The 144,179-nt window shown below is 39.0% G+C and overlaps 1 protein-coding gene, 1 long non-coding RNA gene and 1 pseudogene across 4 annotated transcripts; all 3 read left to right on the top strand.

Annotated features, from left to right (window-relative positions):
- The first annotated feature begins 37,499 nt into the window (after nucleotides 1-37,499).
- On the top strand, nucleotides 37,500-38,534 carry LOC112438095 (large ribosomal subunit protein eL37-like; annotated as a pseudogene).
- An 8,576-nt stretch (nucleotides 38,535-47,110) lies between these two features.
- On the top strand, nucleotides 47,111-97,147 carry LOC130541126 (uncharacterized). The gene is made up of 3 exons (XR_008955170.2): nucleotides 47,111-47,257; nucleotides 92,143-92,301; nucleotides 96,993-97,147. It is a non-coding gene; the product is annotated as an uncharacterized LOC130541126 (long non-coding RNA).
- A 16,281-nt stretch (nucleotides 97,148-113,428) lies between these two features.
- On the top strand, nucleotides 113,429-143,824 carry C22H21orf91 (chromosome 22 C21orf91 homolog). 3 transcript variants are annotated; one of them, XM_034948172.3, is made up of 5 exons: nucleotides 113,429-113,519; nucleotides 114,497-114,630; nucleotides 135,662-136,198; nucleotides 137,510-137,572; nucleotides 139,208-143,824. In XM_034948172.3, the coding sequence occupies exons 2-5, from the start codon at nucleotides 114,504-114,506 to the stop codon at nucleotides 139,372-139,374; spliced, it is 894 nt and encodes a 297-aa protein (XP_034804063.1). In that variant the 5' UTR covers nucleotides 113,429-113,519; nucleotides 114,497-114,503; the 3' UTR covers nucleotides 139,375-143,824. The 3 variants fall into 3 exon arrangements, with proteins under 3 accessions (XP_034804063.1, XP_034804064.1, XP_008970801.1); XM_008972553.5 differs by having other exon boundaries at nucleotides 113,493-114,090; XM_034948173.3 differs by lacking the exon at nucleotides 137,510-137,572 and having other exon boundaries at nucleotides 113,442-113,519.
- The last annotated feature ends 355 nt before the right edge of the window (nucleotides 143,825-144,179 follow it).

The following is a 144,179-nucleotide window of genomic DNA, read 5'->3' as shown; positions in this document are numbered from 1 at the left end:
CATGTTTTCTTCGAGGATTTTCATAGTTTCATGTCTTATATTTGAGTCTTTAACTCACATTGAGTTAATTTTTGTATATGGTGAGAGACAGAGGCCCAGTTTCATTCATGCCTGTATTTTGTAATTCCTTCAGTGAATTTTTCATTTCCGGAAGTTCTGCCTGTCTTTTTTTAAGATATCTATCTCTTCTTTCATATGCTACATTGTTTTCCTCATTTTGTTTAGTTGGTTTTCAACTTTCTCTTGGACCTCATTGAGCTTCCTTATAATGCATATTTTTAATTCTTTATCTGTCATTTCAGAATTTTCATTTTGGTTAGAATCCATTGCTAGCAAGCTAGTATGATTCTTTGGGGATGTCTCAACACTGCTTTTTTTCATGATGCCAGAGTTCTTATACTGGTTTCTTCTCATCTGGAGAAGCTGTCACTTCTTGTTTTTGATTTACTTTCATTTAGATGGGATTATTTTCCCCATGACAGTGTGACTATAGTGTAAGTTCAGTAGGGTCCTTTAGCTTTGATCCTTTAGCCTTGCGTACTTCTTGTTAGCGTGTTTTGTATTGGGTTTTGCAGTTCAACCTCCAGACCAGTAGGTGGTGCTTAGGGAAAAAGCTGTCTGTCACAGAAGCAGATGGGTATTGGCTTGATCTCGGTTTATTGGGAGAAGCAGAAACACCAAGCTCACCCATGAATCCTTCAATGAGGAGCACAAGCACCAGCTCTGACGGGAGTGACTGAGGGAGCTCCTGGTGAAATGTGCCAAGGTTGCTGCAGTTGGAGAGGGGGCTCCGCCAGCTCCACATCCTGGGCAGACAGGAACACAGTCTCTTTCTGTATCACACCCTTGTCCCAGGGCTGATGACTCTCAGTTCAGGCAGACACTGTCATCTAACGCCAGGCCACAATGTCACCGAAAGCCAGGGAAAACACCTGTCCCGTGATTCTTCACTGGAGTGGCTTCAGCGTGGGATCTCTTCCCTCACCTCAATACAGACAGCTTTGTGGCTCTCCTGTTCTCCAATGTAGGAATACTGCTGCTTCATAGAGAGAGGGGGAATGGTTCTGCCTTACAGTACATGCAGGTGGGAGTCCGCTGTGATGGTGTCAGCTGATTGGATCAGCTCAACCTCAGACCCCAGAGGGAATGATCAGGTGCCATCACTGGGCTAGGCAATCCCCTAATCCTCAGGTTCCTAAATGGCTCTCTGGACAATGTGCATGAGTCCTGGAGGGACTAAACCAGGACTGGACCAGCAAACATGTCTTCAAATTCCCAGAGTTCAGGTATTGGCTGTGATAGGAAGGGGTGGGCTGGCCCCCAGGCTGCTGGCAGAATGCTTCGGAAAGGGCAGGCAGACCGCTCAGGCAGCTGCGGAATATTCCATCAGCATGAGCAGCGGAGACAGGCAGCTATAAGGTGCATGACACACTCGTACCTCCCTCTGGCAGAAACAGTGGTGGATCTGGTCATTGTGGCACATGCAGGTGCTGGTCTCCCTGTTCCAGCCCTACAACTGCTGCTAATAAGATGAAAGCAGGAGCCCCAGGGCAGGATGCAGGCCTCTGAGGGCTAGGCTTTCAAAAGGGCGCTAGGCAACAGCAAAATGCTCAGGCAGGGGTAGCCCTGCTCAGTGAGAGCAGTGAAAGCTAACAGCTGTGGGGTCCATGGCCCACTCGCACCTTCCTCCCACAGAAGCAGTGGTGGTATCCACCACTGAGGTGTGCAAAGGTGTCCTGTCTTCCCACTCCCTCCTTGGCCTGGCAGTGGTGGTGGCAGTTGCAGCAACAGCAGCAGGATCCCCAGGGCAGACTGCAGGCCTCTGGGGGCTGGGCTATCAGAAGGGTGCCAGGCAACAGCCAAAATGCTCAGGCAGAAGCAAGGTGGCTGTACTGTGAGCCTAGGGAAGGCAGGTCCCCCTTAGCTGGAACAGTGAAAGAAAGGGTGCTCAATGTGCTTGCTCCTCTACCCTGCAGAAGCAGCAGCAGTGATATACATCTTTGGGGTGTGCAAAAGTACTTGGCCTCCCCACTCCCTCCTGGCACTGCAACAGCAGCTGGTACCAGGCTGCAGCGTTTCAGGAATCAAAAGCCTGTGGAATTCCATGTGGGCCGAAGCAGTGCCTCTGCACAATCTCCGAGCAAGTTCCCTGTGTTAGACTGGAGGCCCCGGGGGGTTCAGGGAGCTCTCCCATCGCTAGGATTGTGAAAATCCACAGTGGGAGTGGGGCCCCAGGGGTTGCTCACTCAGCCCTTCCCCATGTCAGGGAGCTACTCCCGGCTCCATACCAATCCCAGCTCAGCAGGCTGCCTGGCTTCACCTTTCTTTGCTTTCCATAATTCCCATCACTTCTCTGATGAATTCCGTTGTGCTCTCTCTTTTAGATGATCTATTCAAAGTGTGAATATTTACTATTTTGATTCATCTCCATGGAAGAGGAACCCACTAGCTGCTTCTAGTCAGCCATCTTGAACCAGAAGCCCTTATTTTACTTTTATTTGTAATTTTTCTTTCAGAAAACTTTTTAAATATGTCATTAAAATGGTAAATTTGCAACTTTAAGTGAAATCTAGTTTAGAATTGATGAATTATTAGTGATGATATTCACATCATGAAAGTACTCAATAGCAACTAGCCAAAGACATTACTTTGATGCATGAAAATATCCTGTGTCTGTTTCTGCAATATATGTTTATTTCAGGATAAAAAAAGAAATTGTTTCTATAATGGATTTTCACATGGAACAAGTAAAATGTTCTTGACTGAATATGTTGGCTGTCTTTTCTTCCAACAAACCATTAGTTTACCAGTGTTGACGTTAGAAACAGCTCCTTACTAAAAATAAAAATGTACCACCAATGGATCTCAGCTCTTAAGTGGATTTCTAGTGACTATGATACTTGCATGAAGTTCAGGGATTGGAATCTATCACTAATACTATCCTAGAATAAAAATTGAAATACAGATTTATTATTTCTAAGCCTAAATTATTAAAATGTTATTGTATACGTTTGAAAATATAATTCAGCTCAATAAGTACAATATTCACAGTTAAGAAGTAAACTGGTCCCACCATCCTCTAATCACCCCAAACATTTCTCCCCTTCCAATTATTCCACAGACTTGGTTTCCACAGCAGAGGAAGTAAGGAGGTTAATTATATGGAAACATGGCTATCCTTTCATTGTTCTCCTACTCAATAATGTTGCAGAATTCATCCTTTTTTTTAGATTCAATTCTAAAAACCTAATCACTTCCAACTTTGGCCCCCACTGTTACCCAATTTGCAGTTATTTTCTAATCTGTTTTCTAAAATGTACCATGCTCAGCACTTCTTACATCTTTATAAAGCTGTTATTCCTAGGACTCCCCGCTTTGTCTCTGTATCCAAACTCTACCTGTACTTTAGGAGTCACCTCAAGGTCCTTTTTCTTTGGGTAGCCTTCCCCCAGCATCTCTACCTCTTATTGACTTTCCCTTTTCAGAACCCTTTTAATCCCAGGACATGGCACTTACTCATTTGCATTAATGATCTATACTGTACCTTCTTTAGTGATGTTTTCATGTGTGCTAGTCTTGGAACTCCAGGGAGACTATAAATTCATCGAAGACGAGAGTATAGTTTATTCTTTTTATACTGTGCAGTAAATTTCAAAACAAAACTAGCATAGGGATTTGCAAAGAGTAAGTGCTTGATAAATATTAATTCTTACAAGATCTTTAAATATTTGAAAGATGAGAACAACCCTTAAATTCGAACTTTAAATTTGTTTATGATGGCCACCATGCCACTGAACCTGTTTTGAACCCTAGTGAACCTATTCAATATAATGGAACAAAGAATCATCAAATGCTTCCAGCTGAATATACCTGTACCCTTTCCAGTAACAATATAAATTTTTCTCCATCAAAGTTAGTTAACCTCACAAAAAGGAAGAGGATTGTTATTCTGTGTGTTGCGTAGGTGGAAGAGCAGCTACATCTTTCATTTATCATTTGAGGTCTTTATTCATTTAACAACTATTTATTGGAAGCCTACTATATATAAAAGATAAACCTACTATGGACCAAATGTTCCAACTCTATGGTCCATCAGAATATTCCATCAGCATGAGCAGTGGAGGCAGGCAGCTATAAGGTGAATGGCCCACTCGTACCTCCCTCTGGCAGAAACAGTGGTGGATTTGGTCATTGTGGCACATGTAGGTGCTGGTCTCCCTGTTCCCACCCTACAACTGCTGCTATTAAAATGAAAGCAGGAGCCCCAGGGCAGGATGCAGGCCTCTGAGGATCCATTATGGTCCATTCCTTTATGCCTTGAAAATCTTCCAGTCTTCTCCTGTCTTCTATTAAATGCAAATATACCACAGAAAAGAAATGTTTTGAACCACTATTAGGCAACAACTGTCAGGACCATATGACCACCTTCTGAATATAAGAACAGCACCTAGCAAGCCAGGAACAGAGAGGATATCAAAGACAATGTGATAAGCGCTAAAGACAAACCTCATCTATAATCTGCCTAGGAAATGCCCAAATTCCATTCTATACGTGTGAGCAGGGGTATATTCAACTCCCTCTCATTTCCCTATATTTCTGGAGCCAATATTCAAGTTTTCTTCAACTCTGGGATATATATATACACACACACACACACACATACATATACATATACATATATATACATATATATACATACACACAGATATACATACATACACACAGATATACATACATATACACATATATGCATACATATATGCATACACATATGGTGTATGTCTCTCTCTGTGTGTGTGTGTGTGTGTGTGTGTGTCTGTGTGTCTGTGTGTGTCTGTGTATTTAAAAGGTCTTTCTACCTAGGATAGATTATAGAAAAGCAATTTCCAAAATGGCTCAGATTGCCCACTAATGCACTCTTTATCCTAAACTTCCCAGTGACTTATGTTCCAGAGTATTCTTTTTAAAATATTTGCCTTTAGAAAGTCTTAATCCTGATTCCCAACTGTATTCAAGTACGATCACTTTAGTAACTTGGTGATACGGTTTGGCTGTGTCCCCACCCAAAATCTCATCTTGAATTGTAATCCCTATAATCCACGTGTCAAGGGCGGGACCAGGTGGAGGTAACTGAATCGTGGGGGTGGTTTTCAACATGTTGTTCTCGTGACAGTGAGTGAGTATCACAAGATCTGATAGTTTTATCACCATCTGGCATTTCCCCTGCTTGCATCTCTCCATCCTGAGGCCCTGTGAAGAAGGTGCCTGCTTCTCCTTTGCCTTCTGCCATGATTATAAGTTTCCTGCGGCCTCCCCAGCAATGAGGAACTGTGAGTCAATTAAACTTCTTTCCTTTATAAATTATCCAATCTCAGGTATTTCTTCATAGAAGTATGAGAATGGACTGATACACTTCAGGAAAAAAAAAAAAAAAAAAAAAAAACCTTATTTATTTGTTACCCTCAGTAGCTTACTTAATCATTTGTCCTTGTGTAAACAATGCGTGTTGAGACCTTAGGCAAGTATAATTCTGTTGTCTAACCTAAGACAAAGAAGTAGATTTTTTTTCATTTCATAAAGGAAAAGCTAAACTTTTGTAAAATGGCAATACAAATATCAACACATGTTATGTTTAATTAGTTGGACTAATATGAATGATCAGATCATGGGAATGTCTGTGTATCAGCTTTTTAAGATTTTCATCCTGATCTTTGAGAACTGAGCAGTGCAGTTTTGCTGCCCTCTTGAGGAAAGACAAGAATCATTACACCTACTAATTTAGAGTTTTTTATGTTCTCATTATGCTTATTGGAACTAATTAAATTACTATTAATTAAACCACAAATTAAAATAAGTTTTGCAATACTAATTGTCTATTAAACATCTCAAATTATATCCTCATGAGTAAACAAAGAAAAAGAATAAACATCTCAAAGAAACTTATAATCACTACATTACTAAACTTTGAAAATAACCAATAAAAGGTATTGGGTCCACTATTTGACCTTTCTGGACAACCAACATAGAATAGTCATTTACTCAAAGGAACTCAGAAAGTGTGTGGCTCACTTATAGTCCTGGATTGCCTGTACAAAATGTAATGAATAAAATAACAAAAATAGGAATCATCCAAATCTATTATAAATAAATTTATTCTTTTACTCGCAGGTGAATTTAAAATTTGTGGATGTTAACATACTAAGTTCCTATAATTTAAATCTTTCTCCCAATTCATGACAATAAAAAAGCAAACTCCATAAGGAGTAGCTCCTTGTTTATTTATTCAACAAGCATTTATTCAAAGCCTTCTATGTACTCTTTATGAATAATGCCAAAGGTCAGTTGAGAAATCAATGAGTTATTTAATTCTTTCCTATTTGCCCTCTGACACTTCAAATGTGTGGCCAAATTTACACTCAGCATGAAAGTCAGCTATCAGGAAACTGGCCCAGGTGCATACATCTTCACCCATTCTCCACCTGAGCAATCAAACCATTAATATGTATTAAGAGCTCTCTGCCTACACAGTTCTAAAATTTTAAACCTGTGAAAACTGAGAGTCAACTTTCATGTTATGGACTGGTCACAACTTTGGATATGCACACTGTAGTATGATACTAGAGTGACCACTAGAGGTCGCATCAGGTGGAATTTACAGAGGCTGCTCATACGCAGATTGGATTGTCCTCAGGGGTGTGTCCTTTCCTTTCTTCCACCCCACATGGCCACTAGTGCCCCCTCCCTTGAGCTTGGCTGCCCAGATTGCTCACTAATGCACTCTTTATCCCAAACTTCCAGTGACTTATGTTCCAGACTATTCTTTTTATAATATTTGCCTTTAGAATGTCTTAATCCTGATTCCCAACTGTATTAACTAATTCAGACCACAGGCTTAATGAGTGATCATTGATTGGTGTCTTTGTCTTCTCATGTAGCATTTTTTTAACAGAGCCAGATAAGGACAAGCTTTGTGGTAATATAACAGAATGATTAGCAGTGCACCTATTTGGTTTTACAAGGTGGATATGATGATAATGTACAAAAAAGAAAAACTTATTTCTGTAGACTTATTAATTTCTACCCTGAATGAAATATCAAGCATGTATTATTGATTTTTCTGTTATGTTCAGCTAAAAAGTCCTTCAGTCTAGAGATTTCAGATAATAAAAAGTCCAGGTCAGAACAGTCCCGACTAATTGTATAATGACAATCTTCATTTCAAGTTAAAACTTCTCTTCTCTCCCAGCTTCAGGCTTGGAAGCCTGCAATGGGCAAATAGGATGAAGCTGGCTTCCTTTCTCTTCCTTGTTCACCTCCTCTCCTGCTAGGTCAGGCCCAGGGAAGAGGAGTTGGCAGGAAAGTGCACAGCTGCTCCATGGTGACACAGTTGTGATCTCACATCATTTCTCTCCGGTCTCCAAGGCTGATTCTCCAATAAAGGGTTTTTGGAGACAGCCCTCGGACACCTTTGCACTAGAGTGCACCAACTGCCTCTCCTCCCACAGGCTACTTACTGCTCCCTCCTGCTGGCCCCTGGGCTTCTGGCTGCCCATTTCTCTCCTCAAGTCCCTTCACCATCAGCTATACTCCAGCAGAGGATGCTGACCAGCTCTTTTTTCTGCATTCACACAGCTTTCACAGGAAATGCTATTTATTCTCCCCCTTGCGTACATGCCTTTGCTCCCTGTTTAGCACTTTGTATGGTGCTACCGGGCAGAGGCACCTCCAGCCACAGCCTCTCACCTTTAGCTTCCTCAGGCATGAGCCAAATATCAGACCCTCTATCCCTCAAACTCCAAGAGACCCTCGCGTTCCTCAACATCCTTCTCTTCCAAAGAAAGGGAGAGGGGAAGAACAGCATGTCAACAACACTCTCCAAAGAATTCCTGACTCTCAGCTTCTTCGACTTCAACCTGTTTCAAAACTCAAGTAAGTGATTGTTTAAAGCTATCTTTGTGTTGCCATCTTTCTAGTTCCACATGAGTAGTTTGGCACCTTTTCTAAATTATAGGGCTACTTAAGAACGAGTATTTTGTTCCTGGCCTTTGGGACTTGTATAAAACTGAAGAACTGGCCAGGCACGGTGGCTCAGGCCTGTAATCCCAGTACTTTGGGAGGCTGAGGTGGGCGAATCACGAGGTCAGGAGTTTGAGACCAGCCTGACCAACATGGTGAAACCCCGTCTCTACTAAAAATACAAAAAATTAGCTGGACATAGTGGCGGGCACCTGTAGTCCCAGCTACTCCAGAGGCTGAGGCAGGAGAATTGCTTGAACCCAGGAGGGTTGCAGTGAGCTGAGATTGTGACCCCACACTCCAGCCTGGGCAACAATGCGAGACTTCATCTCAAAAAAAAAAAAAAAAACTGAAGAATTAGGGAAAATGTTATATAAAATGTCCTCTGAGATCTTGTGGGAAAGTTGTTACATCTTTTTACTTTTTTTAATTTATTTTACAAATCTGTAAAATTGAGCCCATGCTTACACCTACCTCATAGGGCAGTTGTCAGAATTTATGGTGATAATGCAGACTTCGGCAGGAAAAAAAAAGAGGCAGAAAAAGACAAAGTCTGCTGTAAGTAATGGAAAAGCTTGTGAAAGGAAAATAAATCTTGAGGCCCCCAAATCACTAAGCTAAAGGGAAAAGTCAAGTTGGGATTACTTAGGGCAAACCTGCCTCCCATTCTATTCAAAGCCACCCCCCACCCCACCCCCACCCCTGCTCACTGAGATAAATGCATATCTCATTGCCTTCTTTGGAGGGGCTAATCAGAAACTCAAAAGAATGTAACCATTTGTTTCTTATCTACCTATGAGCTGGAAGCCCCCTCCCTGCTTGAAGTTGTCCCACCTTTGCTTCCAATTGTCCCACTTTTCCAGAAGGAACCAATGTTCATCTTTCATATGTTGACTGATGTCTCCCATCTCCCTAAAATGAATAAAAGCAAGCTGTGCTCTGACCACCCTGGGCACGTGTCTTCAGGACTCCTGAGGCTGTCACGGCTGCATGTCCTCAACCTTGGCAAAATAAACTCTCTAAATTTGAGACCTGTCTCAGATATTCAGAGTTCACAACCTTTAGGAGCTACATCTCAGTGCATTCAGTAAAAGAATAAACTTAAAGCTAAGACCTCATAATGAATGTCACCCCACATTCCTGAAATCTAATGTAAAACGTTGCTGTTGTTATTGTGTTTAATTTCCACATAAATAGCAGTAATACTATCACACTACATGGGCAATTAAATAACCCTTTATTTAATTTAAGTACTTCATAGATAAGTGTGCTAACAACCTTATCAGAGCTACCACTGATGAGTTCCAAACCAGATTTATCAACCCATCTTGAGTGTCTCCTCTGATTCTTTAGCCTCATCTATTTTGTGGGCCATTGGCTGCTTTCTCTGTAGTAATTGCATCCACAGCAAGTCATACTAGGCTGTCCAGACATCCAGAATCTCTGGGCCTCGCTCCACCTCTAAAGCAGTGGAACAATGTTGTAAATTTTCTCTGGAATGACCTTTAGCCAACAGGACAGAGGAGACACGAGTGAGCTCACAGATAAATTTCCCCCACAATTTTCCATCTGTTGGGTTGTTCTGAGGTACAGGTTTTTTTTTTTTTAGAGCCATATAGCAGTGGCCCACTTGGTATATCACCTTGAATTTGCTTCTTAGACTTCTCTGTCTCACTTCCTCTTTTCTTCACGCTAACTGCACTGCCATGTACCTCCTAATTAAGCATTATCACTTCAACTTTGCCTAAGATTCTTTTGGTTAAGTTGAACATGAACTTAACTGTAAATAAGAAACCAGAAATAGCATCATATTTCATAACTTTTCCTTTATTGTGGAATAAATCTGGACAATCTGTCAATTTATTCTTTTTCTTGGAAAAAATAGAAATTTGGAGTGTTCACTGAGATAATTTGGTAAAGCACTAAATGCTTATTACTACTCACAGTATGATTAATTTAAACATCTGCTGTCCACATGCTGCATCAACCTAGTCCAGCTCAGCATTATCTCTTGCCTGGACTTGTACCAAAAATTCCTAGCTGGCCTTCCTGACTGTAGCCTTAACCTGTGTCAACACATTGCCCTCCCTGCTGCCAGAATGATTCATCAGTCAGGATATACTAAATGCTGTAATAAACAACCCCTAAGTCCCAAAGCTTAACACAACATCTGCCTATTTCTCACATGTCTCAATTCAATGAGAGACAAAGGTGGATAAATGTCTATTCCACCTAATCTTTTAAGGACTTGCTTCCTTCTTCCTAGTGGCTCCTTCATCCCCCTAGAGTTTACATCCTATTCTAGATACTGTACCTCCCACCTGCCAAGTAGCAAAGGAAGAAAGCATGGAAGATTGTACACAAGAGGGTTAGACCCCCTGCCTATAAGGGGCACACATCACTTCTGCCCAACACACCCTTGGTGGTTAATTTTATGTGTTAACTTAGATGATGTTTTTGAATGGCATTAACATTTAAAACAGTGAACTTTGCATAAAGAAGATTGCCCTCCATAATATAGATGAGGCTCATCCGATCAGTTGAAGGCCTGAATAGAACAAAAAGACCAGCCTCCTCAAGCAAGAGGGAATTCTTCAGCAAACTACCTTCACATTTCATTGGCATCATAGACTCTCCTGAGCCTCTGCCTGCCAGTTCACACTGCAGATTTTGGACTTCCCAGCCTCTATAATCACAGGAAACAATTTCTTTTTTTTTTTTTTTTTTTTTTGAGACGGAGTCTCGCTCTGTCGCCCAGGCTGGAGTGCAGTGGCGCGATCTCGGCTCACTGCAAGTTCCGCCTCCCGGGTTCACGCCATTCTCCTGCCTCAGCCTCCCGAGTAGCTGGGACTACAGGCGCCCGCTACCACGCCCGGCTAATTTTTTGTATTTTTAGTAGAGATGGGGTTTCACCGTGTTAGCCAGGATGGTCTCGATCTCCTGACCTCGTGATCCGCCCGCCTCGGCCTCCCAAAGTGCTGGGATTACAGGCATGAGCCACCGTGCCCGGCCGAAACAATTTCTTATAATAAATCTGTTTCTGTCTATCTATCTATCCATCCATCCTATTGGTCCTGTTTCTCTTGTGAGTCCTGACTAATACAAACCCTTGGCCAAAAGTTAGGTATATGGCCCCTAACTGCAAGGGAGCTTGGAAATGTACCTTGTAGAAGAAGAGGCAAGACATGAACAGTGGCAGCAAAACTTTCTAAAATAGGCAAGTGATCATATAACTTCCCTGTGTTAAATCCATCTTTTTATTGTCCTTGGAACAATATGAAAACTTATTCTCAAGCTGTCAGTTCTTCAGATCCTTATCTTTGTCTTCAGTGGGGCCTCTGACTACCTCACTAGCAGTATACAGTCAGATGTATTTACTCCGATAGATCTCACTCTCTACTGACTGCAGCTCATCCTCATACAATGTTAATAATAATAGCTACCATTTATTGAGCATGTGCTATCTGCCAAGCACCGTCTCAAAAATGTAAATGTATTTTCTTGTTTAATCCTTACAACAACTTGTGAGTTTAGTATATGATATGGTTTTTCTGTGTCCCCACCCAAATCCCATCTTGAATTGTAACTCCCATAATTCTCATATGTCATGGGAGGAACCCAGTGGGAAGTGATTAAATTATGGGGGCGGATCTTTTCTGGGCTGTTCTTGTGATAGTGAATGAGTCTCACAAGATTTGATGGTTTTAAAAATGAGAGTTTCCCTGCACAAGCTCTCTCTTTGCCTGCTGCCATCCATGTAAGACATGACTTGCTCCTCCTTGCCTTCTGCCATAATTGTGAGGCCTCCCCAGCCATGTGAAACTGTAAGTCCATTAAACTTCTTTCTTTTGTAAATTGCCCGGTCTTGGGTATGTCTTTATCAGAAGCATGAAAACTGACTAATACAGTAAATTGGTACCAGTAAAGTGGGGTGCTGCTGAAAAGATACCCGAAAATGTGGAAGCAACTTTGGAACTGGGTAACAGACAGAGGTTGGAACAGTCTGGAGGGTTCAGAAGAAAACAGAAAAATGTGGGAAAGTTTGGAACTCCCTAGAGACTTGTTGAATGGCTTTGAATAAAATGCTGATAATGATATGGACAATGAAATCCAGGCTAAGGTGATCTCAGATGGAGATGAGGAACTTGTTGGAAACTGGAGCAAAGGTGACTCTTGTTATGTTTTAGCAAAGAGGCTGGCAGCATTTTGTCCCTGCCCTAGAGATTTGCAGGACTCTGAACTTGAGAAAGATGATTTAGGGTATCTGACAAAAGAAATTTATAAGCAGCAAAGCATTCAAGAGGTGACTTGGGTGCTGTTAAAATCATTCAGTTTTATAAGGGAAACAGCATAAAAGTTTGAAAAATTTGCAGCCTAACAATGCTATAGAAAAGAAAATCCCATTTTCTGAGGAGAAATTCAAGCTGGCTGCATAAATTTGCATAAGTAACAAGGAGCCAAATGTTAATCCCCGAGACAGTGGGAAAAATGTCTCCAGGGCATGTCAGAGACCTTTGTGGTTTGTGGCAGCCCCTCTTATCATAGGCTTGGAGATTTAGGAGGAAAAAATGGTTTCGTGGGCCAGACCTAGGGTCCCTCTGCTGTGTACAGTTTAGGGACTTGGTGCCCTGTGTCCCAGCTGCTCCAGCCATGACTAAAAGTAACAGCTTGGGCTGTTGCTTCAGAGGGTGGAATCCCAAACCTTGGTAGCTTCCACGTGGTATTGAGTCTGCAGGTGCACAGAAGTCAAGAATTGAAGTTTGAGAACCTCTGCCTAGATGTCAGAGGATGTATGGAAATGCCTGGATGCCCGGGCAGAAGTTTGCTGCAGGGGCAGAGTGCTCATGGAGAACCTCTGCTAGGGCAGTACAGAAGGGAAATGTGGGGTCAGAGCTCCAACACAGAGTCCCTATGGGGGCACCACCTAGTGCAGCTGTGAGAAGAGGGCCATCATCCTCCAGACCCCAGAATGGTAGATCCACTGAGAGCTTGCACTGCACACCTGTAAAAGCCGCAGACACTCAACACCTGCCCATGAAGGCAGCCAGGAGCGGGACTTTACCCTGCAAAGCCACAGGGGCAGAGCTGCCCAAGCGGATGGGAGCCCACCTCTCCCATCAGCATGACCTGGGTGTGAGGCATGGAGTTAAAGGAGATCATTTTGGGGCCTTAAGATTTGACTGCCCTGCTGGATTTCTGATTTTCACGGGGCCTGTAGCCCCTTCGTTTTCGTCAATTTCACTCATTTGGAATGGCTGCATTTACCCAATTCCTGTACCGCCATTGTATCTAGGAAGTAACTAACCTGCTTTTGATTTTACAGGCTCGTAGGCAGAAGTGACTTGCCTTACCGCAGATAAGACTTTGGACTGTAGACTTCTGAGTTAATGCTGAAATGAGTTAAGCCTTTGGGGGACTGTTGGGAAGGCATGATTGGTTTTAAAATGTGAGGACATGAGATTTGGGAGGGGCTGGGGTGGAATGATATGCTTTGTCTGTGTCCCCACCCATATCTCATCTTAAATTGCAACTCCCACAATTCCCATGTGTCCTAGGAGGAACCCGGGGGGAAGTGATTAAATTATGGGGGCAGTTCTGAATCTCAAGACATTTGATGTTTTTAAAAATGGGAGTTTCCCTACACAAGCTCTTTCTTTGCCTGCTGCCATCCATGTAAGACGTGACTTGCTCCTTCTTGCCTTCCGCCATGATTGTGAGCCCCTTACCCCCCCGCCATGTGAAACTGTAAGTCCATTAAATCTCTTTCTTTTGTAAATTGGCCAGTCTCACATATGTCTTTATCAGCAGTGTGAAAACAGACTAATACAGTATAATAACTACTTTACAGATGGAAAAATTGTGGCACAGAAAAGTTAGGTAATTCACCCAAGGTCAGATAGCAAGTAAACAGTAAAAAATAAAATAAATGAAATAAAATATTTCAACCCCTCATCAAACTTGAAAACCCCCCTCACCCCCAGTTTCTCTTTGCCATACCCCACCAGCATCAGCCTCTTCATCTGCCTAACACCTTCCTTATCCTCAGGATATCTATTTAAACCTGTCTTGTTTCAGGAGCCATTTATGACTCCACAGACTTCACAAGGTTTACCTACTAAAACTTTCATGAGATCTTTTATTTCCCATATAGTAGCACATTTATTATAACTACTTGTCTAATTGTTCATCATCTCCTTTAGAGTTTAGCTTCAAGAATGGCAGAACTACACACACACACACACACACACACACACGCATATCAGAGAGAGACAACAGAAGACTTCATTTTTACACTGTTAACAAAAAGATAAAATATGCAGTGTGCTAAATATCATTCATTTACCCCCTGTAGATCTACTCTTTACTCTTCTGTGTGTCCCAGCAGATAGACATTTGTGAACCACATCAATGGTCACCTTTCTTCTCTGGCTTCTGTTGGGTTTGGCCAATAGAAGGCACTGCCAGGTAATCAGATGGCAAGAGAAGAGCGAGGTCAGGGTGTGTCCTTCCCTGGGTTGTCTGCATCCCTCTACAGATGGCCCCACCTTGGGTAGGGCATGAATCTCTTCCAAGTATCCCCTCCAGAGTTTGGTACACTCCTTCCACCTTCTTGTTACTCTCTGTGGTCGCTAGCCCCAGGATATTTTACTGCTGTGTTCTTCAGGGTTTTTCAGAGAAACAGAACAAATAGTATAAGGATATAGATATAAATACGTGAGAGGGGACTTACCAGGGAATTGGCTCACTCAATTATGGAGGCTGAGAAGTCCCACGATCTGCCATCTTCAAGCTGGAGAACCAGGAAAGCCAGTGAAGTAGCTCAGTCTGAGTCCAAAGGCCTGAGAGCCTGGGCAGGATTCCTGGTGCAAGTCTCAGAGTCCCAAGACCAGAGAACCTGGGGTCCTGATGTCCTATGGCAGGAAAAGAAAGTTGTTTCAGCTCCAGAAGAGAGAGAGTGAATCTGATTTTCTTCTGCCTTTTTGTTCTATCTGGGCCCTCAGCTGATTGGATGGTGCTCACTCACATTCAGTGAGAGTGGATCTTCCTTACGTAGTCTGCTGGCTCAAATGTCAATCTTTTCCAAAATCGCCCTCATAGACCCAGAAATAATGCTTTAGCAGCTCTCTGGATATTACTTAATGCAGTCAAGTGTACACCTAAAATTAGCCTTTACACTGTCCCTTGTTGAGTCTCCTTAACCCTTTCCTCACCTTTGAAAATAATCCCTTCATCAAACTCCCCTCCATTAGCCCATTGGAATATTTGCTATACCTTTCTTGCTGGGACTCTGACTTATACACAGGAAACCTAATAAGAAATGTGCAAAATGTATGTGAAGAAACTATGTAACACTAGTAATGGACAACAACAACAAAAATAGGTATGAACGAATAAAAAAAGCATACCATGTTTCTGAATAGGAAAAATCAACATGATAAAGCTGGAAACCTCCATTAATTCATAACTTTAAATTGAGTCTAGTAAAAATACTAGCAATAATTTGAACTACTGAAGCTAATCTTAAAGTTTCTATAAAAATATGAGCAAAAATAATTTTAAAAAATCTAAAAAAGAAGAGTAACAAGGAGGAAGTAGCTCTACAAGTCATAAAATATATTATAAAGCTACAACATTAAGAAAATACAGTGCCTGTTCAAAAATAGATAAATAGTTCACTGGGATAGAAAAGAAAGCCCAAATATAGACCTAAATATATAAAATAATTTTTAGTATATCATGTGATGTTGTTTTCAATCAGTTGAAAAAAAGATGAATTTGTAATAAATGACTTGGAGACAATCTGGATATAAACTGGAAAAAAATAAGGTTCTTTTTCTTAATCTCGGTTAATCTGGGCTCCCTTGCCACTTTCCTCTGAGGTTGTGTTTAAGTTCTGGGGCTATTTGCGGTATCCAAGCATCAGAAGGAGACCATCTGGCTCTGTGTGTAATCTGAGCCTGGGGACACACACTGGTATACCCATTGCCTCCTCTGAAGGAGACATGCCTCATCCCTGTCTGCATGGCTCCTTCAGGTCCAACACAATCTCTGCTGCTTCTGGGAGACTAATGGCGATTAAGACTCACTCTACATTCATACCATGCTGGGGGTACAGAACATCTGTATGATTGTCTAAGGTGTACCAGGTACCTAGACATGCCATGCGGTCATTTATTGCCAAATATGACACTTAAGGAGAATGGTTAAGTGTTCGTAATAGTCCTATATACCGGAATGTATATCTCTAATGACTAAAGCATTGTTAGGTTACAGGCTTATAAGCTCAAAGACAGGCAGCACAGCGGGTAAGTCAAGATTCATCCAGGCGACAGAGGCAGATGGGATCTTCTCATCTCTCCAGTGTTATTCGTAGGGAGCAAGGCAGAGATCACTTTACTCACAAATTTCACAAATTCATCTGAATTTTTCTCTCTGCCTGGAAAAGCTTTAACCTCCTCAAAACCTCAGCTCTGGCTTTTTATTCTCTTTGAGGCTTAGTGTTCTGGAAAAGAAAAGCCTGAGAAAGAATGGAAACAAATATGTTTTCACCAAACCTTCATGCTCCACATTCCTCTATAGGAAATGACCACAAACAGCACAGCTTCTTGAAGAGAGGAAAGGGAAAAAGGATGAAGGCAAATATCAGGACAGAAAAAGTTGAGATTTCAAAAATCTATAAAGTACCATATTTACCATGTAAAAAGATCACTTAAACAGACATTTTATGTCACAACAAAACCAACTAGAGAATCAACTGGTCCACCTGATAATAATACATAAGCATATCCATGAGTGAAAGAGGAAAAACAGAGATTAAATTCTTAAACTACCTTAGGCTTTGCTGAGGAATTCATTTCAAAGACTTCCACTAATAATGTATATTTCCAATTAGACATACTGAAGTACTTCATTAAATGGGAGAAATCTTCCTCAATTTTTTTTCCTGTTTCCTCTCCACTGCACCATTCTCGAATAGCAGCCTTCCTTTTATTCACCTTCTCTTTATTTGCCCCTTAGGAAGAACTCTCCTCTCCTCCTCATATATGTGCCTCACCTGAAGATGCCACCACTAGGCCATTCAGTCAATGACCCACCCACCATCTCTACCAGTTCCTTCCCCTCCTCACGCCAAAATGTGCAGGCCACTTGTCTTACACCTACTTTCAACCCCTCCCACACGTGTATTCTCGATTTATCTTCCTGCCTTTACCAAAACCTCATTCTTTTTTTTTAACTGTAAAATTTGATAGACATCTTTTGCTTTGGAATTGAAGCTCTCCAAAATATGGCACTTGAAGAGAATGGTTGTGCTAAGTGTTCTTGTGGTCCCATATATGTATTACTAAAGTAGTATTAGATTACAGGCCTATGAAGATCAAAGACGAGCAGCACAGTGTGTAAGTCAGGCTCCAACCTGGAATCAGAAACCACTCTGCACATCTGTAATATTGTGATACGTCTATTTGCCCTATGCATAGGGTGAGGTATAGAGGGCTGAGGAGCACAGAGTTTCCATGCTTCCTCCAGGCCAGTCTCCATCCCAGCACCTCAATGTGTACACCAGCCAGAAAGTTCTTCTAATACCATTGTTTAGGGTCTGTTATGAAGGTTTCACTATGTAGGCATGATTGATTAAATCACTGACCATTGGTGACTGAACTCAAGTTCAGCCCCTCTTCCTATAGGTTGAGTGTTAGGGTGAAAGTTCCAGACCTCTAATCATGCCTTGGTGTTTCTGGTGACTCAAGCATTTGAGAAGCGATTAGACCATGGAAGTGAAGCCCCCATGTTTGGGATTAGTGCCCTTATAAAAGAGGCCCTAGAGAGACCCATTACTCTTCTGCCATGTGAGAGGAGGGTGAAGAGATACCATCAGTAAAGAAGCGGGCCCTCACCAAACACAGCTGGCACCTTGATCTTGAACTCTCCAGTCTCCAGAACCATGAGAAATAAATGCAAGCTTTTGTAAACCCCCTGGTTTCTGGTGTTTTGTTACAGCAGCCTGAATGGACTGACCTCCATTACTGTACCACTGTCTTGTTTTCTTTCTGCAGTCTCACTCCTGCCCTAAAACCCTAACCTTTACCCTATTCCCTGTTCTGGTCTTGGCTCAGGTGGCCTTCACATCCCCACATCATGAGTGCTTCCTTCCATTCCAAATCCAGATCCCAGTCCACCCTCACAAAGCCACCAGCCCAGCTCCCACGATCTTGCTTGAGAAGGTTTTCTGTCATTTGTAAATAAAACAATACTGATCCAATTCACAAATATCAACATGGTCTGTCATTTGTTTTATAAATTTTCCATCTTGTGCTAAATTTTCTATTCAATTCCATCACCAGTACTATCTGTTGACATTATTTTCACAGTTATTTTTCATAAGGAAACATAGTCTTAATACTTCATCAATCATTATGTTCTAGGAATAAACAGAGATAATACAGCCCCTGTAAATTGGAGATGCTACACGATATTCTAGCTCTAAGAAAAAGGAAAACACCGTTGCCACTTGGGGTAAGGGGATCAGTGGACCTCATCTTGAGGTATAAGAACATTGGATTTGGTGGTTTGGCACAGTGAGTATATGAACAAGCTTTGGAACCAGGCAGACAAGGGTTTGAGTTTGCCATTTGCCAGTCCCGTGACTATCTTAAGGTATAGTTTCTTCATCTGTAAATAGACATTTTAATCGTCCATCTCTTATAGAGCTGTCATAGTAAATAAGATAATGCATGTAATGCAATTTCCAAAGTTTCTGGTGCATAGTCAGACTGATAAAATGTCAGCTATTTTTGTTTTATTTTTATTGGAAATGGCAGAGACTAGGAGATGAGATGAAAGCTGACATTAACCAAGATATTAGAAAATAAGTCAAGGGTGAATTTATGAAATTGTTGGTCAAAATATTTTTCTGTCATTTTTGATAAATCACTGGAAGGATCTTGAGAACTATATACCAATGACTCTAATATTAGCACTAGAAAAGATGGCATAGTGTAATGAAGTTCAGAATATATATAGACAGAGATATATACATACATACAGATATCCCTACAGATTTGAAACCATCTAAGAAAATGGCAACATGATTTCTATAAGTCATACCTGACTACAGCTGTTACCAACAAGTAGAAATATTTAATCCCACATGAAGATAAAAAACAATGTTTATAAATTATTTCATTATAGATACAAGAATAACTTGCAGCCAAACTCATGTGCAGGAAGTTCAAATCTGAGCCTACAAGTCACATGTGCAAGAATTACAGCTTTATTTTTCTGAAATTCAATACATTGTCTGTCCATTTCAAACTCCCATTCAGGAACTAAGTTGCAAGCTATTCAAGGCACCCTGCCTCCCACCCCTGATCCAGCCGACTCCCTCCCCTAGACCAGGATGAGAGGAGTGAAGCAGGATCAACAAGAAGTGAAGCAGGATCAGTAACAGTACCCCTTGTAGTCCATCACAGCCTGAGGCAGAAGAAAAACTCACTGATACCGATACTGGCTTTACTTAATATATTAATATTTTATTCATAATGTACTTTTGCTTAATTTTGATATTTCAAATATGGCATTAAAATATTGAGTTTTCAGGAATGGAGAACCAAATACGGTATATTCTCACTTATAAGTGAAAGCTAAGATATGATAACACAAAGGCATAAGAATGATATAACAGGCAGGGCACGGTGGCTCACGCCTGTAATCCCAGCACTTTGGGAGGCCGAGGTGGGCGGATCACGAGGTCTGGAGATCAAGACCATCCTGGCTAAAACGGTGAAACCCCGTCTCTACTAAAAATACAAAAAATTAGCTGGGCGTGGTGGCGGATGCCTGTAGTCCCAGCTACTCGGGAGGCTGAGGCAGGAGAATGGTGTGAAGCCAGGAGGCGGAGCTTGCAGTGAGATGAGATGGCGCCACTGCACTCCAACGTGGACGTCAGAGTGAGACTCTGTCTCAAAAAAAAAAAAAAAAAAAAAAGAATGATATAACAGACCCTGGAGACTGGGGTGGGGGCTGGTTGGGAGGGGGATAAGGGATAAAGCACTGCATAGTGGGTCCAGTGTAGGCTGCTTGGGTGACAGATGCACTAAAGTCTCAGAAATCACCACTAAAGAACTTATCCATGTAACCAAAACCACATGTATTCCAAAAACTATGGAAATAAAAATAAAAATTTTTAAAACTAACTAAATAAATAAAATACTGAGTTTTTTGGCACACCATTAAATGTTGCACCCAGGGTTCGTGACTCACTTGCTTTATCCAAATCCTAACCCTAAACCACACAGGTTGCTGACACATCATTTGGCCTCAACCTCAGGAATCTTCAAACTTGGTCATACTGAATCACTGCTATGCCCATTTCAAGGAGCTCGCAAAAACTGATCTGCTCTCCCATACCACTCTGAGGCTTCAGGTCAATTATCAATATTGTCTGAGATACTTTCCCACTCTGTGCTGCTCTTAGATACATGAGAAATTGTTCTACTCCTCCTCAGAGTACAAAGAGACAGGCAGGAACCCTAAAAGGATGACAGAAGCCCATCTTCCTGGATGCATCACACTGCAAATTTTACACTTGATGTGGTATATAAGAAGTCGCTGGGTCCTCAGCAGTCTGTCTATTTCTCCAGGCTCCACCTGGGAAGGGAGGCACATATCCAGTGGGGTGCTGGTAAGTGTTTAACAATAGCTCTCCAGGATGTGGTGGGGGGACGGGCTTGTAGCATCTGCCCATTTCTTTTCCTTTTTTTTTTTTTTTTTTTTTGAGACGGAGTCTCGCTCTGTCACCCAGGCTGGAGTGCAGTGGCGCAATCTCGGCTCACTGCAAGCTCCGCCTCTCGGGCTCACGCCATTCTCCTGCCTCAGCCTCCCGAGTAGCTGGGACTACAGGCGCCCACCACCATGCCCGGCTAATTTTTTGTATTTTTAGTAGAGACGGGGTTTCACCGTGTTAGCCAGGATGGTCTCGATCTCCTGACCTTGTGATCTGCCCGCCTCGGCCTCCCAAAGTGCTGAGCATCTGCCCATTTCTGTAGATTAAAACTCTCACCATGGGTGATTTCAAGTTACCAGTGTGATACTAGCAAGTTCACGAAACTCCTAAAAATTTAACAATTGGCTCTAGCAATGGGACAAATCAAGTTCAGCAAACAGCAGCATAGTTCCCTTCAATTAATTATCTGAGACTCCAACGTATCTGAGGTTGCTGTCTTCCTTTAAGATGGCAGTGGCAGTCAACAAAGGAGAGAAATCAAGTGTCAGCCTCCAATTTTTAGTAACACCATAACTAGCCTCTTGTTCACCTTCTCACTTTCTTTCTTCCTAGGTTCAGTAAATCAGAAGCAGGAAAAACAACTCTTTATCTCATCTTCAAAATCTATCATTTACTGCTAAATTCTAGAAGTGGAAATAGATTAACCAAGAATTTAACTTTTGTGATCAGATTTGTCTGTATTGTCCCTTCCTTAAGGCAATGAAGGCAGAACACCTAACTGACCTTATGGAGGAAATAGTTTATTATTCTATTTTAAATAATGCTTTTAATTATTTTTTAACATATTATATTAATTGTCGATTTAATATAATGCTTATCATATTGTTTTATTTTAAAATAAGTGGTTTCCGAATCCAGCAGCACATTGAAAAGCTTATCCACCATGATCAAGTGGGCTTCATCCCTGGGATGCAAGGCTGGTTCAATACATGCAAATCAATAAATGTAATCCAGCATATAAACAGAACCAAAGACAAAAACCACATGATTATCTCAAGAGATGCACAAAAGGCCTTTGACAAAATTCAACAACCCTTCATGCTAAAAACTCTCAATAAATTAGGTATTGATGGGACATATCTCAAAATAATAAGAGCTATCTATGACAAACCCACAGCCAATATCATACTGAATGGGCAAAAACTGGAAGCATTACCTTTGAAAACTGGCACAAGACAGGGATGCCCTCTCTCACCACTCCTATTCAACACAGTGTTGGAAGTTCTGGCCAGGGAAATTAGGCAGGAGAAGGAAATAAAGGGTATTCAATTAGGAAAAGAGGAAGTCAGATTGTCCCTGTTTGCAGGTGACATGATTGTATATCTAGAAAACCCCCTTGTCTCAGCCCAAAATCTCCTTAAGCTGATAAGCAACTTCAGCAAAGTCTCAGGATACAAAATCAATGTACAAAAATCACAAGCATTCTTATACACCAATAACAGACAAACAGAGAGCCAAATCATGAGTGAACTCCCATTCACAATTGCTTCAAAGAGAATAAAATACTTAGGAATCCAACTTACAAGGGACGTGAAGGACCTCTTCAAGGAGAACTACAAACCACTGCTCAATGAAATAAAAGAGGATACAAACAAATGGAAGAACATTCCATGCTCATGGGTAGGAAGAATCAATATTGTGAAAATGGCCATACTGCCCAAGGTAATTTATAGATTCAATGCCATCCCCATCAAGCTACCAATGACTTTCTTCACAGAATGGGAAAAAACTATTTTAAAGTTCATATGGAACCAAAAAAGAGCCCGCATCGCCAAGTCAATCCTAAGTCAAAAGAACAAAGCTGGAGGCATCATGCTACCTGACTTCAAACTATACTACAAGGCTACAGTAACCAAAACAGCATGGTACTGGTACCAAAACAGACATATAGATCAATGGAACAGAACACAGCCCTCAGAAATAATGCCGCATATCTAAAACTCTCTGATCTTTGACAAACCTGACAAAAACAAGCAATGGGGAAAGGATTCCCTATTTAATAAATGGTGCTGGGAAAACTGGCTAGCCATATGTAGAAGGCTGAAACTGGATCCCTTCCTTACACCTTATACAAAAATTAATTCAAGATGGATTAAAGACTTAAATGTTAGACCTAAAACCATAAAACCCCTAGAAGAAAACCTAGGCATTACCATTCAGGACATAGGCATGGGCAAGGACTTCATGTCTAAAACACCAAAAGCAATGGCAACAAAAGCCAAAATTGACAAACGGGATCTAATTAAACTAAAGAGCTTCTGCACAGCAAAAGAAACTACCATCAGAGTGAACAGGCAACCTACAAAATGGGAGAAAATTTTCACAACCTACTCATCTGACAAAGGGCTAGTATCCAGAATCTACAATGAACTCAAACAAATTTACAAGAAAAAAACAAACAACCCCATCAAAAAGTGGGCAAAGGATATGAACAGACACTTCTCAAAAGAAGACATTTATGCAGCCAAAAAACACATGAAAAAATGCTCATCATCACTGGCCATCAGAGAAATGCAAATCAAAACCACAATGAGATACCATCTCACACCAGTTAGAATGGCGATCATTAAAAAATCAGGAAACAACAGGTGCTGGAGAGGATGTGGAGAAATAGGAACACTTTTACACTGTTGGTGGGACTGTAAACTAGTTCAACCATTGTGGAAGTAGGTGTGGCGATTCCTCAGGGATCTAGAACTAGAAATACCATTTGACCCAGCCATCCCATTACCGGGTATATACCCAAAGGATTATAAATCATGCTGCTATAAAGACACATGCACACGTATGTTTATTGCGGCAGTATTCACAATAGCAAAGACTTGGAACCAACCCAAATGTCCAACAATGATAGACTGGATTAAGAAAATGTGGCACATATACACCGTGGAATCCTATGCAGCCATAAAAAATGATGAGTTCATGTCCTTTGTAGGGACATGGATGAAATTGGAAATCATCATTCTCAGTAAACTATCGCAAGGACAAAAAACCAAACACCGCATGTTCTCACTCATAGGTGGTAACTGAACAATGAGAACACGTGGACACAGGAAGGGGAACATCACACTCTGGGGACTGTTGTGGGGTGGGGGGAGGGGGGAGGGATAGCATTAGGAGATATACCTAATGCTAAATGACGAGTTAATGGGTGCAGCACACCAGCGTGGCACATGTATACATATGTAACTAACCTGCACATTGTGCACATGTACCCTAAAACTTAAAGTATAATAATAATAAAATAAAAATAAAAAATAGAGCAAAAAATAAATAAATAAATAAATAAAATAAGTGTTTTCACCATTTGACTATGTCAAGAAATTTTTTTTCATCGCTCATATTCTCAGCCCTACACATATCTTATTCTAGGTTCCTCAGCAAGTTGAGATGGTTTTTAATATTCCTGAGGGTTATTGGTTTCTTTGTTTGTTTTCAGACGGAGTCTTGCTCTGTTGCCCAGGCTGGAGGGCAGTGGCGAGATCTCAGCTCACTGCAAGCTCCGCCTCCCGGGTTCACGCCATTCTCCTGCCTTAGCCTGCTGAGTAGCTGGGACTACAGGCACCCGCCACCATGCCCGGCTAATTTTTTGTACTTTTAGTAGAGACAGGATTTCACGGTGTTAGCCAGGATGGTCTCGATCTCCTGACCTCGTGATCCGCCCACCTCGACCTCCCAAAGTGCTGGGATCAGAGGCATGAGCCACTGTGGCCAGCCGGGTTATTATTTTTAAGACAATATCTTCGAATTTTTTTAAGAAGTAGATACATTTAGGTCTGATTTCCTTGAATATGAATGGATGTGTTTTATTCTTCTCTCCAATAGGATGTTAAATTAAATGATGCTGGGATCAGTATTTCTGATGGCCCGATCTCAAAAAAAAGAGCATTCTCTTTGGATACATTTTCCAAAACTTTAAGATATGCAAAACCACCAGCAAATTTTATTCAGACAAGAAACGACCCTGCTTTACACACAGGGCAGGAACTGGTGCTGGGACTTCCATTCTGGCTATGAATAGAAGAAGCCTGGGCCAGCAAAAAAACTGACACTGAGAACGGAGGCGTGCAGCAAGGATAGTCTCATAAACAAAAAGGGAAGCAACAGAAGGGAAATCTGTAAAAACTCCCTGAGGCCTTTGATTACAGAACACCGTGTAGATGCTCCAGGGGCTCATTTAAGACATTGGCTAGTTACTATGTGACTTGAAGCAGCTCATGCCACCACTCTGAGCCTGCTTTTTCATGTGCAAAAAAAAACCAGTATATCAACAACTAGTTTTGGGCATTCTTATAGGACTACATTAAGCGCTTGGTAAAATGTAAGGGTATGTGTTTACAGCTATATATTCATTTTAACAAAATTTCACAGTAAAATAATTTGGATGTTTTCTAGATTGGTTTTTTTGGCATTTTACAGTGAAAACCGATAAACCCAGCAGCCAGCACTTTATTATCCAAGGACAAAACTTTGTGCATACCTTTAGGTTATCTAATACCTGGTACTAAAAGAAAAAAGCAAACAAAACCAACTTACAGATTGCATCTAGAACAGACGTTATACAATATCCATTTATGTCAATAAAGATATTGAAGTATAAAAAAAAAATTTTTTTTTTTTTTACAGAGTCTCGCTGTGTCACCCAGGCTGGAGTGCAGTGGCACAATCTCAGCTCACTGCAACCTCTCCCTCCCAGGTTCAAGCAATTCTCCTGCCTCAGCCTCCGGAGTAGCGGGGATTACAGGCACCTGCCACCACGCCCAAGTAATATATATACATATATGTATTTTTTTTCTTATTTTTTTGTATTTTACTACAGATAAGGTTTCACCGTGTTGGCCAGGCTGGTCTCGAACTCCTGACTCAAGTGATCTGCCCACCTTGGCCTCCCAGAGTGCTGGGATTACGGGCATGAGCCACCGTACCTGACCTAAAAAATATTATTTTTAAATTGACTAGACTGTAACTTCTAGGAAGTGTAAAAAATATTACTTTTAAATTGCCTTGAGTGTAACTTCTAACCCATATTTCTAAAAACTCACAGAAGTATTCAAACGCCACATAGGTGGAAGATGTAAGAAGGGGACTTTTATAGTTTGCTGTTCTGCCTTTGCTTTCCCATCTCAGATCTTCAGTAAGGTAGTTACAGCAACCTCTTATAAGAAAGTGCCATATCTAATAAAGATAGCAGAGAGGTCATAGAGCAATCAAGAGTCAGGAACTGAGTCTCAAAACCCTTTTTCTCTGTCCTTTAGGTAGCTTCACTTCACTCTAACTCTCAATTGTTTGTTGGAATCATACTCCGTGGATTTTGCTACCTAACGTTGACAGAAAACATTAAAACTCCAGGCAATCCATCCCCAGTTCATCAGCTCTCACCTTAGGAGCACTGCTCAGGGAGGGTACAAAGACAGTCATTTCATTCCTCTCACTACAGCCACGTTTTCTGTCCTCCTCGCTGCCTTCCACCGTCTGTACTAATACTACTCTTATTCAGCCCCCAAGTGTTATTTCCAGGGATTTCCTCAAATCACAAGTCTTTATACAATATTTGGAATTTCATGTGATTCCAATGCAGGAAAAGTGCAATCTCCTGCCATTTCTATCACACTGTCTGGAGACCTCCCCTCCCACATATTTACCTTAATGAAAAGAGGAAAATGGAAGAAAACATATCTTTTCCCATAAAAAAAAAAATCCCCTTTATTAATCAACCAAAAAATGCTACTTCATGACTCCTTTTTTTTTTTTGTAGAGAGAGGGTCTCACTATGTTACCCAGGCTGGTCTGTAACACCTGGGCTCAAGCCATCCTCCTGCCTTTGGCCTCCCAAAGTGCTGGGATTACAGGCGAGAGCCTTTGCACCTGGCTGGCCTCCTTTATAGTATTTTTACATACTCCCTCTCTTCACTCTTCAGCCGTAACTTCTTTCTCCTGGCTTAACCACCTACCAGAGAGACCTTCCCCAACAACTCATGCAGATTTCCCTCTAGACAGCTCCATTACTCTATCGCACCACTGTTCTACTCTTTAATTCTTATCCTAATATAAATTTTAAATATTCATCATTTATTTTTAATGCTTTTTGTTTATAATCCTACAAGACACATTGAGCTCCACAAGGATCTTTTTGCCGTACTCACCCCTGCATTTCAGTTCGTTGCTCACTGCCTGACACATAATACTGTAAAGAACTGGGAAGGGACTGAATTTTGCCCTACTCACAAGCCAATAAGTTTGCCTGCTACAGTTTCATTGATGCCAGTAGAAGACAGGAGTCTCAGGGTCAGAGAAGAAGAACAGCTTATTAATCACAACAATAGCAATAGCCAGGATTTTGGCATTTTGGGGACAGTATCTCGAGCCCCAAGTCTACAGGGTGACACAAAAGAACCGAAAGATACCTGAATACATAGTGGGTTGTGATACAGGAGAGGAATGCTGAGTTTAGGGGATGCAAAAATTTTATAATGGGCAGCAAGCATGTCTGCCCTTTGCTCCAAAGGGAGACCCAATCCCTGGCTTCCAAGGCCATTCACTGTATGAACATCACTGAAAAGATTTTCTGGGACAAAGGGTAATCTGTATCTTTCTTATAAGGTATGCAGAAACATAAGAAACCCATGGAAAATTATCTCCTAACAAGTAGAGAATCAAAAAATAATATTTTTTATTTAATGAATAAATGAACTAGAACACCAATCTAGCACAGGTAGTGAAACTATTTTTTAAAAAAGAAAGAAAACCTTCTTTTGTTACTGAAGAGATGTCCTTACCCAGTGGAATGCTGGCAACTGTTTAACATTCAGCTCTTGGGGATAGAGGAGAGCTGATTTGATTTGTAGCATTTTTCAGTTTTCTTGGCAAAAGTATTCACACTGTAACCAACAAGAAGTTACTGAGATCTCGGAATGCAGAGCTGGGGAGAGATGCTGGACAACACATCATTGTGGAATAGTCCCACCATATGAATGCAAAACGTAAATCATCTCAATAGGTGACTTTACTAAATAGTAAAATACTTAGGAAGTGGTGAGTCTTGAGTACATATTAGTTTAGTTTTAAAGACAATTTACTTCATTGTAAGTTTATACGACTAATTTTTTTGAGACAGGGCCTTGCTCTTTTGCCCAGGCTGGAGTGTAGTGGTGCAATCACAGCTCACTGCAGCCTGAATTCCTGGGCTCACGTGATCCTCCCACCTCAGCTTCCCAAGCAGCTGAGACTGCAGGCGTGCACTACCATGCCCAGCTAATTTATTTTTATTTTTATTTTTTGTAGAGACAGGGGCCTCACTATGTTGTCCAGGCTGGTCTCAAACTCCTGACCTCAGGCAATCATCCCACTTTGGCCTTCCAAAGCTCTGGGATTATAGGTGTGAGGCACTTTGGCCGGCCTTGACTTAGTTTTTAATAATGTCTGTGTTTAACAAGTGGCTCACAAAATTCTTGAAAATTTAACAATTGGCTCTTGTGAGCGGGCGCAGGACACTCTTCACCACTGTTCTTCACTCCTCTCTGCCTGTCTTTAGTGTCACCTTTGTCCCTTCAGTCCTATATGTATTTTATTTCCAGATCTTTCATTTCTTTCGAACTCAGCTACTTCTGTTCCTCCGGGCTATGCTCTGCCTCATTCCCTTTCACTACACCCCCAAGCCTCACCCCATTCCTGCAAAGCTTTCCATTCTGTCTTTCACCATCCTCCCACCCCCACCTCCCAATACACACACCCCATGGCAGGCCACAGAAGCACCCCCAGGGATGGGATCCAGGAAATTCCACTTCACCTTTCTCAGTAATCAAGGCCACAGCAGGGAAGATGGCTAACTGGGTTCCCAAGTGATCACTTTCAATGCATTTCCTCATGAAATCATTGCAACTACCTACTTGTTAGGCTCTACACTATTTTTTGTGCCCTATTTTAAGTACCGTTTATTATAATGGGGATTTATAAGCAGATATGAGATACTAACCTCTCTTCTGATGTGAAAAATGCATTCCAATTTCCAAACTGAGAAAGCAACTTTGGGAACATACACAAATGAGAAACTGCTTAATATATGGAATTTGATATATAATCGTATAATGTTTATTTATTGAACTATATCCACCAGAGGGCAGCAAAAAATTTTATATGGGACATGTATTTACTCAATACAGAATTAAGAGCAAACCTCTATCATTACTTGATGATAAACAGGAAACCATTCGAGTCCCAGATAGCAACATTACTTCAAGTTTACGTGGAGAAAAAAAAAAAAAAAAAACTTGCACAATGTATTTCTTAAAACTAAAAAACCATGACTGTTCTATTTATTTTTAAAGGATTTCAATATTATGGAGAAATATGATCACAAGGCTAAAATTTATTTTTTACTTTAAAGCCTCAATACTAACTTTCATATTAGGTTAATCTCCAGTTAGTTACTCATTGATCCGTTTAATATATATTATTTAAACACTTCTCATATTCAAAGCGTTGTGCTAGTAATGACCACAGTAAGGCATGATTCGAGGAATACAAAAACAACTGCCTGCCTGTGCAGTTGTTTATATATCAGTCAGGATTCTCCAGAGACATAGAAGCATTTGGATGTGTGTGTGTGAGTGTGTACATTAAAAGATTTATTCTAAGGAATTGGCTCACGAAATTATGCGGGCTGGCAAGTCTGAAACTTGTAGAGACAGACAAGCAGGCTGGAAATGCAGGCAGGAGAGGATGCTATGGTCTTCAGGCAGATTTTCTTTTCAGTGAAACCTGTTTTTTGCTCTGAAGGACTTCTTCTGATGGGATGAGGCCCACCCACATTATGAAAGTTAGTATCTTTTACTTAAAATCAACCGACCGTAGATGTTAATTGCAGCTACGAAATACCTTCACAGTGACACCTGGATTGGTGTTTGGTTACGTAACTGAGTACTACAGCCCAGACAAGTTGACACATAAAATTAAACACTCCAGGCTGGGCGCGGTGGCTCACGCCTTTAATCCCAGCACTTTGGGAGGCCGATATGGGCGGATCACGAGGTCAGGAGATTGAGACCATCCCGGCTGACACGGTGAAACCCCGTCTCTACTAAAAATACAAAAAATTAGCCGGGCGTGGTAGCGGGCGCCTGTAGTCCCAGCTACTCGGGAGGCTGAGGCAGGAGAATGGCGTGAACCCGGGAGGCGGAGCTTGCAGTGAGCCGAGATCGCGCCACTGCGCTCCAGCCTGGGAGACAGAGCGAGACTCCGCCTCAAAAAAACAAACAAACAAAAAAACAAAAAATTTAACTACTCCACTGCCCAGAAACATTTTCCCTGTCCAGATGCTGTATCCTAGAAATGCCGCACTTGGAAAAACATGCTCTGAGTCATGAATTGATCTTTCCAGATAACGTCTCTAAAATGCATACATCCTTGGTAGGTTAATATACCTACCTAGACACCAAGGCGTGAGTGCCAGGTTATCACATACATTTCTCCAGACAAAAGAGAATCTGTGGCATCCTGAAAGCAATGAGTAGCAAGAGATTCTAAATGCTGAAAGCTGCGAGTCACCACCAAGAGGCAAGCAGGCTGGAAACCACCCATTTCCTCATTTTACATAAAATTCCGCTGCCCAAAAGTACAATCATTTATGCTTGTTGTAAAAAACTACAATGTCGTTACTGCTGTTCGAAATTGCATCTACTGAGAAAATGAGGAGCTCATGGCAGACGGGAGGCAGGACTAGGCTGTAGCTTTGACTCCGACAGAGCAGCATGCTGAGGCTGGCACTGTGAATTTTAGCCCCAGATCGACTACGAGAACAAACCAGAAATACCGAGAGGACCCACAGACCCTCTGAAGGAAGCCGACTGCTCCTGCAGGACCTGGGAGATGCCTCAAATACTGTGAGTGCCCCAACTGCAAAAGTGGGAAAGGGAGACCCTCCTCTCCCAAACACACACCCCCACTGGAGAAACTGAAGGTCTGTTTGTGGGAGAAGTTTCCAACCTTACCTGAAGCTGAGTCAATTTAGAGAGCCAAGCAAAATACAGGGATAAAGGAAGCAGCAGGAAAGGCCTTGGGAGCTCGCTGGGTCCCCAAGCAGGCCATTCCTGCCTGGGACCACAGGGATCCATCAGGAAGGCAGCCAGAGGAGCGGGGGAAAAACACCACAGGGAGGAAATCTCCAGCTGAATTTTTTAACAATTGGAACCATGTGAGAAGCCTCCTGGCCAGAACTGGGGGGAGGGCATGAATCCCGTGCGCACACTCCCACAGGTGGGGGAAGAACCAAGCCCTTTTCGTTCCCAGCTGGGAGGTGGGTAGCCTGGGGCAAGTTCTCAAGCTCAGCTTACCCACCACCTGCAAACAGACTCAAGGCTGTTTGGGGGGCAATGGTGGGAGTGAGACTGACCCTTCCGTTTGCATGGGAGGTGGGTGAGGCCTGTGACTGCCAGCTTTCCCCGACTTCCCTGACAACCTGCATGACTCGGCAGAGGCAGCCATAATCCTCCTAGGTACACAACCCCATTGACTTGGGAATGTCATGCCCATCCCCCACAGCAGCTGCAGCAAGACCCACACAAAGAGAGTCTGAACTCAGACACCCCCTAGCCCCACCCCAACCTGATGGCCCTTCCCTACCCACCCTGCTAGCAGAAGACAAAGGAGATATAATCTTGGGAGTTCTAGGGCCGCACCCACTGCCGGTTCCTCTCCACACTACCACAGCTGATGTTCTCTGGAAAGCGCCACCTCCTGGCAGGAGGCCAACCAGCACAAAAATAGACCATTAAACCACCAAGGCTAAGAACCCTCACAGAGTCCATTTCACACCCCTGCCACCTCCACCGCAACAGGTGCAGGGATCCACGGCTGAGAGACCCATAAACAGTTCACATCGCAGGACTCTGTGCAGACAACCCCCAGTACCAGCCTGGAGCCCTGTAGACTCACTGGCTGGCTAGACACAAAAGAAAGACAGCAATCATTGCAGATTGGCTCACAGGAAGCCACATGCATAGGAAAAGGCGGAGAGTACTACATCGAGGGAACACCTTGTGGGACAAAAGAACCTGAACAACAGCCTTCAGCCCTAGACCTTCCCTCTGACAGAGGCTACCCAAAAGAGAAGGAACCAGAAAATCAACTCTGGTAATATGACAAAACGAGGCTCTTTAACACCCCTAAAAAATCACATTAGTTTACCAGCAATGGTTCCAAACCAAGAAGAAATCCCTGATTTACATGAAAAAGAATTCAGGAGATTAGTTATTAAGCTAATCAGGGAGGCACCAGAGAAAGGGAAAGACCAATGCAAGGAAATCCAAAAACTGATAAAAGAAGTTGTCAGGCCTCTGAGCCCAAGCTAAGCCATCATATCCCCTTTGACCTGCATGTAAACATCCAGATGGCCGGTTCCTGCCTTAACTGATGACATTCCACCACAAAAGAAGTGAAAATGGCCTGTTCCTGCCTGAACTGATGACATTATCTTGTGAAATTCTTTCTCCTGGCTCATCTGACTCAAAAGCTCCCCCACTGAGCACCTTGTGACCCCCACTCCTGCCCACCAGAGAACAACCCCCCTTTGACTGTAATTTTCCTTTACCTACCCAAATCTTATAAAATGGCCCTACCCCTATCTCCCTTCGCTGACTCTTTTTTCAGACTCAGCCTGCCTGCACCCAGGTGAAATAAACAGCCTTGTTGCTCACACAAAGCCTGTTTGGTGGTCTCTTCACAAGGGACGAGTGAAAGAAGTGAAGGGAGACATATCCAAGGAACTAGATAGCATAAAGAAAAAACAATAAAAAATTCAGAAAACATTGGATACACTTATAGAAATGCAAAATGCTCTGAACTTCAGAGCTCGAAAATAAGGTCTTTGAATTAACCAAATCCAACGAACAAAGAATAAGAAAATATGAACAAAGCCTCCAAGAAGTTTGGGATTATGTTAAACAACTAAACCTAAGAATAGTTGCTGTTCCTAAGGAAGACAAGAAATCTAAAAGTTTAGAAAACATATTTTGCAGAATAATCACGGAAAACTTCCCCAGCCTTGCTAGAGATCTAGACATCGAAATACAAGAAGCACAAAGAACACTTGGGAACTTCATCACAAAAAGATCACCACCTAGGCCCATTGTCATCAGGTTATCTAAAGTTAAGACAAAGGAAAGAATCTTAAGAACTGTGAGACAGAAGCACCAGGTAATCTATAAAGGAAAACCTATCAGATTAACAGCAGATTTCTCAGCAGAAACCCTAAAAGCTAGAAGGGATGGGGGCCCTATCTTCAGCCTCCTCAAACAAAACAATTATCAGCCAAGAATCTTGTATCCAGCAAAACTAAGCATCATATATGAAGGAAAGATACAGTCTTTTTCAAACAAACAAATGCTGAGAGAATTTGCCACTTCCAAGCCACCACTACAAGAACTGCTAAAAGGAGCTCTAAATCTTGAAATGAATCCTGGAAACACATCAAAACAGAACCTCTTTAAAGCATAAATCACACAGGACCTATAAAACAAAAATACAAGTTGAAAAGCAAAAACAAAAAACAAGGTACAAAGGCAACAAATAGCAAGATGAAAGCAATGGTACCTCACATCTCAATACTAACATTGAGTGTAAATGGCCTAAATGCTCCACTTAAAAGATACAGAACTGCAGAATGGATAAGAACTCACCAGCCATCTGCTGCCTTCAAGAGACTCACCTGACACATAAGGACTCACATAAACTTAAAGTAAAGAGGTGAAAAAGGCATTTCATGCAAATGAACAACAAAAGCAAGTAGGGGTAGCTATTCTTATATCAGACAAAACAAACTTTAAAGCAACAGCAGTTAAAAGTGACAAAGAGGGACATTATATAATGGTGAAAGGCCTTGTCCAACAGGAAAATATCACAAGTCTAAACATACATGCACCTAACACTGGAGCTCCCAAATTTATAAAACAATTACTAATAGACCTAGGAAATGAGATATAAAGCAACACAATAATAGTGGTGACGTCAATACTCCAGTGACAGCACTAGACAGGGCATCAAGCCAGGAAGTCAACAAAGAAACAATGGATTTAAACTATATCTTGGAACAAATGGACTTAACAGATATATACAGAACATTTCATCCAACAACTGCAGAATACACATTCTATTCAATAGCTCATGGAACTTTCTCCAAAATAGACTGTATGATAGGCCAAAAAAGGAGCCCCAGTAAAATTAAGAAACTTGAAATTATATCAATCACTCTCTCAGACCGCAGTATAATAAAACTGGAAATCAACTCCAAAAGGAACTTTTGAAACCATGCAAATACATGGAAATTAAATAACCTGCTCCTGAATGAACTTTGGGTCAAAAACAAAATCCAAATGGAAATTTAAAAATTCTTCAAACTGAACAACAATAATGACAAAACCTATCAAAACCTCTGGGATATGGCAAAGGCAGTGCTAAGAGGAAAGTTCATAGCCCTATATGCCTACATCAAAAAGACTGAAAGAGTACAAACTGACACTCTAAGGCCATACCTCAAGGAACAAGAGAAACAAGAACAAACCAAACCCAAACCCAGCAGAAAAGGAAACAACCAAGATCAGAGCAGAGCTAAATGAAATTGAAATAAACAGAAAGAATATCAAAAGATAAATGAAACAAAAAGCTGCTTCCTTGAAATGATAAATAAAATTGATAGACCATTAACAAGATTAACCCAAGAAAAGAAGAAAGAAAATCCAAATAACCTCATTAAGAAACAAAACAGGAGATATTACAACAGACACCACAGAAATACAAAAGATTATTCAAGGCTACTATGAACACCTTTATACACATAAACTAGTAAACCTAGAAGAGATGGATAATCCTGAAAAAAATACAACCCCCTAGCTTAAATCAGGAAGAATTAGATACCCTGAACAGACCAATAACAAGCAGTGAGACTGAAATGGTAAGTAAAAAATTACCAACACAGAAAAGTCCAGGACCAGACGGATTCACAGCAGAATTCTACCAAAGAAGAGTTGGTTCCAGTCCTATTGACACTATTCCATAAGATAAAGAAAGAAGGAACCCACCCGAATTCATTCTATGAAGCCAGCATAACCCTAACACCAAAACCAGGAAAGGACATAACCAAAAAGAAAACTACAGACCAATATCCTTGATGAACTTAGATGTTAAAATCCTTAACTAAATACTAGCTAACTGAACCCAACAACATATCAGAAAGATAATCCACCATGATCAAGTGGGTTTCATACCAGAGAAACAGCAATGGTTTAACATACACAAATCAATAAATGTGATATGCCACACAAACAAAATTAAAAACAAAAATCACATACTCATCTCAATAGGTGCAGAAAAAGCATTGTACAAAATCCAGCATCCCTTTATGATTAAAACTCTCAGCAAAATCAGCATACAAGGGACATACCTAAATGTAATAAAAGCCATCTATGACAAACCCACAGCCAACATAATACTGAATGGGGAAAAGTCGAAAGGATTCCCTCTGAGAACTGGAACAAGACAAGGATGTCCACTCTCACTCACCACTCCTCTTCAACACAGTACTGGAAATCCTAGCCAGAGCAATCAGACAAGAGAAAGAAATAAAGGGCATCCAAATCAGTAAAGAGGAAGTCAAACTGTCACTGTTTGCTGACAGTATGATCATTTACCTAGAAAACATTAAGACTCCCCCAGAAAGTTCCTAGAACTGATAAAATAATTCAGCAAAGTTTCTGAATACAAAATTAACATACACAAATCAGTAGCTCTTCTATACACCAACACAAACCAAGTGGAGAATCAAATGAAGAATTCAACCCCTTTTACAATAGCTGAAAAAAAAAAAAACACTTGGGAATCTACCTAACCAATGAGGTGAAAGACCTCTACAAGGAAAAATTCAAAACACTGCTGAAAGAAATCATAGACAATGCAAACAAATGGAAATATATCCCATGCTCATAGATGGATAGAATCAATATTGTGAAAATGACCATACTGCCAGAAGCAGTTTACAAATTCAACACAATCCTAATCAAAATACCACCATCATTCTTCACGGAATTAGAAAAAAAAACAATTCTAAAATTCATATGGAACCAAAAAAGGCCCTCATAGCCAAAGCAACACTAGGCAAAAAGAACAAATCTGGAGGCATCACACTACCTGATTTCAAACTATGCTATAAGCCCATAGTCACCGAAATAGCATGGTACTGTTATAAAAATAGGCACATAGACCAATGGAACAGAATAGAGAACACAGAAATAAACTCAAACACAGCCAACTGACCTTCCACAAAGCAAACAAAAACATAAAGTGGCGAAAGGACACCCTTTTCAACAAATGGTGCTGGGATAATTGGCTAGCCATGTGTAGGAGAATGAAACTGGATCCTCAAGATGGATTAAGGACTTAAATCTAAAACATGAAACTATAAAAATTCTACAAGATAACATTGGAAAACCCTTCTAGACATTGGCTTAGGCAAGGATTTCATGACCAAGAACCCAGAAGTAAATGCAATAAAAACAAAGATAAATAGTTGGAACTTAATTAAACTAAAGAGCTTTTGCACAGCAAAAGGAACAGTCAGCAGAGTACATAGACAACCCATAGAGTGGGAGAAGATCTTGACAATCTATACATCTGACAAAGGACTAATACGCAGAATCTACAACAAACTCAAACAAATCAGTAAGAAAAAAACAAACAGTCCCATCAAAAAGTGGGCTAAGGACATAAATAGACAATTCTCAAAAGAAGATATACAGGCTGGGCGTGGTGGCTCACTCCTGTAATCCCAGCACTTTGAGAGGCTGAGGCGGGCAGATCATGAGGTCAGGAGATCGAGACCATCCTGGCTAACACAGTAAAACCCCATCTCTACTGAAAATACAAAACCTTAGCCTGGCGTGGTGGCGGGCACCTGTAGTCCCAGGTACTCAGGAGGCTGAGGCAGGAGAATGGTGTGAACCCGGCAGGCGGAGCTTGCAGTGAGCCGAGATTGCGCCACTGCACTCCAGCCTGGGCGACAGAGCAAGACTCTGTCTCAAAAAAAAAAAAAAAGAAGAAGATATACAAATGGCCAACAAATATATGAAGAAATGCTCAATATCACTAATGATCAGGGAAACGCAAATCAAAACCACAATGGGATACCACCTTACTCCAGCAAGAATGGCCATTAAAAAACAAAACAAAACAGTAGATGTTGGCATGGATGTGGTGAACAGGGAACTTCTACACTGCAAGTGGGAATGTAAAGTATACTACAGCCACTACGGAAAATAGTGTGGAGATTCCTTAAAGAACTAAGAGTAGAACTACCATTTGATCCAGCAATCCCACTACTGGAAATCTACCCTGAGGAAAAGAAGTCATTATACAAAAAAGATACTTGCACATGCATATTTATAGCAGCACGATTTGCAATTGCAAAATCGTGGAACCAACCCAAATGCCTATCAATCAACGAGCGGATAAAGAAACTTTGGTATATTTATACAGTGGAATACTACTCAGCCATAAAAAGGAATGAATTAATGGCATTTGCAGAGACCTGGATGAGATTGAGTACTATTATTCTAAGTGAAGTAACTCGGGAATGGAAAACCAAACATTGTATGTTCTCACTGATATGTGGGAGCTAAGTTTTGATGATCCAAAGGCATAAGAATGACATGATGGACTTTGGGGATTCAGGGGGAAAGAGTGGGAAGGGGATGAGGGATAAAAGACCACTAATTGGGTGCAGTGCATACTACTCAGGTAATGGGTGCATCAAAATCTCACTAAAGAACTTACTCATATAACCAAACACCACCTGTACCCCAATAACTTATGGAAAAATTAAAAAGAAAACAAGAAATTGCATCTACTGCTCTTTGGTCTTAGCCACAGAAGCGAGATGACAAAGGGAATGTCATAGTTTGGAAAGCCCCACAATAAGATGCACATACTGTGTCCCTGCTGTGGGTCTAAGGCCTACCACCTTCAGAAGTGACCTGTGGCAAATGTGGCTACTCTGCCAAGTGCAAGAGGAAGTATAACTCGAGTGTCAAGTCTAAAAGACAAAATACCACTGGGACTGGTGAAGTGAGGCACCTAAAAATTGGGTACTGCAGATTCAGCCATAGATTCCGTGAAGGAACAACACCTAAACCCAGAAAGACAACTGTTGCAGCATCCAGTTCATCTTAAGAATTTCAATGATTAGTCACGCAATAAATGTTCTGGGTTTTTTTTTTTATGTGTGTATATGTGTTTATCCGTGTATGTGTGTGTATACATTTTTTTTGTTGTTGTTTCTTTCTTTTTCTTTTTTTTTTTATTATACTTTAAGTTTTAGGGTACATGTGCACATTGTGCAGGTTAGTTACATATGTATACATGTGCCATGCTGGTGCGCTGCACCCACTAACTCGTCATCTAGCATTAGGTATATCTCCCAATGCTATCCCTACCCCCTCCCCCAACCCCACCACAGTCCCCAGAGTGTGATATTCCCCTTCCTGTGTCCATGTGATCTCATTGTTCAATTCCCACCTATGAGTGAGAATATGTGGTGTTTATTGCAGCATTATTCACAATAGCAAAGACTTGGAACCAACCCAAATGCCCAACAATGATAGACTGGATTAAGAAAATGTGGCACATATACACCATGGAATACTATGCAGCCATAAAAAATTATGAGTTCATGTCCTTTGTAGGGACATGGATGAAATTGGAAAGCATCATTCTCAGTAAACTATCGCAAGAACAGAAAACCAAATGTTCTGGTTTTTAAAATTTTTTTAAAAGAAGAAGAAACGGCATCTACCTCATAACCTAGCAATGAAACAACTACAATTGGATACCTCAATCCCTCACCCTTGTTCAATGAGCTATCAAAGTTTTGGTTCAAAATGTTTGCTTATTGTACTTCAATAAAAAGATTTTTAAAAAGAATCCATATCTCAACTCCAATGCTGACAAATGAGACAAAGCCAAAATGAAAAACACTCTATTAGAAAGATAGGACTGTATTCTTTTAAAATGTCAATGTCATAAAAGACAGAAATTAAAGGTAAAGACAAAGATTAAGGGAGACTAAAAAGATACAACCATTAAAATCAGTGCATGCTCCTAGACCGGGCTACTCTATAAGTGAGAAAAAAATGTTATGAAGGACAGGTTGGGGTCAATTAATAAACTGGAATACAGACAGTCAATTGAATAGATGTGAGAAATTTTCTTTAGTTTGACAACTGTACTACTGTTGTGTAGGTGAGTGTCCTTGTTTTTAGACAGTGATCAGGATCAGAAAAATATGAAAAATATGTGTATACGTGAAGAAAGAACAAGAGATGAAGCCAATGGAACAAAATGTAGGTGAATGTGGGTGAAGAGCGTACAAGTGTTCTTTGTGCTGTTCTCACAAGTGTTACCTTGAAATTCTTCTAAATAAAAAGTTTTTTAAACATTTGTCCAAAATGGCTATGCTCTATTATAATAAATTTATTCATGTGCTTTAAATTGATAGTGACATTGCTTTGGAAAATCAATAGGATTATGGTATTGAACATGAGAAGTGGTCCAATAATATATGTTAAATGAATCAATGAGCAACCAACTGGAGATTCAGCTAATGCAATCATTGTTATTTGTAGCTCACATCACATCACAGTCCAATATGAGGCACCGGGAGGAAGGGAAGGCTCTGTCTTATACCCACAGTTCAGGGGCCCAGGGTCCTTCCCACCAGAGGCTCCATTCTCTTTTGGTATCCCAGAGTCCTCTCTAATCAGCCAAGAGCCTAGAGAATTGCACATGGGAGGTTCTCTATGTGGCAGTCTGAAAATGGTCCCAACATTTCTGCTTGCCATTTACGAGAACTCTCACATAGCTACACCTATCTGCAAGGGAGCCTAGAAAGTGTGGTCTACCTGGGGGCTCAGGATAAAGAAGAGAATACAGGTGCTCGTGAGCACTAGCATCTTGGCCACAATTAGTATGTTATTTCATAAAGATTTGGGGACACTTATAGACAGAAGGAATAACTCCTCCTGAGAAAAGCTAGCTCAGAAAATTATACGTGCAAATCTTGAAACCAAAGACCGTGTCTCTCTCTCTTGGACTCTTTCTTCTCAAGGAGGACAAATAGCCAAGAGGACAAAGTAAAATGAAATTAGGAAGGAACTGAATATCAGAAACAGTTTTAAGAAAGCAGTCATGGAATTTCTTCTATATAGGGGTATCATGGCATTAACAATCGAAATACAGGGTCACTGCTGCCTGCAAAAGCTGGGCTGAAGCTCAAGGATGTGCACAAGTCCAGGAATGGGTTTGTTAGTGCTGTGGACTTGCTTCTCCTGTCTCCTACCCATTCCCCTCCCCGCCCTTCTCCTCCGTCAAGGAACATCACTAAGTATGTTTCTTCTATAAAACCTATTTGTTCCAGAACCAGTTAATTTCTTACAATTTGTCTCCTATTGCCTCTCTAGCTAATATGAAATGTTTTAGACTGTGACAATTCTTTCTTTTGTATTTTTATGTAATTAGAGTAATTATTTAAGGGTAATGAGTACAGTTAGTCTCTCTTTACTATACTTTGCAGTTAGCTCAGTGATGGGCCCATAAAAAGGGATAAAAAAAATTTGTTACTTGATTTGCTTCCATTTCTGAAGTTGGATAGGAAGCATGCCTCCTTCAAATTCATGGTCTTAGTTGGGAATCATAAATGTCTGAATTCTCCTCCGCATACTCTCACAAACAAAGACTAGTCAAGCTTAGTAAGTGATAGAGCATAGTGTTTTGAATGAAGTTCTAAAGGCATTCTTTGTCATCCTGTTCACCTCCCCATCACACCCCACCCCTGCCCCCACAAGCCCTCTTACAAAAATCCTGATGATCTCTAAAAAAAAAAGGGATATGTCTAGTATCCTAGACTGAAACGAGTATGGCGAAGGTAGCATTCTAGACAATGGGCTGATTTCCAGATTTGGATCCTCTGGGCCCAGATGTAGACTGCTGTTTTCAGGTAGTGTCTTCCCAGTCCAGTCACCTACAACAACATGTGAAATACTCTTAAACTCAAGAACTTTGTGATGATAAAAGGATTAATTTAGACCGAATGGATCTGCACTGGAAAATGAAAATTACATATAGGTTGGTGCAAAAGTAATTGGGGTTTTTGCCATTGAAAGTCATGGCAAAAACCACAATTACTTTTGCATCCACCTAATACATTTTACTATATAGTTAATGAATCATAATTATATACGGAATACAAACAATAAATGGCATACATGCAGATAAATTATCATATTAATTTACAGTATTCCTCAATAAGTCTTTGGTGAAAATCCTTAATCAAGGATGATTCAGAAAATCATCACTATTTCAGTTTAATCCAGATACAATTTCTCTGTCTCTATCTTTATCCAACTGTGGCATCTCTTCTGTTGAAAGCCACACACTGTTCATGGTTTTACAGGTTTTACAGGTATGTACCAAAGGTCACTACCTTCTAGCAGAGTTGGCATTCTTACTATTTGCTCATGAGCTTGTGCAATGTTCCATTTAATATCCACTCTTAATAGTTACTCTGGGCTGGGCGCAGTGGCTCACGCCTGTAATCCCAGCACTTTGGGAGGCCGAGGCCAGTGGATCACTTGAGGCCAGGAGTTCGAGACCAGCCTGTCCAACATGGCGAAACCCTGTCTCTAATAAAAATGCAAAACTTAAGTGGGCCTTTAATTCCAGCTACTGAGGTGGCTGTCTCACTTGAACCCAGGAGATAGAGGTTGCAGTGAGCTGAGATCACACTGCTGTACTCCAGCCTGGGTGACAGAGCAAGACTCTATCTCAAAAAAAAAAAAAAAGTTACTCTGCTAAAGTGGTTGTCTTCACTGTTCTCCAATATACCTGCAAAATTATGCACTTTGAGTCCCCACTGTGTTGAGGTGATGAAGAGGATTTTATTTTCCTCCTATTTGAAGAGGACAAAAAACCACCTAATGAGAGCAGAGCTGAAAATACATTTCCTCCTGGCAACAGGGATGCTGTGCTTACTACCCTGAAATAGCATCAACTTTTGACCCAGAAGTTGCAGCTCAGGAGTCTAACTCTATCGTGCTGCTCAATATCAGGTGGGCAACATTAGCATGTGTGTTTTTTTTAATATTCCTATGGGCAATCCAGCAAAGTATTGGGGAAAAAATTACTTTCTGAAATGTGTATAAAAATTACATCGGTAGCAAATCTAGACTACCAGGTATTTTAGAGGATAGTTGCATTTTGCAGTTCAATGTTTCTACCTTCTCAGATTTCTCAGCTGAAACATCTCAAGAGAAAAGCAACATTATATATTTTTATAAATTGTGTTTATAATGTTCATGTAAAGACTGTAAGTGTTTGGTTTTAATAAATGTAAGAGTTTACAATAGTCTTTCATGTGAGAATACTCATGCCATCACACTCAGAAGTGACTAGAACGATGTCCATTCATGACAGTGCAGTTTTCTGCTTACTTATCTCTGGTTTATGGTTTGGCACATTTTCTAACTTTAATCCATTAATTTGGTTACTACACAACCCAATGAGGCTAAGGCTGTGGAGTTAAAATTGAGCATGAACCAGTCATAATTTCACTCTGTTTTATAACAACGCATTAAAACTTTTATCTTGATTAGTCTTCCTGCATATGCATTTCAAGGGTTATAGGTGAAATCAGACAAGATATTCATCACCACAATTTGAAAAACAACTCTAAATGCACGCCCTGACTTGGATCAAAAGCACTAATCGCCGCAGGAAAGATGACATGCTTTAACTGGTTTACAAATCTTATGGTAGCATTGATAAATAGAACCCTTCTTCTGTCACTTACAATATTATGAATTTTCAGAAGATATACATGGGCTTTTGACGAAGGTAAATGAGTTTAACCTGTCATTTAAATAATACCTTTTTTTATAAAAATCATGCTGTATTATGTGCTATAATTACAATTCCTCATTCAAATATAGTGACTCAGCATACCACCTAATCAAGATCAATACTGCATTTCTCACTGCCTTTATTTCCACCTATATCAAACCCAACAAGTGCAACAGTACCTGCACTCAAGGATTTAGCAAATGTGTAGTCAATTTTTATGTCAGAGTAACTGACTTTAGGTTTTATGAATCATTTGATCAAGGAACACTCTACTTCTAAACGTCTATTTTAAGTTTCTAACATACTCATGATGTACTACTATGTGCTATGGATATACAAAATTAATATCAAAGACATGATCCACTGGATTAGTCAGAGTTCTGCAGAAAAACAGAACCAATAGGATGAAAGTTTCCCTCTCACTCTCTCTCTCTCTCAGAAATTGACTCATTTCATTATGGAGGCTTCAGTCAGTAAGTTCCCAAGTTCTTCAGTCAGTAAGCTGGAGACCCAGGAGAGTCAATAGTGCTGGTTCCAGTCTGAAGGCTGGCAGGCTCAAGACCTGGGGAGAGCCAATGTTTCAGCTCAAAGCAGTCAGGCAGGAGGACTTCCCTCTTACTCAGCCTTTTGTTGTGTTCAGGTTTTCAACTGATTGGTTGACTCACACCTACATTAGAGAGGGCCATCTGCTTGACTCACTTTACCAATCAGGTTAATCTCACCCAGAAACACCTGCAAAGACACACCCAGAATAATGTTTAGCTGAATGTCAGGGCACTTGTACCCCAGTCAAAGTGACACATAAAACTAACCATCGTACCCATATATACACATTAAAAAATTATTTAGGGAAGAAATAAGATAAACAACAAATAATAGTAAAAAATGACAAAATCCTATAATTTAGTGCTAAATTAAATGATAATGCCTATAATTCCTATTAACCTCAGAATGGGAGTAATCAGAGAACTACTGACTAAAAATTGTATAATGAATATGTTTAATTTGTCTACAAGTGATTAAGTCCAAAGAATTACAGAAAAAATAATAAATAAATAATATTTTGTTTACTACCAAAAGATACAAAAGATAAAATGCCTAAAATAACCTAAAAATGAAAAAAAAAACTCAAATACAGAGATGGGAGAGAAAAAATAACAGATGCCTCAGCATTTTTAAATCTGAATCTTGATAGCATTTTATACCTCCATGTGAAAAGAATGCTTTGGCTGAGAGAAAATGGCTTTTGATGCCACATATTCTCTAAACACCTGCTGTTCGTAAGTGTTTCAGCAAATAATTCAACCTGCTGGGAATCCTTAGGTTATAATTTTTATATTCATAGCTTCTGAAAAATTTTTAGAGATTTTCATCAGAAGAGGAAAAGCAAATAATGCCAAGCTGAATAGTCTCTGAGAGTAATGAGTATTATTCACTGCTTTAGTTTCTGCGCATTACCCATCAGATTCTATTCTTTCACAGATAGCGTTTTAATGGAAGAGGTACAAAGAAGAATGTCACGTTCATTTACTTCCCCCAAGGATTAGGCAATGGTGTGTAAGCAATCCCATTGGCCAACCTTGATAGCAGTTTTTACTGTGAACTAATAATAGAAATTATTATGCAAAAGTCTGACAATATCTCCCTAATATTTCTTGACGGCATCAATCCCAAACAGTCTCAAGGTTATCAAAGTGCCTACAGCTGAAAGCACATTATCTTTCTTTAATTTTTGCTTTTACAGTAATTCTAGATCAACACTCTGAGCTGATCAGACCACTGTTTTCTAGAGGCTTAATAGCCCAACAGAGGCTAACTGAATGCCCTCTTTCCACAAATAAGAATGGCAAAATCTACTCCATTTTTGCTGATTCCCCTAAACTGTCTTAAGACCATAATTTTCTGGCTGGTCACTCCTTTGCAGGGATCAGATGAATTGAAGCTGCCCTGTCTCTTAAAATTTTCCTGTCATCCAGAGCAGCCTTTCTCAACCAGGGTTCTGAGAGAGAATCAAACTCAATGCCATGAGGCAACTACTATGGGTATAATGAATTGACTGTGTCCCTGTGCATCTAAAATGATACCAGCTAAAGACCACCTATGGAAAATGGTCACACAATGATTTCATTTTCTCTAGGGTTTAATCCTTTTAATAAAGCCAAATTGAGAAACATTGATAAGAGTAAGGGGGTAAAACAGTATAATATATTTAAGATACACATCCTGGCCCAGCGACTTTCTTAAATGGCTTTCCTTCTGCATTTAACCAAAAATACCATGGTAATATCCATCACTTAATCAAAAATTACCAGATATGGTGAGAGACACCACAAAGGGCCAAAAATCAAGCAAAAAAAAAAACACAGATAAAATATATAAGATGAAAATGAAAGCAAGTATATTTAAATACAGTTTTATATATACTTTTTTTTAGAGACAAGGTCTTGTTCTGTGGCACAGTAGCATAATCATTGCTCTCCACAGCCTCTAACTCTTGGGCTCAAGTGATCCTCCTGCCTCAGCCTCCCGAGTAGCTAAGACTACAGGCACATGCCACCACGCCCAGCTAGTTTTTAAATTTTTTGTAAAAACTGTATCTCACTATGTTACCCAGGCTAGTCTCAAACTCCTGGTCTCAAGCAATCCTCCTCCCTCAGCCTCCCAAAATGCTGGGATTACAGGTGTAAGCCATTGTGGCCAGCCGTAAAAATATCTTTTAAACTTCAAATAAGCTAATTATGTACTTGTTTTTAATATATTAAATAACAAGATTCAGTGGCAAGTCTAATAATAACTAGTTCAATGTCAAACTAGAAATGAGTATAATTAATATTTTGAGATATCTGTAAAGCAATATAAAAATATCTATAATTCTATAAGTGACAAAGTAAGAGATACTGGAAATACTCTTCAAGTTAAGACTATATTCACAATTAAAAGAGATCTTAAATTTTAATTAGAGGTCAGTGAATAATAGACCCGGAAAGTTGATTGGGTAGACCTGTCATCCCCTAGGACCTCAGGGCCCTTCCTTCAGTGAATCCTCTCCCTCTGGCCAACTGACAAACTATAAAAAAGTTTATGGAGGACTGCAAAAGAAGTGTTAGAAGGCAGCCTTGGAAGTAGGGTGTGTCATTTCCACACATATTCCCTGGCCAGAACTTAGACATAGAGTCCCACCTATCTGCAAGGAAGCTCGAAACTGTTGTTTAGCTCTGAAGAAAAGAGGAAAAAGAAATATCTTATCTTTTCTGCAGGTACTGAGCACAGACAGCATGATTAGGGGCAACTGGGTCAATACAGCATAATCACATAGGGCCAAATATAGCAGAACCACAAAGTCTGTGGAGAGGCAGAAAAGGAGTAGGTTTGACAAACGAGAAAAACCCAAGTCAACATTAAGGTGCTGGTGATAAAAAATATCAACCTTCCTCTTGCCAGCTGTGTGAATTTACACATGAAAGTAGGAATGCAAAAAAAGAAGGATATATCTAATATTCAGCTTTTGACTACCAAAAAAACCCAAAGAAACTCTTGAGTCCACAGTGAAGCATTAGTCTTGCAAGCCAGCCTATTGTGATAAAGAAAGGTGGTCTCTAAACTATAAAAGTTTCATTCTCATGTCAGGAGCCAAACCTAGATGACTTGACTTGAATCATAGAGTTTTACTAAAAGCTCTAGGATAGAGTAAGGATTCAATGTAAATGACATTCATCTAATTCAGTAAAAAAGAAAGAAATATCTGGAAGGAATTTCACTAGGATGAGAATATAGCCTGGGTCTTTGAGAAGGAACTTGGTTTCCCAAACTCAAGTTCCAATAAAGAAAAACAAAAATGACAGAGATAGATAGAGACCTTGATAGAGACTCTAGATTATTTGAGAGAGGATCAAAATGTCCAGGGTTGTTCCCCCTTTCTCCACTGAATCCATCATGAAGTGGGTGTGAAAGATTAGACACAAACAGACGGTAGTGAGCAGCATATTCCCCATGAGCAACATTTGGTATGTAGGAGATCTTGGAATTCTCATGACCCAAGATGAGGAACTTGAGAGACTTGATGTTGAGAAATTTGAAGGAGCTGGTACTGGGAGAATGAGACCATAAAACACAGGACCCTAGAAAACCCAAACTGAAAGGACTATCACATCAAGAGGTGGTCCCAGCAAGAAGCCCAGATAGATTGGTGAGATTATCTATGCCTTAGTCAACACCAACCCAAGGGAACCAGGCACTGAACAGGTTAATCATTCCTCAGTGCCGAGAAGGCAGCCCCATACCAGAAGACTCCTGCACACTGAATTAAACAATCCAATCTTCTCTTGGAACAAACATGCCATCTTGGGGGAAGGAGGAGAAGAGAGAGCTTGTGAGAAGTGAGGAGACAATCTTGATAGGAAGTTTGAACTTTGAAATAATATTTTATTCTACCACCCATCTAAAGGCTAATTAATCACAAATGTTAAACCAATCAGAAGAAAATGTTTGTTAAACCAGAAAAGGCTGTTACCTCTCACAGACAAGGTAAGTGTTTTCTACCACGTTCATGCTTCCACCGGCAGCAGAACTGGGGTATGCAGAGCTAGATGCAATCAACTATAGCAAATAAAAGAGGCAGCATATTTTGTGCAGATCTGTATTGTAGTGTATACTTTAACCCCAAAAGACCGAAACAAATTAGAGGTAGTTCATGCCTCCCTTGAACTCATACTCTAAGAACATAGTTTAATGTTCTTATGGAATTTTTTCCATATGATAAATGAAAAAATAGAAATAGGTATATGCAGCGGGTAGCATACAGGAGAGATGGATAAAATGGGAGGAAGATAAGCGTTCTTGGAAAAGGAAAGCATGTTGGGTTTTAGAGGATGAATAAGAGTTCATCATGTGTTGGGAAGAATTCCCTGCAGGTAAACATAATAATCAGGCAAATGCACAGAAGAGCAGAAGAGTTAAGAATGTTCAGTTTAGTCTCACTGGAGCATGATAGAGAAACCTAATCTTCAGACAGAATTCCATTCTCTGGTGACTAATGTTTTAGCTTAGAGAATAGAAACTGCTTTTGTTTCAAGATGTTAAAATTATATTTTTAGGGAGAATATATTTGACCATGTAATGGAGGGGGGAAGCTATAGTATTGTTCAACTAGCAAATGTTAGAAGTGACATTTCAAAGATAAATTTGTGTGATTATTGCTCTTCTCTTTAATCCAGAAAATAGACTCCAGATGGTTACAAATATTTATTTCTAAGATGTAAAAGATGAGATATCTTTTCACTCTATCCAGTCTCAAGGTCTTAAGCAATGTCTACCTTTAAAGAATTATACCATGCGTGATGCCCCTAATTAACTGTTTTGTTTTAAAATGCCTTTGCTATTAAAATGTTTATTCACATTGTTTTGTGTCATAGTGAGAGTAATGTGCATTTTTGAAAGCCATTATCGGCCAGGCACGGTGGCTTACGCCTGTAATCCCAGCACTTTGGGAGGCCGAGGCAGGCAGATCACAAGGTCAGGAGATTGAGACCATCCTGGCTAACACAGTGAAACCCTGTCTCTACTAAAAATACAAAAAACTTAGCCGGGCGTGGTGGCGTCCATGTGCCTGTAATTCCAGCTATTCGGAAGGCTGAGGCAGGAGAATCGCTTTTGCACCCAGGAGGCGGAGGTTGCAGTGAGCCGAGATCACGCCACTGCACTCCAGCCTGGGCGACAGAGCGAGACTCCATCTCAAAAAAAAAAAAAAGAAAGCCATTCTCTAGCATATTCTTTATAAATTTTGCCCAAAGATTATTATTATGCTCTATTCTTTTTAAGTGGTAGTTTAAAATGATTACATTTCAAATGTCTCAACAGTATTTTGATTATTTTATTCAGTTGATATTCAAAGATTAAGCTGAAGAATACAATCTTGATTTTATAGATGAAGAAAGACTTTTAGGCCATGACCAAGATTGTGAGGGCTGGTCTTATAAATACGTGGTATGACATGAGGATTCTAGAAAGTTCCACCTGCCCAAATATATTTCATCTACTTGCCAGGGCACCAAGGATGCTTTACTAAAAATTCATAGCTTTCAATTTCAAACATTTGTTGACCATCATTAATCCTATACTAAAGTGCCAATATCCCTGCAAGGGATCTTGTAATGTCTACATTAAAAGTCATTAACAAAGAATAACTTTCAACAGCATTTCCCAACAGGTATCTGATACATGACTAAGGGGTTCCATGATCAAATATGATGAAGAAATACTGAACATTATTTTTCTCTCTTACAGAGTCACAATATATATTAGCATATAAAAAACTCTGAAGAGTTCAATGATTATTTTTTAAAGGAATTTTAAACTTTTCAAAACTCAGCAAGTCCAAAACTCTTAACTCTTATGGCTCCAATGGCATTTATGACTGCTATGAGAATTATAATAACAGCTAGCTGAGAGCAAGATGCCAAAATTAAACAAAAGACCGACAACTGTATTGGAGCCAGAAAGGGGCACTCAAATGGCTAAGAAACTGCTGATAGTGAAGATGAACGTTTCCCAAGGAAAAACTGGATTTGTTCAACTCTTTTTCTTGGACTGGTTCTTGGAATTTTATCTATGGATAAAATTCATCTTGTCTAGGCAGCTTCGTTTCGTCAGAGCCAAGTCCCCACATAATCGCATCCATTGAGATGCATTTTAAGGTTATATCACTATTATCTAAAGACAACACAAGAAGTCGTCATATAGATTCCATTCATGTGCTTGCTATTTGGAAGAAGTCAAGCATGTTGTCTATTATCTTGTTCAGTGCCCCTTATATAAAGCACCACATTGAAAATGCTTTTCAGAACTTAGTGCTAAAAACAAACAGTTTTGCCTTCCCTGAGGAACTGAAATCCTCTTTCCTTTCTGAAAAAAAGCAATAGGTCTTTCTGCTTGCTTTGATTGCCAGGAAACCCAAAGCCTAATGTCAGCACAAGTATAATAACCACATAGGCCTTTACGGTCTGAAAGATTTTTTCTTTCTTTCTTGCTATTTGCTTTTTTTTTTTTTTTTTTGAGAAAGGTCTCCCTCTGTCACTCAAGCCGGAGTGCAGTGGAGCGATCTTGACTCACCGAAGCCTCACCTGTTGGACTCAAGCAATCACCCCACCTTATCCTCCCGAGTAGCTGGGACTACAGGTGTGCACCACCACATCTGGCTAATTTTTGTATTTTTGTAGTGACAGGGTTTCTCCATAGTGCCCAGGCTGGTCTTGAACTCCTGAGCTCAAGTGATCCACCCACCTTGGCCTCCCAAAGTGCTGGAATTACAGGTGTGAGCCACCACGCTGGGCCAAAAGTTTTTTCTTGACTCCGTACTCTTATTAATGCCTCCTTTGGTCATGACTGAGTTTCTCAGTCTCCATTTGTTTGTTGTGTGTGCTTGTTATAAATCATTGCAATCCCATTCAGAAAGGTGAGGGAGGATAGGTGAGAAGATGGAAAGATTATAAAAGACAAACAGAGGCCAGGCGCGGTGGCTCACGCCTGTAATCCCAGTGCTATGGGAGGCCAAGGCGGGCAGATCACGAGGTCAGGAGATCGAGACCATCCTGGCTAACATGATGAAACCCTGTCTCTACTAAAAATACAAAAAAATTAGCCAGGCATAGTGGCAGGCACCTGTAGTCCCAGTTACTCAGGAGGCTGAGGCAGGAGAATGGCATGAATCAGGTAGGTAGAGCTGGCAGTGAGCCCAGATTGTGCCACTGCACTCCAGCCTGGGCAACAAAGCGAGACTCCATCTCTGAAAAAAAAAAAAAAGACAAACAGAAATGACTGGCTTCTGTATCTGTATGTAACACACCACCAGTACCTTACATGGGGCCTGGTATATTGTTGACACCTAATAATTTTTTTTTTATTATACTTTAAGTTCTGGGATACATGTGCAGAATATGCAGGTTTGTTATACAGGTCTACACATGCCATGGTGGTTTGTTGCACCCATCAACCCATCATCTACATTAGGTATTTCTCCTAATGCTATCCCTCCCCTAGCTCCTGACCCCCTAACAGGCCCCCCGTGTGTGATGCTCTTCTCCCGGTGTCCATGTGTTCTCATTGTTCAACTCCCACTTAAGAGAACATGCAGACACCTAATAATTTTTAATATTTCTAAGTGAAGAAGTGTTCTTGATAATATTTACCTCATAGCTGGGCACAGTGGCTCATGCCTGCAATCCCTAATAATAAGGCAGCTATACTCAGGCCATGAGTTCAAGATAATATTTACCTTATCAAGATCTCCAAGGAGACATGCTTCTTATCAAAATGTATGGCAAAGATACTGTGCACAGGTTAAGGCTGCCAGCTCTCATCACTGCTTGTGTTGAAGGAATTCCATTGCAGATAGGCTGAGGAATAACCTCAGAACAGTCAGTGAGCACACACCAGGGACAGGCCAGAGAACTTAGGAGGTAACATCTAAGAGAGACTGTCTCCTTTGCGGATCTGCAGAGGGCTACGAGTCTGTTAACCCATTCTGCTGAAAACAACAGATTTGCTAATAAGGCAAAGTTAGGATGAGACATGACTCAGAGAGTAGATAAACACACATACACACACACATACCCAAACACAAACACATACTCAGCGAATGTGTTTGGGTAAGGAGGAGTGAATTTGAAGGGGAAACCCCAAATTACCTATTCAGAATACATTCTGTAATAAGGAGAAATTGTAGGACAAGCACTTGTTTTACAGAGGGCTCCAAAACGTGTAGTAAATATACAGTTGATTGGTCCCATCATAGAAACCACACTCAGATATGATTCCTGAATAGCACTGCCAACTTTATTATCCAATAGTAGCCAGAACTATGAGTATTTTAGTGTTATGACTTGGAGTCAAAAAGCCTTTTCTCATGCCTGAGAAACCAGCAGGCAGAGAGTAAGTACTAGAATCTATAGAGATGGGGAAGCTATACCAGGAGTGTTGATTTTGATTTTCATTTTCCAAAGGCACAATTATCTGCTGATCTGAAGGGCCCCTTGTATGTGATACCTTGTAGTGTAACTATTTTGCAGAAATTGTTGGAGGGGTAACATTATTGCTTGTGTAATTTTCCCAATGGAAACTGCATCTATTTATTCATCTCAACAAACACAAATAGCTTTCCATGCCCAGTCACTGGGGCAGAGGGTGTACAAAACCAAATAAAGCACAGTCCTTGCCTTACAAAGGTTAAGGGTCCCAAAGCTCTGGTCTTATTTTTGTAAATGGACCTTTAGTCTCTCAAAATCCTTGCCCTGCTGAGGCAGAGAGAGGGTGAAGTATGCAGCTGTGAGTGGCATCATATTCTTAATGAGTGCACTTGTTTTCAGCTCTTTATTATTAACAACTTAGTTCTAAAGCCCCATATGTACTCAGAAGTGAAAAACTACATCAACAACAACTGGCTTTTATTCTAAGGCCTTTACATGTATCAGTTCATTTCCTCCATAGCCCTTTGGATGTGACTGGCATCTCTTAGCAGTTGCACACACCTTTCTTCCCCCTCTTAGGACATTCAGAGTTCAGAGCCCATGTTGCTTTTCCCTTTTTTTTTTTGTTTTTTTTTGTTTTTTGAGACACAGTTTCATCCAGAATGGACTGCAGTGGCATGACCATAGCCCACTGCAACCTCAACCTCCCAGGCTCAAGCAACCCTACCACCTCAGCCTCCTGAGTAGCTGGGACTACAAGTGCAGGCCACCATGCCCGGTTAATTTTTGTATTCCATGTTGTTGTTTTTTCCACACCACACTGCATGTGTGTGCTGAACTTTCAGTCTGCCCATAAACCCGGTCAGCCCAACATCGCACTGAACCACTGCTCTTCTGTCACTCCAGGACCACAGCGGGCATAAGGCTTCTCTACAATAATTGTAGTCTCCCCAGGCTACTCCCAACAGAGCAAGATATAGGCCACTCTGCTCTCAGATTTACCCAGTGGGTCAGACATTCCTATAATTCCTCCAACCCCAACCCTACCGAGACCTAAATCTTAAGAGACAAAATGGTGCCCTACCAGCTTTAGAAACTCACACCAGCTGCTAACTATCTCGCTTCCTTTTCCTAATTCTGAAGCTCCACTCACATGCCAAGAATATTTTAAAAATTAAAAAGACAAAAAAAATCTCCGTGTGTCAGAAAAACTGGCTTTGAATCTATTCTCACCCTGCTGTGTTGTTTATGGATAAATTTGATGTATTCTTTCTGCAAGCTTTGAAAACTGATGCTAAAAATCTTGCTTTGGGGAGATTTATAAAAACTTTTTCTGGCTCAAAAATTAGGCTCTTCATTCAAAATTTAGGCTTTCTTTTTTTTTTTTTTTTTTTTTTTTTTTTTTTGAGATGGAGTCTTGCTCTGTCGCCCAGGAGGCTGGAGTGCAGTGGCATGATCTTGACTCACTGCAACCTCCGCCTCCCAGGTTCAAGCGATTCTCCTGCCTTATCCTCCCAAGTAGCTGAGATTACAGGCACGTGCCACCACACCTGGCTGATTTTTGTATTTTTAGTAGAGATGGGGTTTCACAATGTTGGCCAGGCTAGTCTCGAACTTCTGACCTCAGGTGATCCACCCGCCTCGGCCTCCCAAATTGCTGGGATTACAGGCATGAGCCACTGCACCCGGCCAAAACTTAGGCTTTTAAGATCTTTATTACTTCCATGATTTCCAAATAATAAACTGTCTTCTTTGCTTGGCTGAATCTGTTTTTCCTCTTAAATACCAGATGCCACTGACTGAAAGGGTAAAGACCATGCAACATTAAGAAAAAAATGCGGAAAAGAAAAAATCTCAGTTTTAATTATCTTGAAATTTTATTCGGAAACAAATTCAAATATAATTAAGTACCCAGTCCAATACATGCATTCCCTCTTGAAACTCTATTTCTCTTTAAGTAACCTTTTTACCGATGTATCACGTACAAACAGAAAAGCACACAGATTATGAATGTACAGCTTCATGAATGTTCACCATGTGAAATCTACCCTTGTCACTGCCACAGGTCAGGAAGTAGAATGCGAACAGTCTCCCAGCCGCACCCCAAAAGAACTTACTATGCCGACTTCCATCATTATTCATTAACTTTACTAGTTTTTTAACTTCATGTAAGTGGTATCACACACTGTGCTTTTTGGATCTGGGTTTTTTCTCTCAAATTACATATGCGAGACTCATCCCTCAGTGTTGCACACGGCAATAGCTTATTCATTTTTATTGCTCTGTGGATTTCCCCTGTATAAAATGTATTTACTCATTCTACTGCTGGTGGACATTTTAATTGTTTCCAGTTTAAGGCTATTGTAAACAAAGATGCTAAGAACATTCTTATACATGCCTTTTGGTATGCATATGTTTGTATTTCTGTTAGTAATACACCTAGGAATAGTACTACTAAATCATAGGATTATGTGTTTAGCTATAGAGTAGATATTGCCACACAATTTTTTGAAGTGGTTTTACCAATTTGAACTCTCATTAACATTTGAGAATTCCAATTACTCCCTGTTTGCATTAACACTTAATATTGTCAGTTTTTGTTTTGTTTTGCTTTGTTTTTTGAGACAGAGTCTCGCTCTGTCACCCAGGCTAGAGTACCTTGGCACGATCTTGGCTCACTGCAACCTCCACCTCTCAGGTTCAAGCAATTCTTCTGCCTCACCCTCCCGAGTGGTTGGGACTACAGGTGCCCACCACCATGCTCAGCTAATTTTTGTATTTTGGCCAGGCTGGTCTCAAACTCCTGACCTCATGATCCACCTGCCTTGGTATCCCAAAGCGCTGGGATTACAGAAGTGAGCCACCGCGCTGGCCATAATGTCAGTTTTTTTAATGATAGCTGTTCTCATGATTGTGTAGTGGTATCTTACTGTGTTTTGATTTGCATTGCCCTGATGAATAAGATACCTTTTCATGTGCTTATTTGCTATTTGGATGTACTTTTTGTGAAGTGTTTGTTAAAGTCATTTGTCATTTTTCTATTAGGTTTCTGCCTTCTTTTTGATTTCTAATAGTCCTTTATCAAACCTATATATATATAACATATATATTTCAATTATCTCCTTCCTTCCATCTTTTGACTTGTCTTTTCCACTTCTTAATGAGGTCTTTTGATGATTGAAATTCTTAATTTTAAAGTAGTCTAAATTATCAATTTTTTCCTTTATGGTTAATACTTTTTATATTCTCAAAAAAGAAAAAAAAACTTGCCTACCAGAATGCCATGAAGTATTCTGTGTTATTTTCTCAAAGTTTTATTATTTTACCATTTCCATTTAGATACAATCCACCTAAAACTGATTGTACTGTATCATGTACATTGGTAGTCAACCTCCATTTTTTTCATATGTTTACCCAATTTACCCAGAATCATTATTTAAGGACAATATTTTTTCCCACTGCATAACAGCATGACACTTTTGTAATTTCATGTGACCTTATATGTCTGAGGCTATTTCTAAACTCCCTATTTTGTTCCATTAGTTTATGTGTATATCCTTGTGCCAATACCACACTACCTTAATTGCTGTAGCTATATAACATGACTTCTTCTTTTTTCTTCAAGATTGTCTTGGCTATGCTTGGCTTAAAAAAAAAATCTATAAATTGTAGAATCAGCTCTACACACACACATATATGTGCGTATATGTGTGTGTGCATGTGTGTGTGTATATATATATTTTATATATTTTGTATAAATATACACATACATACATAGATTGAAATTTTGATTGGGATTGCATGGCTTTTATAGATCAATTTTTAAAACAGAAATATTTAGAATAATAATTTTTCTAACCCTTGAACTTGTTGGAGTCCTCCATTTATTTAGGTCTTTAATTTCTCTTGGTTTAAATGTATAGTTTTTTGTTGAGTTCCTGCCTATCTCTCATTAGATTTATTCTATGTATTTTATTTTTGGTTTTATTATAAATGATCTTTTTAAGATATAAAATTTATTTCTATATATTTACATTGTATCCTTTGATATCTATGTTGTTTTAACTTTACATGGCAGAGACCCAATTTAAATTAGATTAATCAAAAATAAATTCAATGGCATTTAGAAACTGAAAAGTCCAAGAGGTACTCTGGATGAATTCAAGAATCAAATGAGATCATTGGGATCTGTACTACTGTCTCCCCATCTCTTGGCTACTTTGCCTCCACTTGGCTTTTGTCTCAAACAAGCTTTCTTTATGTTGTATCAAGATGTCTGCTGGCAAATCTAAGGAGAGGAAAATAAAATTTTTCATCCAAGGATCCACATAAATTAGACTATGATTAGCCCTGCTTAAATTATATATTTCCACTAACCTAATCTTTGGTCTCCAAAGGGATGGAGTCCTCTTATTAGCTATCCTGGGGTGCAAACTGATCCAGGTAACTGGAAATTCAACCAAGATCTCATGGGGTAGAAGAGGAAATGTTTAAAAATGAAGCAGTGGGAAGCTAGCCAGACAAAAAGAAAATTTAATGGTCATTGCATATGGCCTCTATTTCCCTTGGAATATGGAATAAACATGGACTATTTGGTCTCATGTGAACTAGCCCCACCCCCATCTCTCTAGGTTTGTCACATACTTCTCTCTCCTCTTTTTTGTACTCTACCATGTTGATATCACAATTCAAATGCACCAAGTTCTCACCAAATTCAGAGTGTTTAGTCATGTGGTACTGTTGCATACCCTTATACTTTTGTCTTGATTCTTAACCACCTCCCCACACCAAATTATCTTCTTATTAGGTATTAGCTTAAGTATTACTTCTGTAGAGAAGGCTTTTCCAAACTAGCTCTATTCACTACCTTTTGAGCTCCAAAAAACCGATTATTTTCATTTGTTCCATTCTCAATTAAAGTTCTCTTAAATATATGCATCTCTATACTCTAAGCTCCAGGAAGAAAAGGACTAAGTCTGCCTTGTTCATGGAAGAATTATAAGCCACAGCACAGTGCCTGGTCCATGGGAAGCCCTTAGTAAATCTATTTTGTTTTATTTTGATTAACTTAATAACCACTCAGTTTAATAATTTCTCATTGCCCTTAACAGGCGTTTCTTCCTTAAATGTTGGTGTTAGCAGAGTTTTTGCCTTAACTTCATGGTCTTCTCTGGATACCCTCTACCCAAAGGCAGTCTCATCTATTCACATGCATTCAACTACCAGCTATATGTTATAACTTAAAAATAAACTTCTTCACCCTGTGATGGTTAATTTTATGTGTTATCTTGACTGGGCTAAGGGATGTCCAGCTAGCTGGTGAAACATTATTTCTGGGTATGTCAGTGAGAGTATTTCTGGAAGAGAGTAACATTTGAGTAAGTAGACTGAGTAGAGATGACTCTCACCAATGTGGGTACACATGATCCAATCTTCTGAAAGCCTGAATAGAATGAAAAGGCAGAGAAAGGATAAACTTACACTTTTTGTTTGAGCCTGGATATCCATCCTTCTTTCCCCTTAGACATTCATGGCCCTGGTTCTTGGGCCTTGGGACGGGGACAGTGACTTAAACCTCTCCACTTTTTTATCCTCAGTTCTGAGGTCTTCAGAGTGAGACCAGGACTTACACCACCTGCTTTCCTGGTTCTCCAGCTCTCAAACAGAAAACTGTGAGACTTTCTTGGTCTCCATAATTGCTTGAGCCAATTTCCACAATAAATATCTTCATATATTTTGAGTTCTATTGGTTCTATTTCTCTGGAGAACCCCGACTAGCATAGACTTTTGTACTAAGAGTAGTTCTAGAGGAACATAATTTTATGAATAATTGTTGTGAATTTGTTCTGGGGTTTATGGAATTGGATTACTAATCTGATCAGGTTTTTAAATTCTATTTCTAGTAGTAAAGAGAGCACTAATAGTAAATGGCTATGATATGCAAAATATCTGCAGTGGATAGTCCTAATCAACCATTTATGAGAATCAAAGAGCTAAATGACTGTATATCATAACGTCCAACATTTTTTGAAAACTAAGGAATATAAGGATGTTGGTTCTTTGCTCCTAATGTCTAGAAGTGTGTTTTGTTTTGTTTGCCTTGTTTTTTAAAGGATGACCTCAGGGATTCCAGTTCCCAACCCAAGTGCTGAATAAATGGCCTAAGAGCTTCTATGTGTGCTCAGAAGGAGTTCCTTATCTCCTGTAGTCACAGGGCTGAAATTGCTGAAAATCAAACATAGGACCTCATCCTTCAACTGGCTGAATTATAATACAAGTTGAACTTGCAGTCTTGCAGAACGTCTACTGTTAAAGTGAGGCCATTGTTTGGGAAAAAAGTGGGATTCTATGAATTGGGATGGGGCTGCGTGGAAAGACTCTGATGAAGCTGGAGACATTAAGTCCCTACATTCTAATGATTCTTCTTTGCTAGTGAAAGAGGTCTTCCCAGTGTCACTGGAAGCAGCCTTCTCATCCTTAGTGGAATTAGCCTCCCTCATCACAGCAAAAGTGGCCTTCCCATCCACAGTGATAGTGACCTTCTCAACTCCATCTGAGGAGCTAGCTTCTGTTGACTGAAGAAATGGTAATGGCCTTCCCTGAGGCAGTTGCCATGCAAGACAATGCTGATTCTCCTCAGGACCCACCCCCACTTTTTGCTTCTAGACCTCTAACTAGACTGAAGTCCCAGGAGATTCCTAAAGGTGATATACAAAGTGTGAGCCAAGAGGAGATGCAATACACTTTAAAAGCACTGCTTGAGCTTTCTAATTTATACAAGCAGAAATCTGGGGAACATGTGTGGGAACGCTTATTATGAATGTGGGATAATGGTGGAAAGAAGAAAATGTTGAATCAGGCTAAATTTATTGATATAAGCTCACTAGGCAGAAATTCTGCAGTTAATGTTGCAGCTAAGAGTGATAGAAAGGACTCTAGGCCTGACGCCATGGCTTACACCTGTAATCCCAATACTTTGAGAGACCAAGGCAGGAGAATTGCTTGAGCCCAGGAGCTTGAAACCAGCCTAAGCAACATAACAAGATAGATAGTGTCTCTACAAAAAAAAAAAATTTAAATTAGCCAGGCTTGGTGGCATGCTATGTAGTCCCAGCTATTCAGGAGGGTGAGGTGGGAGGATCAGTTGACCTTGGGAAGTAGAGGCTGCAGTTAGCCAGGACCATGCCACTGCACTCCAACCTGGGTGACAGAGCGAGATCTACTTCAAAAAAAAAATCTTTTAATAAAAGGCTTAATTTAATTTTTTAGATATTAGATCAATATATAAAAATCAATTTTATTTCTAGATAGGAGCCATAAGTGAAGATTTACTTTTAAAAATATATATACAAACAAAACAGATAAAAAATGGTATCTAAAAACAAGTGTAATAAAAGATCTGTGTGAACTTTTATGTAGAAAATTATGAAACTTATGTAAAATGAAAACATTAAAGAAAACCTAAATAAATGAATAGACATACCATCTTCATGTTAGGAAGACTCCATAAAGATTAATTCTCACCCAGATTATAATTTTAATTCGATTAATCCCAGTCTTGACAGGTTTTTTTCCCAGAGTTTAAAAGATTATACATACTAAAGAAGAGGAAAATCCAAGATAGCTAAGGCAATTTTAAGGAAGAAAAATGGGATATCAGATTTGTCCTATAACCGCTATAATTTTAATTGTTACATTATAATTATACAGCTGTTATAATGGCTACAATTTTAAAATAGATATTTAAAATTTTTAAATATTTTTAAATTTTAGCCATTATAACAGTAATTAAAATTGTTATAGCAATTGTAGTAGTGCAGTGCAGGCAAACAGGCTAACTGAAGAGTAAAGAGCCCCCAAACAGACTCTACGTAGAATATGATGTATGACAAATACTGCAATGCTGACTATAGTGAGGAAAAGATGGATTACTCTGTAAAGAGTTCTAGGAATACCTGGCTATTTATACGGGTGGGAGTGATGAATTTAGAGTTTTGTTTTACACCATTCACAATCAAAAATTTTAATTTAATTTAAAAAGAAGGGCTTAACAGTTTGTTGGGCTGGTTGACTGAAACATGAGCCAAAAGATGGCCCATGCCCCACCGCCCACCATAAGTGAATTGGAAATGCTTGACCGCCCTTGGTTTAATGGAGAGGAAGGTATTCAAAGGCTTAGGGAGAGCAAAATATTAAAGTATATTAGAGTAGACCTACTCACCCACACTAGGAGGGTCCAGAAAACATACCCTTCACCAATACTTTGAGAAATAAGTTTGTGAAGGAAGCCCCAGCCTCCTTGACAACACCTAACGTAATGGGAGTAATTCAATCTTGGGTGGCCAGGGCCAAGTCTGGCACTCAACCACCAAAGGCAAGATGGATGTAGTTACCCTAACGGTCAGTAGAGTCAAAGCAGCAGTCAGAATATTCCGACCCTTGCAGAGCAATGACATTGGCTAATCACAGTGTTCCTACAAATGAAATAGAAAGCCTACAAATTCTTACTTGATCTGAACAAGCAGAAAAGTTCTAAGTCAAGTGTATTTCAAAAACAGACAGACATTGCCCTTCAATCAATTTCTAGACTTGAGCCAGTTTACAGACCTAGAACTCCTTGAATGAAGTGGAGGCAACCTCCCCTCAAGGAAAAACACAGTACATTACCTGAAACTTATACTGTTAATCTTTCTCCTAACCTTCCCTAAAGAGACATAGGACCTTTTATCATTGTAACTGTGCACTGGGATAAAAGAAAATAATCAGACATTTAGGAGACTACTGGACACTGGCTCTGAAATGACAGTAATTACAGGAGACCCAAAATGTCACTGTGGGCCTTTATCAGAGTAGTGGCTTATAAAGTTCAGGTCATCAATAGGGTTTTAGCTCTGTCTGTCTCACGGTGGGTCCAGTGGGTTCCTGAGCCCAATCTGTGGTTATTTTCCCACTTCCAAATGCATAATTGAAATAGACATACTTAGCAGCTGGCAGAACTGCCACACTAGTTCCCTGATCTGTAAAATAATGGCTATAATGATAGGAAAGGCCAAATGGAAGCCATTAGAACTGCCTCTACCTAGGAAAATAGTAAATCAAAAGCAATACTACATTCCTAGAGGGATTGCAGAGATTAATGCCACCATCAAAGACTTGAAAGATGCAGAGGTGGTGATTCTCACCACATCCCCATTCAAAACTCTTATTTGGCCTGTGCAAAAGACACAGACTGATCTTGGAGAATGACAGTATGATTATCATAAGCTTAGCCATGTAACAACTCCAATTATAGCTGCTGTACAAGATTTGGTTTCATTCACTGAGCAAATTAACACATCCTCTGATAGCTGGTATTCAGCTATTGATCTGGCACGTCTTTTTCTCTATCTGTCTATAAGGCCCACCAGAAGTAGTTTTCCTTCAGCTGGCAAGGCCAGCAATATACCTTCTCTGTCCTCAAAATTATATCAACTCCCCAGCCCTATGTCATAATTTAGTTAACAGGCATCTCGACTGCCTTTCCCTTCAACAAGATATCACACTGGTTCATTACATCGATGCCATTATGCTTATTGGATCTAGTGAGCAAAAAGTCACAACTATTCTAGACATATTGTTAACAGAGTGTACGTTAGAGGATAAAAAATAAAGCCAACTAAAATTCAGAGGCTTTCTATCTTAGTGAAATTTCTAAGGGTCCAGTGGTGTGGGGCCTATCAAGATATCCCTTTTAAGGTCGAGGATAAGTTGTTGCATTTGACCCCTCCCAATCAAGAAAGCGGTACAATAACTAAAGAGCCTATTGGGATTTTAAAGGCAACATCTCTTCATTTGGGTGTGTTCCTCCAGTTCATCTATCAGGTGACCAAAAAGCTGCTAGTTGTGGGTGGGCTCTGGAATAAAAGAAAGCTCTATAACAGGTCTAGGCTGCTATGCCACTTGGAACATAGGATCTAGCAGATCCAGTGGTGCTTGCAGTTTCAGTGACAGATAGGAATGCCATTTGGAGACATTTGCAAGCTGCCATAGATGAACTGCAGCACAGACCTTTAGGATTTTGGAGCACAGCTCTGCCATCATCTGCAGATAAGTACTCTCCTTTTGAGAGACAGCTCTTTGACTGCTACTGGGAGTTAGGAGAAGCCAAACACTTGACCGTGGGCTATCAAGTTACCACACAACCTGAGACCTCCATCATAAACCAGGTGTTATCTGACCTGCTAAGCCACAAAATTGAGCATGTACAACATACAGTTCTGTTTCTCTGATAGCCGGGGTTTACAGGAATCAAGGGGTGGAAATGGGAGTGGCACTACTCAATATTACCCAAAATGTTTTCTTCCTGTTCCCACAACCTTATGCTCTGCTGGCCTAAAAATCTTAGTTCCAGCTTCCACCAAGAAGCACAACAATGATCCCATTGAACTGGAAGTTAAGACTGTCATCTGGCCACTTTGAGCTTCTCATGCCTATGAGTCTATAACAGAGTCATAGTATTAGCTGGAGTGATTGATCTGGACTAAGCAGAAGCACCAGTCAAGATGCTCAATGAAAGCAAAGAGAAAAAAGAATAAATAGTAAATATGGTCATTATAAATACCTGCTATGACCACAAGACCAGTTACAGAAACAAAGACTATTATGAAGATGTCCCCCCTTATTTTGTTAGAAATACATTTGTATGTAGATATAGATATATTAAGTAAATATCATTATCTTATTTCCTCTTATTCCTTTATTATGTAACATATATGTTAACAGTATTAGTGTTTTAATATTGTTAATTTTACATCATAATATTTAAGTTATAGAATATGAGAAGATGAGTAAACATCACTCAAAGACTTTATTTCTCATCTGGGGAAGAGATGAGAGTTATACACAAAATATTTGTATCATGTTAGGTGCTTATTACCCTGTTATTGCCTTTATCTGGAGGTTAAGTATGGTTTAAGGAGATAGGTACTGGTGCCAAGTTGACAAGGGGTGGACTTGTGATGGTTAATTTTATGTGTCAACTTGACTGGGCTGAGGGATGCCTAGATAGCTGGTGAACATTATTTCTGGGTGTGTCTGTGAGGGTGTTTCTGGAAGAGATTAACATTTAAACCAGTAAACTAAGTGAAGAAGATCCACCCTCCCCAATGTGAATATGAATTATCCAATCTGTTGAGAGCCAGAATAGAACAAAAAAGTGGTGAAGTGCAAACTCACTCCTTCTGTTTGAGCCAGGATAGCCATCTTTTCCTGCCCTTGGACATCAGTGCTCCTGGTTCTCAGGCCTTGGGACTCAGACTGACCTTACACCATTGCCCCCAACCCCACTGTTCTCAGGTCTTCAGACTCAGATCAAGACTTCTATCGTAGGCTCCCCTAGCTCTAATGCCTTTGGACTCCGTCTGAATTACACCACTGGCTTTCCTGGTCCCCCAGCTTGCGGATGGCAGATGGTGGGACTCCTTGGCCTTCATAATCACTTAAACCAATTCCCATTAAAAATCTCCTCATATATATGTCTCTTATTGATTCTGTTTCTCTGGCAAACCCTGATTAATACACACCTTAATCACAAGATTAAGAATTTTATATCTAATTGCCTACTAAGTGTTTCTACAGAGACACTTCAAACTCAACATGTTCCAACTGAGCTAATATTTCTCCCACTCCTCCATCCCCATCCCACCTGCTCCTCCCACTCTTGCATTTATAATGACAATTAATGGTGCCATCATCCACCTAGTTTCCTAAAGCAGAAATCTTGTAGTCATTCTAAATTCCTTTCTCCCCTTCTACCCACATCTTTTCATTCACTAATTATTCCTCCTACATGGTTCTGTAATCCTTTTTTTTCTCCCCATCCCTACTACTACTGCCTAATTAGGATTCCATTCTTTCTTACCTTGACTACTGAAATAGCCTCCTAACGACTCTCTGTCTCTCAACTTTTCCCTCCTTTGATGCTTCCTCCACAGAACATCCAGAATGAGACATCTAAAATTCTGTTCGATGGTGGAATTACCAGGTTGAAATCTCTTCCAAGGCTTTCCATAGCCTGGTTACTCAACTAACAAACTGGGCCTTTTGTAACGTATTTACTTCTTCACCTCTATCCTCCATTTTACCTTCTTTTTTTTTAATTTCTAAAGAAAAAAAAAAAGGATACATGTGCAGAATGTGCAGGTTTGTTACATAGGTATACGTGTGCCATGGTGGTTTGCTGCACCTATTGACCCATCCTCTAAGTTCTCTTCCCTCACCCCCCACCCCCCAGTAGGCCCCAGTGCATGTTGTTCCCCTCTCTGTGTACATGTGTTCTCAATGTTCGACTCCCACTTATGAGTAGGCCCCAGTGCATGTTGTTCCCCTCTCTGTGCACATGTGTTCTCAATGTTCAACTCCCACTTACGAGTGAGAACATGCGGTGTTTGGTTTTCTGTTCCTGTGTTAGTCTGCTGAGGATGACGGCTTCCAGCTTCATCCATGTCCCTGCAAAGGACATGATCTCATTTCTTTTTATGGCTGCGTAGTATTCCATGATGTATATGTACCACATTTTCTTTATCCAGTCTATCATTGATGGGCATTTGGGTTGGTTCCACGTCTTTGCTACTGTAAACGGTGCTGCAATAAACATACTTGTGCATGTATCTTTATAGTAGAATGATTTATACACCTTTGGGTATATACCCAGTAATGGGATTGCTGGGTCAAATGGTATTTCTGGTTCTAGATCCTTGAGGAATTGCCACACTGTCTTCCACAATGATTGAATTAATTTACATTCCCACCAACAGTGTAAAAGCATTCCTATTTCTCCACAGCCTCACCAGCATCTATTGTTTCCTGACTCTTTAGTAATCGCCATTCTGACTGGCATGAGATAGTATTCCATTGTAGTTTTGATTTTAATTTCTCTGATGATCATGATATTGAGCTTTTTTCATATGTTTGTCAGCCACGTAAATGTCTTGTTTTGAGAATGTTTGTTTGTATCCTTTATCCACTTTTTGATGGGGTTGTTTTTTTCTTATAAATATGTTTAAGTTCCTTGTAAATTCTGGATATTAGCCCTTTGTCAGATGGATAGATTACAAAAATTTTCTCCCACTCTGTTGATAGCCTGTTCACTCTGATGATAGTTTCTTTTGCTGTACAGAAGCTCTTTAGTTTAATTAGGTCCATTTGTCATTTTTGGCTTTTGCCGCAATTGCTTTTGGCATTTTTGTCATGAAGTCTTTGCCCATGCCTATGTCCTGAATGGTATTGCCTGGGTTTTCTTTCAGGATTTTATGATTTTGGATTTTAAGTCTTTAATCCATCTTGAGTTAATTTTTGTATAATATGTAAGGAAGGGGTCCAGTTTCAGTTTTCTGCATATGGCTAGCCAGTCTTCCCAGCACCATTTACTGAATAGGAGATCCTTTCCCCATTGCTTGTTTTTGTCAGGTTTGTCAAAGATCAGATGGTTGTAGATGTGCAGTGTTATTTCTGAGGTCTCTGTTCTGTTCCATTGGTCTATAAGTCTGTTTTGGTACCAGTACCATGCTGTTTTGGTTACTGTAGCCCTGCAGTATAGTTTGAAGTCAGGTAGCATGATTCCTCCAGCTTTGTTCTTTTTGCTTAGGATTCTCTTGGCTATATGGGGTCTTCTCTGATTCCATATGAAGTTTTAAATAGTTTTTTCTAACTCTATGAAGAATGCCAATGATAGTTTGATGGGAATGGCATTGAATCTATAAATTACTTTGGGCAGTATAACCATTTTCACGATATTGATTCTTCCTGTCCATGAGGATGGAATGTTTTCCCATTTGTTTTTGTCCTCTCTTATTTCCTTGAGCAGTTGTATGTAGTTCTTCTTGAAGAGGTCCTTCACATCCCTTGTTAGCTGTATTCCTTAGATATTGTTTCTCGTTGTAGAGATTATGAATGGGAGTTCATTCATGATTTGGCTCTCTGCTTGCCAATTGTTGGTGTAAAGGAATGCTTGTGATTTTTACACATTGATGTTATATCCTGAGATTTTGCTGAAGTTGCTTATCAGTTCAAGAAGTTTTTGGGCTCAGATGATGGGTTTTTTAAAATATAAAATCATGCTGTCTGCAACTACCCTCTATTTTACCTTCTAATAATCCCTAGCTGCTAGCAATTCTTGGTAAACAATGATGTTTTCCTTATCCTAGCTCTCTTTGTGATGTTTCCTAAGCCTGGAATGTCATCTGGCTCTTATTCATCCTTCAAGATTAGATTCTGAGAATATCACTTCCCAGAAGCCAAGACTTCCAGGTTTGATTGAATTTATCTCTGCTCTCCCACAACACCCCATCAAACCTCTCATTGAGACAGCCAGACTTCCTGGGTGGCTGGAATTCAAGCTGTGAGGTGGTGAGCACACTAGCAGGAACTCTGACCTTGCAGAGAGCCCCTGTTCCCCCTTTTTTCCTTTTTGCCCTATAAATCCCATTATTCTCTCCCTTCAAATCGTCTGCGAGCCTAAATTTTTGTGGCTGTGGGGCAGACCCCCTCTTTAGCTGAACTAAGGAAAAGTCCTGGAATATCATTATCAAGACATAAATTGAGATATGTTTTTTACAGTCTGCCACCCCCACTAAACAGTCAGCTCCTTGAGAGAAGGCCCAATCTCATATTTGTCTTTGTCCCCTGGGATGTAGTAGACAGCCTGGCATATATTAGGTATGTAAAAATAGCTTCTTGCCCTGAAATTTTTTAGAACATTTTGAATCTCTGTGACACAACTCAATCTGTTTTGCCCTTTCTTCTTAACAGAATTCAAATTTTTTTCCAGTGATAATGTGCCCAGCTCAATGACTATATTTCCCATCCTCCCTTGCGGGACTGAAAACCAGTGAGGTAAAAGAAGTCACGGATGGCTTTTTGGAAACTGCTTTAAAGGAGGCTGACTAAATTTTGTCATTATTTTTTCCCCTTTCTTCCTAAAACATGTTCACAATGTCTGGAGTTCTAGGAAACATCATATGTGTGCTTGAAGATGCAAAGCCATGCCCTAAAGAAAGATGGGAGTCTGGTTCTCTATTAACCTTTGAGCTTTCATACCAGCCCAGGACAGCTTTATTTTAGTTTGTCCTTACATGAGAGAATATGATCCCTACTTTGTTCAGTCTGTCTGGATTTTGTTACCAGCAACTGAATGTACTGCTAGCTGTAGCTACTAGCTCTGAATAAAACTTTCTTCTTAAATGATGCAATTGCAAGTTAAAATTGATCATGGGCAGGGCTTGGTGGCTCACACTTTTAATCCTAACACTTTGGGAGACTGAGGCAGGAGGATCACTTCAGGGCAGGAGTTCGAGACCAGCCTGGGCAACAAAACAAGACTCTATCTCTACAAGAAATTTGAAAAATTAGTCAGGCATAGTGTCACGTGCCTGTAGTCCCAGCTACTCTGGAAGCTGAGGTAGGAGGATCACTTTAGCCCAGGAGTTCAGAGACTGCAGTGAGCTATGATCACACCACTGCACTCCAGTCTGGCCAACACGGTGAGATCCAGTATCTTAAGAAAAAAAAAAAAAGCATGAAAAGATGCTTCTTTGGGATCATCTAAGATGGATATTCTTCTATTTCTAAATGTATAGCTCCTTTCACCATCATCCAGGAACTGAAATGCTGAAGGACTTTTAATATGATAGGAGGCTACTTTGTTTTTACAATTTTTATTTAACTCATATGACTTGTCACTTAAGTAGAGTTGTAGTTTGTAAGGCAATTACTTGAGTAACTTTTATAGTGCTCTGGTTCACAGCTAGTAGTTATTATGGAGGCTGCATAGTGCCTAATTAAGAAATAAAGACAGAGTAATTAGCATTCTTTCAAGGATTTACAACCAAGAAAGCATTAATAAAACATCCTATATATATACTCTAAATTACATGTATCTATATGTATGCACAGATATAAATACTTATGAAGACAGCAAACATAAATTATTAAGTTAGTCTGTCTATAAAGTATGAAATAAAATGATAAAAACAACAAAATACACATGCACAAATTTCAAGAATACACAAGATTTCAGGTCTGTGACTTAACAGTTTTCGTATTTTGTGTTTCTAACTATTGACTTGTTTACCTTATCCCCTCTTTTTTTTTTTTTTTTTTTTGAGATGGAGTCTCACTCTGTTGCCTGGGCTGGAGTGCAGTGGCACAATCTCGGCTCACTGCAACCTCTGCCTTCCAGGTTCAAGCAATTCTTCTGTCTCAGCCTCCAGAGTAGCTGGGACTACAGGTGCATGCCGCCACAACTGGCTGATTTTTTTTTTTGTATTTTAGTAGAGACAGGGTTTCACTGTATTGCCTAGGCTGGTCTTGAACTCCTGAGCTCAGGCAATCCGCCCGCCTCGGCCTCCCAAAGTGCTAGGATTACAGGCATGAGCCACCACACCTGGCCACCTTATCCCCTCTTTAGGGCCATCACAGGCCATTTTCCCACAGTATTGACTCAGTTTAAACTCTATTCAGTTGATACTTAGACGCTGACACCATGTAGCCTTTTTTCCAGGCACTTAATGCTAACTTTTTTTTTTTTTTTTGGACACAGTCCAAAATCAGAGCTGGGACACAGTCCCCTAATCAGAGCTGGAGTGCAGTGGTACAATCATGGCGCACTTGTGCAGCCTTGACTTCCCCAGGCTCAAGCAATTCTTCCACCTCAGCCACCCAAGTAGCTGGGACTTCAGGTGTGTGCCATTACACCTGGCTAATTTTTTGTCTTTTTAGTAGAGAAGAGGTTTTTGCCATGTTACCCAGGCTGGTCTTGAACCCCTAAACTCAAGCGATCCACCCACTTTGGCTTCTCAAAGTGCTGGGATTACAGGCGTGAACCACCACACCTGGCCAACCCTAACTATTTCACATCATCAGTGCCCATTCTCTGAGTGACTGTGATTTAGGGTCTGTGCCACTAACCATTTCTGTGTTAAATTCCTTGGGCTCCTCCCTTCCAGTTAAATCTATGTACAATTCTTTCTTCAAATACTCATTCCTTTCTGAGCCATTTAAAATCTATATCTGAAAAAGCCTTGATCCTGAAGGCAAAACATTTTGTGTTGTTTCATTGATAAGGATAAATGGTAGGATATAAGAGCAAAAGTCTTTAGACTCTAAGTGCCATAACTTGACCCTAGTGTTTTGCACTTAACAGGTGCTTGCTATTGTTAATAATAAGCAACTTGCCCAAGGTTCATTCATTAATTGGCTCAGTAAATATTAAGTATCTACTATGTGCCTAGCACTGTGCTAGGCCATAGATAATCCAGTGAGCAAAAATGGGTACAGTTTCTAATTATGTGTTGTGGGGGAGACAGATATTTAGCAAATAATCACAGAAATGAGTTTCTAATTGCAAACTGAGACAAGTGCTATGAAGAAAAGAAATATGGTTTTATGAGTTTGCTAAATGCAGACTAGATTGTTTTAGACTAACCATCTTACTGAGAAAACTAAAAAAAAAAAAAAAAAAGGATTTAAAAAAAAATGTTTGAATGTGTCATAAAGCTAGCAAGATTGAGAGCTCTTGATGGGCCAAAATCCAAGAAAGGAGGATATTGCTGAGAGGTGAACCCGACAGTCAGGATGACTTTTCCTCTTAGGGCATTTGCTAATTCTAGTTGTAAGTTCAGAAGATGAGCACAGCTTGCTATAGAGTGATAAAAGCTGGGGAATAAAAGTTAAAGACTCATGAAGTGGCTAGGCACACTGGCTCACCCCTATAATCCCAACATTTTGGGAGGCCAAGGTGGGAGGATCCCTTGAGCCCAGGAGCTGGAGACCAGACTAGACAATATGGCAAAACCTAGTCTCTATTAAAAAAAGAAAACAAGAATTAGCCAGGCATGTTGGCAAGTGCCTGTAGTCCCAGGAACTCAGGAGGCTGAGGTGGAGAATCGCTTGAGCCTAGGAGGTGGAGGATGCAGTGACCCACGATCTCTAAAAACAATAAATTAATAAATAAAAAATAAAAAAATTTAAAACACACACATACACACACACACACACACACACAAAGAAAGGGAGGCTTGGATGCTTTGATAAACTCCAAAGCTTTCAGTTGATAAAATAAGGTACTTATGACTGCCCTTCTCCATTACTTATTCCATGTGCCTTTGTCTTTAACCAGCACTCCAGATAGTCGTGGCCCTTCAACCAATAGGTGACTCAGAATCTTAGTCCTAAAGTATAATACCTGAGCCATAGATTATTCTGCTTATAAAGTGATGTTTTAGCTTTTGTTAAATTTTACTATTGGGCATGGCTGTACTAGGAGGAAATTCAGATTATTATTTTAGCACTATCATGCCTCTCTCTGTGCCCACTGTGTAGTAAAACCCTTGACAGGATTAATTAGTTAACAACATAACTTCCTTTTGCTCATTTACTCAGTGGCATGAAGAACTCTGAATGGGTAAGCTATAGTCTAAGCTTCAAATTTAAAGGAATCATTTGCCAAATATCCCAGAAGGAAACATTCTTCTCTTCAATACTAAAATCTTCAAAGTCTGAAAGAGTGAGGATGGGAGGTAAAACATTTGCAAATAGATTATTAAGTGATTTCACTTTCTCCTATTTAGGGAGAAACTCTACTCTCACTTCCAGCCTATTGTCTCCAAATGCATGTATTCAGTCTGTGGGAGATATAATACTGTATACTGATCCTTGGCTAAAAGGATATTACGGGACAGTCCTCTACTCACAAGGTGTTGTGTCTAAGCTCTCCTATATGTGAGACTCCAATCGGCCATAGCTGTTTCTGAGCCTTGGGTATCTTAGACTTGTCAATCACCCTTCGCCTCACTTTTTTTTTCACTGTAAAGTAGACTTCCTTGATCAGAGAAAGGCTGGGTGGAATATCATAACTGTGTATAAAATAGTCATTCCATGTATAGTGGTACTGAAGCAAAATTAGGAAGAAAGGCAAATTAAAATCTAAAGTGTCATAGCCTCCTCCTTGATAGAAGTCTCACTGGCCTCCCTAGGGCATGGTATTGTATTACAAGCTCAGGGTTAATTGCTGTTTCTGGAAAGTACACAAGGTCAGATTTTTTAGAAAAAGTCCATGTGTTAATGTCTGTCACCATATCCACTTTAATCAAGTACTAAGGAAATCGGAAAAAAGCCGACTGACATAAATAGTGAGTCATCTTGTCCACCTGATAATTAAAACCCTCATTCACTGTAGCCTTTTGTTGGTCAGTTGCATAGGCTATATTTAGTCACACTTAGAAACCCCATTCAGAGGGGTCCATACGTAAGTGTCTTCCCCAAACACTTTGTGATCAATCTTACAATTCTGCTTCTTTTAGTTCCCTGACAATCTGATTATACCATTAACCACTGCCCATCAATCAGTACAGATACCTACCTGGGGCTTTCTACTAACTGACAAAGTGGACAATAAGATAAATTGTTTACATTTCTTTTCACTGGGAGAATTTCCATTTTGACTGTCCTTCAGGACCACTCCTGAGGGTGAAAGTAATGCCTCAGCAATCTATTTCTGGTTGGTACACAAATATGCAGAGCCATCCTTTTAAAAGAATCAAATGTTTTCCTCTTCAGTCAACTGATATGAAGAAATTCCCCCACAAGAGCACAGTGGCAGCAGGAGGAGGCAAGGTGGGTGTTCATAAAGTTATTTATGCAACTTATTTCTGCCTTCACAATTGACGTGGACCTAATCCTGGATATTAGTGGAATCCACTTCCACTTGCTGATGAAGGACTTCTGACCGTGTCTAACTTCAATGTTGGTTTCTAATTTTCCACTGCTTATAATTCTCTATCTTTCAACTTTGTGGGAAATAATCCAATCAGGCTCCACTCTATACCTCTGACTTCACCTCCTACTAGTATCACCCTGGTTCACTCCACTCCATGGGGCCAGTTAAGGTCCCAATCTTTTCCCTGGTCCTTTCTGCCTAGAATAGTCTTCCCTTGGAGATGCACAAGGCTACTTTAATGCCTCCTTTCAGGCTATTACTCAAATGTGACATTCTCATTGACATCATCCCTGACAACCATTTTTTAAATTGTACTCTTCTACACCCTGGCAATCCTGATTTAAGCAGATTTATTTTCTTCTTACTGTAAACAAAAATAAAATTCTAAGACCCACCCCCAACCATCTGAATAGACCTCTCCTCTTGGCCAAGGGCATTCCAAAATTAACCTGAAAAACTAGTTCAGGCCATGACGGGAAGCAGGGTTTGAACATGCCTCATTAGTTCTTCCTCCCTTTTGGAATTCAGGAAGAGCCAACCAGAATTAACATCCACACAGATCTTAAGTCTGGTAAGAAATATATACAATTGATTCTCTCTGAATCCTGCTACCTGGAGATGTCATGCTGCATGATAAAACCTTGGTCTCCACAATCCCTTATCATAACCCAGACATTCCTTTTTATTGATAATAACTCTTTCAACCAATTGCCAATCAGAAAATTTTTAAATCTACCTATGACCTGGAAGCCATGGCTCCGAGTTTTCCCACCTTTCCAGGTCGAACCAATGTAAATCATACATGTATTGATTGATGTACTATTTCTCCCTAAAATGTATAAAAGCAAGCTGTACCCCCAATAACCTTGAGTACATGTCATCAGGATCTCCTGAGGCTGTATCACAAGTGCATGCCTAACTTTGGCTAAATCGAGACCTGTCTCAGACACTTTGGGGTTCATATTACATAGATAACCTTCTAAAATACTGTATATTTTAATGCATTTGTTCATTCTCTTTCTCCACTAGAATATAAGTTACATGAGAAAATTTTAATTTCCCTAGTTTATTGCTATATCTCCAGTACCTAAAATACTGTGTGTGAACATATTAGACATTTAATGAACATTTGAATGAATGAATGAATGAACGAATGAAATTTTCTCTTCAACATCCTACCAGATTTTAAATTTGATTTAAGAGTATTCCATTGTGTGAAAAACCAACAATATTGCTTCATGAATTATATGCCTGATCTTATTCACTTACACTGTTGAACATTCCCAATTTATTTTCTTCTCCACTTTTCTACATCTTTCCAATCTATATCTACTACAAAAAACTTTTGAGTGAGGAGAAATTGGTTCAATTTGCTCTTCTTTTCCAACATCTGTTGTTTTTTAGAATAATAATGCCACTGGTTGTTTCTGATTCAAACACAAAGTAAGGCTTTGTTTCCAAGACAAGTCAACCAAACAAACAATTAGAATTACTCTCAGCTCGAAGAGGCACATTGAATCCAGAATCTCAGTGAGTTGTCCCCATGATGCTAAAATCAGCCCAATCTAAACTCATCAGTTCCCTCTTTGGCCTACTCATTCAAAATACACACACATACACACAAACCCACAAGTCTGATATAAATTAACAAAGTTTTGCAATTTTTTGTGGCTATTCTGTCATCTTGCAAATTCACCTTTAAATTGGCTCCCAGAACATGTTGGGATCTGACAACATTTAAGGCCTTAGAGACAAAGAAGAGGGTATGGATGGAACAAAAGACAAATTAGGGTCTCTGGTCAGGTAAATCTCTTAGATGAGCCTGTTTGAGGGCTTGTTAAGAGTCTTCAAGCAAAGGGGAAAGAGCATCATCAGAAAGAGAAAGGTGGCTTTAGTTGCCAATAAAACTCATGGAGGAGTTGAAGTTCCTCCCATATAAGACTTTCATTCTCGGCATTCTATTTCTTCTTGATCAATGCCCAAACTTTATTTTTTTTTTTGAGAGGTGATAAAAATATTCTATATCTTGATCATGGTAGTAGTGATCATTACATAACCACGAGTGTTTGTCAAAACTCATAGGACTACACATTCAAAAGGGCATATTATATTGTATGTAACTTGTAACTCATTTTTTTAAACAAGACGAAGTAATAGATTTTTTTTAATTTAATTTGATTTTGAGTTCCAGGATACATGTGCAGGACGTGCAGGTTTGTTACATAGGTTAACGTGTGCCATGGTGATTTGCTGCACCCACATGCATTAGCTATTAAGCCCCACAAGCATTAGCTATTTATCCTGATGCTCTCCCTGTCCCCGTTGTTCCTCTGACCCACAGGCCCCAGTGTTCATTGTTCCCCTCCCTCTGTCCATGTGTTCTCATTGTTCAGCTCCCACTTACAAGGCAGAACATGAGGCATTTGGTTTTCTGTTCCTGTGTTAGTTTGCTGAGGATAACATCAATGCCCAAACTTTGTATCAGACACATGGCAAGGCTGTAAATTCAACTGACATTGAATTTTGGCAAACCAAAGACTCAGTTTTTCTGTGTGTATATTTTGGCTCTCTCAACCCAGTGACTGAAAGAAATGTGATGTTTCTTTAGCCAAAAAAAAAAAAAGTCACTGATTTTCAATCAATGCCTTAAGCAGGAAACAGTACAACTGCAAATTGTACAACTATAAATCTATTTCTTTAAAATATTTGGAAATTTTAACAATAAATACTATTTACTACAAGTCTTATATAAGTCATTTTACTATACTCTAACAAGCTAATTGCTTCCTCAAAACTTTGCTTCGTTAGCACTACATTCTAGGGTGAATAAATTAATATACTATGTCTCCTCTGCATACCGTATGTTAGAGACTCATTGTTTACTAGCTGTAACTTTTGCTACCTTTAGTTCTGTTTCAGTCATTCCAACAATAATGCTACATAACATAACTAGATGGCTTAATATAATCACTTATGCTTTTTCTTTTAACTTCAGATTGACAGAAGTTGGCTAACCTAGCTTGAGTTTAACTAGGTCTTCAAATTATTTCACATACCTTTCATTTTCCTTTACCCACCAGCTAACAGGGGCATATTTTCCTCATGGTGACAGCAGAAGTACAAGAGGCCAGGAAACCATTGCACAAACACATCTCAGCACTTTGCCCACATTATATCCACTGACATCTTACTAGCCAAAGCAAGTCACATGGTCAACTCCAACATCATGAGGCAGGGTAATATATTCTACCCACAGGAGGAGGAAAAAGAAAATGAATATTTGCTGAACAGTAATCTAAACTATCATAATTTCTAACAAGGCCAGATACACAATCCCAGATCTCCTCATTTCTTTGAATGTCTGTGCCTACAAAGCTTCTCATTGAAATTTCTATAACAATACGGTTCTTAGTTGCAAACAACAGAAACTTAACTAAGGCTGATTTAGGTAGAAATGAAAATATGTTAAATTGCTAACAAATGCAACCAGGGAATTGAAACACTAGGCTTAGAGACTCAAAAAGTAACAGTGCATAAATCACAGCACAGTACAGATCTAGTTTTGCGTGAAGACATGGCTGCCCACTGCCTCTCAGCTCTAGGCCTACACTGCCCGATATGGGAGTCCCCAGCCACAACCAGCTACTGAGCATTTGAAATATGGCTAATCCAAATTCAGATGTACTCTAAGTGCAAAATACACACCAGATTACTAAAGTGCAAAAGAAATAATTATAAAATAGCTCAATAATTTATTAAATGGATTACAGGCTAAACTGATAGCATTTGGGATATTTGGGTTAAGAAAAATACATTCTTAAAATTAATTCTACTTGTTTCTTTTTTTACTTTTTTTTAAAAAAATTATACTACTAGAAAGTTTTCAATGGCATGTGTGGCTTATATTACATTTCTTTTTTTTTTTTTTTTTTTTAATTGAGACAGAGTTTCACTCTTGTCACCCAGGCTGGAGTGCAGTGGTGCGATCCTGGCTCGCCACAACCTCTGCTTCCCGACTTCAAGTGATTCTCCTGCCTCAGCCTCCCCAGTAGCTGGGATTACAGGGATAAGCCACCACGCCTGGCTAATTTTTGTATTTTTAGTACAGACGGAGTTTCACCACATTGGCCAGGCTGCTCTTGAACTCCTAACCTCACATGATCCACCCGCCTCAGCCTCCCAAAGTGCTGGGATTACAGGCGTGAGCCACCACTCCTGGCCTTATATTACATTTCTTTTGGGCAGCGCTGCCCTTCACGCCACAGCTTGTGTTGCTCACCCCGTGGGCACTGGATTCTAGTAATTGCCATGGTCACCACCACCAATGTGGTCTCCAAAAACTGGAAGTTGTTAAAACAACTAACCCCAACAGGGAAGAGTCTTCCCTATCTTGTCTTCTTTGCATTTCTACCTCCCAAACATAATCTAGGAAAGATCCATCTGCTTAGCCAAACCTGAGTCATATGTTAATACTATAGTTTCGAGACGCTAACAGAGTGAATATATGGTGTTTCTATCTTCTAAGAAAGAGACAAACTCTTCCCTCCCACCAAGACTTATAAAGTGGAATTCCCCAGATACAGATGGTGGTTTTGACACAGAGAACTCAAATCTCAGTTTTTAAAAAAAATCACTTTTTGAACTAGTATCTCCTTTTTCACGACTCTAAGAAACAGAAATATAGGCAAGATTTCTTTATAAAGATTTTTATCTTAGCTGGATTCCTCCAAAAGTAGACACAGAAATAGGTAGTTTATTTGTGAGATTATCCCAGAAGCATCAGTAGGGAGTTGTGGAAAGCAAAACAGGAAAGAAAATCCATTCAAAGATGCACTAATGAACAGAGCAACCGGGGTTTGGTCCCTCTGGGACCTTTGGGACACTGTTTACAAGACACTTCAGTGTTGTGCTACCCTGAGGATGAAGATAATAGAGGGAAGGTTAATCCTGGGAATGTTAACTTCCTGGCACTTTCAACCTGCGTGCGCATGTCAGAGCCAATAATAATCCCGAAAGACACGATCCTCAATGCCATAGTCTCAAATGGAAAGCAATTAGAGTTATTTAAAGTTCATCCAGAATACTCTGTTGAGAATAGACTGAAGGGTAATCAAGCTGGAGCTGGAAGGCAAGTTAGGAGGCTGTTGCAACAATGTGATAAAGAAGTGAGAGTGATTTGGATGAGGGTGGTAGCAGAGGAGCTACTGGAGACCGGGAGCGGGGACAGCATTTTGAAAGTAGAGCAAACAGGATTTGCTGACAGATTAGATATGGGATGGGATAGAATGAGAGGAGTCAAGAGCAACTCTGAGGTTTTTGTCCTGAGCAACTGGAAGAAGGGAATCCATTAATTGAGAAGAAGATAAGAGGAAAAGCAGGCTTGAGGTCAGGGGTGTGAGGTGAAGGGGAAAGTCAGGAGTTAGGTGATGGACATGTGGGTGGGCAATGAATGGGTCATGTGGATCTCGAGTTCAGAGGCAAGTTTGCGAGACTTCAGTATAGAGATGATATTTAAAACCATGGCCTAGATGCCATGCACCAATGCAGTGAGCACCAATAGAAGAATTCCAAGCCACTTTGGAAAATAGTCTGGCAATTCCTCTATACACAGAGTTACCATAAGATTTGGCAATTCCCCTCCTAGGTATATATCCAGGACAAGTGAAAACATGTGTCCACACAAAATCTTGTGCATGAATGTTTACAGAAGAAGAATTCACAGTAGCTAAAAGATGGAAACAATCCAAATTATCATCAACTGGTGAATGGATAAAGTATGGTATAGCTGTTCAATAGAATATTATTTGGTAATTAAAAGGAATGAAGTACTTGTACATACTACAATGTGGATGAACCTTGAAAACACGTTAAACAAAAGAAGCCAGTCACAAAAACCAGAGTTGGGCCATAATACCAAAAGACATAATTCTAAACACCATAATATCAGAAATCACAATCCTAAAAATTGAAAATTCTAAAAATATAATTCTGGAAAAAAATTTAATTTTCTTTAAAAGAAAATTATTTATGCTTGTAAAAAAGATTTATTTGAGCAACATATAAAAACATGACAGAATACTTCATAGTATACAATAAAATACATGATAAAGTCGTATAAAGTTGCCACTTTATACAATAAAATAGGCAACAATAACATTTTTATAAGCATAAGAACTCAGATATACTAACAACAGAAACATGGGTATAACAGTTATAAGCAGATGAACCATATTCATAAATAGGTCCAAAAGAAAATGTCTAAACGCATATCACTATGGTTGGTAATTGTGCGCATCCAGTTTTATAACTGTGGTCATCTGAAATACCATGACAGATGACCTATGTCTTTTGATGAGATCGATAAGAAACCACAATGTGTCACCACTACATATGTAATCACCTAGAGAGTTGAGATCTCAAGAAGTTTTATCTTTCACAAATGCAGATGTACAAAAAGGACATCCCTTCATTTATTGAGGAAGTTTCAATGTTTTTATGTACATGTGCAATGTCACACACAAGGTCAACATTGTGATAATGCACTTTCATGCAGTCAAATTTGCAAAAAAAAAAATTGCATAAAACAAATTAGAACACTGTAAAGTCTTTACACAAAAGACCACATATTATATGATTACATATATATGAAATGTCCAAGATGGGTTTAAGGGGGATAATGAGAATGTTCTAAAATTGATTATGGTAATGGTTGAATAACTCTGAAATGCACTAAAAGCCCTTGAATTGTACACTTCAAATGGTTGATTCGTATGCCATGTGAATTACATCTCAATAATATCATTTTAAAGAGGAAAGTTCTAAGATTTGAGTCCTAGGGCCATTGACTATTTAGAGATTTGTGATACTTATTAAACATCCAAGATGAAATTCTGAATAGGAGTTTGAGTATGTAAATTTGAAGTTCAGGAGAGAGGTCTGGGCATAAGAAATCAATTTGAGAGTCCTTAATATATGGATAGTATTTAAAACCATTGTACTAGCTGACATCACCTAGAAAGTGAGTGTAGAAAATAAATAGAAGAGACCTGAGACATTGTTCAGGGCACACCAATGGTTAGAGGTTAGAAATAGATAAAAGGACAAGCATATAAGCCTTAAGAGGAGGGGGCCAGTAAAGCAAGACCTTGACAGAGATCACCTCTGTCAAATGCTGCCAACAGTTCAAGTAAGATGAAAACTAACAACCATCATTGGTTTTAGCTATGTGAAAGTCAATAGCAATTTGACAAGAGCTGTTTTGTAAGAGGCATGAGAATGAATGCCTGATTAGAAAATGAGAGACAAGCAAATTGCAGATATCAAGTAGATATAACTATTGAGAAGAGTTGCCTTTTACAAGAGCAGAGAAGTGATGCAGTAACTGCAGGGGAATAAAGAGTCTGGAAAATTGTCTTCTCTCTTAAGATAGGAAAAATAATAGCATTTATAAGCTCATGGAAATGATCAAGCAATAGAGAAAACATGATGTTACAAGAAGAGAGATGCCTGCTGCTGATGTGATGTCCTCGAATACATGAGAGAGAATAGAAACTGGTGAAGGAGTGGAGAGGGCTGGAGTGTAGAGAGCTTGCTGCTAGTGAAAAGCAGAGTATGTGGGCACAGAGCAAGCGGGTGGGTAGCTATGCTGGCAGCAAAATGCAGGACATGTTTTCTAGTGGCTTTTATTATCCCAGTAAAACGGGAAACAAGGTCACAGCAAAGAATAAGGAACAGGGAGGAGGTACTGAGGAAAGAGGAACAAGAAGAAAATAGCCTCCGGCCGGGCGCAATGGCTCATGCTTGCAATCCCAGCACTTTGGAAGGTCAAGGTGGGCAGATAACTTGAGACCAAGAGATCGAGGCCAGCTTGGCCAACATGGTGAGACCCTGTCTCTACTAAAAATACAAAAATTAGCCAGGCATGATGGCACATGCCTGTAGTCACAACTATTGGGGAGGCTGAGGCACGAGAATCGCTTGAGCCTGGGAGGGAGAAGTTGCAATGCGCTGAGATCGCACCACTGCATGCCAGCCTGGGTGACAGAGTGTGACTCTGTCTCAAAAAAAATAAGAAAAGAAAAGAAAATAGTCTCTGGGCGATGGGCAAGTGGAGGACTAGGAAATTGCAGTATGGTGCCAGGCATCCACTTGTGATTAATAACAATGAATTCAAAATTCAACCAGTCAGCAAGGTACTATTTTTTCCCAGGCACATTTAGCCACACAGAGACAGACCTTAATAAACTAAGAGCGAGATTTACCAAGATTGGAATTAACAAAATATGAACATGTTCATAATTTTATTTTAAAAAGATAGGAAATTTTACATAGAAGCATATTATAGCATTCCTATAGAATAAAAACACACTAAAGACATGTATGGGTGGCTATGTTTTTACGGGCAGTTTTTATTTTCTTCCATATCCATATTCTCTAAATTTTTTTGCAAAACTCAAAATTAACCTATCTTAAGTCAATTAGTATTCAGGACCATCCCATATAACTAAAGAGAAAGTAGTAGAGCCAGGTCCCACAAGAAATTTAAATCTGAAAGCAATAAAACATGGCAATTCTCTTCATCTTTTCTCTCACTGAGTGTGTTGTCTCCTGTGTATGTTTCCTTCTGGGCATCTGCATTCCCTTGAGTCCTTGTGCTTGACAAACAACGCATGGCCCCCAATATGGCTGCTCTTATCTTAGCCCATATTCCCAGAAACCACCATCGCCTGACTGAATCTTTATTCTTCTTAGATAGAATCCACAAGAGACAAGCTAGTTGGCTCAGCTTGGATCAAGATTCCCTGTTTTGTTCAATTCGCTGGAAACAGGAGTAGGAAGTCAACTAATCAAAATATGGCAGCCACTGGCCACCCAACCCCATTACTTCAGCCAAATACTGGGGAGAGAGAGGCAATTCCAATAAAACAGGCCAAGCAAGACCCCCAAAAAAGTCATACTATGACTTTCATAATAAGAACAAGTATTTTTAAATACATGAATAGATCAGGGGAGATAACAAAATATTAAAAACTTAGTTTCCTCTGGTCAAATATTTATTCTCTGTTTCAGGTAGCTTTTCATAATTGTGATTTCTAGAAAGCTTCTGATGAGGGACTGTTAGTACAAGGCACCATATCTTTCATTGCATAGAAGGAGTCTGGCAGGCATAAAATCATATTTAACAGTAAAATTTACATTTTTAGAAAACACTGAGAAGCTGAAATATATCCCTGACTGCAAAATGAAACTGTTGATGACATCAAAAATTCTGAGGATTCCCTCTTCAGTGAATGTCTAGTGAATACTTACTATGTGTTATTAGACTTGTAAGTTAGATTGGAGGTAAAATAACATGATAAAACTGAAAACTCAGTCTATTAATGGCTCTTTCTTTATATTTATTTTTTTATTTTCTTATTTTTTTATTGAGACAGAGTGTCACTTTGTCACCCAGGCTGGAGTGCAGTGGCATGATCTTGACTCACTGCAACATCTGCCTCCCAGGCTCAAGCAATCCTCCTACCTCGGCCTCCCAAGTAGCTGGGACTACAGGTGTGTACCACCATGCCTGGCTAATTTTTGTATTTTTTGTAGAGACAGGGTTTCACCATGTTGCCCCAGGCTGGTCTTGAACTCCTGAGCTCAAGTGATCTGCCCACCTTGGCCTCCCAAAATGCTGAGATTACAGGCATGAGCCACACACCTGGCTGGCATCTTCTTTTAAGATTATTTTTAATTGCACAAATTGTACACGATACATGTTTGTGTATTGAAAAATTCAAGTAAATACAGAAGCAAACACCCATGACTATCCCCAATTCTAAAGACTTTGCAGAGGAAAATATGGTTAACAGTTTGGGCTGAACTTTTCCAACTGTTTTTCTAGCTTAGGTTTATATTCTAAGTTCATTCTTAAGGCTTTTCTTTTTCATCTTTAAATCTGCCTTTCTTTCTTTATGCTGATGACTTCCTGTCAGCATTCTTGGTAAGTTATATACTCTGGTGGCGTTGCATCCAGACCCTATAAAGACATTTTTAATAATATCCCAAAGATCCAATCTCTTAAGGCTCTCAGATTTCACCTGTTTTTTAAAAGCAGACATTTTATGGACTGGCGAAGCAATCATTTAGAAACATACATCTCTGAAGCCATAATCATTTTATAATTTGTTCTGCCTCACAAACAATTGCAGCCAGTCTTCCAGGAGGACAATCCTTTAAACTAAATCTCCAGCATTAAAGCCGCTTATGGCTATTTCAGATAATGAGAGCTGTCCAGTCTGTGATGTGTTCAGTCCCTTTCATTTAGGGAGAATCTGCTGTACGTAATATCGACTTGAAAATGAGCTCCGCACTAGAAATTCAGCAGTGAATGATGGAAATAAGTGAGCTTACAAAATTTATTGGAAATTTCTTTCTGAAGGTCAGAAAATATAACAAGCACAATAGCAAATGTGTATTTTTTTAAATATATATACCACATTCTTATGAGACCCTGTTTTATGGCAGTACCCTTTCAAAAAAAAACTGATTAAAGATAAACAAAGCCTACTTTGTAGATTTGTCTAAATTTCTGAAATAATAAATAAATACACAAGCCAAAAAAAATCTCTGGACATTTCCCCCAAAAGGAAAAAAAATCCCAAAAAATATGTTCTTTGTGGACCTTGTAATAAGTCATATTTGTGAAGAAACACACTCTGTCACTTAAGAGTATATCATCTTGAATACTATTGGAATTTTTATTATACTCAGTTTCCTCTTTAAATTGGAAATTATAATGTCTGTTTTACAAGTATTGTTGAAAAATATGTTTGGGTTCCCCCAAATTTATATGTTAAAAAGTAATTCCCAATGTGAAGGCATTAGGATGTGGGGCCTTTGGAAGGTGATTAGGTCATAAGGTTGGAGCCCTCATAAGGGGATTATGCCCTTTTAAGAGTCTGAAGAGACCAGAGTTCTTAGTTTTTCCCTTCCACCATGTGAGAAAACAGCAAGAAGGTACCATTCTATGAACCAGGAAATGAGCCTTCACCATATATCAAATATGCTGGTGCCTTGCTCTTGGACTTCCCAGCCTCTAGAACTGTAAAAAATGAATTCATGTTGTTTATAAACCACCCAATTTATGAGATTCTGTTATAGCAGCCTGAACAAAAGAAGACAATTGTACAATGTACGCATAGCAGAGGCTTTGCCATGTGCCTGCCCCATCACTGATTCCAGTTCCAACTGGTGGCAGACAATTCCCATACATACTGGAAAAACCTTATGCCAGATGTTTGCCTTATTGCTCAGCTTTTCTGCCTCAGGACTCGTTCTGAAGCTATAAGATTCCTCAGCCTTATATAGGACAGTCCAGAAACGTTGGGGCACTAACATCCATGGGCACAACCCTCAGCCAGTGAGAAATGGGGGTCAGTAAATAAATGCCTCAGTCTTCTGTTCTTCAGAGGAACAATTCTGAAATTCATTCTATATGGCTCCCCGAGGGGTCCATGGAATTGAGCCAGTTCTCCATAGCAATAACTGGCTCAATAATATATCTTTAATTGGCTTCCTGGAATCATTCCTCAAATAAATTATTTCCACCCAAATGCGTGTCTCAAGCTCTGCTAGGGGTAGAACCCAAACTAAGATATTAGTTAAAGTGCTTTTAATAGCGCCCTGTGGCCAGGTGTAGTGGCTCACGCCTGTAATCCCAGCACTTTGGGAGGCCAAGGCAGGTGGATCACGAGGTCAAGAGATCGAGACCATCTTGGCCAACGTGGTCAAACCTCATCTCTAAGAAAAATACAAAAATTAGCTGGGCGTGGTGGTGCACGCCTGTAGTCCCAGCTACTTGGGAGGCTGAGGCAGGAGAATCACTTGAACTCAGGAGGCAGAGATTGCAGTGAGCTGAGGTCGCGCCACTGCACTCCAGCCTTCCAGCCTGGCGACAGAGCAAGACTCCGTCTCAAAAAAAAAAAAAAAGAGTCCAGTATAAAATTCATGGTTAGTATATGATGGTTTCGTTTCCTATGCCTCTTCAGTAGTGTCATTCTTTACTTGTGAATCAGATATCCAGATCTAAGCAATGACTCACTCTGGGGAAAAACAATGTCCTAAATATGGTAGCCTCTAGAGGCCACTGAGGACTTGAAATGCAGCCAATTCAAATTGAGAGGTGCTGACAGTGTAAGCTTTACAAGAGATTTCAAAAACTTAGAATAAAAAAAAGTAAAGTATCTCATGATATAATAATTTGTAGATTGATTAGTTGAAATAACACTGTGGATATATTGGGTGAAATAAAATATAGTATTAATATTAATTCCACTTGTTTCTTCTCATGTTTTCAAATATGGCTACCCAAATTTTTTAAGTTATATTAAGGCTTGTATACATCTATTGGACAGCGCTGCTCTGAACATTATAGGAAAGAGTCATGGTGTGAAGAGAGAGAGAGAATGTATGTGTGACTCAGAATATTCAACAAGATGTTTAATTGTAAGCCACAGAAACAATTTAGGCGGATGTAAGAAAGACTTCATTAAAGATTAAAGGAGGCTCCAAAACCTGGCCCAAAGAATCAAGCTTGGAGGCTGCACAGCGGGTACAATTGTATAGAGATAGTCTGCAAAATACCTGCCATCATTTTTCTTCCTGTATCCACATCCCTTAACAATGTGATTTTGAAGTTCCTCCCATCAGGAGGTAGGGTGTTTCTTTACCCTTTGATTTGGTGCTGGCCTTGTGACTTGCTTTGGCCAAAAGAATGTGGCAGAAGTGATGGTTATATCAGTTCTGAATGTAGACTTCACAGGAGCTCTACTTCTTGGAACCCTGCTGACCTGTCATGTGAACAACCCTGGGCTGGACTGTTTGGTGATAGGGACATGCGGTCCAGTCATCCCCATAGCCTCAGCTGACAGTCAGCCAAACCACAGAAACAGAGCTGCCTCATTGACCAGCAGCCAACTCCAAACACATGAATGAGCCCAGAGCTGTTCAGTTAAACCCAATTCAAACTGCTGTTTTCACAAGATCATAAATAAGCTAAATATAAGTTACTAAGTTCTGAGATGACTTGTGTCAAAGATAAATCCAGACACTGGTTAGACACTGGTTAAAGCACTAAGAATAAACTTTATTCCGTAATTATCACTGCAAAGGGAAAGAGGTTCCAACATGAACTGAACTTTGATTTGTGCAGAGGTGACTGGGCATGTTAAAGGGACAATGAGGGACTAAGGAAGGGGGAATGAGCAGGGGCTTAAGCAGAAACTGATCTTGTTAATTGGTGCTTATCTAAAGGAGAAGCAAACTTCTTATATTTATATGGCAGAAGGCAGTGGTGTAAATTAGAGGCAAGGTGCCACGGGGCTGGGCATCAGAGGGGGAATTATTTCCCTGAATGTTAATTTTGGGTGGTAGAAGATCTACATCTCAAAGGGGAAGAGAAAGGAATTACAACTGCAAGCTTCCTAAACTACAACTGCTCTAAGAGGGGAGGGTTCAGGGGCCTGTTTATTACTGGTTTGGACTGGATCAGTCTTGAGCTTTCCAAGGTGAGCAGTTTAAGGGGCTAGGGTCATTCGAGGAATGTAGCTTTGAGCTGCTAGAAACTATATTAATTTTTGCTCAAAAATTTTAGTGTGGGAGTGGAGTATGGAAAATAGACAAAAATCATTTATGCTGAGAGTCTGCAGTTTTTATAAGCCTACACTGGGGCATGGTCAAAAACGGAACTCAGAAGAGCTTATCTAAAGTTCAGTCAAGAAGAGAGTCTTTGCGACTTACCACTTAGTTATGGGATGATCAGTTATGCAGCAAAATCTAAATAATATCATTTTTCAAATCACGCCACAGAACTGGTGCATTGGAAACCCCACCACCCCTCCTGCTAGACCCAGAAACTGCAGCTTGCATGGCTGACCTACTGATACCGAACATGGCACCACTACTAGGGTCTCTGGAAAGGGCATGTACCTCCCACCACGGCTGCCAAGCTCACCAGAATGGATTGTGTTTTGTTTTGATTTTTTTGGTATCACTACCCTCAATTCAAAGTCTAGGGAGTCTCCATCTAATTCATGGAACCTAAGTCGTGTGCTCATGCCCTAGTTTCACATTGGTATCTTCGGTTTCTACAGTGGAAATCATTTCCCTTTAATAAAATAGAGAATTATCCAATGCAAGAAGGGTGTTCAGATGCTGGGTCATCAAACCAAAAAACAAATGCTATTATGTATACTATAATATTTCATACCTTCATTGTTTACTGTTGCTGAGAACCATGCCTGAACACACTCCTTATCTTTCTCTATTTTAATAATTCCTCTTCATCTTCCCTGGGAAATTTTCTCTGACTTCTGCCTTCCCCAGCCCTGGTTATATTAGAAAAATGCACAGAGGCATGAAACCTAGCAAAGTAATTAGGATTCCCATTGTTTCCTCAGTTCCTCACTGGTTCTTATCATCAAGAATCTTTCGACCTGAGTGACTGAAATCTTTCATTCATTCCCCAGTGCCTGGCATGGTGTCTGAAACATATTAAGACCTCAGTGTTTATTTCTACATAAATAAACTAGAGATTCATGAAATGAGAGGTCACTCTTATAAAACAGGTTGGTGTCAGATTATGCAGGATATAAATGCAACCTAGCTCAGAGGCAACATAATGTCATTAAAGGTTTTTGTACTATTTAGTAGAAAGATTCACCTATATTCAGTGTGTAGGATGCAAATAAGAGTGTGAGGCCAGAGCCTAGCCAGCAACCTACTGCAAAATGTAGTAGGTTGAGAGTGGAAGGGGCTAGCCACACTAATGCAAGAGAAGAGCCAGCTGCATGAAATAAAATTAAGAAGATGTTGGAATCTGACTGGTTCTGGGATGGAGGGAGAGGAAGGAGTATGTTCATATATCATGACAAAAAAATTGAAATGTGTTTTTTTTTAATTATGGTAATTTTCTTGTTTCCCAAAGACCTTTCCTTCATCCTGTTTATTCTAAGGTATTTTCAAACTCAGGAAAGGAAAAATTACTGCAGAACAGAATAAAAGGGATGTCATGTTTTTTGCTTTTAGCTTCAAACAGCAATGTTGTAGAACAGCAAAGACTTTGGAAGAGTACTTACAGAAAGAAGTTACACCCTTCATCTCCACACAAGTTTAGGTGCCCAGTAGGTGAAAGCGTCCTGATAGGATGAAAATAATTCATGGAGGAGCAGCAAAAGGGTTAAATGCACATGAGGGAAGACTGAAACCTTACTCTTCCCTAGTGTATAGTTTGAGGAGAGAGAAGGTTGGAAAAAGTGTGTTCTAGATCTACCACATCAACTTAGTACCCCAGCATCAGAGCAAAAATGGTCAGTTACATTGGGCCAACAGTTAGATGTGGCTCGGTGTGACATCGAGGGGCAAAGAGACTCTGATAACGGCTCTGATCCTACCTTAAGGTCACCCGTGAGAAGTGGACAAATAAACCTCCCACTTCCCCAAGCAGGGCTCAGAAGGTACTTGAAAGAGACAGCTTAGGACCCAAGGGTCTAGAATTTTTAACCCAAATGCAAGTGGGCATTATGCAGCTGAGGCGCTCACAGTTGCAGAGATTTCAGGAGGTGGCCTTCTGGAAGACTGATAAATACCATGACCACCGAAGAACAGGTCCCTTTTCCCTGACTCCCTACCTCCATCCAGTCTAGAATAAACTAGGGAACAGGAATACCACCCTGAAGAGCAGGAGGCAAAGGCAAATTCCAGAAATGACATGATTTTAAACTTGAAGTTACATGACAAAGGATGACATGACAAAAGTATGACAAAGGCTAAATCCATCTAGAAATGACTAGATTTTGCATTACAATATCAGGGGAAATAGGGCATATAATAGAAACTAAGTTCAATTACCCAAAAATAAAATATTACCTAGTTTGTATGTATGACTTTAAGGCCTATGAAAATTACACTTACAATAGGTACAAAGGAGTTTACTCCATTTGTAAGAGGATTAAGAGTTCTTTTTGTGGAACTATAACAGGTTTCATTAAAAAAATAACAAATTATTGGCTGAAATGGTTCAACTCTAAGTTGAAATTAAAGTGAATTGCTACTTTCCCCATGCCTGGCCCTCCCTCTGAGGCATGTTCTGATTCTAATTGAATTCTAATTAAATTAGATTAAATTTAATTCTAATTGGTTTGGGTCACCAAGGTGATTCCAGTCAATATTCTTCAGTACAATCCAAAGATTTCTAGTCCACTCATGAGTCAATCAAAGTCTAGAGGACTCAGAACAGATTTATTAGCCATTGATGTGTGATATGGTTTGGCTCTGTGTTCCCCCTCAAATCTCATGTTGAATTGTAATTCCCAGTGTTGAAGGAGGGACCTGGTAGGAGGTAATTGGATCATGGGGGCAGATTTCCCCCTTGCTCTTCTTGTGATAGTGAGTTCTCACAAGTTCTAATGGTTTAAAATTGTAAGTTTCCTGAGGCCTCCCAGTCATGCTTCCTGTACAGCCTGCAGGGCAGTGAGTCAATAAAACCTCTTTTCTTTATGGATTATCCAGCCTCGGGTAGTTCTTTATAGCAGTGTAAGAGTGGATTAATACAAAATGGACCTATAGTTAAGATAAACTCTAGAGTAGTTGTACTCAATGGGGTTTGGGTATAGGGGGTCTCCTCCCCATATGACAGTTAGCAAAGTCTGGAGATAGTTTTGGTTGTCACAAGTGAGGGTGTCACAACTAGCAACTAGTAGGTAGAAGCCAAAGATGCTGCTAAGCATCACTCGATGCCAGACAACCCCCACAACAAGGAATTATGTGGGCCAAAATGTCATTAATACCAGGATTGAGAAACCTACTCTAGAGGTAAATTAGAAGCCTACCCATTTCCCGAATCCTGGCAGCCTCTTCAAGTTGACCAACCACTTTTATTTAATAGAAGACATTTAGTGTACACAGGCTCTTTTTTTTCTGGAGAAGCCTTAGACAAAACTTAGATTGTTTATTAGATTATTTTAAGAAATATTTAACACCTAAAAAAAGGCATTGGAATTCTTTAAATACTTTCTTCCTTTAAAATGTACAATTCAATTAATCAATCAATCAATATATCATCTCTGTCTTAATTTCAGTAATCTGTTCTTGGTTAGTTCTATTGAAAAAATGCTAACTGGGAGCCTAATTATCATGATTTTACATGGGAAAAATTATAATGCAGAATATGTCAACCATAACCGACAGCCAATTTCCTCAAACATAACTAAAACTCAATAAAACATCTTGTTAGGGGGTAAAATGCTCAAGAGGAACATACTTCTTAATAACCAATAAATTAATATACCTCATAATCGGTTATGTGGTATATAACAAAATACTAAACATCTTCTTTTTGAAGCCTCAAGAATTTTTCAAAATATCAACATGTGACTTGGATGCTGTGGCTGAAATTACTTAAAAACTCCCATTGTTTCACTGAAATTATTTTATTATTAATTGTTAACTTCACTGATAATAATGTCACACATCTTTTTATGTGCCTGTCATGTATTTGTATATCCTCTTTTGTTAAATGTCTATTCAAGTAATTTGAACTTTTTTTAAATTCAATTGCATGGTTTTTTTTTGTTTGTTTGTTTTTGAGACGGAGTCTCCCTCTGTCACCCAGGCTGGAGTGCAGTGACTCGATCTCGGCTTACTGCAAGCTCCACCTCCTGGGTTCACGCCATTCTCCTGCCTCAGCCTCCCGAGTAGCTAGGACTACAGGCGCCCGCCACCACGCCCAGCTAATTTTTTGTATTTTTAGTAGAGACAGGGTTTCACTATGTTAGCCAGGATGGTCTTGATCTCCTGACCTTGTGATCCACCTGCCTCGGCCTCCCACAGTGCTGGGATTACAGGCGTGAGCCACTGTGCCCAGCCCAATTGCAAGTATTTTTATTACTGAGAGATGAGTTCTTTCTAGACACTGGATACAAGTCCTTTGTCAAGCATATGTATTGTGAACATTTTTCTTCACTTTGTGATTTGCTTTTCATTATTTTAACCATGTGTTTCAAGGAATAGAAGTTTTGAATTTTATAATCCAATAATTCAATTGTTTCTTTCATGGTTAGTGATTTCTATGTCCTGTTTAAGAAATATTTTCCTACCTCAAGGTCACAAAGTTATCGCCGTGTTTCTTTCTTCTGAAGCTTTACATACTAGAATGGCTAAAAATAAAGTTTGACAACACCTAATGCAAGCAAAGATGTGTGTATTAGTGCACAAAATGATATAGTTAAATGGAAATTACTTCAGAAAATTGTTTGGAAGGTTCTTACAATGTTAATCATGTACCTACTCTATGACCCAGAAATTTCACTCTAGGTATTTACTCAAGAGAAGTGAAAACATGTCCACAAAAAGCTCATACAAAAATATTTATCACAGCCATATTCATAATAGCTTAAAACTGGAAATAGCATAATGGTCCAACAATAGGTAGGAGATTAACAAACTGTGGTATATTCATACATTGATGAATGAACTACTGATGTATGTAATAGATCAATCACAAAAACATGTTGAGCAAAAGAAGACAGACACAGAAAAGACCATACACTTCGATTCCACTTACATGAAGCTCAGAATAGGTAAAACTAATTGATATTGATGGAAATTAAGAGTTGTTATCTCAGGATGAGGAGAAAAGAGCCCAGGAAGGGGCATAAGGGAATTTACTATAAAGTGTTGGAAATGTTTTATATCTCAACAATGATGTAGCTTACATTGTTATTGACAATGGTGTGGGGTTATGTTGCTATTATAATGTTATGGTATATTCATTTTGTTATTGAACAGTATACTTAAAATCTACGCATTTTATCACATGAAAATTATACATTAAAAAATACATACCATATCACATTTTATAGGCACAAATATAAATTTGTCCTAAACGTGCATCGGCTAAGAGATGCGTACGCTTTATGAAGTTCAGATATAAAAAGTCACAAGGCATTCTGATGGAAAAATGTTAAACTGGGAGAAATACTGTTGGGGTATGCCTGTATTTTCTGTATGCCTGGAAAGATCTGTCATCATCTGCGCCTTTTTAGATGTAAATGGAGAGTCAAGATTATACATTGGAGGTTGTTTCACTCTGGATTACATTTTAACTCACTAGGAATTCCTAACAGTGGGGCTACATTCTGCCCTACATTTGATCTGTTCTATCAGACAAATGCCAAGAGCTAATTCTATCTCTTCCTATAGTCGTAAATACAAAATACAGTACAACAGGATTTTATTTATAAGACAAAAAGGTTGGAAAATATTTTTGTTAGCTAGTAAATTAAATGTAACTGACTTCATTTTATCAAGAACCAAAGAAAATGTGTCAATTGATCAGTAACTAATAAGATCTGCTAAACCTGTGACCTAGTCCTAATAGTATAAAAAAGACTGCATTATCTGTGGTTAAAGCATTAACAAAATCTTTTGTCCTATATGAACAAACTTGACCTTGGGTTAACTTTATAGCACTGTTTCCCTGGAGATCTGCAAAGGGTAGGATGAAAATATTGCTACTAGGCAATATTTCTTATGATTAAAAAAATGACAAATTGCATCTGACAGGAGAGAAACTGTATATAAACTATAAATACCTAGTGGGAAACCATAGCTTTGGGATCCCTAAGTGTGATGACTCTCACAGCTGGGCAGGCTCACTGCAGGGACTCTGGAATTGATGCCTCAAACATTGTAAGAAATATAGGATCTTATTGGAGACACAAGGCTTCTAAGCCAAGATGGACCATATGTACATGTCTCATCTCCTTGCACCTTAACTGTCAACTTAAAAGCCAGAGATTTGCTTTTTGTTTGGTGTGAGGACTTCTGCAAGAAGTCTTATTAAAAAGGGGTGCCTGATGCTGTCATTCTGGCATGCTGCATGGCTTGCCTTATGCTTTTCCAATTAAATCTGATGCCAAGTGTGCCCTATAGAGGTCCTGGGGGTCAGAATTTTCAGAGACTCCCTTGTGGGTACTGCAGTAACTCAGTACACAATAGGATCCCTAATACAGAATGGTGGTGAATAAATATGTCTTTCATGATTGATGGGAAAGTCATTGCTCTCAGAGTCATGTTCATCTCTGCCACCATGGAGATGAACCTTCAATGCCACAATATAAAGCAGATATACAATAGTAAGAATGTCATGAACATAAGGTAATACATGAAATACTTGTGATCTCCTTAGAAGAAAGTGAGAAAGAAAAGTAGCTCAGAGCGGTCTGTGCTATGTGAGGTATGTAAAATTAATCAGGCCCAGAGAGACATGAGTATGAAACTTCAGCACACTCCTGGTGCACCCATTCCCAGGGGCAATTATTTAAAGGCATTTTGTTCTTTCTTTGCTTCTCTGTAGTTTCCAGACTAGTTGATAAATTACCTAAAATGTTATCACAAGTTGCACAATGTGACCCTCACTCATTATCTTTATGGTTCTAGAATTTGTGATACAAAGAACAATATGTATAGCCAATCACTAGCTTATGTTATTTTAATGAACCAATGTAAGAAACACTCCTTTTTTCTTTTAAAATCCCGTTGTAACTGCTGCTAATGAAAGCATACCATCAGGGCAGCTTGAATCTGTGACTCCTGGGTTACGGTCCCCAAATTTGGCCCAAATAAATTCTCTACTTATATTAATTTTGCCCCAGTTTCTTTCTTTAGGTCAACATATCTGGTGTAGCTGTCAGGATTCACAGCAACCTCCTCGCACCCTGGACCACCTAGTGATCCCTCCTGGACTCAGTACTCAGCACCAGCACAAACCTACTGTGTTTCTCTGTCTCCACATCTTTCCCTGAGTACAAAAGGTGAGTCCTACTGAATCTGAACCTCTTTCTTCTCAGTTGAGGTCTAGGCTTTATTTGGGCTGGGGTTTTTTTGTTGTTGTTGTTTTCTGGTTTTGTTTTTGTTTTTGTTTTTGTTTTTGTTTTTGTTTTTAAAAACTGAAGGCTTTGGTCTCCGTCTCTGAATGGGAGCTTCAGGTGAAAACCTCTGCAGAGAACTACCTTCCCTACCTCTGCCCCATGGTAGGAGGTTCAGGTCATGGTGCAGCACATCACTCTGCAGAAAATTTCTGCCTTCTCTGCCTCTGCTCATGGCAAGAGGTTCAGGTTATGGCATTGGCAGTCTAACACTGCCAGTTTCCCTTTTTTGGCCTGAAATTACATAAATTACATTCTTTTAAAATTGTAGCTGCTTCTTACTGCTTGTGATTCACAATTGTCATTTTATTTGTGACCAATTCCTGCTAGTTTTAAGCCAAAAGGTGCATGAGGTTGAGCTCTCTCAACCTGAAATTTGAGAGAAACTTGCTACCTCCAAACTCAATTGGGTGCTGTAGGTGACTAAAGACTTTATGAAGATACAGAACATCTGTTCAAGATGTATCATGGTATCATAGGTCTTGTCTGCAAGAATACTTGTGATGACTTTCAGCTCAGCCAGAAGGTACGTGCAAGGGCTGGTTGCCTGGCATCTTGAATACTCTGCCACTATAAGGTGATCAGAGATTACAAGACACATGAAAAGCAAGTCATGACTCTCTGGTGACTCTTTGAGAAGTGACACTCACAAAAGAGCACACTTCAACCTGATACACTGTCCTGGCCTTGGTCATATTTGAAAAGGAATTTCTAAAATTATGGGAAACTGCTCATCAAAACTGAGCTTTCCCTGAAGGGACAATCCCCCTTGGCAACACTAGCTGGGCTTTCATGTAATACCTATGAAGCTCCATCTGGCAAATACCTACGTAAATGGACCCACATGACTCAAGATGACCCCCAAATGGCCATCACAATGGCAGAAATGAGGGTGATTTAAAATTCCTAAATTAATATATTTGCACACACAATTGAAAAATAAATCACATTTTAGAACCAAACAAATTGAATGAGAGGCCTACTTTCTGTTTGTCCTGGCTGAAATCTGATTATAAGGGATTTGAAGGTTTTTGTTTGTTAAACATCTATGGTTTAAAAGCAAGGCATTTCTGCTCCCTTTTAGATCCATTCCCAGGAATTTTTCCAGTCAACTAAAACTTCTAAAACTCCTTTTTAATTGGATGCTTGCTCCGTCTGTTTGCTTCCTTTCTTGTTGACATGATTTTTGCTGAGAAAAATATAAAACTTCATTGGTCTTTTAGAAAGTTCTCCCCAAATTGGCTCCTCTAAGACTCGCTCTTCCATTTCCTTCTACTCTGCTCCTCCTTCCCTTTACCATCTTCAGTGCCACATGAAGAAATCTAGAAGAGCCTTCTAACATCCCGATACCCCTTGAGAAACACAGAAAAAGGTGCCATGCACACCCCTCGCTTGGAGGTTTTCTGTCATCCTTGTGGAGTTCTGAGAGTCATACGAAGGCTCCTCTCAGGTCTAAAGCTTTGTTCTCTTCTGCATTGAGTTACCTGATTTTTTTTTTTTTGGCTTTTGGAGTAACAGGGATTACCTTGTACTATCAGACAAAACTTGATCTTTCTGTGACCTCTTTGTAGCTGGCAAGTCACTGGCGAGAACTGAAGTTTTGGAAGTGGCTGACAGCAGTTACAATGAATGGTTATTACTGCAGAGGGCCACTCATTTCTTTGTGTCTTTAGATAAGAAAGGTGCAGTTTGAACATTTGGAGGATATAGCAACCCTCATCACCAAGGGATAAAACTCTCTTGGGAAATGGGCTGATCACAGAGGGGGCTGATGGCATTGGGTCACCCACCGCCCCAGCCCCAGGGGAATGTCTTTGTAGTGAGTAGCACTGTGGAAACATTGTGTAGCCCCGTCCCAAGGCATTTCCCTCTTTAGGGGGACCCAGGATTTCGTGTAAAGATGAGATCCTTGATTTTTAAAGACCTTGATGCTCTGCCTCCTGCAAACTGCTAATTTTTTGTCAGGACTGTTTGTTAATGGGCTCCTCCCGGAGCTCAGCGGTCCAGTTAGAAAATGGAGACTAAATTAGAAGCTACCTATCTAAATGAAATTGTTCTCTTATAAAGTCCTGTGGTGAATGCTTATGCTTTTGTGTTACCTTGGTATCCATTTTTAATCTTCCTCTAAGTAATACATCCAAACTCCTTAAATAATAATAATAAAGCTTAAATTCTCTCCCTGTGCTTTGAGATGTAAACTTGCTACCCTGGGGACCGATTAACTGTTCCATTTACAGAGGTATAGTTTAATCTAACTGTCCTTTTAAACTAGAGAATTTTACCAGTCTCATGGCTGGAATTTTAAAATCAAAGTTATAAGATTTTATTTGTGTGTATCTGTATTTTTATGTGTACATGTGCACATGTCTGTGTTTGCATGTTGTCCACATGGTACCAAACTGACTTATAAAGAAATGAGTGTTCATAAATTAAGTAAATAAGACTAAACAGTTTTCAAATTCATAAGACTTTAGTAATCTTTGTAAACAAAACTAGTCTTTAAATTGTTGGCAAAACAGAATAGAAATGTCTTCAAGATTGACGAAATTTAATTTAATTTTAGATATTTTTACCTGGGTCTACAGGTAAGACAAATTTATACTGTCTTTGCTAGATGTTTTAAACATCCTAAAATGGTTGCTTCCATGATTTTTTTTTATACCTGCTTAATTATTTGTGAGCCTATGTCTTTGGTTTTGAGCCTTTAGATTCTGACATCTAGACAGGTGGCCATGGTGATGCCTGAAAACATGTGTATGTTGACAGCACTTAGGCCACCAGCTGCATGTCAGAGCCAAACCCAATGTGTCTTCCCTGGCCCAGTTGTGCCTTATAACCATGCTGGAGCAGGGTAAGAGTCTCTAGGTATTGTCTTCACAGCTATGTCCTTTGTCCCAGCTTCTGCACCTGATACATAATTAAAATTTCTTACTTACTAGGTTTTTCAATGAAAATTAGAGTCACTAAGAGGTAAAATTATAGTTACTATGTAACTAAAACTACTAGATACAAAAGAATTCTTTTGTACACAGAGTACATAAGAAAAGAAGGATGTGTTTTTTGGTAAAGAAGGTTATAAGAAAGGCGGGAGAATATGGTTTTGGTTAAAGGAAAAGTAATTTTGCTTACAGGTTATTTGAAGGTTATTTTAAATTAAAGGAATAAAAAAACTAAATGGATATAGAAAGTCTGGGAAAGAAGGAATTAAATTGTAAGAGGTTATAAAAGTTTTATAGAAATCTTGTGTGGTTAAAGCTGATTGAGATTGGATAGATCTGTTTGTAGGGTTTTATTAAAATTACTTTCACCATTAATAATACAAAGGTAGAATTTGGTTTTCTCTTGTGAATAAGATTTTTGTATAGTATTAATAAGAAGTAGTAAAAGGATTTCATCTTTTGAGTAAACTGCAAAAAAAAAAATAGGGAGAGAAGGAGAGAGAGATTCTATTGGTCTCATGCTGTCTTTATTAAGTCTTGATGTTTAGAAAACTGAATCTCTCTATCAAAGATAAGGGATTGTTGTTTCATTTTGTTTTTTTTTGCTTTTTGAAATATTTTAATCATCACTTTGGCTAAATAAATTATTCCATTTTGCTCCAGGGTTTTAAACCTTTAATATTTAATAAACTTCTCAAAATCAAATTTCAAATTCTAAATTAAGTCATTTCATCAGGAACTAACTTTTGGACATCCCAAAAAGAACCCCTGGAAGTTCCAAAGAGAGATACTAGGCTTATTCAGTATGTAAAAAATCATACAGAAAAAACTGTCAAATAAGAAATGGCATTTAGCTTTGAGTTATATTTGTATAAATGTGTGTGTCCCAAAATTGTGTGAGATTACTAAAACTCTAATATATCTTGGTATATGTTATCGGTCATAATTATGATTAGTATGTTGAATTGTAGGCAACAAAAAAAGAAAATGCACAAATTTCCTTGTCAATTGCATCTTTAACCATGGCCATTTTAATACTTGTCTTTTTCTGTCTTGGAAAGTTCCTTCCAGTCTTCCCAGTGACCAAGGAACCCATTTCACTAGACAAATAACTCAGTCTATTTGTAACATATGGTCAATTTTTGAGCATTTCCATTGGACATACTACCCTCCATCTTCCAGACTAGTAGAACACACAAATGGGATAATAAGAAAATAAATTGACAAAGCTTATAGAAACGTTTAACTTTCCCTGGCCAAAGGCTCTTCCATTGTTATTGCTTAACTTACATTCTACCCAATTGGAAAACATCAGCTTTTTCCCTTTGAAATGATACCAGGAAGCCCCATGTGCCTGGATGAAGGAGTCTATAAACCAGCTCTCTTTAAAGATGATAGTCTTCATTATTGCCAAGGCATTAAAAAGCATTTCACTAAAAATTCTAAATTAATTGAGGATTCTTTTAACAGCAAGCTCTTGGGAGTTTATGACATCAAATATCATGGCTTCCAACTTTGAGATTTTTGGATTCCTTCTAATCATGTTGGAAGAAGCTATATCAAGTATTACTTATCAATACTTGTGCAGCTAAACTCAAAGGCATTGACTCATGGATTTACATTTCTCATTTTAAAAAGGTAGCCCTGCGTGAGTAGGCATCTTCCATCATCAGAGATCTCCAACTGAAGCTGACCTGCAGCCAGTCACCTGGTTCTTCAGACCAGGACAAGAAATTGAAACTCAGTTTAAAAAGATCACTCAAAAGGCTAAATGGCTACAAGATGACCCATGGTTGGAAAGACAGACCCCTTATATGATTTATTTGACTGGTTACCTTCAGGTATAGGAATATTTCTCACATTTGGATTTCAAATTGTTTAATTAGTAATTGTCCTTATTTGTGTCATATTTTTGATTCTTAAATCAATTATGCTTTGCATTTCTCTATCTAAAGTGTTTGTTGACAGAAACTAAACTCATGATAGCTAGATGCATAGAAATTATTCAACACGCCATACTTCCTTTGTAAGTGGATAAAATCCTGAGACCCAATTCCTCTGCCCCTTTGTGTTGCCAGTTAATTTAGCCTAAGACTTCACTAAATTCTTAAGCTGTAGTGCCTCTCCTCTTTCCCTCCAATGTAGAGAGAGATTACCCGGGAATGAGCCTTCCTAGCAATGTGGGGAAAAGCTACATTTAAAATGTTGATTATCAATGCTTTCAGAAGAGGAAGATCTCAATCAAAAGGGGGAAATGAGAAGAAAAGTAGCTCAGAGATGTCTGAGCTATGTGAGGTATGCAAAATGTATCAGATCCAGAGAGACATGAGTATTGAAAGCCAACTTGTAACTACTGCTAATCAAAGCATATATTCATGGCAACTTGAATCTGTGTCTCCTTGGTTGCAGTCCCCAAATTTGGCCCAAATAAATTCTTGACTTATGTTAATTTGCCTCAGTTTCTTTCTTTAGTTGACGAAAGGCACTATGAAAATCAAAATATTCTTTGGTATAGGCAGGGTTGCTAGCTTTATTTCCTCTGAATTTTAATAACCTTTTTTTATTTCTAGATATGAGATAATCTATTTTTTGTTTCATCACAGACATATATATTAGTAGTTCCTCTTTTTAAAATCACAGGTTTACATGTATTAAATGTGACAATTTCCCCTCTATATCTGTTAACTATATTTATCCATCATATGTCACAAATCAAAACAAAGGGAACTGTCAAATACCATTAGAGAACTTGGTAATCACAAAGTAGACAAGAACAAAAAGTGGAAATTCCAAAATCATTCTAGAAAAGAGGAAAAAAATAGGGATACTTAAGACTTAAAGATACTTAAAACAAACTTTAAATACATAAAGCAAACTAAGAGTAGCTCCTGAACAGCTTCCACATGCATATAAATTAATTCTCCTGTTATGTCTGTGGGAAAACAGTATATTACCTTTTCTTCCCACATAAACTTTCTTTCCAAACTTTTTTTGACCCTTTAAATGGAATATATCATTTTCATTATTTGGTTATGAAATATACAGAAGGTACTGGGGAAGCAGCAATGGAAGAGGCAAAAGCATTCTTGGCCCTCAGGAAACTTACAGTCTACTGGGCAATACCAACATTGAATGAGCAATTACAAGTACAATACAAAAGGAGCTTATACTTGGGGAGCTAACCTCTCATGGAGGGATGAGATTTAAAACTATTTTTATTGCCATCCTATGCGTTAGTAAGGAAACAGGGAAAGCTCAGGAAAGAATTACATTACAACAACATTTGAAGAAGGGTAAAGCAGAAGGGGAAAACCACAGCTTTAGACTTGAAATAGACAACGTATTCCAATCCAAGATTTCAGGTGCTTTCAAAAAGTAACTCAAATTTTATTTTTACTTAATTCCTTTATTTATATATATAAACCTGAAATTAAGCCAAAAAGCATGCTATGAGACCCAAAAAAACTCACATCCTACTCAACCAACCAAAAGTGTTTAGGACTTAAATGGGACAAAAGATTTCAATAGCACTAACAGCTCAAGGAATGTATGTTAAACCTTTTGTTTTACATCCAGAAAATTAGAAAACTGGGCTAAATATTGTATATATCAGAAGGTTTTAAAAATAATTTGTATGATTTAATTTTACCAAAGAAAGCTTACTCATTTAAAGACATTTTTATACCAGCCCTTTATATTATCAGTGGAAACTGTTTATTAAGAGAGAGTAGTATGGGGGCCGGGCGTGGTGGCTCACGCCTGTAATCCCAGCACTTTGGGAGGCCGAAGAGGGCGGATCATGAGGTCACGAGATCGAGACCATCCTGGCTAAACACTGTGAAACCCCATCTCTACTAAAAATACAAAAAATTAGCCGGGCATGATGGCGGGCGCCTGTAGTCCCAGCTACTCGGGAGGCTGAGGCAGGAGAATGGCGTGAACCCGGGAGGCGGAGCTTGCAGTGAGCCGAGATCACGCCACTGCACTCCAGCCTGGGCAACAGAGCGAGACTCCATCTCAAAAAAAAAAAAAAAAAGAGGGAGTAGTATGAGATACAGAAATAGCATAAACCAAAATCTCACACTTAATCCTTTAGTGTTAATTGGATTTCAGAGTGAGTAAAGTATTACTACAAATCACAGCAATGGGACAAAACACTGCTTTGTTTTAAAACTGCACATGTGCTTTGTTCCCTGAGAACCTTTGGTTTAGACTTTTTGTACAGTAAGCCATTTCACTAAATATGGTTAGATTCACAGTCTAAGACCTTAAGTGACACACCCGATGACAACATTCTTACAAATTATAGCCAATTATATGGCACGATCTCAGCTCACTGCCATCTCCACCCCCCAAGTTCAAGGGATTCTCCTGCCTCAGCCTCCCAAGTAGCTAGGACTACAGGTGTGTGCTACCATGCCCAGATAATTTTTGTATTTTGAGTAGAGATGGAGTTTCACCATGTTGGCCAGGCTGGTCTCAAACTCCTGACCCCAAATGATCTACCTGCCTCAGCCTCCCAAAGTGCTGGGATTACAGGCGTGAGCCACTGTGCCTAGACTTCTCTAGATAAACTTTCAATGAGCCTAATGTGAAAAGTAGTCCAGTGAACCTAGTATTTTATGACATACTTTTTCATCCTAAGCATATATGTATTTGTCATTTGAATTCAAATTATCAAAAAGGAGTGGGGAATACACAACATCTCTTACTGAGTTTGAGTTATAAAGCCCATATACTCATTTGGCCACTAACACCATTTGCAGATATTGAACAGCTTTGCAAATAAAATTGTTCAATATATCAATGACTAGATAGCTGGCTTAGATTGATAGAGCTGTAGGGTTTTTTTTTTTTTTAAAAAGACATACACACACAAAACTGTAGTTTCCCAGAGGATAAAACTAAAATATTTAACGATCTGCAATTCTAATTTATTTTCCAGGCATACACGCAAAATTGACCAAGAGCCTATAGGAGCATATTTAAACAGCTACAATTCGATGTATGCATTCTAACCACAGTCAGAGTTCTACTTTTCTAAGTATTTAAGAAAAACCTATAAGTGGGCATAGAGAAGAAAGAAGCAAACTAGCAAGCTATCTCACATTTAACGCTATATAATCTTCTCCACCTATGAGTTTATGTCTCAATAGATAGGAACTAAATAATATGGTCACAATTGCCTACATTGGTGCCACTTCTGTGGCAACAGAAGAGAACCTCCCTCAAATGGTGAAGGATGGATAGGTGAAATCCATCTTCATATGCCTAGAAGACAAATTATCTGTCTAGGACACTTATCACAGAGCAAATGCTTACCATCATTCAAATTCAGTAGAACTAGTGGAACTCCTGTACAACTACTACTTTTTTACTGAATTTGTAATTGTTCCACTATTGTCAGTTCCATGAGGACATGCACAAACTGCATCTTTATCTTTTTACCTCTAGGTTTTGCATAGAGCCTAGTATATAGAAAATTTACTCAATAAATGAATGAATGGACAAATGGTTGAATGAGTTGCAGTGTGGTAGCAAATTAGTCTCAGTAGCTACTGAAGATACTGCTGCTGTATCAGTTAGGATGTTTACAGGTACATCAACAAATGACAGTACAGTACACCCAAATGGGTTAAATAAAGTAGAAGCGTATTATCTCATTTAAAAAGAAAATTATTCCAACATCGGAACAGGGATTCAATTATGTCATATGGGTTGAGATTCTTTCTGTCTTTCCCGTCATTAAATCTCGGAATGTTAGCAATGTCTGCCTTCGTGATCATAAGACAGGTGCTGAAGTTCCAACATCGTATCATCATGAGAATAAAAAATACTCACAGAATCCCAGCACTTTGGGAGGCTGAGGTGGGTGAATTGCTCGAGCTCAGGAGTTCGAGACCAGCCTAGGCAATGTGGCGAAACCCCATCTCTACACAAAATACAAAAATTAGCTTGGTGTGGTGATGCACACCTGTGGTCCCAGCTACTCGGGAGGTTGAGGCAGGAGGATCACTTTAGCCCAAGATTTTGGGGCTACAGTGAGCTACAGTGATGTGCCTCTGCATTCCAGCCTGGGTGACAGAGTGAGACCCTGTCTCTACCAAAAACAAAAACAGAAACAAAACCCACAGCAGAAAGGAAGGAAGTGAAAGGAAAACAAAATTTTTTCTAGAGATCCTTCATGCTACCATATTTTTGCTTATCCCTCACTGGCCAACATGCTTCACTTGTCCATTGTTAGATTGATCACCAACAAGAATAATGGAATTTCCATAATTGGCATAGAATAGGTCTCTATGGAGAGAACAGAGAAAAAACAGATGCACTCATCCTGCCCTACACTGCGAAATGAGCAAAGTAAAAATTCTATCTATGTGCAATAGGAAAGAATAACTGTAACCTGCAGTATTTGCATAGCTGACATATAGCACGATATATAGCAGATCCTGAAAAGTCAACATACGCTCAAATTATTCATTCACTCACATAACATAGATTTGTTGAGCACCTACCATGCAGCAGGCACTGTTCTCTATACCTGACAGATATCAGAGAATATAATGTAACTTCTAAACCTCATGGAGTTTACACGCCAAAGGAGGAAGACAGATGATAAACAATTAGTATAATAAATAATTATATGTTATATATCATTTCATATATATATATGTATATATATAAAAATATATGAAAGTGACAAGTAGTGTTTAAAAAAAATCACAGTAAGATGGGTCCAGGTGGAAGTTTCAAATAGGGTGATCAGAGAAGACCTCCTTGAAAAGTGACAATAATTTGAAGGAGAAGGGGCCAAAAATTAAGACACCCTCTCACCTGAAAAGCTGACTGATTCTGGATTCTAAATGGCAAAAGGTCAGATTATTGCCTTCCCAGTAAAGCCTAATTATTCAGATAGCCTCAAGATAGCTGCTATTAACGTGAAAGAACATGTCAGAGAAAGAGCAAAAAAGCAAAAGCTGAAGTACTATCTAGAATACATCCAGAAAATGTTTTGGTTGTGCTTACAGGCACCTTGGAAGCAAATAAACTTAGAATTTACTAAGATTGAGGAAACTGTGTTGCTAAAGAATCTATGAGCCTAAGAACCAAATAGCCTTGTGACTCTACGGGCCTACAAACTATGCTGTAAAATATATGCAGCTTTCAAGAGGAACAAATTCCCCAAAGCCCTCTTAGATCTGATCAAGAAGAATAATAGGCAAAGAAGTTACTTCCAGAGAGCACAGCAGGGGGCCAGAGACCAATGGACAAGAATTTACTCCCATAAAGCAGAAATAAGGCCCAATCAAGGAAGTTCCTTCACTACTAAGACAGAGGTCTTTGACCCCCACCGTATCTAGCTGGTTTCTATCAGTGCTATGGACCAGTGACTGCTGTGTTTCTCCTTCTTCCCTTTTCTGAATAGGAGTTTTAACTGCAGTTATCCTGTCTCTGGTCCACCATTTATTCTGGTGGGAAGAAGGGGTGACAGAAAGAGAGGATGTATTTTACCTTCAACTTATAGGTCACCAGATAACTAGGAGCTACCTATGGATGTGAGTGAGAGGACTGATCATCACCAATCAACATACCTATGGATGCTGAGCTGGATGCAGCAGCTGACTATAACCTTGAATTGTCTCCCTGGCTGAAGGGGTGAATGTGCTCCTTGGGGCTTGCCCAGAGAGAGGATGAGTATGAGAAGGATATACACAGAAACTTGGCAGCCAGAGTTTCAGGCTGTGGGAGAGACAGCTAGTCATCTACTAAAAATTATCCACTCGTTATTCCTAGGCACAAAAATAGGTTACATTTCCCCGTCTCCCTCACAGACTGATGTAACCATGTGACTAAATTCTCAGTAATGAAATGTGAAATACGAGTAGATGTGGTATGTGCCTGCCTCTTCAGGAATGGGCCTTTTAAGAGAGGTGTGCTTCCTCCACACTACCCGCCTTTCCAGTGGCTGAAATCTGGATGCAATCCTGACCTTGCACCAGATGACAAGGTCCTAGAGGATGGAAGAAACCTGGGTCCTTAAATCACCATGTGAAGGAGAGCTACTACCAACCTGGGGTACCTACCTTCAGTTAGTACATGAGGGAAAAACCATTTTCTTGTTTATTAAGTCACTGAATTTCTAAGTCAGGGTTTATAACAATTTACCCTCCGCTAACACAAACATTTTCCTAATGTATAAATTATCTCCTATATATTTTAAGACGGCAAAAAAGAATATAATACACTTTGGAAGCCTTTCTTTCAAAATAGCTAAAATGTTTTCAGTTTTGAAACCTACATTTTCCAGTTATTTTGAAAACAAATACTATGGTGGGATCCCTTATTACAGACTATAGATAATGAATTATTAATATGCTTAACATATAAGATTTAGCAAAATAATGAAAAAAGCAAGAAATAAAAGTTATTTGCCAATGTGGTACTTAGACATCTTCATGGTGCTACAGCAATTGAAATGCAAATGTATTCCATTGCCATTAAAAACTCCTTTCCAAATGCAATTACTTAATGCCTTTCGCTTATACTAAGCAGTAAATTTCTCAAGAGGAAGAACTTTGTTTTGCTCTCTACTGTGTAACTAATACCCGGCACAGTATCTCACATATAATGTGCATTTAATAAATAATTATTGAATGAATAAATCAATGATTGATTGAATGAAGGAATTTCATTTTTCATTGGTTTTAACTTTTGTGAAAAAAATAGTGTTTAGTAGAAATTAAAAAAGCAGAAAAGCAAAAAAGTTGTACTTTTTTTTACTACCCTTAATGCTGTTAAATGCAACTAAATACGGCCTGAGAAAGCCTCTCTATTTCCATACTTGAGTCCTATTGGACAAACCATAACCTAACGTAGCAGGTAGACAAGACTGAAAACCTAACTTAGGAGAATGCTTCTGTGGCAATAGCTGAATCTCAGCCAATCCCAGGAGCCATACTTTGGCCACTCACACACTGCTCAGTGTTCCAACTGTGTTCAAATAAGGCAAATGCCAAGCTGTAACCAATCCAGCTGTTTCTGGACCTCACTTCCATTTTCTGTATGTCACTTTCTTTTCTTTCCTTTTTTTTTTTCTATAAATTGCTCTGACCACGAGGCATCCCTGGAATCTCTATGAATCTGCTGTGATTCTGGAGGCTGCCTGATTTGCGAATCATTTTTTTCTTGCTCAATTCAACTCTGTTAAATTTAATTTGTCTAAGGTTTTTCTTTTAACAATGCTATAATTCTCTCATCATCAAACTTCAAAATTGTATCTCATTCAATGGGTACACCAATAGTAAACTCAGAAACACGTCTGGATTTTAATTTCTAGCTTGAGTATTCTATACCCAAAGACTGATACTTATACAATGGAATATAAAAATAAACCTCTGGTAAATTATGAAACAGACTTTTCTAACTTCAGACATCAATACTAAACTTTCCTTTTATCACCTTGAATTTAACAGGGGGGACTGTGCACATTACTGAAGACTGGATTTGGCTCACAGCAGACACAAAAAAAAATCAATAGCTTGGTAGTTAACTCCCAATCTTCTCCCAGAAATGCCAACACAGAATTTATCCACAGAGTAGAAATAGGTTTGCTTTGTTCTGCTTGCAAAACAAGACAATGGATCAGCAGACAGCTTACCCATAATGTCAGCATTACTAAAACTATAGGTAATAAATCCCTTTAATGCAAATATCTGTATCTCAAACTTTCAGAGGGATGCTTGTCTAAGCTTTAGAGGAGCCATAATTTTAAGAGTGATATTTTCTTCAGGGTTAAAGATTCCAAAAGAGCAGCGCTAGACTCCCTGTGTAGAATCTTATAAGGATTACACTTTTAGAAAATGGATGAATAAAACTGAAATAAGCCTGCCAAATTGTTCAATTTCAGTGGAAATCAAAAATAATTTTTAAGCAAATTATTATTATTATTATTATTTTTGAGAAAGAGTCTTGCTCTGCCACCAGGCTGGAGTGCAGTGGCATGATCTCGGCTCACTGCAGCCTCTGCCTCCCAGGTTTAATAGATTCCTCTGCTTCAGCCGCTCAAGTAGCTAGGACTACAGGTGTGCGCCACCACACCCAGCTAATTTTTTGTATTTTAATAGAGACGGGGTTTCACCATGTTGGCCAAGATGGTCTCCATCTCCTGACCTGGTGATCTACCTGGCTCAGCCTCCCAAAGTACTAGGATTACAGGTGTAAGCCAACACACCCAGCCTCAAATATATTCTTTAATCCAGCATTTCATCTAAGATTAAAAATTTAATTGTTAGTGTTTATTAATCAATTTTAATTTTTAATGTGATTCATTCATTTAATAAATATTGAGCACTGCAGTAGAGATTGCTTGCTGAAATTGCAATATCTATGCTCCCTCTTTTAGAAGCCCTGACTTTTAGCTGGCCATATGGTCATCTGGAATAAAGATGTGGTCCCCAAGCCCCCACCTCAGTTTGAGTCTAGAAGACGGAGATTGCAGTAAATCAAGATTGCACCACTAAACTCAAGCCTGGGTGACAGAGCAACTCTGTCTCATGGAAAAAAAAACAAAGCAAAATGCATGCTTAAGAACTTTGAAAATCAGAGTCACCACACTCACCCTGGCTGCTCAATTCTAGTCTTCAACATAAGAGAAAAAAATAAAGTACAACTTTTCTTTTTTTTTTTTTTTTTTTGAGACAAGGTCTCACTCTGTTGCCCAGGCTGGAGTTCAGTGGCACAATCCCAGCTAACTGCAGCCTTGACCTCCCGTACTCAAGCAATCCTCCCACCTCAGCCTCCTGAGTAGTTGGTACTACAGGCCTGCGCCACCACACCCGGCTAATTTTTTTGGTATTTTTTTGTAGAGATGGGGTTTCACCATGTTGCCCAGGCTGGTCATGAATTCTTGGGCTCAAGTGACCCTCCTGCCTCAGGCTTCCAAAGTGGTGGGATTACAGGCATGAGCCAGCATGTCTGCCCATGTCCAACTTTTTATGTCACTGTTACTTGGGGATTTTTATATTACTTGCAGTGAAACTTAATCCTACTGGATTCAAACACAAATTATAAGACATTATAATTTGTAAGTGTTAAACACAAGATGAGTAAGGCAGAGTTTCTGCATACAAATCAGCTTAAAATTTAGCAATAAATAATGATGTAGAAAGAGTACCAGACTAGATTATGACAGATAGATTTTTCCTGCTTAATACGTTTCAAACCAATTCCCTTCCTCTGGTAAGAGCAACCACTTTCCTTTTGGGAAACTTGTCTTCCATATCTTGAGATCAAATTTTAATTCCTACACCCCCACTCCTGAGCCAACTTCAATTATTTGGGAATGGAGGAAGAGCTGGAAATGTAATAGAGCCTGGCCAATTAAAGTACTAGCAATTGTGTTTGATTCAGAGACAAGCGTATGAATCACATTTGGCCATTCAGAATCCCGCTGTATTAATCAGCTATCACTGCAAAATGTTGCATAATTGTACAACCCCCAGTACTTGTATTAATCTGTTCTCACATTGCTATTAAAAACTACCTGAGACTGGGTAGTTTATAAAGAAAAGATGTTTAATTGACTCAGTACCACAGGCTGTACAGGAAGCATGGCTGGAGAGGCCACAAGAAACTTACAATCATGGTGGAAGGTGAAGGGGAAGCAAGCACATCTTCACATAGTGACAGGAAAGAGAGAGTGCAAAGGGGAAAATGCTACACACTTTCAACCATATATCATGAGAACTCACTATCACCAGAATAGCAAGGGGGAAATCCACCTCCATGATCTAATCACCTCCCACAAGGTCCTTTCCCCAACATTGGGGATTAGAATTCAACATGAGATTTGGGTGGGGACACAGAGACAAACCATATCAGTACTTTAATAACCAACATCATGGATCTATAGGTCAGCTGGGGCAACCCAGAGCTAGGCTGCAAGTTGGACCCTTCAATCTGTTTGATCTCTACATCTCTCTCATCTTTCTTGGACCAGCAAATACCTGGATGAAGGTCTTCTTGTGACATATGACAGAGATAAAGAAGCCAAGCTAAGGCACACAAGCACATTTAAGGTCTCTGCTCATTGTCATGTTCATTAATATCTCATTGGGATGGGGAAATATATTCTGCTCACTACAGTGAACTATAAGGTCACATGTAAGTGAAAGGGGGTGAAGAAGTAGAAATAATAATTCAGTCAATCAGTCACACCATCTTGAATTTCCAGTACCTTCAGGATCATGGTACCAGAAGGCTTTGAGCCTGGGGCTTTGAGCCAATCTTCCTGGCTAAATGGAAAAAGCACCTCTCTAATTGGAGAGAATTAGATAACATAGGAGGAGAAACAAATAGGTGAGAGATGGGTGGATGGATATATTGAATATACTAAATCCTTTATTTTAAAAATGGGGCCATGTCAGAAAAACATACTAAAAATAGTAGTGCTATGAGCAAGCATTGTGGGAATTCAGGAAAGTAAAAGGACTAGAGATATTTTTGTGGCAGACATTCATTTGAATTGGACTTTAAATGATGAGAAAAATTTTCACCATTGTAGAGGAAATGCAATGATTTTCAGAAAAAAAACATTATGCGATCTCTCTAACAGATATTGTTGGTCTCCCTCATGGAGACCTACTAGGGCAGTGCAGATGGGAAACGTGGGGTTGGAGCACCCACACAGAGTCCCCTCTGTGATACTGCCTAGTGGAGTTGTGATAAGAGGGCCACTGTCCTCCAGACCCCAGAATGGTAGATCCACTGACGGCTTTCACCTTGCACCTGGAAAAGCCGTAGGCACTCAAAGCCAGCTCATGAAAGCAGCCTCAGGGGCTGTACCTTGCAGAGCCATGTAGGCAGAGCTGCCCAAGACCTTGTGAGCCCACCTCTTGCATCAGTGTGCCCTGGATGTGAGACATGGAGTCAAAGGAGTTTATTTTGGAACTTTAAGATTTAATGGCTGCCCCACTGGATTTCAGACTTGCATGGGGCCTGTAACCCCTTTATTTTGGCCAATTTCTCCCTTTTGGAATGGAAGTATTTATCCAAAGTCTATATCCGCATTGTATGTTGGAAACAACTAACTTGCTTTTGATTTTACAGGCTCATAGGCAGAAGGGACTTGTCTCAGATGAAACTTTGGACTTGGGCTTTTGAATTAATGCTGGAATGAGTTAAGACTTTGGGGGACTGTTGGGAAGGCATGGTTGTGATTTTAGATGTGAAAAGGACATGAGATTTGGGAGGGGCCAGGGTGGAATGATATGGTTTGGCTCTGTGTGCTCACACAAATTTCATCTTGAATTGTCATCTTCACATGTCGGGGGAGGGGCCTGGTGGGAGGTGATTGAATCATGAGGGTAGACTTTTCCCTTGCCGTTCTCGTTATAGTGAGTGAGTTCTCACGAGATCTGGTTGTTTGAAAGTGGGTGGCACTTCCTCCCTTGCTCTGTCTCTCTCCCCTTCTCCACCATGATAAGACATGCTTTCTTCCCCTTTGCCTTCTGCCATGGTTGTAAGTTTCCTACGGCCTCCTATTCTATCCATGCTTCCTGTGCAGCCTGTGGAACTGTGAGTCAATTAAACCTCTTTTCTTCATGAATTATCTAGTCTCAGGTAGTTCTTTAGAGCAGTGTGAAAATGGACTAATACAGCTGTTATTACAAAATAGTCAAAATATTTAAAAAATTAAAGTTTATTCAGTAAAAAATTTATAGTAAGCTAAGGTTAATTATTGATGAAAGAAAAATTTATAAAATAAACAGTGTAGTATACATGTGCAGTGTTTATAAAGTCTACAGTGATTTTTAGTAATGTCCTAGGCCTTCACATTCACCATTTACTCACTGACCCACTCAGAGCAACTTTTACTCCTGCAGGCTCCATTCATAATCAGTGCCTGATATACCATTTTTTTCTTTTATACAGTATTTTTACTATACCTTTAGTATGTCCAGATACACAAATACATTGCCTTATAATTGCCTATAGTATTCAGTACAGTCATATGCTGTACAGGTTCAAAGCCTAGGTCTTTGAATAGTCAAGGATTTTACCTTTAACTAACTACAATTCTTACTAATTTAGTAACTCAGTGAAGTGTGCAAAAATGTGTTATAAACTATAAAGCGATATACAATAACTAGTTTTGTAATTAGCTCTTGGCCTAAAACAGACATTACTTTGACTTTAGGCTTAGTTAGGAATCTGTATTAATCTGTTCTCACACTGCTGATAAAGACATACCTGAGACTGGGCAATTTACAAAAGAAAGAGGTTTAATGGACTTACAGTTCCAATTGGCCACGGAGGCCTCACAATCATGGTGGAAGGTGAAAAGCACATCTCACATGGCAGCAGACAACCAAAATCTAGAAAATATGAATTCTAGGACACTGAAACACAGACAGTACAAACATGTGATCCATAATAGGAAAGAAACAAATGAGAGGAGACCTATAATTACCCTGATTTTATGCATGGAAGTACTTTCAGACCATGGTCCACATAAGGAAATCCAAGCAAAGTTGCTCTAGGGAGAAAAAGATTTGAGTTTGGGGAGTCTAAGACGGGCTGGAATTTGCAATAAAAAGTGGCAGAAAGGAAAAACTATACATAGAGTTTCAGAATACTCTTTAAGTCTTTGGCTGAATACTAAGCTGTGCATGTATAGGGCGAGACTTTACAGAAAATTTAAATACCAGGGCAAAAAAATAACTATCACTGAAAGAACAATTACTGGGGAACTACAAACTGAACACCTGCTGGAACTCACAGGGGCAGGAGTCATTTGAGTTTTAATCAACTAGAGTGCAGAATCTTTATTAAATACCCATGACATACAATAGAGGGTCTAAGAAGCCACTCTTCAAGGACTGGACTAAGATATCCATATTACAAAATGATAGTGTAGACCCTCACAAGGTTTACAAACAAGTCTCTAAAGAAGCAAGCTGATCAGCCACTAGAGTAACATCTTCCCAAAATAAATCTCAACCTTCTTTAAAAATTTCGACATTCAATCTTTGTAATGCTGGCATAACTAACACAAGTTTAATGGCTTGAAACAACACCCATTTATTATCTCACAGTTCTGTAGGTAAAAATTCCAGTACAGCATGATTCAGTTGACTCCTCAATTTAGAATCTCATAAGGCTGAAATCAAAGTGTTGGGAGATTGTTCAAATGAGCTTCTCAATCTATGCAGGCTGTTGGCTGAATTCTGTTCCTTGCAGTTTAAAGACTGTGGCTCCCATTTCCTTGCTGGCTACCAGCTGGAGACCAGTGTTTGCTCCTAGAGCAATGGTGGGTCAAGTCCCTCTCATGCTTCTAATCACTTTGACTTTCTCTTTGCTACATTTCTCTGAGCTTACTTGGAGAAAGATCTCTGGTTATAAGGGTTCATGTGATTAGATTGGGCTCAGCCCAATAATCCAGGAAAACCTATTTTAAAGTTTATAACCTTCATTATATCTACAAAGTCTCTTTTGCTATGTTACATACATATTCAAAAGATCCAAGAATTAGGGTGTGGACATCTTTTTCTCTTTCTTTTTTTTTTTTCGAGACAGAGTCTTACTCTGTCACCCAGGCTGGAGTGAAGTGGCACAATCTCAGCTCACACAACATCCACCTCTAGGACTCAAGCCAGTCTGCCACCTCAGCCTTCTGAGTAGATGGGACTACAGGCATACACCACCCTGCCTGGCTAATTTTTGTGGGGTTTTTTGGTAGAGATGGGGTTTCACGATGTTGCCCAGGCTGGTCTCGAACACCTAGACTCAAACGATCAGCCCACCACAGCCTCCCAAAGTGCTAAGATTACAGGTATGAGCCCCCATGCCCCACTGATCCCCAGCGTTGGAGGTGAAGCTTGGTTGGGGAGTGGAGAGCAAGGGGTTGGAGCTTAGTTATGGATCCCTGATGAATGGCTTGGTGCCATTCTCTAGGGTGTGAATCAATTCCCACTCTTAATTCCCAGTGGAACTCGTTTTTAAATAAAATAAAATAAAAAATAAAAAAAAATAAAGAGAGAGCAAGCTTGGAATTTCCTCCCCTCTCTCTCTTGCTCACTCTCAGGCCACATGATCTCTGCACATACTGGCTCTCCTTTGCCTCCTATCATGAATAGAATCAGCCTGAGGCCATCACCAGAAGCAGATGCTGGCACCATGCTTCTTGTACAGCCTCCAGAACCATGAGCCAAATAAACCTCTTTTCTATATAAATTATCCAGCCTTGGGTATTCCTTTATAGGAACACAAACTGACTAAGACGAGGAGTGAAAAGAAACCACTGTTACAAAATACCATCGTGAATCTCAAAAACATGCTGAATGACAATAGCCAATCACAAATGAACACACACTGCTTAATTCTATGTATATGAATTCCTATAACAGACAAAACTAAAACACTTAGTCATATAAATTAGATCCCATGTTGAAGGAGCTTGACCAGAAAGGAACAGAAAGAAATGTTGGGGCTGTGGAAATGTTCTGTATCCTCACTGGGGTGGTGGTTACTCAAGTGTATGTATTTGCCAAAACTCATCAAATAATGCTTTTAAAATGGAAGCATTTTATTTCTGTAAATTATTCCTTGATTTTTTTTAAAAAGCCAACAACAAGAGAGAAGAGTTTTAAGAATAGCAAGTAAACAATGTGAAATGCCATAGGAAGGAAGACAATTCTGAGAAGTGAAAAGAACTTGTTTCAATTTTTAAATTTTAGTGATTTTAGAACACTCTTATTGAATCACTTTAAAAGAGTCCTTTTTAAAAGAATGCTTTTTATTGAAAAGATGGGTAGAATCCAACATGCAAGATATCTTAGTCGTAGTTACCTAGAATGAGAAATTCGAAGAGAAAAAGCACAGGCTTTTCATTTCAATTAGTGCATCTCAAACTTCGATGAACATAGGAATCTCCTGGGGGTCTTGTTAAAGTGCAAGTATTGATTTAGGAAATCTCGAGTGGGGCCTGAGATTCTACATTTCTAACAGGAAACCAAGTAATGTCAATGTTGTTTGTTCATCTACTACAATTTAGGTGGCAAGGACACAGATCGCTCCTGCGAGGCACAAATGCCATAATTGGAGTGCTAATTTGGCCCAGAAGTTTCCAAGATCTAGACAGTCCATTCCTAACCATCAGTTCAAGAATGCCTACATGTAGATTGACAGGCTAGCTCTGTTTCTATGTGATTGCAACCAGAACACATACATATGATGCTGTAGAAAATAACATTGATCTTAGGTCAGTAGCCTTGGGTTCAAGTCCCAGCCTTTTTCTAACCAACTGTGGTAACCTGGGTCAATTACTCGTAGGCTGCAACATGACAGAACAGTTCCTGTTTCTCCTCTATAGGTTACTGTGAGGACTACAATGGAAAATGTAAGTGAAAGTACTGCAAGAACCATACCCTAAAAAAACCAGAATAGCTTAAACAAAAGTCAAGCAAAGAATTTGAGAACCAAGCAGGACCTAAAAATAAGAGGTGGGGCTTCGGGATTTTTCCCGTGGGCGTTGAGGGATGTACCATATTGGGGGCAGGGGCGCCCCACAACAAATAATGTATTTGAAAAGATTCTGTATTTGAAATTATGCCTCTATCATGACACCTGAATATGAACTTTTCCTTCGTTAGATACTTCAACTGGCACTTAACTATAAGTTCAGTGACAGTATTCTGCTTCTTTCTCCTGAAGTCAAAGTGCCACCCACGCACCTCTCCCGTTCTGCCATCCACCCGCGGCTTTCCTACCCCCGCCGCCTGCGGCCCCCGCCCCGGGGCAGTAGTTTGCTCTAGGCTGAAGGGAGAGGTGGAACGGATTCGTCTATCTACGCACCTCGAGGAGGGGTGTGTGAGGAGCTACGTTCCAGAGAACGGTAAGAAACTCCGGCCAGGAAACACGGGATCACAGGAGAACTCGAGGCGAAGGTGCGGCGTCGGTGCAGGAGCGGAGGGGCGGACCCACAGCAGCCCGGCGAGCGCGCAGGTGTGCCCGCGGCCGCGCCACCCTCCCCGCAGCCTTTACGGGATGGCGCCGGCGGGAGAGGGCGGGGCCAGGCGCGCGGCGGCCGCCTCTGCTGCGGCCGGAAACAATAGTGGAGGAACCCGAGCCGCGCGGAACGGCGGTGGTGGCCTGCGGAGCCGGACGGTAAAGACCCCGCAGCCCTGCTCCCATCCCACCTGAGCCCCGACCCCCAGTCCCATCGTTCCGCCTCCTTCGAGTTCCGAGCCCCGTGGCCCCTCGCGCTGCTGCGCGCCAGGCGCCCCGACGGACAGATCGACGGAAAGACGGACTTGGGTCCGCGACTCCCTGGGGGCGGCCGCGCGCCCCCAACGCCGAAGGCCGGGCCAGGACCCGGCTCCCCGAGACGCTGAGGCTGGGCGGACCGGCCGCCGTGGCCCTCGGACGCTTTCTTCCCTCTGGGAGGAATCCCGGAGCGATGGGACGAGGCTCTCCCGCCCGCCGGGCTCCAGGATGCCGCGGCTCTCCCAGCTCCGGCTTGGGCCCCTCCGGCGGTGCCCGGCCGGTACCGTGAAGCCGCCGCTCGGCCTTCGGTGTAGTTGCCCCGGACACGGCGGGACGCCCTCCCCGGGTATTCGGTACCCACGTGCATTTTGCTGCCGCCGACCTCCGTTCGATGCGAAGCTTCGCAACTCCGCGTTCGCGAGGCGCATCTGAGGTTCCCCCAATGAAGTTAGCAAAGCAATGTCCCGTGCAGGTCGTTTTTCCTGTTTCTCACAGCGTTAACTAGGTTGACAGAACCTGGTAGCTGAAAAGGCCTCGCTGCTAAGCCCTCTGATTATTCGAGGTTGGGGGACGAAGGAGGAGGACTAGAATGCCGGCAAATCTCTTTCCTTCAGGTCCCACTAACCCAATCAACTATAGGACAAAAAAGACACGGACATAGTGTCACCTATGGCCTGGCTTTAAGTTTTACTAGCTTTGTGTCTTTCCACAGGAAAAGTGCAATGTTGGAGTGCAAGTATGGCGATGCTTGTTTGATGGAGCTTTTGCTTTAAATGAGCTGAACAGCATCTTTATTTCCTAGAAGTTCCCAGTAAAGGGAACTACCCCAAAGGCAGGTTCATGAAATTGTGTAACTTTCCTTTTCTGTTTCTTAATAGGGGCACTATGAACGAAGAGGAGCAGTTTGTAAACATTGATTTGAATGATGACAACATTTGCAGTGTTTGTAAACTGGGAACAGACAAAGAAACACTCTCCTTCTGCCACATTTGTTTTGAGCTAAATATTGAGGGTAAGGACACAGTATAGTTTTGATCTTATGGAATGAATTTAACACAGCTGCTTTGTACTGATTGTAAGGTAAAACTAAAATATCTTCAATGATTGGAAATTGTGCTAAGTATGAATAGTGTAGAGATTTGTTAAAGATAAGGTTTCTGGAAATGAAGGTGCAGTTAACAGAGTTACGAATTTAAGAGAAATCTTTTTTTTTTAAAGACCCCTGCAACAACCCCATTTTTCCTAATACAGAAATAAGTATGAGTGTTGACTGGGAAACGTGTTTTCTGGTTTGAGAGCTTATTGAATTGTCAGATTTTAACAGACTTGTGTGTTTTTTATATTAAGAAGTAACAACAATTTTTTTATTCTTTCGAGCCTATTATGCAAGTATTTGAGTGAGATGAGCCCGAACTCTTTTCTCACCAGTATGATCTTATTATCTGGAAAAATACTTTAAAATTTTTAGATTAACCTCTTTTCAGTGATCACACACACTGTTAGTAATTTTTAAAAACTGAAAAGGTTTTTAAAATTTTTTTAATAATGTCCCTAAGATATATGAAGAAAAATTCTCCAAATCCAAAAAGAAACCCCCAAAAAAAGCCCTATTGGAAGGATTTATTTGGGTTGGTGCAGTTAGTGTTGTCATATTAAAATTGATTTTTGGTTTAGATATTTATGAGTCATACTAAAAAAAACCTTAATATTCCTGCAAAAAAAATTTGGCCTGTAATTTGAGTTTTGAGTTGTAACATATCAGTAGAGAGACTTTATTAAACCTCTAGATTTTGGACAGTTTCAAAATAGTTCTTTCCTTTTTTCTGTATTATATATTTGAAATTTTTCATGATCTTTATTTTCTGTTTACTAAGTATGGGGTATGAAATGTTCTTATTGTTTAAAAAAATATAGTGGGGGATTATATACCTTGAAATTCCTGTTAGGACTTGTTATTCAGAAATTGTTATGGTCACCAAACAGTATGTGATGGAAGATTATGGATTTCTTGTGGATTACATAGAATATCTATAACTTCAGCTTTAATAAATGTAGTGATTATAGCTAATTTCAAAAGATGACAAAACAGGAACAATGGTGTATTCCTACAATCTCAGCTACTCCAGAGGTTAAGGTGAGAGGATTGCTTGAGCCTAGGAGTTCAAGTCCAGTTTGGGCAACATAGCAAGACCCCATCTCTAAAAAATTAAATAAAAATAAAAGGATATCTTAAAAATAAGTTTCTTTTACAGTACTTAAATCATGCTGGGGTGAAAATCCAAATTTATGTCTTTGGAAATAGAGTTGGCTTGTATATTGTTGATACATTGTAGAATTTTAATTTTAGATGGGTAAAGACATTAGAAATTATCTAGTCCAAACCCTGTATTTTACATTTAAGGAAACAGCCAAAAAGTTGGGCTGCCCAGGGTTGCTGTAGTGGTGATGGCAAGCTGTTGTTATGTGCCAGGCACTGTGCTAAACCCCTTATGTGGATTATCTTATTTAACTCAAGATAGCTTTGGAATGACTACTGTCATTTTCTATTTTAAATGTGATAGAACTGAACCTTGGCGACCTAAGAAATACAGTTTGAAGTCACACAGCTCATAACTGACGGGCCTGGACTTTAAAGCCTGGCAGTCTGGTTCTAGTATATGTGATCTTAATACCATTGATCTACTGTCAATAGTTATTTTATAGCAATAGGGCTGATGTTCTAATCCTAATTGGTTATCCTTGCTATTCTCTCAGCCAGCTTTTTCTAACCAGTGTTTGCTGGCAAATCATCATTAACGGAGTTCATGCCATGATCGAATTTTTCCACAGAACCCTAAATTTTCGTAATTGCTTTTCTAGCTTTTTAAAATAAGCCTTTTAACTGGTTCTCAGTCATTATATAGAGAATATACAAATATTACCTTAGGTACCATCTCTTAACATTTCAGCTCTGATAATATCTCAGCATGTAAGCATGGAATAAGTCCTTTGTTTTTGAAATCATAGTTCCGTTCAGTGTAAAAGACAATTCTCAATTTGAATTAGAACTATTTCGTTTAATACTCTATGTATATTCAAGGTTTTATATATTAAAATCCCAATTTAATCTTTGTAAGAAAAATTAGAGTCAAATAATTTCTTCTCTATCTGGTGTCAGTTCTCAGCTCTCACAAATACGCATTTTCATTTTCACTACAGTGATCAGCTAGTGTATTACACATTTTTTGTTTAAGATTATTGTAGGCCGGCACAGTAGCTCATGCCTGTAATCCCAACATTTTGGGAGGCCAAGGCAGGCGGATCACCTGAGGTCGGGAGTTCAGGACCAGCCTGACCAACATGGAGAAACCCCGTCTCTACTAAAAATACAAAATTAACCAGGCGTAGTGGCACATGCCTGTAATCTCAGCTACTCAGGAGGCTGAGGCAAGAGAATCGCTTGAACCCAGGAGGTGGAGGTTGCAGTGAGCTGAGATTGTGCCATGGCACTCCATCCTGGGCAACAAGAGCAAAACTCTTGTCTCAAAAAAAAAAAAATTATTTTAGAAAAGAGGAGGGAAATGAGCATCTTGAATTGCACAAAATTTTAGTTTTTATATCAGTATACAGGTGTTTAGAAATCAGTGGGGGAAAAAAGTCATAATAATAATTACATACTAGAAAAATAACAAGGTATATTTGTTGTCGGTAAATCTTTTAAAATGTTTTTGAAGTTTTCTTTCCTCTACCAAGTTCCCAACACAATGCCTGTCAATAGACTAGAATGTAAGAGGGGCTTTTTAAAAATGACATTTAACTTTACTAGTTTAGTGTAAATTTTTTGTAGTTTGGTAGTATTGCAGTTGCCTGATTTCTTAGCTTTATAATTGCTAGCTTTGGTCTAAAGCACTCTTCTCCGAGAAGAGGCTGAGTAAAAATAAATTCTCTTGAGGAATAATAACAATTAAGCTAGTTTTGAGTCCATACATTTGTAGTAAACAATAATAATATTTTCTACTTTTTGGATTGTTGCTTACATCAAATCAACACTGGTTTCCTAATCAATTAGCCTCTTGTTTAAAAGCTGTGTGCATGCATACGTTTATAAAATGAAGACAAAGGAAGGAAGAAATAACAAAAGACAATCTAATCTTGTTGAACAGATTTTGTATTGTGGGCATGGCTCTAAGTTGGCTTTTTCTCTGACTTTACAATAATGAAAAGGAAAGAGGAGCCTACATGTTATGTACTTCCAAGCCACAGGTGATATGCTTTAAGGACCTGAGAAACACACTTTGAGGACTCAGATATTTTTTAATGTTCACAAGGTTGATTTTTTTTTAACCTATGCTTCACCATTTGATATGGTTTGGATCTGTGTCCCCACCTAAATCTCATGTTGAAATGTAATCCCCAGTGTTCTAGGCAGAGACTGGTATTAGGTGATCGGATCATGGAGGCGGAATTCACATGAGTGGGTTAGCACCATCCCCTCAGTGCTGTTCTCATGATAGTCAGTGAGTGAGTTATCGTGAGATCTGGTTGTTTAAAAGTGTGTAGCACCTCCCCCCCTCACTCTCTTCCTCCTACTCTAGTCAATTGAGGTGCTGGCTCCCTCTTTGCCTTCTGCCCTGATTGTGAGTTCCCTGAGGCCTCCGCAGAGGCTGATGCTACCATGCTTCTTGTACAGCCTGCGGAATTGTGAGCCAGTTAAACCCCTTGTCTTTATAAATTACCCTGTCTCAGGTATTTCTTTATAGCAGTGCAAGAATGGACTAATACACCATTAAAATAAATTGTCTGCTTCTCAGATTAGAAGACAGATGCATAAACTTCCTCAATACTTACAGCCTTGACCCTAAGACACTATGAATTTTTTCATACATATTAGTGATCAAATACTCTAATATGCATCATAGTTCAAATTGCTAAAATCTCTAAAGATATTTAATGACCAACTCACTACCATTCCCTAAGGAATGGCAAAGAGGAAGGCAGCCCAGGGTGGTCAGGAGCTAGTAATGAAACTCAACTGTAAGGTAACAAAGCCCAAAGTGAGACCTAAGCAGGAAGAGATCCAGGGTTTCAATACTGTTGGTTCATACTATCAGTTTTCATCTTGTGCCAAAATAGTGTACAAATAGTTCTTAGAGCATTTCTCTCTTCCTATAATTGGCTTGCTTTCTTTTCCATAGGGGAAAAAAAAAAACCCTTTTTTTAAAAGCTAGCTTAGCTTTGTTTAGCTTTTTTCCCTTTCTTTATTTTATTAAAATAAGGGTTTCACTATGTTGCTTAGGCTGACCTCGAGCAATTCTCCCACCTCAGTCTCCCAGGAAGCTGAGATTACAGGTGTGTATCACCTTACACCTGGCTAAAACTTTTTTATAAGATTGGACCAATTCCTGTTACACAGGTTGAGCATTCAAAATCGAAAATCTAAAACTTTCTGAACACCTACATGATGCTCAAAGGAGATGCTCATTGGAGCATTTCGGATTTCAGATTTTTGTTATTTGGAATGCTCAACCAGTAAGTATAATACAAATATTCCAAAATCTGAAATTTGAAACAGTTCTGGTCTCAAGTATTTCAGATAAGAGACACTCAGTCTGTACCAAACAAAGTTTTCAGTGTAAGTTGACCTTGCTAGTTGATGAGTAAGTATGTATCTGGCTGCTCTCTGTGTAGAGCCTCTTGGATTACTTTCAGTTAGTTCTTTCTAGAACCATTCTAGAAGGAGACCCAAAGTCAGCTCCTTAGCAATCTTTCCAGCAAGAAAAATCTGTAATCTTGGTTAAGTCGTAGATGAATTAGTGCCTACGTTTAATCTTACTGTTCCTTGATTCTCCGTGTCTTTACCATATACTGTTTGTGGTCAGTAGTCAGGGACCAATTTGAATCTCAATATGAAATTCTTGATTTGGTTTGGAAGTTAGAACTGGTTGTTTATTACTTGAAGGGAACATAAACTGTTCCTCTATGTCCTGCTTCTGACACTAACTTTTTTCCACTTAAGTAAGGGGCCCTACCACTTGTGATCGGGAAGCTGTAAAGAGCTAATTCAGTCTGGCATTAGCCTCTTTCTCATTTCCCATCCTGTAATGGCAAACATCATGTATTAACTAAAAGTTGCACTTTGAAGTATAAAGCCTAATGGGAATCTGAACTTTAGCTTGGTGATCTTTAATATACTTATCTTAGTCTATTTTGAGCTGCTATAACAGAATAGCTGAGACTGGGTAATTTATAAAGAACACAGATTTATTTCTTAGTTCTGGCGGTTGAGGGCCCTGCATTTGGGCAAGGGTCTTCATGCTGCATCATCCCATGGCAGAAGGCAGGAAGTCAAGAGAGAGCTAAACTCACTTTTATAACAAAAGTGGGGTTTTTTTGTTTGTTTTTTTTTGTTTTTTTCCAAGATGGAGTCTTGCTCTGTCACCCAGGCTGGAGTACAGTGGTGCAGTCTCGGCTCACTGCAAGCTCCGCCTCCCAGGCTCACACCATTCTCCTGCTTCAGCCTCCTGAGTAGCTGGGACTACAGGCGCCCACCACCATGCCTGGCTAATTTTTTGTATTTTTAGTAGAGACGGGGTTTCACCGTGTTAGCCAGGATGGTCTCGATCTCCTGAGCTCGTGATGCACCCACCTCGGCCTCCCGAAGTGCTGGGATTACAGGCGTGATCCACCGCGCCCGGCCAACAGTGGTTTCTTACAAAAGTTATCTGAAGATAACTAACCCACTCCTACAATAATGACATTGCTTCCTTCATTTGGTCAGAGCCCTCATTACCTAATCACCTATTAGACCCCACCTCCCAACACTGTTGCTTTAAGGATTGTTTCCAAAACATGAACTTTGAGGGACACATTCACACCATAGCAACTTGAAAATAAAGGCTCAAGGTTATTTTTTTTTTCTTAACTTCCTTTTAATATCACTTAGTTTGAACACTTTAAAAATGGCTCTGGTAGTAATACTTTATTTGAACAGGAGTAGGGATGGGTGAGAGTAAAAGTAGGCTTAATTGGTGATAAGTTTAAATAATAGAATATTTTTAAAGAAAAAATCATTGAAACTAGGCTAACAATATCTGGTAAAGACTTGTGATTTAACTAACAACCCATATATGAGGAGCCGGTTTCCAGACTTTTATCCCTGTCCTATTGATGGTAGCCTCATTTTTTTTTCCTCCTGCCTAACTTTATTAGGGTGTCTAGGGTGCGTTTAAAATTTAGATCACACATAAATTTTGGTTGTGAGGATATTTCCTCTGCAACAGAGGAGTATATATGTTCATAATGATGATCTTGAGTGCTTTTTAAGTCATTGATAAAAATATGTTCTTTTAAATCAGTGATTTAAAGTTGAAAACAAGCAGAGTATATAACCCAGAATATCCTATTAATAAGAATATCATAATTATAAATTAAAATGATTTATTAGAATACATAGAAATGACTTTCTGTTTCAGAGTCATAGTTCATTTATCCCAATAGTCTAACAGAGATGAAAAGAAATGTTTTATGAGATATATGAAAACAGCTTAAATCTAGATTGAAAGTCTCTACTACTTGGATCAAAAATATTCTCAAAGATACAGTTTTTATGTTGAAATAACTTACAGTAACTGTTACTGGAAAACTGATAAAGAGACATCACCTCTCCAGAAACGATTATTTGCCTTTATGAAGTATAATAGACACTAAAAGTGTAATTTTTCTTATTACGTGTAAATAATAATGGCCTGTGAAGAAAGAAGACAAAGATAGATTTATCTCTACTTTAGAGGAAGTGAAGTGTCACCCTCTAGTTGGAAGAAACTAGTCCACCTTATGCTCAGTAAATATTTAGGGAATTTATACTTTTAGGTAAGTCTCTTATCTAAATAATAGTTGGATATTATTTACCAGGTATTGTACACTTTACATACAGTTTTTAATTTTATTCTTAATACAACTATATGAAGTAGGTTCTGTGTTATCCCAGTTTGATGAATAAGGAAAGTGAATAGAGAGGCTGGGTAACTATTCCAAAAATCACAAAGGTTAGAGACCAAGGGTCTCTGATTCCAAAATGTCCAGGTGCCTAAATTTATGCTTCCAAAGAAAATGACATGGACTCTTAGGAATTTAGGAGCTATTAAGTAACTTTTAGGCAAGATTGGAAATGAATTACACAAATGTGAATATTCAAGCAAGGACTAAAGTTTCGGTCCTAAGACATGCTTAATTTTTAAATAATTTCTACTCATGATATGTAATGAATACACATTCTGTGGAATAGCCAAAAATACTCATTTCTGATGACCTAAGAGAGTGGAGTGATGCAATTTCCATATAGATTGTAATCTAAACAAACAATAATATGCCAACATAATATAGTTTTGAGAAATTTTTATTGGATTGGTGTTAATCAGAGAGATGGGAGGAACTAGGAAGAAAAAGGACACACACAAGACAGTCTTGTTGCTGGTCCTTACCCAGAAGAACCATGCAGATGTCAGCTGGTAATGAAACAGTGATTCTAACACTGCTCTCTGTTCTTCCACCATCCAAGTAAGGCAGACTAGCATATTTATCCTAATTAGCCTTTCTTTCAAGAGAGAGAACAGGATTATGGGTGAGTGGAAGCAGACAGTGTGAGCACAGGTGAAGATGTCGGCACCAATCCTGAAATTGCATAGCAGCTCCCTTTTGGTTATCAGCCTCAATAGCTGATGCTGGGACAAACTGAGAGAAAAGAAAGTGTTCATTAATGTTGAACTTCCTAGTTTCTGAATTTTAGAAGATAATGAGCATTAAACTATGTCAATAGAACATTTTAGAAATATTTAGAACATATTTAGAAATACTGTTCCTCTGTTTACAGTTCAAAATTAAAACTTAAGAAAAAATTTTCAATGTTTATTACCGAATATAAATTAAAAACTATAATTATATTTGTATAGCACTTAGAGGTTGGAAGGTGATTTTGCTGTAACATTTAATCACCATATTATGGGAAATGAGCATTAAATGTGAATTTTAAATAAGGCAAGACATGAAAAATGTATGAGTGATTGAAATCAAAGTAGCTAAGTAAAGTTGCAGAGTTATCAAAATGTTAACAGTTCTGGTTGGAGTGAATTTACATTATTCTAATTCAATTTGTCATACCATCTGTTAGGAATTTGATAAGGAGAATAAACCCATTAAACTCTGAGCTTTGGATTTATCGTTTTAACAAGGGGACAGTGTCTGCTCTTTATAAATAATTTTCAATTAATGTATCTTATTTCTGGTAGCTCTTTGCTGTTACTGTCTGAGTTGCACAACAGTAAGGCAAAATAATGATTTGTGTGTACCCATAAATCTGAATCTCAAAATGAAAGCACTGTGGTTGATTTCACCATAATTTTAAACATATTCCTTCAATAAATACTAACTGAGCAACTACTAAGTGTCAGAAATTCTCTAGTAGCTAGAGATAATGGAGTTAGCAAAAATAAACAAATCCCTAACATCATGAGGCTTACATGAGAGGAGGAAAAAGACAATAGAATAAATAAATTATATAGCATATTGGAATGTAATACAGGATTATTTGCCACTATGAAGTATAATAGACACTAAAAGCACCTTCCAGTTTCTGAAGTGCTATACAAATATACTTAATGACATTTTTAATATCGTCCTAAACGTATACTGGTGGAATAATATCTACCATGAACTTAATGAATGATAATTGCTACTCTGTTTTGAAAATTAGAGCCCATACATTGAGGAAATCTGGTTGTGTTGTTTGGGAGGAGTGTTTCAAGATTAACATGGAATACTCCTTCATTCATACTTCTATACTGCTATCTTCAAATATTAAAGAGGATCTTCAGTATCTTTAAGTATTTTAGACAGTAGAAAATACTTTAAAGTTTTTATATTACTGTTTACTCTGAGGACATTTCTTTTACTTAATATCCTTCATAATTTTGACCATGTTAATTTGGCTGAACAAATTATTTTCCATTTATCCTGATAAATCAACATTTTCATTATTGTATTAGTTCTCACACTGCTATAAAGAACTACCTGAGACTGGGTGATTTATGAAGAAAGAGGTTTAATCTTCTCACAGCTCTGCAGGCTGTACAGGAAGCGTGGCTGGGGAGGCCGCAGAAAACTTAACAATTATACCAGAAGGTGAAGGAATGTCTTAATGGCCAAAGAAGGAGGAAGAGAGAGAGAAAAAGAAGGTGCTACATACTTTTAAACAACCATATCTTTTGAGAAGTCACTATCATGAGAACTGCAAGGGAGATGTCCGCCCCCGTGATCTAATCACCTCCCACCAAGCCCCTCCTCCAATATTGGGGATTACAATTTAACCTGAGATTTGGGTGGAGACACAAATCCAAACCATATCATTCTGTCCCTGGCCCTTCCCAAATCTCATGTCCTCCTCACATTGCAAAATACAATCACCCTTATGAACAGTCCCTCATAGACTTAATTCATTTTAGCATTAACTTAAAAGTCCACAGTCCAAAGTCTCATCTGAGACAAAGCAAGTCCTTTCTGTCTGTAAGCCTCTAAAAAGCAAGTTAGTTACTTCCAAGATACAGTGAGGTTACATCACAAACTGGGGTTATGTGCCTGCAGCTTTTCCAGGTGCACAGTGAAAGCTGTCAGTGAATCTAGCATTCTGGAGTCTGGAGGACGGTGACCCTCTTCCCACAGCTCCACTAGGCAGTGCCACAATGGGGACTCTTTGTGGGGGCTCCAACCCCACATTTTCCATCTGCACTGCCTTAGTAGATGTTCTCCATGAGGGCTCCACCCCTGCAGCAGACTTCTGCCTGGACATCCAGGCATTTCCATACATCCTCTGAAATCTAGGTAGAGGCTCCCAAGCCTCAACTCTTGCCCTCTGCACACCTGCCGGGTTAACACCACGTGGAAGCCCCCAAGGCTTACAGCTTGCACTCTCTGGAGCAGAGGCCTGAGACACATCCTGGGCCCTTTTAGCCATGGCTGGAGCTGAAGTGGCTGGGACATGAGCAGTGTCTCAAGGTTGTGCAGGGCAGCAGGGCCCTGGGCCCAGGCCATGAAACCATTCTTTCCTGCTAGGCCTCTGGGCCTGTGATGGGAAGGGCTGCAACAAAGGTCTCTGAAATGCCTTCAAGGCATTTTCCCCATTGTCTTGGCTATTTAGCTCCTCTTTACTGCAGGTGGCTTGAATTCCTCCCCAGAAAATGAGCTTTTCTTTTCTACCACATGGTCAGGCTGCAAATTTTCTGAAGTCTTATACCCTTTTAAATATAAGTTCCAGTTTCAGATCATCTCTTTGTTCACATATATGACCATACTCTGTTGGAAGCAGCCAGGCCACATCTTGAACACTTTACTGCTTAGAAATTTCTTCCACCAGATAGCCTAAATCATCACTCTCAAGTTCAAAGGTCCACAGATCCCTTGACTGGGGTATAATGCCACCAGTCTCTTTGGTAAAGCATAGCAAGAGTGACCTTTACCCCAGTTCCCAATAAATTTATCATCTCCATCTGAGACTACCTACTACTGGACTTCATTGTCCATATCACTGTCAGCATTTTAGGCACAACAATTTAACAAGTGTCTAGGAAGTTCTGAAGTTTCCCTTATCATCCTATCTTCTTCTGAGCCCTCCAAACTGTTCCAACCTCTGCGCATTATCCTGTTCCAAAGTCGATTCCACATTTTCAGGTATCTTTATAGCAATGCCCCATTCCCAGTACCGATTTTCTGTATTGGTTCTTGCATTGCTATAAAGAACTACCTGAGATTGGGTCACAGTTCCACAGGCTGTATAGGAAGCATAGCTGGGGAGGCCTCAGAAAACTTACAATCATGACAAAAGGTGAAGGGGGAGCAGGCACATCTTACATGGCTGGAGAAGGAGGAAGAGAGAAGGGGGAGGTGTTACACACTTTTAAACAACCAGATTTTGTGAGATTCACTATCATGAAAACAGCAAGGGGGGAAGTTTGCTCCCATGATCCAGTTACCTCCTACCAGCGCCCTCCTCCAACATTGCGTATTACATTTTGACATGATACTTGGGTGGGAACACAAATCGAAACCATATCAATTTTATTTCTACTACACAGTAGAATAAATACAGTATAGATAAAATATAATTCCTACATATTAGAAAGTTCTCCAGAAAAGTCAGTTTTAGATTACCAGGTTATTTATTAACAAAGTGTATTGGATAAATATCAGTCATAGATATTCTGGGAAATCTCAATTCTCAGTTGAGAGTGAATATAGACCAATTTAATTTCTTTCACACTTCTTACAGCCTCTGTCTTTTCTACCTCCCACTCTTTTTTTTTTTTTTTGGGATGGAGCCTCGCTTTGTTGCCCAGGCTGGAGTGTAGTGACAGGATCTTGACTCACTGCAACCTCTGCCTCCCAGGTTCAAGTGATTCTTCTGCCTCAGCCTCCCGAGTAGCTGGGATTACAGGTACCTGCCACCATGCCCAGCTAATTTTTGTATTTTTAGTAGAGATGAGATTTCACCATGTTGGCCAGGCTGAACTCAAACTCCTGACCTCAGGGTGATCCACCTGCCTTGGCCTCCCAAAGTGTTGGGATTACAGGCATGAGCCACTGTGCCCAGCCTCCCCCTCTTAATTCATCTATTTACCCTCTCCTCCATTTTTTTTTACTAACTCATCAGCTTGGCAACCTACAGTTATTTTCTGTGTAACCTGGCAGATTGGCCAAAAGAATGATTAGCATATCAGAAATGTTCATGTCTCCCATTTTAAAAGAAAAAGTCAAGGAAAAAAACTTTTCCCTTTTCTCCTTAAGCCATAGTTCTTTAAAGAGCAGTTCATTTAGGGTCTCTTATTTCTCCTCCCAGCTATTCTTCGTGCCCTCTAATTTGCCACCCTCTTTTGCTCTCACCAGCGATCACCTAGCTATCTAGGCAGTAAACAGGTTCGTGTTATGGTAATTTTCAAAGTCTGATGTCTTGTTTGTAAGAAAATAGATCACTTTCTCAGTCAGAACTTAAGTTGAGCAGGCGGCAGTTGAGGAGATGAAAGGCAAAGAGACAGAGTTATCACATTTCTTGCTTTCAAACCCTAAATTTGCTTTGTCATAATAGTGTGCCCTCATTCATCTGCTTATTATTATGAAGGCATTTTTAAGGCTATCTTTTGTTTAAGTAACATCTTTTTAACCTTGTCTATCATTAGGAAACTTTGTTGTGTTTTTGTTTTGCTGTAAATGGGTGTCTCCATATGCCCCATGTAAGTGGATATTTAAAACTAGTAATTCAATTACAGTTAATTTGAATAGCTTTTTAGATGTCTTATGACAATTTTATGCAGAAAAATTTTTTTAGAATAAATGTCAGTACATTCACTTAAATCCTTTAGGGGAATATGGAACAAGTAGAGGGTTACTTGGGTCCATTGGATTATTGGCTTAAAATTTTTTGTAACATAATGTTAATTAAACCTTATAGTCCAAATTTGATTTACTTTACCAGAAAAACAAATTTACCTTTCTATATCGTACTGTTGTGAGTGTAATATCCCATATTAATATATCAGTACACTAGCCGGGTGTGGTGGCTCACGCCTGTAATCCCAGCACTTTGGGAGGCCGAGGTGAGTGGGTCACCTGATATCAGGAGTTTGAGACCAGCTTGGCCAACATCGTGAAACCCTGTCTTTACTAAAAATACAAAAACTACCCAGGTGTGGTGGTAGGCGCCTGTAATCCTGGCTACCCGGGAGGCTGAGGCAGGAGAATCGCTTGAACCTGGGAGGCAGAGGTTGCAGTGAGCCAAGATTGCACCATTGTACTCCAGCCTGGGTGACAAAAGCAAAACTCCATCTAAAATCAATCAGTCAATCATTACGGTTTTAAAAGAAATGGTGATAGCTTCTATCCATGTTCTCTTTCCAAGTACCCTTTTGCTTAGTTACCTATGGACAAGCTGCCTTGTCCAATTCAGTAGCCTAGCCACATTGAATTCATTTAAATTAAAATTAAAACTTTAGTTCTTCAGTCAGACTAGCTACATTTCAGATGCTAAATAGCCATTTGTGGCTACTGGCTACCTTATTGCATAGCTCAGTTATACATACAACTTGTCCATCATCACAGAAAGTTCTGTTGGGCGTTGCTGTTAAAAAACAGGTAGCTACATTAAGGAGTAGAATTGAGTTTGGATTAGTTTTGTGCCTTTTTAGTAATAAACAGTTGTTATGTAGGTGTGTTTCCCCAACTTTCCAACTGTTAGAATGAAAAAGTAGAATTCACTGAGAGAGGTTTTATTTTTGACAAGTCATTTGCAATGTATACATCTATCAATAAAAGATCTCAGTTCTGCTCTGGCCTCCTAGGTTGAGGGTGAGGTTTATCATTGTCTCTCTGAACTCTTAGCTCATTGAAATTTTCCTTTACAATTCATTTATTAGATTAAGCTGCTTTGATTAACTGTTTTAATCCTTAGCACACACAGGAACTTTAAAATGGCATGCACATCTCTAAGCTGAAATCTGCCATCTAAAGGCCACCTGTTGATAAATCTTTCTTTAGGGCAGTAATTCTCAAAATGTGGGGAAGCAAGTTTCTGAACCCATCTGTATGTTGGCTTCATGTGGTTGCCAATATTCTATCTGCTACCAAGGCAGAGATAAGCAGTTACCTTTTACTTTTAAACGGTATGTTGGGTACTTGAATATGGCAGACTATTTAGTCATTTAAGTGGCTCCTGATTTAGCTAAAGGCATGAGGGTGAGGAAATGAGGTACTCTTTATCACAGTACTTTCTAAGACACCTAGGACAACTGATAAAAATTTTAAGAGGCAGAAGCCTGTCCTTTTGTGGGAAGTAGATACTCCAACTATTCATCCTTGCCTTCCCACTTTTAGTCTAATCTTCTGCCTTGGTCACATGACAGGATAGACAAACTGAGCATCCTCCCACTCAGTGGCAGTGCTTGGCAATAGATAATAATGGTAATAACTTCTTGAATTATGGCTTGGCTACTGCTTGCTCATCAAATGCATGGTAGTCTAGTCGAATTGAGCACAAAATCATCACTGGGGCAAGTAGTATTTACACTGCAGCAATCCAGCCTAGTCTCAGTACAGTACAGGTGACTGGACATGGATTTGGAGCCTGCAGGGTCACAGGTACAAGTGCTTTCATTAAGGAAATAATAAGAACTATTTGGAATTGAAGAGCACATACCCAGTTCAGCAGCCAGTTCCTGTCAGATCCTCTCATTTTGTTTTTAATTTTTCTCTTTAAAATATTTGTGGGCTAAACAAAACTTACCTGTAGTATGGATCCAGCTTTCAGTCCGTGGGAGTGCCACTTCTACCCACAGGGCTTTTCCTTTATTCCTTTTATCAGGAATGGTTGTCTGCGCCTCAAAAACAAGTAACATTTTAATCCATTGTCTTTCCTAATAACATGGAATTTGGCTACCCTCCCATTTTTACAGTGAACACTTGCTTGAAGCACAAGATTACTGTTTCTTAATATGGACAACACATACATATTCAAGTACCTGTACCCCGTTTCTTAGCATCAAAGATAAGATCATCACAAAAAGAAAAACACCTTTACTCTTGGAAAATTACTTAGGCTGTGCCAAATGTGAGCCTCCATAAAAAACTTTTTTTTCTTTTTTTTAAGACACAGGGTCTCACTCTGTTGCCCAGGCTAGATAGAGTGTAGAGGCGCAGTCGTGGCTCATCGCAGCCTGTGCCTCTCTGGCCCAAGCGATCCTCCCACCTAAGTAGCTGGGACTACAGGTGCATGCACCATGCTGGGCTAATTTTTGTATTTTTTCTAGAGACCAGGTTTCACAATGTTGCCCAGACGACTCTCAAATTCCTGGGGTCAGGCAGTCCACCTGGCTTGGCCTCCCAAAGTGCTGGGATTATAGGCATGAGCCACCACACCTGGCCAAAAAATATTTTGAAGCAATACTGCATGTATTGTTGCACAAATACATTTATCATGTTTTAAGGCACTGTGCTTAAAATTTTTTCACAGCATGTTAACAACTGGACACTTAATTTTTTTGCCTTATTTAAACATCAAGAAAGAACACATAAACCCACCATTTAGCAAACCCATACTCCCAGTTCCCTAATTCTGCTCTAAGTTTGAGGTAAAAGTTGGAGTGCTTGCTTTTTTAGTGCTTTCCAATCTCCTACTGATGTGATAATGCATATTACAACTTCACATCCACTGATGGTTGTATTATGTTTGCTCTCCTTGTGGAGCACCAAGTTATGTAAAGCCAGTCCTTTGGTTGGGAAATGGAATATGTAATCCAATTCAACATGTAGTCTAATTGACCACAAAAAGTGTGAGGGAGTCAGATGACATGATTCAAGAATGTGTGAAGTATAAAAGCATTCAGCATCAGTGTAGACAGCTGAGAGACAGTGCTATTTGACAGGACCAGCTGGTGAATCATCAGGAAAAGATTGCCTAGCTTATTTATTACTACCAATTTATAAATCAAGTCTTCTTCAAGAGGCTAGGGGTAAAAGCAGAGGATCATGGGACATGTGGTAGAACTTTAAGCATTTTGATATTCGTGGGGTTTTTTAGTGCCATTTGGAGTATTATTTTTGTTACGAAAAAAATTGTTCCTACAATTGGCGAATTAAATACAATCTAATCATTCTTTTAAAAGGGTAACAGTGGGCCAGGCACAGTGGCTCACGCCACTGTGATCCCAGGATTACACGCCACATGTAATCCCAGCACTTTGCTAGGCTGAGGCAGGTGGGTCACCTGAGGTGGGGAGTTTGAGACCAGCCTGGCTGACATGGTGAAACTCCATCTCTACTAAAAACACAAAAATTAACCACATGTGGTGGTGCGTGCCTATAGTCCCAGCTACTTGGGGGGCTGGGGTATGATGATAGCTTGAACCCAGGAGGCAGAGGTTGCAGTGAGCTGAGATTGTACCACTGCACTTCAGCCCGGGCAACAAGGCGAGACTCCGTCTCAAAAAAATAAGAGTAATGATGGCAACTAGAGCTAAACATCTAAACATTTGAGTAGTCTTTGCACTTTTAGGATGGATTTAACCAAGTTTTCTTAAAGCAATTTATTTTAAAGAGGAACTTAAAGGATAGAGATGGGGATAGCATGCCAGATGGGTTAGAGGGAGGGTCAAAGTACAGAATAATAGTATAAAAACTCAGATAAAATGGGAAAAGATAAAAGAAAAATAAAATTATTGAATAGGAACAGCTCTTTAAAATACTACTATTCATACAGAAATACAGCCTATATACATTTCTAAATAGCCTCTAGTGAGAAGAAACCCTTTTTTTTTTTTAATACTTTAAGTTCTGGGATACACATGCAGAACATGCAGGTTTGTTACATAGGTATACACATGCCGTGGTGGTTTGCTGCACCTATCAACCCGTCACCTACATTAGGTATTTCTCCTAATGTTATCCCTCCCCTAGCCCCCCACCCCCAACAGGCCCCAGTTTGTGATGTTTCTAGCCCCCTACTTCCTGACAGGCCCCAGTGTGTTATGTTCCTTTCCATGTGTCCATGTGTTCTCATTGTTCAACTCCCACTTATGAATAAGAACATACGGGCCGGGCACGGTGGCTCAAGCCTGTAATCCCAGCACTTTAGGAGGCCGAGGCGGGCGGATCACAAGGTCAGGAGATCAAGACCATCCTGGCTAACATGGTGAAACCCCGTCTCTACTAAAAATACAAAAACTTAGCCGGGCGTGGTGGCAGGCACCTGTAGTCCCAGCTACTCGGGAGGCTGAGGCAGGAGAATGACATGAACCTGGGAGGCGGAGCTTGCAGTAAGCCGAGATCACACCACTGCACTCCAGCCTGGGTGACAGAGCGAGACTCCGTCTATAAAAAAAAAAAAAAAAGAACATACGGTGTTTGGTTTTCTGTTCCTGTGTTAGACATGAACTCATCCTTTTTTATGGCTGCATAATATTCCATGGTGTATATGTGCCACATTTTCTTTATCCAGTCAATCTTTCATGGGCATTTGTGTTGGTTCCATGTCTTTGCTATTGTGACTAGTGCTGCAGTAAACATACATATGCATGTATCTTTAGACTAGAATGATTTTTAATCCTTTGGGTATATACCCAGTAATGAGATTGCTGGGTCAAATGGTATTTCTGGTTCTAGATCCTTGAGGAATCACAACACTGTCTTCCACAATGGTTAAAGTAATTTACAATCCCACCAACAGTGTAAAAGCATTCCTATTTCTCCACATCCTCTCCAGCATCTGTTAAGAAACCCATACTTTAAAAAAAAATAAGATTAAGACTTTTGGTTGCCAATTAAGGTCTTGGTTCTCTAATAATGACTTTATGATTTTAAAAAAAGTGACATGGATATCTTTGAAGTATCTTAAAGATGTTTTTATAATAGGAAGTCAATTACGTTGGCCTTCAAAACTTTTATTAGCAAGCAAGTTGTAGTACAATCTTGGTTGGACTGGTTTGGAAATTATTATAACTCAGCTCCTCAAAAGTATCAACTGATTGTGTTGCATTTAGATTTATTCCCTTTCAAAAGCTGCTTAGGAAACAAATGAGTGCTCAGAGCTGTTTACACTTGTAAATGCATTTAAAATTGATAAGTCAGTTGGGAAACTCACTGGGATCTCTTGAAATAGCAATGGTTGTTTCTGCTATAATAATTTGAACTGATGAGGTAGAAACAACAAATCACTTCAAGAGTTTATAAAATGATATGTGTATTACTGATGCAAATTAAGTGAGCTACTCACATTATTTTCTAGATTAAAAAGTAATTTTTTTCAAGTATATGAAGTAGTCAGTGTTTTATAGAAGTTTTTGTTTCCTATGCTACTGCCGCACAGGATATTTTAAAATATGTTTATAAAACAAATGTTTCTAATTGAACTTTAAAACTTAGTCAGGTTTTTAAATTTTAGTATGACTGATGTAACTAAAGAAATTAGAGGTATATATCTAGATGAATGAGCTACAGTTAACATAAAACCATCTTCTTGTATATTTTCTGTATGTAAATTTCTATTTAAAAATATATATTTGAGTAGAAATTCATTATTTTCTTTGACAGATTGAATGATGCCACAGGAATGCCATTTCTGTATCAGTGCCACTGATATGTTCTTTAGACTAATAGCCCATTAGACTAAATATAGGAGTAACTTCACTGAAAGACGCCTTTAATTACCCGCTGAGTAGCCTGGCAGAACTGCAAATTCTAGTTCCCTTGCTAGGAGGGACCTTGCAAGGGACCTTGAGTGATAATTGATTTGTTTTTGGTGTTTTAAAATATATTTTTAATTTTCTTTTATGCATTTAACTACTTTTGAGTACCCACTATGTGCCCGGCATTTTGACACTGAGAATATATGAGTAAGATAGACATGGTCCATATTTTTCACAGAACCTACATTTTGTCAGGAGATACAGGCCACGAAAGAGGCAATTGTAAAATCTAGTGTGATAAACTAACCCAGATGTTTGGGTTAGACAAGGCTTCTTAGGGGAAATGAGAACTAGACAGGAGGTGATGATGATCATGACCCACATTTGTAGTGGGAGTGGTGCTTGAGTGAAGCAGAAGGATTTCAGATGTTGTAGGTGCTAGATTTTATGGGGGAGAAATCTGTTAAGACGGTCAGCAAAACCTCTGGGATTGCGGGGAGTGAAGAGCTTTCAAGGAGGACACCCAGGTTTCTTCCTTGAGCAGTTAGTTGGTGATGCCAGACTCAGTAAGGGGATCAGTTTTGGAGTTGTGTGGTGAGAGAGAGAAAGGAGTTAAGTGTTCAGTGAGGTGAGTTCGAGGAGCCAATAGTTACATCTAAGTGGAAATTATATGAATCATTAAGAAGAAACAGTAGATAAACATTACAAGTCCTCATTATTCTTCAAATAGATATCTATTATATTGACCTGTTGTTGAAGCTCTAGAGTACATCAGAAAATTAGTTATTTAATGTACTTTTTTATCGGAGTTTCTGTATAAATACTAAAAAACCCACAAAATTTAACAATAAATATTAATTACTTTCCATAGCCTAGTTCACAACCTTTTTTATATGCTAAAGAATTTCATTGCTACATAGAGCTGAGGCAGTGCACTGAGAATGAGACCATTTACAGTTTTGAGGGATTAGCTAACCATCTGTTGGCAACAAGACCTAAAAGAGTTTGCAGAGGGTAGGGGAGCTCTTTAATAAATGTTTCAGTTAGTAATAGGCAAGCTTCAGGTTCTCTCTGCATACCAGTGTTTCCCAGAAAACTAAGCATTGGAATCAGATAGCAGAATGGAACCATTTTTCCTTTGGTGTATAACTTGTGATAACTACTGTTTTGTCTTATTATCTAAAATGCGTAATAATAAAACTTAATAAAGCAGAGCTTGTGAGCTTCCTTTTTATGTCAGTTTCCCATTTTTAAAGATGTATACTCTATTATCAAATAAAGCTTTGAGATTTATAATTTACATATTCTAATGTTGCTGGAAATTTGACCTAATCAGATAATAACTGGTAGAAATGTATACGTGCTCACAATTGCAGTACAAGGAGCAAAGTGATAAATAAGATATATATTAAATTGTTTAACTTTCCAGCAATTTTTGTACTCATTGGAAAAAACAAGGCTCAGATATTTGAGTTTACCTCATGAGAGCAGTTGTTTACATGTGCTTATAATATTAATGTTTTAGAGGTGTGTTCACATAGCTTACAGTAACTGTTGAGGGAACTGATAACCAATTTAACACTTGGTTTTGACAGTCTCATCAAGTCCCACCATTGGCTGATATTATATATATTTTTAAAAACATTAATATTCACAAGTATGCTAATACTTTATTTCATACCATTAAAGTACAAATGCTTCATTATCTTTCTTTTAGCCAGACTTTGGAGTTCAAATAAAATAACTATGAGTTCAATTTCCAAAGGAAAGGAGGAATTACAAAATGTATTTTTTTCTGATGAATCAGCTAAAACTTTTTTTTAAACTAGTTCCTGAGTGGCTCTCCGCTTACTCCATTTGAAAAGCTAAGCAGATTTAAACTGGTTAATTCTGGCAGACATAAATTTTCAGGTCCACATTCCTAATTCACCTTCAGTATAAAAGTAGCGCTGTTTAATAACATGGCTTGAACTTATAAAAATGTGTGAATATATTCTGTATTTTGAAATGTATTAGATATTTAAAAATGTTTTATATTTTTATAATTTTTATATTTTTAAAAAACAATTGAGGTAGCATACTTATACTCTACTAAGTTGAGAGATATAAAAGTAATATTTCTGTTATTTATGGTATATAATGAACATTTGTGAGTTGAGGAATTACTGGCTGTTGGATCTTGGCAGATTGAATTTACTGCTGTATGGAAAATGATTGAGTATAATGCATTTCTTCTAGAAAATAAAATTATCTTGATAAGGTTTTAGTAACTATAAAATGGAAATGTGAAAAATGTTAGATGCTTTGATTTTCTTAAAAAATAAATCTAAATAGTTTATTGAATTTTTGACTTTTATTTGCATTTTTCTGGTTCCGGTTTTTTTTTTTTTCAATAAACATAATTTAAGAACATGATTTACTGTGTTTTAGGGAGGAAAACTTGTTCAGTATTTCTGTTATTGAACCTCATAATATTATAGATATTTTTGCAAGTGTGTACTTCAGAAGGTTTCATGAGGAAAGCACTATAATGTAAAGGCCAAGAATCTGTAAAGGTAAATTGCTGGGTTCAGTAGTATTTTTTTATATTGTGCAGTAACATCTCTAGACTAGGATTAAAATTGAATAATTAAGTTCTTAGATTTTGCTATCCATAAGAATTTAATATTACTGAATATTGAAGCAGAAATTATTAGGCCACATTGTATATTAATACTAATATTCTTTAGCATTTTTCCTCTAATTCACAGACTATCAGGGACTCTGATTTTACTAAGATTTGTATGTTCTTAAAGTGACTTATAGAAAACAAAATTTCTCAAGTCTTTTGTTTCTCTTTTTTTTCCATAGGGGTACCAAAGTCTGATCTCTTGCACACCAAATCATTAAGGGGCCATAAAGACTGCTTTGAAAAATACCATTTAATTGCAAACCAGGGTTGTCCTCGATCTAAGCTTTCAAAAAGTACTTATGAAGAAGTTAAAACCATTTTGAGTAAGAAGATAAACTGGATTGTGCAGTATGCACAAAATAAGGATCTGGATTCAGATTCTGAATGTTCTAAAAACCCCCAGCATCATCTGTTTAATTTCAGGCATAAGCCAGAAGAAAAATTACTCCCACAGTTTGACTCCCAAGTACCAAAATATTCTGCAAAATGGATAGATGGAAGTGCAGGTGGCATCTCTAACTGTACACAAAGAATTTTGGAGCAGAGGGAAAATACAGACTTTGGACTTTCTATGTTACAAGATTCAGGTGCCACTTTATGTCGTAACAGTGTATTGTGGCCTCATAGTCACAACCAGGCACAGAAAAAAGAAGAGACAATCTCTAGTCCAGAGGCTAATGTCCAGACCCAGCATCCACATTACAGCAGAGAGGAATGTAAGTAAAATGGGGAGAAAAGTAAAAGTTTGGTGGTTTGGGATTTTTGTACATTTGTATAGATGTGTAATGGGTCAAGAATTTTGCTGTGGAATCATAGATTTGGGAAACATTGTATTTAACAGGTTCACCTTAGCAAAAATGAGACATCTTAAAATTTTTCATTCACTGGGATTCTGTCTTCTAAGCATTGAAGTTAAGCAATTTCCATGTTTGTTTTGCCATTTAAAATGATTACCCTAAATGGAATCAACAAACTGTGAATTGGAACATCTAGGACTCGTATAGTTTAGAAGTACAGCTTCGTCTGTTGGCTAATACACATTGTCATGTTGCTGATCCCTGTAAGACTAATTGACTGCTGGTGGCATTTCAGAAGCAAAAATGTGACATTTTACTAAAGGCCAAAGGTAATGTGTGCACTTATTGTAAAGTTAGAAAGGGTGACTCATTCTCTCTACATCTATTTCTACAAAAATTTACAGAAGCTGAGGTGATTTTAATTGTCTTGAAATCATGTTTTCAGAGCCAGAAGGGACCTCTGCTATCTTGTTATATAACTTCTTGATTCTAAATGTGAATTATTTAAGATTCTATATCTAGACAGACAAATTTATTTTTCAAACTGCAGGTAATAAACTGTCTAATGCTTAATCAAAATAAGCTTAATGGGTAGTGACTAACACTTTTTAAAAACTGAAACTGAATAGGAGATACCAGAATTCATTGGACCTACTACTATTTTTTGGTGAAACTTTTATTTCATTGGAGGGTGGTGATGTACTGGGAGTGATAAAAAATATGTTTCTGGCCAGGCACAGTGGCTCACACCTATAATCCCAGCACTTTGGGAGGCCAAGGTGGGAGGATCACTGGAGCCCAGGAGTTCAAGACCAGCCTAGACAACACAGGGAGACCCCATCTCTACAAAAAATAAAAAAATTAGGTGTGGTGGCACACGCCTATGGTTCCAGCTCCTAGGGAGGCTGAGGTGGGAGGAATCACTTGAGCCCAGGAGGTTGAGGCAACAGTGAGCCATTGATTGCACCACTGCACTGCCACCTGGGTGACAAAGTGAGACCCTGTCTCAAAAAAGAATAAAAATAAAATTTTCTTACCATGGGTTGTGGTCAGGGTTTGAAAACTTCTACTCCACACTTAAGAGCGTTAATGGTTGAATACTGGAGTACTGCTGAATGTTGTGTTGGCAGTTAAGTGCTGATTTTTAAAAATAGGATATTGTGTTGGTGATGTAAGCAGCATGTTTTCCTAGGTTGTTGTGGTAATAGTGAATACATTTTCATGTTTCAGTGAATTCGATGACTCTTGGTGAGGTAGAGCAACTGAATGCAAAGCTCCTACAGCAAATCCAGGGTAAGAATCACTGTCAGTGCTTTTTTGTGTGTGAAAAATTTTGACATAGAAAATCATCTATGATAGGACACCATTGGCTTTATCTACATTTAAATTTGGAAATGAGATATTCAAACCTGTTAGAGTTTCCAGAGCAAAAAGAATAAGAAAGAAACAACTTTCAATTGCAGAGGAAATACATTTTTCCTTTTTTTTTTTTTTTGCGACAGAATCTTGCTTTATCACCCTAGCTGCAGTGCAGTGGTGATCCTCCCGAGTAGCTGGGACTTACTGTCATGGTGCGCCATTACACCCAGCTAATTTTCTATTTTTTATAGGGAGAGGGTTTCATCATGTTGCCCAGGCTGATCTCGAGCTCCTGGGCTCAAACAGTCCTCCTGCCTCAACCTCCCAAAGAGCTGGCATTACAGGTGTGAGCCACTGCGCCCAGCCACATTTTTCTTTTCTAAGTGAAAATGGAAACTACCACCTCTTACTAACATTTTATTGACTACCCACTATTGCACCAGGCACTATGTGGGAGTCCTCCCAAACAGTTCTTTAAGGCATGTGATATTAGTCTTTTTTGTTAAATTATAAACAATTTCAAACATATATAAAAGTAGTGAGACTAGTATAGTGAACCCTTTAAGCCATTTTCACCAGCTTCAACTGTTAGCAAAGGCATAGTAATCAGCATCTCTACTTGCATCCATTCCCATTGCACTACCAGTAGCATGGATTATTTTCAAACAAATCCTAGCTAACACACTGTTTTTTGTCCATAAATAGTTTAGGATTTCCTCTAAAAGAGATAACTTTTTAAAAAACAGTCACAGTCTCATTATCACACCATTTAAAGTTAATAATTCCTTAACATCATCAAGTATAATGCTAACACTAACAATTAATGTTCAGATTCCCCAGTTGTCTCCTTTTCAATTTATTTCCTTTTAGATGAGAAAATTGTACTTCAGAGATGTTAAGTTGCTTACAGAGATCATGCATCCAATCAGTAGCAGATCAAGGATTTAAACTCCAAAGCTTAACCACACAGCCTCTCAGAATAATAAAAATAATCACAATAATAGTTGTAGTAGAAATTTATGAGTACTTTACAAATATGATCTCATTTAATTTTTACAGGAGCCTGGTGAAGTGCTTACTATCATTATTAATGTTACACAGAAAAGGAAATTGAAACCAAAAGTTGCTTGCCTGAGGCACGTAAGAGTAGGAACAAGGATTCAAAACTCTTAGTAGTCTGATTCCAAAGCCTCTTAGAGGGGGTTCCAGACCTGAATACTAACAGGCACTTCTTGTCCATAAATCACATTATGTACTAATTGAATCTGTTTATAGATTCTAATTGAGAAAAGTAGCTCAGCTACAGTAGCAACCACCATTTTTGCTGTGTATCTCTGTAGTCACTTGATGGAGAAGAGCCAAATTCCATTTGGCTATGTAAAGTATACAGATGCCTAGGATGATCAGAACTGATATGCTTTGTAGAGAACAGAACTGTTTCCTTGGTATCAAATCAGTTTCATTGTGACACTTTGCCCAATGCATAGATTTCAGTTAGAGTTCTTGAAATATAAATCATAGCACCGGCTTTCTGCATACTAAAAATGAAAGTTTTTAAATCTTTTACAGAAGTTTTTGAAGAGTTAACACACCAAGTGCAAGAAAAAGATTCTTTGGCCTCACAGCTCCATGTCCGCCACGTTGCCATCGAACAGCTTCTGAAGAACTGTTCTAAGTTACCATGTCTGCAAGTAGGGCGAACAGGAATGAAGTCGCACCTACCCATAAACAACTGACCTAAACAGACTTAACTTCGTATGCCCTGCCCTTTATTGGTCTCCCAGACATGCAAACTTTGAAGAAGTTTGAAGAAAGTTGTGGTCCGTTTTTTTATGGTCATTAAATTTGCCAAACATAAGGCAGTATTTAACATCTTTGCCAAATAAAGCAGATCATTATACTCTAGTCTTCTAGGGCTAATCATTTTGGCTCATTTGGGGACTCCTTTTTCCCAGAATTACTAAACAAATTTTATCACATGTGACTACTTAAATATACTGTTACAGTGTCATTTTATTAAACATTTTAATGTAATTCACCTGTCAAAACAACAGATTAACTCCTTAGTATAAACTACTAGAGATAATTTTTAAGAGGGAAATGGAATTCATATCACCTCTTATTTATTATGAGCAATATTTTAATATAAAAATTTTATATGTAAAAATGCTATTTTAGGTACTTTGCCATTCTCTTTATAAATGTGTATTTGAGTGGTTCTGTATATTTATTTACATTATCATGTGTGAATATGTTCACCCATATTTCAGGTCACTGCATTTTATTCTCTTAATACAATGTTTTCACAACGGTTACCTTGCTTTCCAAAGATAAATATATTTTGGATTAGAAATCTGAGTTGTTTTAATTTCTAATACCTCTTATAAAAGAAGAATTAATAACTTTTTAAAGCAGTATTCAGGTAAATACAATACATTATTTTGTTTTCTAACAAAAGCAGTTCTTAGTTCAGGAAGAAAAGACTAATCTGGCTTCTATGTCAATTTGTCTCCATAGAAATGAAAGCCTCCTCTTGCTTCTTTCATTATTAGCTTCACACCAATGACTGTGATGCATTAGAATTTGGACAGAGTAAGTCAAGCCTCACTTCCAATTCAAATGTAATGTCTATCTTCAAATTGAGTGTGCTGTGAAATTGTTCTGTCTTTGAAAAAAAAAAAGTAAGATTATTTTGTGTGCCACTTTGGGTAAAGTTTCAAGAATACTTAAACTGTCCAAATTGTATTATCACCATCATTGAACTTAGTGCTCAAAGAAAGCATTGTGAGGTATTTTTCTAAACTTTAGACTCTATAGAGAAATATAGGATTGCTCTACAGAAGAAAAGCAAAACTCGTAATTAAAAAAAAATAAACCTATGTATTAAGAGAATGTTCTCGTAAGTTGCCTATGATGCTTCCAAAGAGTTTTTATCTAACAGATTGTCCCAAACAGCTAGATAAATTTTAATAATGTATTACAGTAAAGGCTATAACCAATGCAGAATTAAAATGGGCTCTAAATTCTGTTTTTAACTCATGTTTAGAATGTACTTATGAGGTAGATCCTTGCTTGAAAGTATCTGCTGAAAAGCCCAGTAACGTGGCAGCTTCGTGCATAAAGATATAAATGACATTTGCCTTAAATTTGGCAGCCTACCCTGGCTTGGGTCAGATTTTGTTGTTGAACACAAGAAAGTATTTAAGCAAAGAAACACTTCAGTTTAATTGAAAACAACTTTTTGTAATGCCGACGTGTTAAATTGGCCTGAGGGTATTAATTGATATCTGTTGATTTTGTTTTTCTTTGAAGTCTAACATTACTTTTTGGAGGGAATTTTTGAAAGATGCTTTTGATTTCTCTCAATTCTTTAAGTCATGCAAAATGAATTTAAAATCCAGGGAGTATGGATGCATTGCCTTAGTTTTGATGAGCTTTAAATTAAATGTGTGCAATATCAAAATATTCAAAGTTACAAGCTGGGTAAATACATTTCCTGATTAATATCTTAGTGCTTAATTGTTCCCACATTTTCAAATTTGACTTTACTCTTTTTTGGCGTAATTCAGTAAGATTGTTACCAGCCAGTGTGTTTGCACACATTTGGGTTTGTGTTTAGATGAGTTAGGGACAGTCATAAAAGTTGGGGATGTGTTGCATTTGATATCAGTAGTAGCATATTTCCAGAATATGAGCCATAAGTTGCAGTCCTGAATACAACAGTGTTATCCAAAGAAAGGAGTTTTCTGACAAATATACATAGCTTTACTAATGAGTACGGAACAAGTGGATGAACGTGTGCATGTGCTAAGGTCTTAAGTGGGACTCTGATTTATTCCATTTAGATATTTCTACTTAAGCTCTAAAAAGGAGAGGTGCTCTTAAAAAAAACTTTGTGGTGCTGGTACTCACACTACTTTATTTGGATGAGTTCCTAGTAAAAAAACTTTTTGTTGAAGTATTTTGCACAGCAGTTTATCCAAATGTTTGGTAAACTTCTAATTTAGTCCTGTGTTAGTTTTCTTAATCAAATATGCAATTACTGTGTATGCAAATATAAGTATCAGGTACAGAGTTGAGTTCTAACAAGAGAACATGAAATATCACAAATATTGTTTTCCACACTTGGCTATTCTCTACAGTTGTTAGTAATTTTTGAGAATGTTTTGAAGCATATCTCATGTACTACTGTTTAAAAAGTGGCAAAACAGACTGCCAGTCATCCATTACTAAATTTTCAGAGCTTATATGATTAAGGGGAGTGAGATAAGACAAATCTTTTTCACGTTCAGTTTTATAATTTGACACGTTAAATTGAGTTTTAAAAATTAGAAAAGTGTTTTTGACCACACAGGTTGTTCTCTTTAAAGTTCAGCCTTATAATGAAGCTAAAAATCAATTATGTTTTACTTTGAGATTATCATCTTATCCTTTCATCCTCATATTAATATCTAAATTAGTCTTTTTTAAAAGGCATGCCCTTGAGACTCCAGTAATAGATGATTCAGGCAGCAGCATAGTGTTTTGTTGTGTCGTTGACTATGCACAATGGTGGAGCAAAGACACGTTCTTAGTTTTTCAAAACACATGTTCATTTTACCACAAAGTGCCCATTTTTATATACATTTAAGGATTATTTTTTCAATGTCAAGTTCATGTTAGTGATTTCAGAAATATAGTCAAAATATATAGTCAAATATATCTTGACAGGCATCTTGAGATTTGGTTTTTCATTTTACTATATTCTTTATGACTGAAAATGTTTTGTGTTTTCCTTATGTTTATATATTTTTTACCTTAGTGTTTACACTGGTAAGGCTTGTTAGTCCATTTTTGTAGTTTTTTTAAAGTAAGCTTTTAGATCTATTTGTGTTTTAATGTTTCCCAGTTTGGGTTTTGTTTTGTTTTGGAAGAATCTGCTTTCATTATTAAATTATAAAATGTAAATGCTCTAAAGTAGGAATTTTTAAAGAGTAAATTATTTGTGTAGCTTATTAGGAGGTTCAGGTTAGTGACCATAAAGTGGGTTACTTGTACATGAAAATTTGAAATGGTACCATGTAAAATTCTTCTATTGTCACTTTTTCTGATGTATGCCAGTTCATTTACTGACAAATGTTGTTACTAAGTGCTTATTAAGAAGTGTAATACGCTATAAAAAAGTTAATACTTTTTGTTCAGATGTAAGGCAAAGATAATTGATGCCGTTTCAGTGTATGATTGTATTTTTAACTTTTACGTTGGTGGGAGTAACTATTTGAGGAAATTTGTGGTGAAAATTAGTAAGAGAGAAAACCCCCAACAGTTTATTCTTACCAAGTAAGGTTTTGTGGTCATGGGGCAGGGAAGAGTTTATTTACCAGAATACTAGAGCCCTCACACAAAATAAAGGTAACTTGGCGGAGGGCTATAATGCTTGCATCTCAGGATGTTCATTTCACTTCATCCTTTCATAATTGCCGTGATTATGGTGCAGTCTAACCTATTAAGCAACTTCTGGCTATGGTAACATTGATATGAACCATATTATATCAAGTCTCCAAAACATCTAGTTTGTTAACATACACTTTCCCTGTTGTTTTTAGTTTGAGTCCACATTACTAATACATTTTAATAATATTTAATTATTTCACAATTTTAAGTTTACCAAAGTAAACAAAAATTCATGAAGATGAGTATTGCCCTCTCCCAAAAAAGGTTTAAAGATTAGTTGAACTTCCCTCAACTACACCTAAAGCAAAGGGGAATTTTAGTAAGTGTGCGTACCTTGTTTCTTTCAGACGCATCTAGAATGTTTTTCTTTCACCGTACCTCCAAAAGAGGCAATTTAGAAAGTATTAAGTAGTGACTTTTGTTCAGTTCCATTTTGTGTGTGTGTGTGTGTGTGTGTGTGTTAACCTTGCTTTAAAACAGTAGCATATACTATGGTCATTGAACTTAATCTCTCTGGTGTTAGAAATTTACTTTACAAAATTGTGTTAAGACTTTTGGAAAAAGAAAATGAAACTGCTGTGGTAAAAACCAAGTTTGTTTCAAAAAAGTATTTAGGCAATTATTTGGCTGTTATATTTTCTTTGAAAACTGCAATAATTTATATATTTGTATTGCTCTGCTTGGGAACTGTATATATGCTTGTCTACTATTTTTAATTTTACAACAATAAAATAAGTATTTTGTTATCTGCTAGCTTGAGTGGATACTTTGAAAAGTAGCTATATTTTTTTAAATAGTGGGTCTATATGGTTTTGCTTTGCAGGTTTAGGGAGTCTATAAATGATCTTATCTGACAATTTCTTGTAATAATCTTACCTTATCTCTGATACTTAATATTCTCTGTTTCCCAACAATACAGAAGCAGGAAATAAGTTGCCTGTGACTTACTAGATGTGTATGCAATTTTTTTTAATTGGGGTGTAATTTATATACAGTAAGCACAAACATTTTACTGTATTGTTTGAATTTTAACAAATGTATGCAACTGTAGAGCCATCACTCCCTTTGGTTCCCTTCACAGTCACTTCACTTTTTATTTCCCTTCCAC

This window comes from Pan paniscus, chromosome 22, assembly GCF_029289425.2.
Source record: "Pan paniscus chromosome 22, NHGRI_mPanPan1-v2.0_pri, whole genome shotgun sequence".
Taxonomy (NCBI): Eukaryota; Metazoa; Chordata; class Mammalia; order Primates; family Hominidae; genus Pan; species Pan paniscus.
Note: the sequence above shows the minus strand (reverse complement) of the source record. Positions and strands in the feature narration are given on the sequence as shown.

What these genes read in the sequence shown, in the direction of transcription:
- C22H21orf91 (XM_034948172.3), top strand. Translation starts at nt 114,504, where the DNA reads ATGAACGAAGAGGAGCAGTTTGTAAACATTGATTTGAATGATGACAAC. An exon ending in TTTTGAGCTAAATATTGAGG is followed by an intron (nt 114,631 to 135,661) that starts GTAAGGACACAG and finishes TTTTTTCCATAG; the next exon opens with GGGTACCAAAGTCTGATCTC. An exon ending in ACATTACAGCAGAGAGGAAT is followed by an intron (nt 136,199 to 137,509) that starts GTAAGTAAAATG and finishes TTCATGTTTCAG; the next exon opens with TGAATTCGATGACTCTTGGT.